Below are 117,007 nucleotides of genomic sequence, written 5' to 3' on the forward strand. Positions count from 1 at the left end.
TAAAGACCGTCGTCACAGAGCTGGAATGTTGCTGACTATTGCTTTTAACACAAAACAAACATGAACACGTGTCTGCAATCTAAATACACACAGGAATCAGTTATCCCAGGGTATCAATCGCAAACACCAAATACAACATCCTGTTTCATTGAGGATGAGCATGGATATGCTATTGGTGCTGTAAGAAGGCCTCGTGGTCCATCGTTGAAAATCAGTGAATGCAGGCAAGCATTATGTTCAGTCGCAGTCCACTGAGTTTGTGGATTTGAATTTATCGTGTTGTATTCAGGCGACATATTTCGCCATTGGATGTTACAGGCCATTTGGGACGTTACCACTTCGTAGCTGATCTCAAAACTGTATAACTGATTTTATACATAAGTGTATTTGAAGGTAATGTAAGGTGACATAGGAGGTTTTGTGCGTCGCGTATTTGACACGGGTAGCGACGTGCTTGCGAATGTGTATGTGGCTAGTTGTTGCTGCTTGTGTGCATTTAACCTGGATACCTCATCCACATGACATTGACCCTAGCCGTCAAGTCCTCGCTTTTATCCCTTTCATGTCATGCGTCAAGCAGGGCAACAAGTACCCTTTTCACGTCTTTTGGTAGGACGAGAGCCGGGGATCGAACCAGCTACTTACCGTTCACAGGAAAAACGCTCTGCCTATTACACCACCGAAGCGATGGGGATGGACGAAGCGTCTGTAGTTACAAGGGAAGTGCCAAAAACTGGATTCGTTGAGTAAACGCCAGTACGGTACAAAAAGGATGTCGTCTGAGACGGATTTATTGCATTCAAAGATGATCAAAAGGATACGGATAACAACAACAACAAACATCAACAATCAGAAAACAAACAATAAACCTTATGTTTTGTGAGCCATGACCCAAAGATTACTACGTGTCCCAGTATCTTCAAGGAATGCTAAATAAGGCGCCAGTATTTGCCCCGGCGTGACAAAGCACTTCCTGGTTCAGACCTGGGTACGTCAGGGTGTGCTCCCCAGCCCTACATATTTGCGATCCGATTGCGGGGAGAGGCGATAAGCTAAACCTGACTTCAGATCAGTAATCTCGCTACCACTGTGCAGTGCTAGGTACATGACGACCCGGTTTCACATGAACGTTGCCTCTACTAGATGACGGGTGTTGTCAGGCTTAATTGGACAACTATTGAATTGAACTGATACAGATCACCGATAAACATCTGTGCAGTGTGGTGGATTTTGTGTTCACGTTACAGGACTAATCTGCGTGGCGGCGTATCTCAACATAAGGTAGGTAGTGCGATAAAGACAGACACAGCGTGTGGCTGGGACTACGTGACAGGTCCTTTGTTAAAGACGTACTCACGTTCCAACGCCAACTGTACATGCACACATCTGACTTGCTCAAAACCAACAACCTCATGTCAACAGTACTTCCCCTGTCTACGTTGATGGGTTTTCTTTATCGTCCTTTTCCTCATCACCTGACTATGTTAATTTTCGAGACCTATACATCGTCTAGGACAAGGTAGAGAATACCTTGACATATTATATTTATGCGGTTATTATAAATGTGGTTTTTAGATAAACAGCAAACGAAATACTCTTCTGAAAGCTGATTAATTTGTAGGATTCAAACTGTATCACAAGCACATGTCCATGAATCTCCATCAATTAAAGATTACGCCAGGTATTCGAGTTAAGGTGAGAGTATCCTGCCCCAGCGTTTGCATCCGTCATAATTACCTGCAAAGTGTTTATCTGTACAAAACTATTAGTAACAGTAAACGGACCATACTTAACAGTCTGTGTTGTAGATTACTGCTGTGAAACAGAAAAATACATTCTTCAAAATCCCTAACAGGGAATCGAAATAAGCATATTTACTGAAACAAAGTTAACAATTCAATAAGAGAGTGAGTGAGTGCCTGTGTCTATGTGTGAGTGAAAGACCACTCTACTCTTGGTGCCTTTGAGTATTTTCACAATAGTTATACTGCAGTGTTGTTGCCCTGCATTTACTCAGTACTGCTGAGTAAAAAGTTTGTTATGATCTGACTAAACTATTGGAACATGGCTGAGGGGAGATTATGTCCAAAAATATTTCCCTATTGTTGCTTCCCATCGTCCTCGTAACTGTTAATATCAAAGAAGGAATTAGGATTTAATTCTAACTTCAGTTTCTAAACTACTTTTTATATGGTAGAAAACGATTTAAATGAAACGGTCTGCTGGTTAGATTAGCAATCAAATGCATTCCATTTTTTATATCTCAGACAGGGACGGGAGGAAGCCTATTGGTTATATGTCTAACCAATCATGCTGAAAACCCGGGTTCGTTTCCTCAAAACGGGATATGTGAATCATATTCGTGCTGTTCCCGAACGGACTATAACTAGGCGCGCTGTAAAACAATACTGAGCCATTTAAACATAAGTCCAGTACAATGTGTTTTCAATCTGTATTCGGCTTGTCGGGTACGAAGTCTACTGATATCGTAAATCATGACTGACAACAATCTCTTATGGCTTGTAACCAAAAAGAGCCAACTAGAGCCCCCTGCTTTCACGATTGTGTAGCAGGGCAAGATATAGTCATGAGTGTTGAATTAACTTGCTATGTCCCAAGTACGTAGATAACAGTCTGAGTCCAAACTGCACCAACACAGGCAAGTATAAGCCAAAAAAAGTCGATATCTTTATCTACTGACACGTGCCATTAGTTGTAACATGTGTGCTGGCCGCTGTGTTTTCTTATGTAAAAATGGTCTCGTGTGACTAAATTTCTATAAGAAACGTGTCTGAGAAGGGACGAAGGCCATGGAGAAATAATAAACCTCTTTGACACAAATCAAAAAGTAAAAAAGTGTTTGAACATCTCTTACTCCACGTATTAGACAATTTATGGTATATTGTTGAAATGATTTGTGATGATGACGTTGACCTATATTTGTCAGCCTTACCTAAAACCTCGTGTCATAAATATCAGTGACCATCTACAGGACGGTTAATGGTCCTCATCCATCATGTTCGATGGCCAAAGAGCAAGAAGTTTCCCATTAATCCTCATTAGATGAATTCTCTGCTGGAACTCTATACGAAGAGACGTCATGAAGTACGTGCTGTGTGCACGGCGTTGATGTAGGTGTTTGGGCGTTGAAGGTCTCTGTCGTGTGTGACGGCCTGACGAGGCGTTGATTCGAGCTGAACGGCGTTACTAAGCACTGATTTGATTTGAGAGGCGTTAGGAAGCGTTTATGTGGTTTGGGTGACGTTACGATGCGTTGATTTGATTTGAGTGCCGTTATAAAACGTGGGTGGCGTTGCGAAGAGTTGGAGTGGTTGGGGCGTTGATGACGTTTGAATCGTTTGAGTTGCAGTCATGGTTTGTGTCATCACCTGTATACATGGTCTTTAAGTTACGATATTTTTTGTCCTAGTAGAAGGTTTGTTTTGTATATTCGTAATATATCAGCAGGTCAGGTTACGATTTGAACCAGTTATGGAAAGACCGGTGCATTTGGGGATATAATAACAGTATTAACACGCTATGAACAATTTCCTCATCGGGATATATCCAAAGTGAAAGGGGTTCATAAGTTGTTATGTGGTGTGTCACAAGTGTCGTACGAAAACACAGATATAAATATATAAGTTATGAAACAGACAGCTTGATAGGACATATTACGCTTAACATAACCTGCATTTTCAACACGGCCATGTTGTCGTTCATCACCAAATATCATTCAAATCTAATGATTGTATTAAAGACAAAGATGGTATTATGGTTAAAAAACAAATAACAACCCTGAAGAATCAATAAATGATAATCAATAATCGCTTGTTTAGTCTTGAGTCTTGAGTAGCTTTTACTAAACGACCTGTTATTCTCCCGAACTAACGCTCCATTGCAAACAACTAGGCTGTAACGTAATGTGTATTTTCTGCGACAAAACGTGACCATAAAGGTTGTTCATTCTGTCATAACGCTACTAAGAGAATCATGATATCGGGGATATGGTTCAACTTATCTCACCTTGTCTTTAAGCCCGACTACCTATTTACCAGACTTGTACTTAACAAATATATTAATGGAATGTACCTACGACAAGAATCGAACACAGACACGTGCTAATCTTGCACCCACTGTGCCACCTACCTCCCCCCTTATGTGATGGATGTGAAGCCCATTTCTGGTGTCCCCCGCCGTGATACAGCTGGAATATTGTTAAAAGCGGCGTAAAACTGAACTCACTCACTCACTATGTATGGACATGTTTCTATTTGTTGTTTGACGCTCAGCAATATTCCAGTTATATGTCGGCGGTTTGTAAATATTAATAATATCCGTAAACGTCCGAATTATACCAGTGCACAATATCAGATTTAGCTTCACTCAACTGGTTATGAGTTTAACAACACGCTGTCTGCAGTGTATTGCTCTGGGTATTTTGGAAACGTCGATTGTCGCTGAGTGACGTTGTTTGACGTTGAGCAGCGTTACTGTCTTTATGTGGAGATACATGACGGCGTGGATTTGGTCGACGTTGTGGTCGTGGTCATAGTCGTGGTTGTGGATGTTACGGCGATGTGGCATTATCAAGCAAAGTTAAACACCGATAAAAACGTGCATGTTTCTATGATGGCTTAATCGTGTTATTGTTGATGGCGGCGGAAAACTTTTGTCTTGAAAGTAGTTCATTTAAGTTTTAAATCAGACACTCTAATCTACGCTAAACGGCCAGGAAACAATCCAGACATTGTGCTTCAGAGACCACGATTATCTATAGTATTTGAATCATGGTAGAGTTATGCATTCTTAATAGCCGGACCAATCAGTAAGCAACGTATAACGAACAGTATTCCGGGACGGGCCAGAAAGTACATTCATCACAGTGAATGACCATTTCAAACTAGAATCTCGTTTAACAAGGACACTAACTGTTAAATGTTATCAGTCTACAATCTTGCATTTCAGTCAGGTTCCGATAAGAATGACATACGGGAATACGTTTCTCTACAGCTGATAATGTGGGTCCATTTCAAGTCTAGACGCATGAAGCGTGTAGTTTGGATATCATTACTGCTAAATCAAAATGAATTACGAATTTAAACAATTCAGACAAATTCAGACTTTGGGGGACCCGAATCAAACATGACTGTATTACCAATTGGCTTGAGTGTAGATATTCATTAATCCTGAATTTTTGAATCATTGATATTAATTCAAGGGAATGGTTTCGTTTCGTCTAGCTTACAACTGTTTGTGTTCATTCACAGATTTATCATCGCTTGCCATCTCAGCCTCAGCAACAGGCAGTCACTGAAAGCGTATGTAGCTACATGTATGGTCATCATGAATATGGTTAAAGTAACAAACACGTATCCTGTGCTTTCGACTGTTTCCCTTTGGAGTCGTTGATTGGACAAAACATGACCGTCTCAAGATTAGGGTAATACCTGATGATACATGTCACCACCCTCGTTCCTCTCTCAATCTTCATCAGTTCTTGGGATTGGGTTTTGATTAATAAGGAAAAGGTTTCTTTGTCTATACGTTAAATCTATTTATCGGATGATCCTCTTGTGAAGTGTTTAAAGGCTCTTAACAGTAAGCAAGGAATTATTCAGCTTTTGAAACATGAAAAGGCTGTGTGTCAGAATCTCAGCTGCAGTGGTGGATAATGGCACTGGAGGGAAATCCTTTCCCCAAACTGCCGATGACCGGTTCTTTGGAGAACTGCTTTCAGAGAACTACAGCACCGCGTGTATATGCAGTGTGAGAAAAATAATAGCAGTCTTCCTGGCCCCATACCTTTGATGGAAGTTGGTGGGTGTGAAAAATGAAACACAGTTTTATTTTGCTGCCCAACACCAGCCAGTTCCCACTGGTAATCGCCTAAAGGTTATTCTTACCGAACATATAAATATTAAACAACGACTTTGCACGGAATTTACTTACATTATTCAACGCTTTTATGTGGATGAACTACGTTGGCACAAACAATATACACAACATGATACAATATGAACCGTTCTTTAGTGCTCTCAGGGAGTCATGGAGAAGGGTGATTTTAATGGCTGTTTGAAAAAGCTCAAGTGCAGCTTTAGGTAATTATTCTTAATAAACCCGATCTTGGCCCTGCATTACCTGTCCCTTATGACAGTAACATCATTGGTAAGATTTCGGAACAACGTGACGGAGCTCGCGTTCGACCGCAGTTCAGGACCAGGGAGACTTCCGAATCATCCAGTGTTGTAATCCACGACATCAGACCAGGACCAGGTAGGTGTCCGAACTTTCCACTGTTGTAATCCATGACCTCAGACCAGTACCACTAAGGTGTCCGAACTTTCCACTGTTGTAATCCACGACATCAGACCAGGACTAGGAAGGTGTCCGGACTTTCCACTGTTGTCATCCATGACCTCAGACCAGGACCAGGAAGGTGTCCGGACTTTCCACTGTTGTCATCCATGACCTCAGATCAGGACCAGGAAGGAGTCCGGACTTTCCACTGTTGTCATCCATGACCTCAGATCAGGACCAGGAAGGTGTCTTGACCTTCCACTTGTGTCATCCATGACCTCAGACCAACACTAGGAAGGTGTCCGGACCTTCCACTGTTGTAATCCATGATATCAGACCAGGACCAGGCAGGTGTCCAGACTTTCCACTATGAGGTAGCCATTTTGCCAATTTGAGTACTCAAGAAGAAAGCCCTGTTGGCGAGGCTTATATTCTCCGGAAGGTTATTGGTTTTCTACGAGGCAGCTCTTCCTGGGAGAGTTCCTGTCTGGGTTGCGGGTAGAACGGACAACGGGCAATGAGCTGACGATGAGCCTATCCAGCCTGATTGTGGCTGACCCATCTCACGACCTTCTGCTGCACTTATATCATAACATGTGAACTCATCAAATCATTGAGGGACATAAAGAATATTCATTCATTCATTCATTCATTCATTCATTCATTCATTCTATCAATGTTCCTAATTGTAATCCCAACATTTTCCACAATTTTATATTTAGTATCATAATATACTCTATAAACCTCTGCATATAATGTCCCTTCTGCGTTTGTGACCTCATTTATCTCCTCTGTAATTAAATATGGGGCTCGTGAATATCCGGGTTAGAATTGATCTTCAGCAACCCATGTTTGTCGTAACAAACAAACAAACGAACATTTGTTTTTGACCCCAACATGAACATCAGTAACAGTCTGTCTACTGTATAGAAATATCAGCTTATCCTTTGATAGGTACTGATGTCATGGCAACGACGAAAAGAAAACATTCAAATTATTTTAAGTCTGCAGTTGTTGCACAACAGGTTACCCGTCACATCAGGCCAATCCTCCTTTTGTCATTTGACTGTGCATTCTGTACATTGTGCTTTCCTCGTCTAAATGAAAGGAGAGATGCTTGTCACATTCGTATACGCGCTAGTGCACCACAAGGCTCAAGTAAACAATATACGCTCCTTCGTGAACACTATTCCTCAAATCAATGCAGCCCCACATAACACACATGGTCTACTCCCATTTGTGAGAACTCCCAATTGTGAGACTCCCAGTTATGAGACAGTGGACTAGGTAATTAACAAAGAAAACACACCATACTCCCCTGCCTGATAGAATGGATTAACCCTAGCTACTTACTGATTTGCTATGTAACTGAATCTTTTGGAGGTAACTTAATGAAACTTTATAAGATAAATTGATTAACATACTCCAGTAAATGTCCTTAAAAATTAAACACTTTGATAATGATAATAAAGTATGTTTAAACCAAAATGACTTTCAAACTTCATAATAGTCAATAAAAATGTGTTATCATAATTACATATTCTTCTGAATAAATGAAATATTTAATGAACTATTTCTTCTTTGTAAATAAAATCTTTGATAATCTATTTCATTAATCAACTCATCAATGAACTATGCCTCCTGTGGGTACTCTTCAACAACTGGGCTGATCCCACTTTCATTGTGGGGATGTGGAAACACCACCTATGTGCACTGAACCATAAATTAATGTGTCTCACAACTGGGAGTTCTCACAAATGGGAGGACACCACACACATCCTTTTGCGTCGTCTTAAGTCATCCCCGTCTTAAGCCCAGTAACGTTTCAGTAACGTCTGCTACGTTTGGTCGACTTGCGCCTACGACACCCGACACCTGACAGTATTTACTCTCCAAACTGCTGTAATACACCCTCAGTTACCCCACGCCTGTCACCGTGGTTTCTTTCCTCACAGATACCACGAGCTCATCGAACACCATTACACTAACAGACTACTGTAACCTCGAGACTGGCGGGTCAGATACTATCAGCCAGTGATGCAGATTCAGTGAAAGAGTTTAAGTATATCGTGACTTGGCGGGGCTATCAGCTCGCAGGGAGCTGGAGTAATGTGGTCTTGGCGTGTCTGTTCCCGATTGTCCGTGGGTACATTGTAAGGCGATACTGCAAGGGCGTCTGTCGGAAACTGGCGTACCTTCCTTGTACACTAAACACATCTGTGGACTGTCGCTCCGTGAATGTTTGTTTTGGGACATTCAGACCAGAACAGTGGGTGTCACTTACGTTGAGGTAGAGTTGTAATACGGTTCATGTTCATGGTGATGATAATAATAGACAGGTACGATAGACAAGCAGTCACATTCAGTAGTGTAGTCCTCCAGCTCATGCATTATACAGTATAGGTGTAGATGTATTTACTGCTGCTGCTGCTGCTGCTGCTGCTGCTGCTGCTACTACTACTGCTGCTGCTGCTGCTGCTGCTACTGCTGCTGCTGCTACTACTGCTGCTGCTGCTGCTGCTACTACTACTACTACTACTAACCCGTGAAGATCCGGGTTAGAATGTTGACCTTCAGCAACCCATGCTTGTCGTAAAAGGCGACTAATGGGATTGGGTGGTCAGGCTCGCTGACTTGTTTGACATACGTCATCGTATCCCAAGTGCGTAGATCGATGTTCATGCTGTTGATCATTGGATTGTCTGGCCCAGATTAAACTAAACTCACTCACTCACTCACTCACTCGCTACTACTACTACTACTACTACTACTACTACTTGCTACTACTACTACTACTACTACTATACTACTACTACTACTACTATCACTACCACTACCGTTATACCACTGGAACATTGCTGATTAAACTAAACTCACTCACTCACTACTACTACTACTACTACTACTACCACTACCGTTATACCACTGGAACATTGCTGAGTAAACTAAACTCACCCACTCACTACTACTACTACTACTACTACTACTACTACTACTACTACTACTACTACTAAAACTACCGTTATACCACTTATACTTTTTATTTTGTTGTGACTGTTACTCCATGTTTCTAGCGTTGATTTCATGAATATGCAAATAACTGACAATGCCGCTTACCTGTAATAGCTTTAATCCCTTGTCCACCAAATTCTTTAATCATAACATTATCACAATTCTTTAAATATCGACAAAAGTCATCCCAGTCCTTAATATGTAATAAAGGGTTGCTAAAGGGACAAAACCCATGTTTTCCTCTGGAAATATGATATTCACCTGATAAATGTTTAATGCATACTAGAAATGAGACGAAGAAATTGAAAAAATACAAAATATATAATTACAATATGTATTATCACACCCTTCGCATGTAGGGGAAGTGATGAAACCGCTAAACCTCTCTGGGTATTAATAAAGTAATATTTTCATTCTCTAATATGAACGTGATTGGCCTGTTTACTGATACTGAATGAAGAGTCGTACAATCATTGCCATGCACTCGGTACGTTCACTTTATCCACTGTCTATCAGCACTGTCAAATAGTTCGGGCGCCTCTTTCAGTGACCGTCTACTGAGTAAAACCGTCTCGTTTAGTAGATACTTTCACCGTGATAACTGTGTCAGGAAAATAGTGAAATACGCTATTATTAAACAGTAGTTTACCATGCCAAATAAAGGTCAGAGATTCGAGAGCGGAAAGGGTGTGGTGTGTATGCTGTATAGTAACTGTAACCCTCTGTAGCATAGTAACTTGTTATTGTAACATTAATGAATATTCATATGAACAAATGACAGCTGCAAGGAATTATTACTTCACTGGGGACCTAATAATGTCATTGTGTATACAATAAACGTTACGGTTGTAATTGTCCTGGAAGTGGGGTGTCCGTATTGTCGACTTCCAGTTAACGAGGACTCTCTATATTCCGGCCATATGGCGGTCTGGGCTCTGGTTATACATGCATATCAGTGATAGTGTTTACCGAACTTGCCCTATGGTGCACCTGTATCGAAGGCGTGCGTAGCCCACCATTCTTCTGAGTTGTGTTGTTGAGGAGTGGCAGTAACCCTGGAGAGTGAGTTTGAATCCCATATTCGCCCTGCAGGTTTTCTCAGTTTGTCATCACCATATTCGTGCTCGTGAGTTTCACCAAACTTGTAAACACCTCATCCTCGATAATCTCCAGGGTATACGTTACGATCAATCTCCACTATACCCTGGATGCATCCACGGATAATTTCGTTACCTCCCTTTGCTGGCTTTTTATCCAATCAGGTGTCTACGCTGGGAAGTTGAGCAAACCAATCACAACTTACTTTCGCTTCTTAAATTATCTAACCGTTTAAACTTGGCAACAGAATTGATGCACAAGTAGCCTACTCTGAAAGAGGTAGAAGGAGTTCTTTCTTAGATTTGATTAAAGTTTCAGATCTGTCAATTTGTCAGTATTATTTCCCCCAAAATCTGAGTGGCACTGCGAACAAACCTTCGCGACTGCGATCGCTATCTTTGTTGACACGGGCAAGCTCGGATGTAACGGCGGCTTCGTGGATTGGCTACTGTGAGAATACGGAGCCAGCAAAGGGAGGTAATATAATTATCGGGCCAAGCCGTGGATGCATCCAGGGTATAGTGGAGAGTGATAGTAACGTGTATCCTGGAGATTATCGAAGATGTAAACACCTCACGCTCCATAATATAACTGAATTACTCTACTAAAGGGTGTGAAGTCAAACCCAATCACTGAATTACCTTGTCCCGGAAACTAAAAACAAACTGTTCATCTCACAATCAATCAATTAATTCATCATATGGATATATTATGATTTACAGTACTTTAAACTGAATCAATTCACATTTAAATTTTAAAATATTCCTGTCAAACAATTTTATTCAAACAAACAATAATGTTTACCATACTTAAATGTATTAACAGCATGTCATAATTAGCAATTTCAGGACATCGAAATGGTTTTCAAGCTTTGTACTGATTTGGAAACCTTACCCGAAAATTCAGTGTAATTCGCCAATGCTGTACTACAAGCAAATGTGTGTGATAATCACTTACATGCATGCTCTCCGACAAAGGAATTATGCTTCATATAAAATTCAATAAAAATACATGAATTCTGAAATTAAATAATGCATCTTTCCATGCACATTCATTCATAAAGGCACCTTCAAGACTGTGAGATCGTGATTAAGAATTTGTACATGTAAATACAAGGTGCACTTTTCGGATGTATGCATGATTTTTTCAAACAATGAATGTTTAGCAATCAGGTGCTCATACAAATACACACTTTTGTATGATCAATATCCCTGCGCGTCCAGGGTGTGCTGCAAATAGGTAACGAAGTTGCCAGAAATATCGATAGTCATCGAAATATAATATAATCTCTTTTGAGACTTTATGTACATCAAGGAAATATCTATTTACGTTCGTCCATCTGTGATCTCACGTCAACAAGACAACTATATTCGGTTGGTGCATCAACGTAATTGACTGCAATCTGCCTCATCAACACCTCAGGCAATTTGTGATTTGAGACCAATTAATGGCAGAACAGTAGGCGATCGGTTGAGGAGCACAGCACCCATCCATGTCCAGTGATAAGCCCAATGTTGCTTCCACATCACAAGGGGCGGTGGGGTAGCCTAGTGGTTAAAGTGTCCGCTCATCACGCTGAAGATCCCGGTTCGATTCCCCACATGGGTACAATGCCGTGATGTTGCTGGAATATTGCTAAAAGCGGCGTAAAACCATACTCACTGACTCCACATCACTATCAGGCACGTCTAGCTTGGTGGACGTAATACCACGTAGCAGCACGATAATGCCCGCCCACGTGTTTTTATAACATAATATTGGAGGCAGCATACTACCATGGTCGACTGTTTCCCCACTGAAAATATATAGGATAAAAAGAATGAAACACGATCAGACACATGACCAAACACTATGTTGTTATGTTTAATAACATAACATTTAGAATCTTTATAAGAATCATCCACATTTTCTGTTAGTATATATTTCCGTGTAACTTAAACCGAACATGCTCTCTTATCAACAGGTAATGTAAACAAAATGTCTGGGCCAATGGCAGCACAGTGGGGTCAACAACCCACTGGTAACCTTTCAACCCTTGTTGACCCCAACCTCAGTGAAGTAATTGGCATCCTGCATCAACGTTATCAAGCGCAACACATATACGTAAGTATCCATATATTTTGCTTTCTCCGTTAATTTCCTTGGTAAGTTACATCGGCCCTGAAATGTGCTTGTTCTGATACAGTTTCGCATTAGCACAAGTGAGTGAGTGCGTTTAGTTTGACGCCGCACTCAGCAATATTCCAGCTATATGGCGGCGGTCTGTAAATAATCGAGTCTGGACCAGACAATCCACTGATCAACAACATGAGCATCGATCTGCGCAATTGGGAAGCGATGACATGTGTCAACCAAGTCAGCGAGCCTGACCACCCGATCCTGTTAGTCGCCTCTTACGACAAGCATGGGTTACTGAAGGCCAACATTCTAACCCGGACCTTCACAGGTCTTAACACAAGTCGTGGACATGGAATCAAAGAGCCTTCCTTAAAGTACACGTCCTTCGTTGTTACATCTACGTCATGGATTTAATGTACCTTCATAAACAACCTACAGGCCTGTAACATAGACGATTGAAGTTATTTCTATTCTTGACAAACACATCTACTCTTACAGCACTCGTGTTCTCTGTGTGTATTCAGAAGCCTATCTATACCCAGAACAGCATCGGAGTAGTGATGTACGGTTTCATTACAAATCGTGTAACGTGACGGCTGTTTTGAAGACAGGTTCATCTTCATATTTCCAGAAGTTAGTTCTTCACTTTGTTTTGAAGACGAAACGAAGCGGAAACAATTATATCTACAATTTCCGACTCTCTGATAGTCACGTGTCGGAAATTAGTTCCAATATGGCGTCCTTCCCGTGCTGACCGATGGCATATTGGACTTAGGGACCGTTAATAATTTATGGTGTGGTGTGTGTGTGTGTGTGTGTGTGTGTGTGTGTGTGTGTGTGTGTGTGTGTGTGTTTGTGTGATATTACATGTTTTGTCACTAACTGTAACGTCATACACATGATAACATAGATACTACCGTTGCCTATGACAACACTTAGTTTCATTGTACAGCTGAAGAACCGTTGAACTGCAAAAACCTTCTGTAGATAAGGAGTTTTGACAAGAAGATATATCTGGACTCATCTGTTATACATGTATACAATGAAAACTAAGTTGCATTCAACTGTACCACCCTGTGCCCCTTTGTATGTCTTGTAGTGTGTGTGTGTGATATGAATATTTTCATGGAAAGGCATGTACAATGTGAATCCCCCCCCCCCTAAAATTACAAAACATGTGACCCCCCTTGTATGTCATGTACAAAATCAATTACCCCCATCCCGTAATTTCTAATCATTTTTTTCTTAATTTCAAAATTAGTGTCCCCCACTACCTCTCCAGAACAAAATGTGTGTCCCCCATTAAAATCATCATCATCACCCACCCACCAACACACACCCACCAACACACACCATAAATTATGAACGGTTCCTTATGACAAGCCTAATGAGCTGTAGGCCATTTAACTCGTCAATTCTCGCCCCTTTCCGGCTTGTCTCGGAATGACACGATTGCCTGTGAAGAACGAACGACTTCTCATAGTTACGTAAACACGCTAGTGATCAATAGTATTCTCGCGGAGGGACATTTATCAGTTACAAAGTTTGATACGCTGCCAGAAAGCAACTCTGATGCATTATTGTTGTGATCTGCCATGCAACAATCGGAAGCAGGAAGTAATCACTGAGGGCACTCTAAAAGTTACCCCTTACGGACACTGTGCTCCCTTCCGAAACCTACAATAGTCGATCTTGGTCAGACAGACTGACTGAGTTTAGTTTTACGCCGCTTTTAGCAATATTCCAGCAATATCACGGCGGGGGACACCAGAAATGGGCTTAACACATTGTGCCCATGAGGGGAATTCTTGGTCAGAAAGAAATCGCCCATACCTATACATTCATGCAATAATCAGCCTGAAACAATGTCAGTGTTGTGTTTTCCCGATATGTCATACGTAAGACTTACGACTGCTTAGGGAAAGTGTTCACAGATTCATATTCCCAGTGAGTTGTAATTGTAGTGCCAGGTTACCTTCGACGTCTGTAGGTTATCGTCAAATATGTGCTATCGTAATTTACATAAAGCAAAATGCTGTTAATTTTTTTTGTTATTTATTCCTTAAGGACCTTAGACCGTCCTCCGATAGAACACTGAACTCACTGGTGTTGAATAAGTGATCCATCTATTGTTTATTTATTTTCCCAGACAAATATCGGAGACATCCTCTTGTCCGTGAACCCACAACAAACGATTCCTCTCTATGGCTCTCGGGTAGGTATTGTAAAGTGTGCTACAATATAAGTTGTTCACTGGTCACGAGGGGGGCATGGGTTGATGTACCCTCGATGTTTGTTTATGTTCCCTGAGCCCGAAGGGTACATCAACCCATGGGCCCCGAGGGACCAGTGAACAACGTATTTATCTTACCGAACACCTTACTGTTAATTTTGAATGGTTTGAAGCACGGCTAAAAATCTTTTTGTAGCCATCGCTAGATTTTGCTGACAAGAAAAACAGATTTAGAGTTATCTCGCATTCGCAAAACATCGGTAATTTCCGTACATCATACGTGATTCAATTTCATTCGAGATAAAGAATTACTACAACGAACTACCAAAATGAGTTGCCAATGACAGCGGGGTACATTGAAATGTTACTCGCTTCTAAGCGGGGTACATTGAAAATAATAGAAGAGCCCTCAGAGAAGCGACATTTATGTGTGAGGTAAGATAATGGAGCGAATCCAGCATTTCGACTCGAGCTAAGAAGTATATGTCTGTTGGGTTCTTTAGAAGAAGCAACATCTCCCGTTTGAGGACAAGTTTAGGGCAACTGGTTGCTTACCGATTGCTTGTACAAAGCGATCTAAGGCTGTTGGAAGGCTATGTTGAAGAATGTGAGTTACGATCACCTTAGCGCTGCGATCGTTTTATGGAACGGGGCCCTGTTCCAAAAACCAATCTTAAAGTTACGGTGATCAACTCCCATTCTTTGAAAAGACCATTGCCATAGTGGAAGCGATACGATCGCTTTTTGACATATGATTTCCACGGTGAAAAAGCGTATCCTGCAACCTATTCTGCCCTCGAAGTTTTAGTTTATCATTTGTTCGGCTTTTTGTTTTGTGTTTCTTTCAATTCTGAAAACACCAACTGTTGGTGCTGCAGGTTGGAGATTTCTACAGAGATGTGCCCTCTGCCGTGAGTCAGCAGCCACACATCTTTATGACAGCATGTCGTGCCCATCGCAACCTGCAGATACACAACAGGGATCAGGCTATTCTTCTGTCAGGGGAGAACGGGTCAGGTGAGTCCATGTCGTGCCCATCGCAACCTTCAGATACACAACAGGGATCAGGCTATTCTTCTGTCAGGGGAGAACGGGTCAGGTGAGTCCATGTCGTGCCCATCGCAACCTTCAGATACATAACAGGGATCAGGCTATTCTTCTGTCAGGGGAGAACGGGTCAGGTGAGTCCATGTAGTGCCCATCGCAACCTTTAGATACATAACAGGGATCAGGCTATTCTTCTGTCAGGGGAGAACGGGTCAGGTGAGTCCATGTCGTGCCCATCGCAACCTTTAGATACATAACAGGGATCAGGCTATTCTTCTGTCAGGGGAGAACGGGTCAGGTGAGTCCATGTCGTGCCCATCACAACCATCAGATACACAACAGGGATCAGGCTATTCTTGTGTCAGGGGAGAACGGGTCAGGTGAGTCCATGTCGTGCCCATCGCAACCTTCAGATACATAACAGGGATCAGGCTATTCTTCTGTCAGGGGAGAACGGGTCAGGTGAGTCCATGTCGTGCCCATCGCAACCTTTAGATACATAACAGGGATCAGGCTATTCTTCTGTCAGGGGAGAACGGGTCAGGTGAGTTCATGTCGTGCCCATCACAACCATCAGATACACAACAGGGATCAGGCTATTCTTGTGTCAGGGGAGAACGGGTCAGGTGAGTCCATGTCGTGCCCATCGCAACCTTCAGATACATAACAGGGATCAGGCTATTCTTCTGTCAGGGGAGAACGGGTCAGGTGAGTCCATGTCGTGCCCATTGCAACCTTCAGATACACAGCAGGGCCTAGATTTTCGAAGCTCTATTAGCGCTAAGACAGTCGTAAGTTAATGTTAATGTATGGCACTTACGACTATCTTAGCGCTAAGAGAGCTTCGAAAATCTAGGCCCAGGGATCAGGCTATTCTTCTGTCAGGGGAGAACGGGGTCAGCTGAGGTTATACCATACCCATCGCATAAATATTTTTTGAACAAAGCTAAATATACAAATTGATAAATCTCTTAATCTGTTTCAGGAAAGACAGAAGCTGTGAAAATCCTAGTGTCCCAATTCGGGCGCCTGTCGACAGTCACACCACATCAGGGTCCTCCACAGAGCGATGTAGCCAGTCTGCTCAATGCGGTTTGCATACTTTGTTTCTGTAAAGGTTAGGCCAGTAGGACCTGGCACCGAGTATTCAACTAGCCATTTCAACGGCGAAACATCAGGGGTCCGAGCGTTCTAACCAATTTATTTAAAAAAGGAGCATCGACGGTAGAAAAACAATTCAGTTGCTTGATGCCTGTTCATTCAAATACACATTAGCCATGGTAGTTGTCTGGGCCATGATGGCTGTGTATTGGATTAACTAAAGGTGAACCTTTGGGGCATGTGTAATCTGTACTGTTAATTATATTTCAGAAAGCTTGACATTTGTCTCCATAGGATTTTCCCACGAAAAAGAATTATGTACACGTTTCACAAAATGTGGATTTTCTAGTATCTGAACAGCGCATTTTCTGTTAACCTGTTTGACAGAAAATGCTTCTCTTTCGGGCATTGGGCAGTTTGGTCGTTATATAAGCTCGTGATTTTTATCATAAAATGATCAATATTCTTACGCATTAGCATCACACAGACAGATAATTCTGCAGCGTAAGTATGAAAGTATTTCGCAAATCCTGTGACATATATTCTTAATATGTTGGCATACAAAAAGAAGTCGTTATTATTTTATAACTTTAACCTTTTTCGTTTGTGTCTTTACCATACTAAAAGTATTTTAGCAAATTTTTCATGTTCAGGCAATGTCCCTGTTGGAGGAGTTTGGCAACGCGGATGTCGGTATCAACCGCAACTCCAGCAGACACGGCAAGCTTGTGGACCTCGCGTGGGATGACGGGAAGCTCGTCGGAGGTATCACGTGATTGAAACGTTTAACGTCTTTGTAAAATGAATTGCACCTTCAAGATAATTTGCAAATTGACGGCGATATCACTCTAAACTGGTTGGCGTCCAAGTGAAACTCCTGTAACAGAACATTTTTCAAATTCACATCAACGTATTTTGAAAGGTTAGTTATCTTTTCGTGTGTTTCAAAGCCGAAATAATGGTTTGGGGTCTGGAAAAGAACCGCGTGATGTTCTCAGAACCCGGGGAAAAGAATTTCCACGTCTTCTACAGAATGTTGGTTGGATTCGACCAGGAAATGCTGACACGACATAAACACCATCAGTCCTACAGGTGAGTGAGTTCTTAACGCCGCATTAACATCAACTATTCTTAGCTAGAACTACTGATTGACATTATTGACCTATGTCCTAGGAAAATGGCGTCCTGCAGGTAAATACCATGATTCTCGTCCATATCCATGACGAATGGCCTCACTGGCTTTGTTTGGCGTACCCTAATGTAACATAAATCCTAGCCTCATATGCCATGCAGTGCTATGTATATCACTTACATATTGCTCAGTAGCCTACGATCTGGGATAGAAATGATCTGCTGCAATCCATGCTTGGCGAAATTGGTGACTAAAGGGATCGGTCAGATGGTCAAACCCGCTGAATTTGTTGATGCTTGCCATCTTGTCGCAAATGAATAGATAGATGTTCATGATGTCAGTCATTGGGTTGTGTGGTGCAGGCTCTATTGGTTACAGACTGACGTCATATAGGTGGGATATTGATGCGTATAGCTTCAAACAAACAAACAAACAACTAACCAAACAAACAAACCCAACTTCAACATGTAGCTAATATTTCTGCTGAGCTATTCTCGGAATCACGGTAATGCTGTCCCTTTGGCATGTCAGAATCCTGTGATCATGATTCGAATCCCTGATTTGTCCTGGGTTTGTCTGTGCCACACAAATCCTCCTGGGTTTCACAAGAGTGGTAAACGTATATGATCTGCATCAATTCGGGCTCTACTTCATCCAGCTGATAGGCTGTCATGTAACCCGAAACAGTTTTAAACCGTATTCCTCATTTTGAATATTCTTATATATTTTTTCAGAATCCTGGAGCCGAGTGATGGGGGTCAGATATACCGGGACGTATCTGACGCAGAGGAGAACAAGGCACATTATACATACCTCCGCGAATATCTCAATACACTCGGCATAGAACACCAGGTAACATGAAGCGAAATGATTTCTCACTGAACAGTCCCTTTTCGTCAGTTTAAAATGATCTTATAAAATATTTCGCAACGTCAGATTCCAACTCCTCTTTCATTGGTTCCAACCTCGAGATTCCTCATGTAGCGATCGTTCTGCCTTTGAGAATGTGTGATGGACTATATACTGGCTTCTTGCGTGCTACGTGTTACGTGTTACATGTTACGTATGCACTAAGATTGTATCGTTGTTCTTGCAGCCAGCGGGTAACACTCCATTATTTACAGTTTTGAGAAAGTAACTGAACTCTAATTCATTTACTTGATTAAATGTTTTAGACGTTCCGATCAGGCCGACAGACAGCAGGGAACGCCATATTTGAAGTTTTGAGTGCATTGTTGCATCTTGGGAACATTCATTTCGCGCCAGATCCGGAATCGGATGCAGCTTTTGTGGCAAACCAGACGGAAGTTGAGGCAGGTGAGACAAGGAGAACATTTGAAAAGTAGCAGAATTAAAAGCAAAACAATTATTTTGATGCTTGTAGAAATATGCAATATGATTGAATGTGTCTTTCTCTAAATTTAGTCTGTGAGCAATAAGAGAATTGTACTTAATACATGCAAACTGTTAAGGATGTACTGTACATTGTTCTGTTTTGACGTTTCAAATCAGAATGAACAGCCTCTTTTCGTCAGTTTCCAGTGATGTAATAAAAAATTGTATGTAATACATGCACACTGTTAAGGATGTACTGTACATTGTTCTGAGATAGGCTCAGAACTTTTCAGCCTAAATTCGTACTCATCTGCCGGACAACGTTAATTATAAAGTTGTACACACGGATGATAAGAACGTCTACCCACGCCATTACCGTCTGAACCACGGCTCTGTGATATCGGTTAAGTGACAACCTAATCAGCACGAAAGAGTAACTTCAAAACACATCCCTATGTCTACAGGCGATCTCCTTCACGCCTACATAATATATCATAATGACATTCCCTTGAAATTACAAGGAATTAGGTGGCGCTTTTGAAGATTCGTTGTCCCCGGTGATAACACCTCGTAACGGTCGGTTGTGCGTCAATTAATGCCTGGCCTCGCGCGTCTCATACAAAGATCTTTGAGTGAAGTCGACGGATGATATTCCGGATGTGTCACTGATTGAGATCACGTCCTTTATGTTCTCAGTGCCACCATCGAGTAGATTGAAAAAATAAAAAATGACACACTTTATATTGTGATTTGAATGTGGCTTAACCAATCCCCTTAAGTGTTGTGTAATTGTGTATATCGTTGTTGTAAATTTCTATCTGTGAAACATGCGTCAGGACAATTCGATAACTAATATCTCTCTTTACATATGAATCGGTGAGGTGAGGTGAGATTGGGTTTAACATCGTACTTGAGAATATTTCGCTCATATGACGACGTGCATGCGTGTGTATGTGTATGTGCAGCTGCTTGTACTAGCCCAGACTTAAGCTGGTTTTATAGTGCTAGCTCACTGAGATACCATGCCGCAGTGAAGCATGAATATCCCACTCAGACACATTATACTGACTCCGAGCCGACCAGTCCTTGTATCCATTAATGCCGAGCGGCAGGCAGGGACCAACAAGTACCATATTTTAACGTCTTTTGGTATGACGCGGTCGGGGATCGAACCCGCGACCTTCCGCTCTCCGGGCGGACGCTCTAACCACTACACCACGGAGGCGGTCAACATATGACTCGGATTTTTGGCAACATTAAATAGAAAATCATAAGAAATAGTTGCTAAGTCTATTGTAGTACAATTGACAATTTAACAGTTGACGTGCGTTTGCATGTGTTTGTGGAGGCTGCTAGTGGTGGAGCAAAACCTGCTATCATCGCTATTGAAAAAAACAACCCCAAAACCGTTTCCGAACAATTCAGCCCCAGTTTCAGATGTATAAGCGACCTAGTGTCCTTCAACAATACAAAGATAATCACTATGTTTGACTAATCTACCAAGACACTCAATGAGAGAACCGAGAAACTATAGTCAGGGTCTTGTCGGGGTTTGCGCATAGAACTTCTCTGCACCAAGCTGCACCACATGAATGAAGCTCAAGCTAATGGCATTTTGAAATGCTTGCAAGAAACTTGTTTAATCTATACAAATTTCACGGAAAGACTTCCGCTTCTGTACATTCAAGCTAAGATTTTCAAACAAGGTTTCCCTTTTTTCCCAGGCGGTGATGGTTTGAATTTACAATACGACATCTTAAAGTAATCCTAACAGATAATTGCATTCTTCAGTTTCGAATTTCAGGCTTGCTTAGCACTAAACATGTTACGACTTTGTGTATTACTACTTAGTGCTAAAAGTGACTCAATTACGATGTTTGAAACTTGGTTAAAAACTGTGCAGGTTTAAAGCGTTTCAACGTTTGGTGAGATACAATCATTTACATTTGATATTACGTCAGTCATCTGAAAATTATGCGATGTTAGCAAAATATCGTAGGTGTTCCATACAAATTGTTGGGAGGCATTCGTTTGAATTTGTCCAGTGAAATGTATTGATAAAACGCTTTAACATGTCACTGTTCAGAAAAAAAATTCTTCACCCATTTATGTCCTCTGAAGGATTAACATAAAAATCAATATTATTCCATTTACGATGCAACTCTTTTCGACAATCACATTTGCTGTATTTTCGTATTTCTCCTTCCCGAGTTACATGCATCTGTGTTCCATTGTGGATACTGTAGGTTGGTCGATATGAAGCAAATATTAAAACAGCGTCGTCTTTGATTTAAAACGTACACATAACCACAATGAATCTTTGATGAATGAATGAATGAATGAATGAAAGACTGACACCGACCACTCGACTGAAGTAATATGACGATCGGATCAATGAACGATAGTACCACATTTACCCGCATTTAATGCGACGCATATTTGTTTCCTTAACACTACCAATATGCTTAAAGCGGGAATTCCGACAGTCTGTGTGTTTGTAGTAGATCGATGGTTATGATGTTGATCACTGGATTATCTGGTCCAGACACGATGATTTACAGACCGCCGCCATATTGAAGGAATATTGCTGAGTGCGGCCTTCAACAACAGACAGCCAAAGTGTAGTTAACATGGCAACAAACCATTTAGCAGTACAGTGGAACTGTGGTATCTTGAACCCTACACATAAAAACATGCAATTGGACTGTACAGTTGAATATGTTTGACATTTATAACAAAACTCTATACTTCCCAATAGGAAATATACAGCATTTTTTCCTATTAAACTTTAATTTTGTTTATCTGAATACAGATTCAATCAGGTAACAATATACGTGTATTCAGTAAGGTGAGTGTTGCCCAGTGTCTGGAGTGGAATGTCGTTGAAGACATCAAATATCTCAAGACTGACATTGTATCGTGAAGAGATTGTCATCTTTATGTGGTATACATAGGATCAATAATAAAAACATGTATTATGTTCACTAAGCTCTCGCACAATACATCTGTTGTATTTATGACATATTTACAATACAGAAAAAGAATATCCCAGTCAGAAAAATAGAAAAAACAAATTTGGTGACATTTTAAAGGATGCAATCAGTACTGACTTACACGTTCACACACGTATATGTTGCCTCCATGGTGTACTTGACAGTTAGTCTGGCTGGAGGATGGAAAGTCGAGTGTTCTGTTCCCTGACCGCGTCATACCAAAATTAGTTAATAGATGGCATCTTTGTTAGAGTTTCATGGCGTTAAGTAATATTAAACTGGCGCCATCGTCCTTGTGTCATTCTGCGTTGTAATTTCAGAGGATATTCATTCTTTTCTAAATATACTGAACAAATAGGTGAGGGATATGAAGGATTTGTTTTGGGACAGTTTTCTTTAATCGTTTGCTGAGTCTTCGCCGCAAAGCCATGGATATTCACGATCCCTAACATATTTGATCAGTATATTATGAAATCTTGCAACACGCACATATATAAATAACAAACAGCCAGTACAAACATTTAGGTTACCATCAGTATACAAGTTTACATTGTGTGTAATATATTCTTCAGCTGCCGATTTGTTGGGAGTTCAAGCGCAGGACATTTCTGGGTTGTTCTTGACACGCTTTGGATATTCAGGAGGTAGGTGAAATTAATGACCGTTGTGACAATAGTCATCACGAGCATAAAGCATGAGCTTCCTAAATCATGCTCCTGACATGACATAACCTATGTCAAGGGATTGGTTCCATAATCCTCACTTGAACAGTCTGACCTCAGGGAGTGAACTCCAGCAAACATCATATTTCCCCCTGTGGCTCCAGTCATGTGGTTTGGAAACCTTAGTTAATAACTAGGGATAACTTCAGAGTGGGTTAAGTCGGTACGCGATGTTGTCATCGGTAGAATACACAAACTGAAGAAGAGGAAACAGAATTGGAATAGACCCATTCTGTTCCATCCAGTGGTCATCCAAAGTCTGGCTGCCCTGCATGCAAAGCCTGTAGTTATTCCCGCTGACAAGGTCTCAAATAACATAACCATTTTATGTAAACATCATTACCAAAATTGTTTGATCAATGAGCTTGGTATACATGACATATGAAATAATACCACATATAAAGCCAGTATGTTTACTGAGGAAGAAATCTGCCTAAACCATTCAACGGTGCTATCAACGTTTGGCTTGACCCTAAAACCTGAACACATGTCCATTCCTCTTTTCCCTGGATTCCAAAACTGCATAAAAATCCGTACAAGAGAGATTTATGGCTGGTTCCAGCAAATGTACCAACAAATCCCTGAATGCTGGACTTTCTCATTGATAACATCTTTGTGAAATTTTGGGGTAAAACATTTCGCCAAGAAGTAGGCATCCCCATGGGCACCAATTGTGCTCCCCTCCTTGCGGATCTGTTTCTTTATGCATATGAATCAGAATTTTCTTTGGGTTGGCAAAATCAAAACAAGGTAATTTGGCCAAGAAGTTTAACTTAAGCTTCCGGTACATCGATGATTTAATATCGTTCAATAACCATCAAATAGCCAATTGCCTTCCACTGATTTACCCACCTGAACTTGAAATTAAGGAGACAAGTGAGACCGCCTCAACTGTTTCATATTTAGATCTATGCATAAAGATTCAGAGTGACAAAAAAACTCTCCACAAGGCTGTATGACAAAAGGGATGATTTCAACTTTCCAATAGTCAACTTCCCTTTCATGTCGAGCAATATTCCAACAGCTCCAGCCTTTGGTGTTTACATTTCACAACTTTTGAGGTACAATCGAGCGTGCTCTTTTTATCAGGATTTCAAAGAGCGTCATACCACTCTTGCTCAGAAGTTGTTTGATCAAGGTTACAACATTCAAGGCCTCAGTAAAGCTTTCAAGAAGTTTTATGGTAGACATGTGGAGGACATTTAGAAATTTGATGCATCAGTGACAAAAATGATGTCCGATGCAATTCCCTATTTTGACTTATACCATACGTTCCCGAATTATTTCAGGTGAACAATTGACTAGACTTAGCATATGTTTATGACGGGTGCCACCGGTGGGGCAGGATACGCTCACCTTTTAACACCTGGTATCATCACTATTTCATAGTGATTCATAAACACATGCTCTGTCATCGTCTGTCATCGCATGGTGACAATCACTGGATTGTCTTGTCCAGACTCGATTTGTTTACAAACAACATCGTACAGCTGTAATGCTGCTGAAACAAACATATACTCATGTTATAGTCACAATTGTACAATCGACTCTGCTTTTAGCAGAGATTTCTTATAGGAATATGAGAATTATAAGTGTGGTATGAATACGGAAATCGTTGTCTTTCAACCTCAAAGTGAAGTTGTACGAATCGAAGGACACAGGCATGATCTCGATCGCTAAAATAGACCTACCCTTACCAATTACATCCTCAACGTCGGCACCAATCACAGTTGTATTTTTATTTAAATCAGTTTAATATAACCCGTTGTGACCAGACTCCTTAAAAACCCGCTTCAATCTGAAACGCCGATGTATTTTTTAAAATCGATTGTTCTCTTGTAGCCATATTTTGTTAAATAATTAGGAGCCTGGGCTCAGGAAGAGGACTCTTGAGAGTTTGGTTAATTAAATATGGAGTCTGTGATCGCCTCCATCTGTCAAAATAGTCTTATGAAGTCTCACCTTTGACCGGTGGGCACTACATTTCAAAAGTTTCTTCACATGAAAGTAGCGTCGTCTACGACCACTACAGCGCGGTTAAAGCACAGCGGATGTTGCACGAAAATGGTTCAGATGGTGACGTTGTTGGAAAGGAGGCGTTGATAGGCGTTGAAGTTCTTTTGGTATCTGTGATGTCGTAGCGCCACTGATGGAGGCGTTGTCGTCCTTGGTTCCTTCATCTGTAACCGCACTGCTGTCTGATATGCTTAAACTGTTGTTATTATGTTATGGCTGGGACGAAGACGGGTCCTTGTCTGTCATACATTAGGGTACATAAGACAGAGGTACTCTGGATTATTATCGTGCCGATAAATGGGATATCGGATGGGTAGTCAGCCATGATGACCAGCGGATCCCCACTATTTTTCTGTCTTACGACAATGTGATATTCTGGTCTTGAGGATATAGTTATGGTATGATTACAGGTCACAATGAATTCTTGTCATAAGTGATAGTTTCAGCAGGTATTCAAATGACCCAGAAGCTAAGGTGCACCAACCCACATAGCAATCCAGGGGCTCTGGGGACTAACCGAAGATATTTGTTAACTCGCGATGCTACTTCAGGGTGGACGGGATGGTTCACATTCGAGAGTGTAAACAGAATTGTATAAACCATGAGAGATAGAGGCCTTCGGTTGATTGTGTTATATACATTCAAATTCTAATATCAATGTCCACTGTGAGTATATTCAAAGACAACCTAGAAGCCATTCTATGGGCATGGGCTCTATGGGTTCTATAGTAGCGCCAACAAAGTAGCGACAGCGGCATACCCAGGGAAACAGGCTAAAATAGGTTTTTTTATGACATTCCTAATTATTTGTGTTTTCACCTGCTCCAGGTGAACGGATGATGTATAGGCGAGATACAAGCGGCGCCAGTCTGACCAGGAACTCTTTAGTTCGGCACATCTATTTCCAGCTCTTTGAATGGGTGGTCAAAATGATCAAGAACAGACTTGCTCCATCTGGACAGTATAGACACAAGTCGTAAGCTGTATGTTATAGTTCTTTAAACTATAATATATCGTGTATTCTCCAGGTCCATATAAATACAATACAGTCTGCCATGTAAGTATCGTCATGAATAAGTATATATGTTCTGTATATAAGTTGCGCCACGAATGAGTATATTTGTTCTGTCTATACCCAATACACGTAGTAATATACATAGCGTCATGAATACGTGTATACATTCTGTCTATAATTAGTAAAGTCTATAATGTAGATTTTGTCAGGAATAAATATACATGTTCTGCATATAAGTTGGATCATGAATAAGTATCGACATTCTGTCTATCATCAATACAGTCTATAATGTAAGTAGGATCATGAATAAGTATATATGTTCTGTATATATGAATAGTGTCATGAATAAGTATATATGTTCTCTATGTAAGTAGTGTCATGAATAAGTATATATGTTCTCCATATAAGTAGTGCCATGAATAAGTATATATGTTCTCTATATAAGTAGTGTCATGAATAAGTATATATGTTCTCTATATAAGTAGTGTCGTGTGAATAAAAGTATATATATATTCTGTATATATGAGTAGTGTCATGAATAAGTATATATATGTTCTGTATATATAAGTAGGGTCATGAATAAGTATATATGTTCTCTATATAAGTAGTGTCATGAATAAGTATATATGTTCTCTATATAAGTAGTGTCATGAATAAGTATATATATATTCTGTATAGATGAGTAGTGTCATGAATAAGTATATATATGTTCTGTATATAAGTAGTGTCATGAATAAGTATATATGTTCTGTATATATAAGTAGTGTCATGAATAAGTATATATATGCTCTGTATATATGCCTGTGTATATAAGTAGGGTCATGAATAAGTATATATATGTTCTGTATATATAAGTAGGGTCATGAATAAGTATATATGTTCTGTCTTTCATCAATACAGTCTATAATGTAATTAGGTTCAGGAATGAGTATATATGTTCTGTATATAAGTAGTATCATTAATAAGTATATATGTTCTGTCTATTATCAATACAGCCTATAATGTAAGTAGGTCATAAATAGGTATATTTGTTCTCTATATAAGTACTGTCATGAATAAGTATATATGTTCTCCATATAAGTAGTGTCATGAATAAGTATATATGTTCTCTATATAACTAGTGTCATGAATAAGTATATATGTTCTCTATATAAGTAGTATCATGAATAAGTATATATGTTCTCTATATAAGTCGTGCCATGAATAAGTATATATGTTCTCTATGTAAGTAGTGCCATGAATAAGTATATATGTTCTCTATGTAAGTAGTGTCATGAATAAGTATATATGTTCTCTATATAAGTAGTGTCATGAATAAGTATATATGTTCTCTATATAAGTAGTGTCATGAATAAGTATATATATATATTCTGTATATATGAGTAGTGTCATGAATAAGTATATATATGTTCTGTATGTATAAGTAGGGTCATGAATAAGTATATATGTTCTCTATATAAGTAGTGTCATGAATAAGTATATATATATTCTTTATAGATGAGTAGTGTCATGAATAAGTATATATATGTTCTGTATATATGAGTAGTGTCATGAATAAGTATATATGTTCTCTATATAAGTAGTGTCATGTGCATCGTTGAGACTGGCCAGCTTCAAGCAAAACCAATGGCGATATGACTGTTGGTTTCACTTAGACGTGGCATTTTGCGTTCTTCAACAATATTCCAAATACAGTGAATAATCGACAGACAGCGATCAACCTTTTATACCCATCACTGAGACTTTCACGTGATCCCCAACTTTCACGTGCATTGCATGTGAATTGTGTATTCTGTGACACTACACGCCGACATTGAAAATCATGCTGTTAAATACGGATATTTTACGGATGGTGCGTTTTGTTGTGATGTTTCAAAACATAAACACCATAGGACTCATAAACAGAGCAAAACCTTTTGTAAAATAAATCACGTTTTAATTCATTGCTACATGAAATTGTTATTTTCATGATGCGTTTCTTTTTGGGGAGAGTATAGAGTAGACAGGCTTGCTGTTGACCACTGATATAACCGCTAAAGGAATATGAGAATTTCCAGTGTGGCATGAATACAGAAATCGCTGTCTCACTTCCCCAAAATGAAGTTGTATGAATCGCAGAACATAGTTACGATTTCAATCGCTAAAATGGACCTACCCTTTCCAAATACACCAAATAACTCAACGTTAGAACAAATCACAGTTGTATTTTTACGACAATGTCCTTTAAATCAGTTTGATATAAAACAATGTGTCTGAACTCCTCAGAAAACCTAAAACGCCGATGTATTTTTTAAAAATCGATTGTTCTCCTGTAGCCATATTTTGTTAAATAATTAGGAACCTGTGCTCGAGAAGAGGGCTCTCGAGAGTTTGTTTAATTAAATATGGAGTCTGTGATCGCCTCCATCTGTAAAATAGTCTTATGAAGCCTCACCTTTGACCCGTGGTCACTACATTTCAAAAGTTTCTTCATATGAAAGTAGCGGATGTTGCACGAAAATGGTTCAGATGTTTTAAGTGACGTTGTCGGAAAGGAGGCGTTTATAGCCGTTGATGTTCTTTTGTATCTGTGATGTGGGCGTCACTGATGGAGGCGTTGTCGTCCTGGGTTCCTTCATATGTAACCGCACTGCTGTCTGATGTGCTTAAATTGTTGTACTATGTTATGGCGGTAGAGCACATACTTGAGACGAACACGGGTTCCTTGTCTGTCATACATTAGGTACATAAGGCAGAGGTACTCTGTATTCAGTCTTACGATTGTCTGGTCTTGATGATATCGTTATGATATAACTACAGATCTCGATGAATTCTTATCATAGGTGATAGTTGCATCAGGGATTAAAGTCACTCATCGGAGGGGCTAAGGAGCACTAACCTACATGGCAATCCAGGGGCTCTGGGGACCAATTCTCCAACCGTACATGTTTATCAACTCGCGATGCTACTTCAGGGTGGGTCGTTCACATTGGAGAGTGTAAACAGCATTGTATAAACCACGAGAGATAGAGACCTTCGGTTGATTGTGTTCTATACATTCATTTTCTATCAATGACGACTGTCAAACTAGAAGAAGCCTGGTTCTACTGGTGTGGGTTCTATGGGTTCTATAGTAGCGCCAACGAAGAAGCACTAGCGCGACATACCCAGACAACCAGGCTAAAAAAGAAGGTTTTATTTTATGACATTCCTAATTATTTGTGTTTTCACCTGCTCCAGGTCAACGGATGATGTATAGGCGGGATACAAGCGGCGCCAGTCTGACCAGGAACTCTTTAGTTCGGCACATCTATTTCCAGCTCTTTGAATGGGTGGTCAAAATGATCAATAACAGACTTGCTCCACCTGTACAGTATAGACACAAGTCGTAAGCTATATGTTATAGTTCTTTAAAATGAAATGTGTCGTGTATTCTCGAGTCCCACGTTTAGTTGTATATAGGCTGGTGGCTTGATGAGAGATGTAAGAGAAAACATATTTCAAATCTAATTTTGTACAAAATATGTATAGAGATATATGTATATTGGTACGATAAGTTAAATATTGGAATTTTTCCTGGTGTTGAATCTAGATTTGTCACCACCATACCCGAGCTCCTGAGTCTCACAAATGTATGAAACTTTTAAGATATAAGCTTATCCAATGCGCTTCAATCAGTCACACCGCTTCATAGGAAACAACTTAAAACCGTCGGTATTTTGGATCTTCCGGGCTTTGAGAACTTGAGGACCAACAGTTTAGAGCAGCTTCATTTTAACTTGGCGGAGGAGAGGCTCCAGGATCAAGTGACTGAACTGGTCTTCCGGCAAGAATTCTATGACCTTGAAACTGATGGCATCAAAGTTGAAAACACCAACTTCAGGGACAACTCAGAGGTTCTTGATGCTTTCTATGATGTAAGTATCGTCATGAATGACTATATATGTGCAATACATATAATTACAATACAGTCTGTCATGTAAGTATCGTCGTCATGAATAACTATATATGTGCAATACATGTAATTACAATACAGGCTGCCATGTAAGTATCGTCATGAATAAGTATATATGTTCTGTATATAAGTTGCGCCACGAATGAGTATATTTGTTCTGTCTATACCCAATACACGTAGTAATATACATAGCGTCATGAATACGTGTATACATTCTGTCTATAATTAGTAAAGTCTATAATGTAGATTTTGTCAGGAATAAATATACATGTTCTGCATATAAGTTGGGTCATGAATAAGTATCGACATTCTGTCTATCATCAATACAGTCTATAATGTAAGTAGGATCATGAATAAGTATATATGTTCTGTATATATGAATAGTGTCATGAATAAGTATATATGTTCTCTATATATGAGTAGTGTCATGAATAAGTATATATGTTCTCTATATAAGTAGTGTCATGAATAAGTATATATGTTCTGTATAGATGAGTAGTGTCATGAATAAGTATATATATGTTCTGTATATATAAGTAGTGTCATGAATAAGTATATATGTTCTCTATATAAGTAGTGTCATGAATAAGTATATATGTTCTCTATATAAGTAGTGTCATGAATAAGTATATATATATTCTGTATGTATATATATAGTAGTAGTGTCATGAATAAGTATATATGTTCTCTATATAAGTAGGGTCATGAATAAGTATATATGTTCTGTATATATGAGTAGTTCTAAGTATATATGCTCTGTAGTAAGTAGGGTCATGAATAAGTATATATATATCTCTGTATATATAAGTAGGGTCATATATAATATATGTTCTGTCATCAATACAGTCTATAATGTAATTATATATGTTCTCTAAGTGTATATAAGTATATATGTTCTGTCATGAATACAGTATATAATGGTCATAAATATGTATATTTGTAAGTAGTGTCATGAATAAGTATATATGTTTCATGAATATGATATATATGTTCTCATATAAGTAGTGTCATGAATAAGTATATATGTTCTGTCTATATAAGTAGTGTCATGAATAAGTATATATGTTCTCTATAAGTAGTGTCATGAATAAGTATATATGTTCTGTATATATAAGTAGTGTCATGAATAAGTATATATGTTCTCTATGTAAGTAGTGTCATGAATAAGTATATATGTTCTCTATGTAAGTAGTGTCATGAATAAGTATATATGTTCTCTATATAAGTAGTGTCATGAATAAGTATATATGTTCTCTATATAAGTAGTGTCATGAATAAGTATATATATTCTGTATATATAAGTAGGGTCATGAATAAGTATATATGTTCTCTATGTAAGTAGTGTCATGAATAAGTATATATGTTCTCTATATATAAGTAGTGTCATGAATAAGTATATATATGTTCTGTATATATGAGTAGTGTCATGAATAAGTATATATGTTCTGTATATATAAGTAGTGTCATGAATAAGTATATATGTTGTATATATAAGTAGTGTCATGAATAAGTATATATGCTCTGTATATATAAGTAGGGTCATGAATAAGTATATATGTTCTGTCTTTCATCAATACAGTCTATAATGTAATTAGGTTCAGGAATGAGTACATATGTTCTGTATATAAGTAGTATCATTAATAAGTATATATGTTCTGTCTATAATCAATACAGCCTATAATGTAAGTAGGTCATAAATAGGTATATTTGTTCTGTGTATAAGTAGCGTCACTACCCATCAAAAGTTTAGACTCACTAGTATAAATGTAGCCACTAACTTCAGTCACCTGCTCTAAACTAGATTTTGCAAAATATTCCATACTGTTTAAAGGTACTGTTTACACATGAACTGATGTATTGAAAGACAAATTCATAACGTTGAAATGATTATTGTCATGAGTAAAACAAATAAATGATGATACTCAGTGAAAATCTGTGAATTCTTAACAACACTTTACACCAAAACGCAGCTGTTCACATGCACGATATTTGCACATGCTTTCAGCAATTTGATGTATGATCCTCCTGCAATTCATCTGCATAAGGTTTGCAGTTGGTTCCCCAAAGTTAGGGGAGAAATTCATCTCTGGTGTAACCATATATATATACATAACATATAGTGAATGCTTTAAGTGAGTCTAAACTTTTGATGGGTAGTATTATATATTTTGTCTTTAACAGTCTGGACCAACATGAGGATGACATGCCTTGATATAACTGACAAATGTTCAAGGGATGTTGAATCTCATTTCATTTATAGTGACAAAACTATTTATAATGTATAATCAAAAGAAATATCTGCTAAAACAGAATAGATTATAGGATTCGACTATACCCAAAGCAGGATTTATGAATCACATCAAAGCGTGATGATAACAGGTGTTTGTGAAAAAGCTGTGGGTATCATGTCCCACCAGGCACTACAACACATGTCACAAACACATGCAAGGCAAGTGAATTATTCAACTTTAAAGGATGTAAGTGCTATACGCTATTGACATGTCTGTATGGAATCAAACAAAAACCGAGAGTATTTTTAAATATAACAGCTATCCAAGGATACTATTGTGGATTGATTAATGTTGGTCATGGTGAAACAGTCAACTGTAATTTCTTTATTAAAGGCGGTACCAGTCTCTCACTCACTACTACAATTAGAACTATCACTACATAAACTGCTTGTTGGTCATGGTAAAACAGTCAACTGTAATTTCCTTCTTAAACGCGGTACCACTCTCTCACTCACTACTACAATTAGAACTATCACTACATAAACTGCTTGTTGGTCATGGTAAAACAGTCAACTGTAATTTCCTTCTTAAACGCGGTACCACTCTCTCACTCACTACTACAATTAGAACTATCACTACATAAACTGCTTGTTGGTCATGGTAAAACAGTCAACTGTAATTTCCTTCTTAAACGCGGTACCACTCTCTCACTCACTACTACAATTAGAACTATCACTACATAAACTGCTTGTTGGTCATGGTAAAACAGTCAACTGTAATTTCCTTCTTAAACGCGGTACCACTCTCTCACTCACTACTACAATTAGAACTATCACTACATAAACTGCTTGTTGGTCATGGTAAAACAGTCAAGTATTTGGATTCAATCACTTAATCAAGGAACAAGAAGAGGCCCAGAAACGTTGTGTTATACAATAAATAAGAAGTTGCCATCCATATACTTGTCTAATATATTCACCAACTTCTACATGCCCAAGAATCTCGTAAAACAGTCAACTGTAATTTCCTTCTTAAACGCGGTACCAGTCTCTCACTCACTACTACAATTAGAACTATCACTATATAAACTGCTTGCAGTTAGTACACTCACCTTATATATCACTAAACTGTCGCTCGCAAGGCAAACAGTCTGACTACACCACCAAAGAGGTGGTACCATGTCATTTGATTAAGTTTTACTCAGATATGGCAAAATAGTAAATTACGAGCTTCGTGCAATCTTACTTTTTCCTCTCCAATGACATTTATCACGTGCCTAGCTAATGACTGGTTATCTAAAACCTTCGATTCGTTCTTTATATCGATTTTGCATATATATTGAAAAGAAGGCCTGTTAAGTCTTTTACCTTTCAAACAAATAACCGATACTCAAAACAAAAGTCCATTCCCTTGTAACCATTTTTCTTGTTAAAAAGCAATTTGTTGAAAACAGTCCTGAAAATGTCTGCTTAAAAAGTCGTGAATTAGATTGGTTTTGCATGAGAAATGCAAATTTTCAAACTATTGTAGCAGGAGCGTCACTCGAAGACAGCATTACCATGATTGAAGTATCTGTCGGAATTTTTTTATTTCGAATCCAATTGACAAAGTCGTTCATTTCGTTTGTGATATCTGGAAGTTTTACATGTTATTCATATTTTTTTGCATTTGACGGTATTGGACTATTTTTTTAACTTAAAAAGTGCGTTTAAATTTGTTTATGTACATCTTGTGTAAGGTTACGTTGAGCGAGTTACTCTCGGAAACAATCTAACACCTGTGTTGAACTGTTTCCTACAGGGTTCACATGTTTGTGCGTAAAAAAGTGATTTCCTGTCACCATCAAAGGAACTAGTCCCATTTGCAAGCGCATGCATCTTTATCTATTCCCGATTAAGAAACGGAGACATATGACTATACGCCAAGGGTGATTTTAGCGAATATTGTGTCTCCTTGGTGCTCTGGAAATCTCAACTTTTATTTTAGAAACGTTTACACAAACTGCCTAACTTTGCAATTGTCCCATCGTCTTAGTAAAACGGAAAAACGTGCACACTCCTTTTGAATGTGTTTTTTCAGAATAGTTTCGCCCTTCGCGAAAATGTACGTCTAACATTCTCGTAGGGGAAGGAACTGTTTTGAACTGTCAGAGATATGGAGTACGAATAAGTATAATGTCCATACGTTTGTAATATGTAGAAATATTGAACAAACGACAAAATGATGAGATTGACTGACTGACTTATTCCCTAACTCACTTATAGGACGAAATATATGTATTGTTTGCTAGGGATGTTTGCAGCATATAGATTAGCTCGGGCCTACAGTGGGTAAAACTAAGGTCAATCACTGACAATTAAGAAAGCATATTTTCGCTGTTGACTGGATTGTATGACTAGGTGTGCAAGTGGAACCGGTCGAAATCAGAACTAATTTACTGACGGTGTTGTAAGTTTCCCTTTGTGTGTTTAGTAGTTTAGATACAACGACCGACTATTCCATCTGTACCATATGTAAACCCCATTCTTGAAAACACACATCAATATGAACGAAAGAAGCTCAGATCCTTACTCAGAAGGAAGTTAGAGATCGAATGTTGGGTAGATGGGAGTTTAGTTAAAACATCGTTTTCTTCATTGGTGCAGTATGTGAAAACTATCAATGAAAGTCCATACGAAACAATTATAAAAGGAGGTATATTTTCCCCGACACCCCGAGAGCTGTATTTGCCAGAGATAGAGATAGAGTAGCTTCCATTGAAAAATGGAAGATGAAAAATGTCAGATTTTAACTGTGATTAATTTGAAAGGACATGTCTTGATAATCAAGCAAAACATGCATTTCTGTCATGTCATGATTGCAGATTTGAAATCAGCCAGAAAAACAGAAAAGTAATGTTATGGCATTCAACATTTCGTTTTTGAGAAGGTTTTTCAAAACATTCTGCCCGTAGTACTGGGGGAAGTACATAAAGCTACTTCCAGTGATGATCTTCATTCAAAGCATTACCTTTGACAACCCTGGATATTTGGTGTAATTATGACACAAAACTCTACACTTAATTTCAGAGCAATATTGGCTTGCTACGCCTTATCGACGAGAACTCAGACCCCAGTCCGAACTCCGAAATGGCCCTGCTGAACGACATCAGCAAGAGACACAGCATGAAATCCTCTGTAGTGAAGACAGATCCTACAAGTAACACATTCATGGTCATTCACCATCGGGGGCAGGTACGCTTACACTGGACTGTGTGTTTCTTACATTGACGTCCTTCACATCTTGTAAGAAACTGACACGGTAAATTGTTGATCGTGTCATCTTACGATTGAAATTTCTAGGGAGAGGGGTATTTCAATTGGACTCATGAGCACTCGTCACGCACACTGGATAGACATATAGAGAAAAAACATCAAGGACGGACGAATGTAAAGATCTCACGAAGAGAAATGAAAGGGAGGAAGGAGGGTTGATGAGGGGAGAAACGCTTGAAAAGAATTAAATTCCGTAGGGTGTTAGAGATGTAAACGAATGAGAAATAGAAAATATATTTGAATGTGCAACCACACATAGGTAAACGTATGGGTAGACAGCTGGACCATTGAGTTGTTGAGTATGGATGTAACTCGCAACAGAACACCAATTACAGTATTCGCACATTAACAGTGTAGGGAGGAGAACCCAGGTCACCTGCGTAGACAGTGACCGCGTTGCAAACAATGCTACTTAAGTGACTGGTAAGAAAGTGACTGTTTATCTCGACACAGACTCAGTTTCGTACTGTTACTGTCCACGTGTTTTTCAAGTCATATGTTCTCCATGCAGGTTATATACAACATCGAGGTATTGCTGACAAAGAACAGACCGGTCAGTGTCCGAACCTTTGACGCTTTACTGGAATACAGCCAGAAACCCTTACTGCATGAACTCATGTCCACGCCACACGACAGACGGTAGGCGACCAGTACCATGATCCACCACCAAACCTTCTTGTAACCAATATAGACAAAGAATGCTGACACTTTTTATGGATATACAACTTCTTTTATTCTGTGGAGGCGACGTTTCGACATAGATTCTAATGTGGTTGTCAAGGAAGAGGTACGTGAGAAACAAATTGAGAGAATATATACATGAGTTGTTATTACAATAGATTGGGGATGAGTTGTTTATACAGTAAATGAGGTTGATGTACAAGGTTGTATAGGAGACGAGTTATTTGGAAGCCAGTAGGTAACATACAGGGGTAGATTTAGAGCTATACAAATGATAGGAAGCCAAGGTGAATGTTTATATACTGGCCACATAAAGAAACTGTGCACACAGAAAATATAAAGATAGGCAGACAGCGTCTTTATGCATAAATAAAGGTGTGAACATAGCAAATATTGGAGACAATCAAACGCTCATGCAGGTGGCCTATGGACTTGCAATGTGTTACTGCACGTGCAGCCTGTGCAGCTGCACACAACATGTGAAACTCAGAAATTGATGTCACTGTCGAAAGCTTGATCTTTGGTCATTCAAACGTTCACAAATTCACATGAAAAGTCACATGCACATCATGCCAAGATTAATATGTGCTCATATTGGTTCGAGCAGGCATGAGCCAACAACAGGTGGCAGCACATTTCCAATGCAATCGTAACACGATATCTGCATTGGTCAGGCGTTAGGGAAACAGTGATGACGTCGCCGATCACCCACGTTCTGGGCGTCCCCGAGTAACGACGCCAAGAGAGGACAGATGGATTCGGGTTACTCATATCAGACACAGGTTCCAGACGGCGGTGACCACGTCCCAAACCATTCCCCAGGCCTTCATTTGGAAAATTTGGTAGCCTCTATGCGTTGTCGATGCACTGCTGTGCTTCACGCGCCTGATGGTCATACCCGTTATTGACTTTGCGACTTCGACGTGTGACCCCCCACTCAATTTTGAACTTCTGACGTCATCGTTACTGATATTATTCATGTTCTTTTGACATGTTCTTGAGGCCCTATACTTCAGCTTATAAAGTGTCTACATCATGTCGTCTTTTCTGTGTTGTATTCCAATTCTGAAGGAATTGTCTGTGTGCACAGTTTCTTTATGTGGCTAGCATACATTAGATGGTGTTGACGTACAAAGCTTGTATGGCATGTTGCGTATAAGCAGTATAGAAACAGATGATGTACACAAGAAATATAATTAGGAATTATAGATGATTACTTTATCAAGTGATGGTAGGCATTAGGAATGTAACATCATTCATCTCTGTTGAGGGCGGGGCCTATCTTCTTGATATGCACTGCTTCCAAAAGTTTACAAATTTTGTAGTCTGACTGGTTCCTTTCTGTGGTCTTGGTGTTGTCCCGGTTGATAGTGTGGTTAGGGTGGGCTTTGATGTGGTCGGCAATGGCTGACTTAGAATTTATGTCGAAACGTCGCTAAAAAAAAGTTGTATATCCATAAAAAGTGTCATCATTCTTCATCAACTCAACTTCTAAAATGCTCATCAAAAAAGCAATACAGACAGTCTGATACATTTGCGGCATTCATTTTTTCACTCTAAAAACTTATCTGTATTTTTTAAATTGTCTTCGTTGAAGACCTCACATACAATGTAGGATATATTCCTTTAAGGGTCGAATAGATAAGTACATTCCTACTTTGTTTTGACATAAGAAAATTTTATCGATAATGATGTTTTTAAAGGTTCGTCGAAAGAAAGGTTTTTTGAAAACCTTTCTGTTCTATTTTTTAGTTAATTATCGGGAGTGATGAGCAGTTTAAGTTCGATGTCCTTTTTCAAGAACACATAGATCCAAATGAAGGATTATTTCAGCCCATACACATTATCCTCTTTTCACAATCTTCGGTAAAGAATATTTCCTTGTGCGATGGGTATACCTTTTACTGACATTCTTGAAATTTTAAAGGAATAAATTGGTTTTGAAATCACCGCTAATGCCTCTCTCAAAGACCTGAGAACTTTTCGTCAGAGACCATTCGTCATACATTTCGATCATCTAATTGTGGTCTTGGGATTCTTGTTGTTTTTATTGCGCAAGGTTTCCGTTTCTTAGCAGTGAAAAACATCACTACTATTTGTTATAACGGCCTTGGCCTTCAGATGCATCGGCACACACGAAATGATTGAGATGCTGATGAATCTGAAAACGAAGGAGACAATGCTTTCAGAATGTCATCGAAACAGTGTTGAGGGTAATGTGTGAATGTATTGTTGGTTGTTTTGTGGCAGTTCACGACGTTCTAGTCAAGCTGACGACACACCTGATGACCTCACGTTAACACAGAAACATGCGGTAAGTTTTGAGATGAACGTTAAAGGTCAGCAGAGTGAAATCATATTCAACAGCATTGGGTATTGAAGTGTAAATCCTTCGTGTCAAAAGACCAGTAGGAGTTTCCAGGGCTGATGTCGTTGTTGGGAGCTCGTATGTTACTGAAGATGGTCGAATGGTTTGGAGTCATATCCAGAGGATGTGTTCATAATTTCACCAGACTTAACTGCTGACTGCTGTTGCGGAGTAAGCCGACACACTGACACACGTTAACCTTTTAGTGAAGAAATTTGTTTGAGTAGATAGGTTTACTCTTCTGCGGACACCCAGTGTCTTGACTGGTTATTTTCATTCACAGTGTTCATAACTAATTTGCCAAATGTACCAACAGTTTCGGTAGATAATCCGACCAGTTATTCGCTAGCGTTGACCTAGGTCTTAACAAGTACTAGTCTTTGAGACCCCAGATGATTGTTGTTTGTTTTACCAACCACGGAAGTACCAAACACAGACTGGGGTATATATATATGTCGTGGTACACACATTTTGCTGGAATAATGCTTTAAGGTCAGTTTAATACCTTATGTTATGAATTGATCATTGCGTAGACGAACAGTTAAAAATCAATACCTATATCCCGAAGCACATTATTATACGACCACAAAAAACTAATAATTCAAATGTATCAATATGACCTATTATCGGTGTGAGGAGGTAAGTCTTGGGAATGACTCGAAGGGAATATTCCAAGAAATGCTATCACGATTCAAATTGCATGACAATCCCTGATGACTTATTATCCTTCCAATGGCTCGGGAACCTGTCAATCATCAAATATCCGTTTTGTTCCTTCAAGCATTTATGTCCACCACAGCCGACCAGAAGTCCCTACGGATAAGTGATGGTTATCGCAGCTCAATCAGAGCTTCGTGTCTAATATTTGACATTTTACTGTTTCTGACCTTTCCAGGAAGCTCTGAGGGCGATGTTCCGACGACTAGAAGGACGAGAAATGCAGCATGTTTGGTACGTTGAAGTAGACTCTTGGCATGTACATGTTTTTCACTTTAGCTCTACATGAACTTCTGCGCCAGTTTTCTTACATTGATTGATCTCGATGTCATTGTGATCTTTAAGCCTGCTCGCCTACGTGAGGCACGCATATATGTTGCACAAAACCGTCCATGAAGCTCTTATTTTCTTCAAGGGTAAAATGAGAAACGAAATTTTGATTTACATTAAATGCCACACGGTCTTCTCACAATTTAACGCACGACCGTTAACACCCCCACCCCCCACCCCCCCGCAAACATACATTAATGTTCGTTGTTATCAAAAGCGATTTGAAATAAAACGTTATAAACACAGGTCACTGTGTACTGTGAAGTGGAGACGGTGTCGTTTCCATAGGATATCGCCCGGAAAATCAAATGGCTGGATGAACGAATCATGGAAACTAACGGAAACTAGTACACATGTTTATTCCCCTATCAAAGGAGAGACAAATTTACCAATGACAAATTACTGCTAACCGATTCAGCACTTTTCAAAGTTCTCATGAAAATGTACTTGAGTGAAACAAATCTCGGAAGTCGTGAGATATTCAGATTGGTCTATTGTGGTGTATAAAATGAGAATTCACTGCAAGTGTAATATTTGTATGTTACTGTTTGGTGTGCGTAAATAGAGTGGAAGCAGTAAAAGGAAGTGAAGAGTGCGTCCATTATGTCATCATGCAGTGCAGAGGGGAAGGATCTGGATCTCATCTTGACGGCCCACTATGCATGCAAATTGTACATTTGGACATCCTGTGAAAGAAACGTGTCAAGTGTTCTTTAATGTGCCAAAAAAAAAGAAAAAAGGAAATGTACGATTTAACATAGGGACATTCACCTGATCGACAGCTGCAGATCGCGAGGAGAGACTCTTGATTACATGTCACCAGTAGCTGTATTACAAAGGTCAGGTCACAAGATTCTATTGAATGTCTGTTTGTAGGTGCATCCGTCCCAACATGACGTTGCAACCAGGTGTGTTTGACGCGGACGTTGTCGCCAGACAGTTGACTGCCATGAACGTTGTCGAAGCTGCTCGCATAAGGTCCATCGGTTACCCTGTCAGGATCACTATCAGAGACTTCATTGATCGGTTTGTGTCTTTCCCTCTTCTCAGCACGCTACGTCCATGTAACAAAATGAACTTTTCGAAGAACCCTAAACACCGGTGATTTAGCGTTAAGTGGTAATGTTGACGTGGCCACGGTGATGAAACAGTGCTACAGATGGTGCTGTAAAGAACCTATCATTTTTTTACTGGACATTAAAGTGACTTGGAAACAGACATGAAGCTTGATTACATTAATCCCAATCTTGTATCCAAGGTTAGGGCTGGTAGTTGAAACAGTTAGGGTGCAATTTCATAAAATTCTGCGAACTCCAATAGGGATTGTTTCAGAAAGGTTTCAAGACTTAATTAGACGAAAGACTGGAGGTGAATCCCATGTATAGCATTCTAATAGTTGTGTATGAACCGAAAGGGTTTGTGCTTCTGTCCCGATAACCCAGCCTAAGTTTCACGGCTTTATTGGTATAGAGACTTCCCCAACCCTAGTGAACGATTCATGGCACATAACAGGAGCGGAAATAATCTTTCGCTACAATGACGCCTAACATGCACAGACCTGCTTGGAGAAAAATTGTTCACTTCTTTACCTATGCTATTTAATCTATTTTAGTCGATACCCCTGCTGGTTTTCCATTTGAGTAACATCATCTTCCCATAGTAAAGGGTTTAATTTCTTGTGTTTGGAAGAGTTTGTTCATAATGGAAACCGGAATAGCAACATAAAAAGTTTCTAACGTAATGTTTAACTTTTTCCCCATTTGTTTTCAATATTACCTTTCTGAAATGGACATGAGGTTTAAGGTATGTAATTTCTCCGTGTTGATTATCGACCTCGTGGGAGTAATCATACGCCCTACACGTGTCTTACTGTTTTAAGAACATTCTGATTACACAACACATATGCCTGGGAACAAAGCTGGGCATGAACAGATGGGGAGACTAGTAATAGAGTCATAAAACTTCAGTGTAATCTTGCAGGTATAGATTTGTGGGCTTCCCTCTTTCTGCCCGGATCGACTCACCACAGGGGGCGTGCCACCGGGTAATTAGAAAAGCTGGAATCCCTGACGGAGGGTGGCAGGTCAGACAAAGGAAGGTGAGTATGTCAGTGAGTGAGTGAGAGGGGTTGAGTTGAAGCAGCTGTTTCAGGTATATATGTCGGCATCTGGCAGAGTCAATAGTATTCCTAAAATGTCATAAGAAGGTTTTTATACTCTGTCATACAGATCCTGAAACAAATTTATCCAAGAAAGCCCATGCAAGTGTAGAATATGTGGCAAGACTAGATCTCCACAGAAGAAAGTCTCTGGGATCGTTTTCATTTTATTTTATGATTATAATTTAGGAGCTTCTTTTCTGTAACATATGATCAATTCAGAGACTAGATGTTAGTCTAAGGTTTTTAATAATCACTGAAATAGGAACGGTACCAGGTGTTTGCGAAAAGGTAAGCGAAAGAAAATGATATTCCAGTAAGAGCACATTGCAGTATCGTTGTAGTTACGAGCTCCCACATGGTATGATAAATGACATCCGATCCTGTCAGAGAGTGAGTACAAAGGTTGTATTCTGTCGTTTCATGTATACTCCTAAGGTTTAAGACTGTCTTTCATTAAGATGGTAATCTCGCTTCCAGAGATGAGGTGAAGTGGAAGGAAGATATAATAAAGTGTATCAGAGGTTTATGACGAAAATTCTGTGTTTTGTGTTATTTGTTCATTTGTTTCATTATGCATAGACTTATACACATTTGTCATTTGAAACTCGCAGGTTATTTTGCCATTGGCCGGACATACTGTGTTCTTTATAGCTTGTCAAAGTAACAAAATCCCACATAATATCTTTAAGATGAGGGACGAAGGTAAGAGCCGTGCATCTCAGCCTCCTTTGATAATTTCTTTGGCCCGGTATCCAGATTAAACGATCTTCCAAACATCCTAATCTTGTTATTCCGATCCCCAGTACTTATATTAGTTTTTCTTGATGTAAATATGTGGAACCCGAGGCTGATCTTGGAGGTAAGTGACTGTGATACATGCAGTTGTACTTCTGACATTATGCTGGAAGTATCGATCCACTTGTCAGCGTACATGTCCAAGTGGAAGCTGTACGGTGCTGTTATAGAATACATACTGATGACCTTTATGTAATCTCCATCAACCACGAACCAGCAGTTAACTCAATCATCCAACTCCATGTATATGTAACCCGTCATAAACCATGTTTCCATTTCCACGTTTCTCATTCATAGTCAATCATCCACCTGTAGGATTTATGAATCAACAATCCATAACATACTACAAATACCATAGAAAATTTACTATAAACCTTCTTTATTCATATTTGTATTTTACCATGTGTTACCTTCTTGCTCACCCGCTCACATATCTGCAGTCAGTACAACCAGCCAACCAACCAACCAGCCAGCTAACTACCAACCTTTTCATAATCAGCCATCTCTCTCCCGATTTCTGTAACCAACCAACCAACCAACCAACAACCCCTTCATGATCACTAATCTTCCTCCCGATTTCTGTATCAAAATGCCAATTTCCGGGACACCCGATCCCCAACCAACCAATGCAAAATACTTTTATTAAGGGTAGTAATTTTCTTACCGTTTGAATGAAACTTATGTTACTGTCCGTTCACAGATTGCTGTTGTGATGACTAAAAGCACGGGCCTCATTTTCAGGTGATGTTGGCATGGTGGCATCAGGACTATTTAGACACGGCATTAGAACGGGCTCTTCGTCACGTGATCTTCGTACAGAGTCGACTGCGAGGCTACGTTGCTCGTCGAAAGTTTCACAGAATGAGAAGACACTTCCGGGCAGACAAGGACGAGTTATCGGACTTTCTTGAGGACGTCAGTGATCACAGCCTGAGAACTTACTACGCTTGTCAAGCCCAAAGCGACCACAACACCAGGGAAATAGAGAGACAGGTAGGGATCATATCATGTTCCAGGAATAAAACTACGCCCTCACAATTGAAGCCCATTTCTTTTGTCCCTCGTCGTGATATTGCTGGAATATAACTAAAAGCGGCGTTAAAGTAAACTCACTCACTCACTACCCACAAACCTAAACAGCGATTTATACTGGTTGTTAATATGTTGTTTGACGCTGCAGTGGGCAATAGATCAGGACAAGTAGCGTATACAGGCAAACACGTGGCCTTTAGACGGATCAACGTCGCAGAAATTCAGTAAAGTCCCAGATCCTGAACACCCGAGCCCAATCCCGGCTGCTGTAAGGATGGGACGCCGTATATGGCTGTCCGGTAATCTGCACTGCGAAATGTCTGTGTGCACTTGGAGACAATGTTTGTGGATACCCGTGACGATCCGGGTCAGAATTGTTCTTCAGCCATCATGCTTGTCGTAAGAAGTGACTAACGACATCGGGTGGTCAGGCTCGCTGACTTGGTTGATACATGTTAGTGTATCCCAGTTGGCGCTGACGCATGATGTTGATCACTGGAATGTCTGGTCCAGACTCGATTATTTACATACCGCTACCATACAGCTGAAATATTGCTGAGTGTGGCGTTAAACAACCAAGAACAAAGAAACAAATGTTTTGTGGAATTGCGTCTTTAAGATTGTTCGTAACGTCACTAAAGGCCAGAACCATGAGTTGAGACGTGCTACCATTTTTTTGTTTCCGTATCGGCTTAAGACCCACACACTGTCTTCACTGAACCTTGTAGGAGAATTGCTGACACTAAGAAGGTGTAAGAAAGAACAGGTTAGAGTCAGAAAAGCAAAAAACCAGAGAGTGATGTTTACCTCAACGACACTCAAACCCTTCCTTCTAATTATATCAGCATGAAAAAATATCGTTAAGATGTTGTTATTTAAAGAATCACTCTTCTGATCACGGAAAGGTTGAGTCCCTCTGTTATTTGCACGATTCGTTTTTCAAAAGGACTGTCTACTGTTGATGTTTACGTTAAATAACACAGACCTAATGTCTCTACGTAAGTTTGCCATCTCTAGCAGTTCCGTTTTGATATGTGGGATTAATATAGTTGCATAAATGAAATGATAATAACATGTGTATTTATTCCACGCTGGATTCCATACAAAAGTGTGTGCTCAAAGAAAAAGGGATGGGATAGTATTTTCTGAAGAGGAATGTTTTCAAGGCACATTTGAAGGAATCAAGGGATGTTGTTAGTCTGAGTTCGAGTGGCAGCTGGTTCCATAGTGCTGGAGCTCCATAACTAAAAGGGCGGAAACCAAAGGCTTTTCGTTTGTCTTGGAATGACCAATAGATGTTCATCAGCTGATCGTAAGGCTCACGATGGAACATGTTTGGTCACCAACTCATTTAGATTGTCAGGAGCAGTTTCATGATAGCACTGGTGGGCAAGGCTCAGGTTTTTATACTCCACTCTGGCTTTTATGGGCAACCAGAAATAAAGAGTTCTGAAATAAAGCTCTGTTGATGCTGTGACATTCATGGCATATTAGTAATGTCCCATATTGTAACCGTTTGGGGAATCGAACCCGGTGACGTGCGAACTATTTAACCACTAGGCTACCCACTGCCCCACAGGTAAATATGAGCGAACACCTCAGGTATCACGGCATGTCCACTTATAACAATGGTTCTCTGGTGGTCAGGTGGGAAGAGTTATATCACGCCTCAATCCGAAGATCGTAGGTTCGAATCCCTGTTGACTCCGATTATGTTTCTGGTTTTACCTGTGCTCATGGGTTTCGCCAAAGTGGTAAACATTTCAGACTTGTATCACTTGGGTGTTTTCTCCCACTCCTTTCTGACGCCTTGTTTTACTTCAGTAAACGTGTAGACAACATCATTAAGCCTATCTATCATGTTGTATGTGTTCCATTAAGTATAAGAGAACAGACTACGAACTACGAGTAATTATGGATAAGCCCCGCGCCCTGCCAGTGTTGTAATTAAGTACTGACGTGTGTTAGATCGCTGTGTTTACTCGTTGATCGGTTGCGTCAACCAAATGTGTGACTTCAGGAGAAATACAAGAGCGGTGTGCTTAAATATGGTGTACTGTTGCGAAGTGTTTTCATCAGCGAGACCCGTCTCCAAACAAAACGTCTTCCCAGTACCTATATTAGTGTCTTACGCTGACATAGAGAAGGTTTTGTAAAGTTTACCCTGACAGTGCGATTTGAAAGCAAATGGATAAGCGGAAATGTATGCTTGTATAAGCTATTAAGATCGCATGATGTCAGACTTCATTGGAACGCAATCCCCAAAGTCGTACGATGTTAACCTCATATGCTCTTATCTGATTAGTACACTGGTCGAGACGGAGGACGGGGACAGATACGGACCTACAGCGACCGCGTCGGGCGCGACTCCCACTACAGCAGATCTGGGTATGTGTTCTTCTGCATCGAATGACAACTCCTGCTATTTACAATTAACGTCTTCTCATTCCTTGTACCACTACAGCCTTCAGTTACTATTGTCACCACCACCACCAGTTGTACTAGTAGTATTGGTAGTCGTCGACGTCTTCGTCGTCGTAGTAATAGTAGTAGTAGTAGTGCTAGTAGTATCACTTGCTGTAGTGGTAGTGGTAGTTGTAGTAGCGAGATATAGTTGTAGTATTCGCCTCCCCCCTTCTTCTCCTCCTCCTCCGCCCCTCTTCATTCCATACGACGTAGTTTGTAAATACATGCATTATTTATAAATATGTACATTATCTAAATGTACACAAACACCGACATATTGGTTTTTCAGGTATGGCGGACAGTCGGAAGTATACAATGACTATATCGATCAAAGTTTAGATGACAACACTACTTTCAAGCAGGTAACTAACTACTTCCCAGTGTATGGATAAAGGCTAATCACTGTACCTTGAACCAGATATTATGTCACGTCACTGTTAGATGAGTTAGAAGCCATCTGCCCGGCTCTTTGCATATATGAACGATAGGTGTACTTCTAATTCTCGTCAATCCGACAATTATGTTAATGAAGATAAAGTATAATTTCACCAAATTCATTATCGCAGCTTCAAGCCACAATTTCATGCGTGCCTAAAGCTCTGAAGATCCCTGGCTGTAACGAAGATACAAGGAGTTGTGTGTCACTTAGAATTGTTTTTGGGGTTCCGTTTTGCTTCATGATCTAAAAAATGTGTAGAATTCGAATATCATAGAATTTCCAATCATTTGTATGTGAGACACTTATGTGATGATGATCTTTCCCATATACCATCTTGGAAATATAGTATTATTATTTTTGCTCCTAATCTAAGGTCGCCAATTATTCTCCATTCGACGTAATTTACGACATGCATTCATTTCCTCACAGACATCCATCCTAAAGGTAACATGATCATTCGTTGTTTTCCATTCGTCATTTACGACATGCATTCAATTCCACACAGACATCCATCCTAAAGGTAGCATGATCATTTGTTGTCTTTCATTCGTCATTTACGATATGCATTCATTTCCGCACAGACATCGATCCTAAAGGTAGCATGATCATTTGTTGTTTTCAATTCGTCATTTACGACATGCATTCATTTCCTCAAAGACATCCATCCTAAAGGTAACATGATCATTTGTTGTCTTTCATTCGTCATTTACGACATGCATTCATTTCCTCACAGACATCCATCCTAAAGGTAACATGATCATTTGTTGTCTTTCATTCGTCATTTACGACATGCATTCATTTCCTCACAAAGATCCATCCTAAAGGTAACATGATCATTTGTTGTCTTTCATTCGTCATTTACGACATGCATTCATTTCCGCACAGACATCCATCCTAAAGGTAACATGATCATTTGTTGTCTTCCATTCGTCATTTACGACATGCATTCATTTCCTCACAGACATCTGTCCTAAAGGTAACATGATCATTTGTTGTCTTTCATTCGTCATTTACGACATGCATTCATTTCCTCACAGACATCCATCCTAAAGGTAACATGATCATTTGTTGTCTTCCATTCGTCATTTACGACATGCATTCATTTCCTCACAGACATCTGTCCTAAAGGTAACATGATCATTTGTTGTCTTCCATTCGTCATTTACGATATGCATTCATTTCCTCACAGACATCTGTCCTAAAGGTAACATGATCATTTGTTGTCTTCCATTCGTCATTTACGACATGCATTCATTTCCACACAGACATCTGTCCTAAAGGTAACATGATCATTTGTTGTCTTCCATTCGTCATTTACGACATGCATTCATTTCCTCACAGACATCTGTCCTAAAGGTAACATGATCATTTGTTGTCTTCCATTCGTCATTTACGACATGCATTCATTTCCTCACAGACATCCATCCCAACGGTAACATGATCATTTGTTGTCTTCCATTCGCTGTCTCTATGAAGCACATATCTATGTTGCATTACGTATATACAACAACGTTGCTTATTCTAGACGGTGTTACATGACGTGACCTCCAAACGTGACCTTGACCCTATTACGTGGTGCAAGGTCATCTGTATGGAGTATGATCGCCCAGTTGGCAAGTTCTACGTACAGAAAAGAGAAATACACATCGACGGTACCTATAATCCCTTCGATGGAGACAGGTGCGTTGTTTATTGTGTAGGGTCATCGTGTCTTACATTTCAGTGATGTTAAAGTGCCCCATCACGTAACGAAATCATGTCCATGTTCACAGATCACATCTACTCCTCTGTACGATCAGAACAGATGATACTTTTAGGGATCATTTCTATAGTATGCATCGCCATGACTTCAGGTAAAACTGACAGTCTACCAAACCACGTCGACAGTTTCCAGACCTTTCATTAAAAATATCTTCATATGACATGAATTCCTTCCGGTTGGTACCTGAAACAGTAATAGCATTTCATATATTTTAAAGACTTTTTCAAAACTGGATATTGCAATGACATGACATGTTCGGTTCCAACATCGGAGGGCAACATCAAAGCCATCGACATACCGAACAGTCTCAGGGATATATGTGACAGATCAAGTTCCAGCTTGTAAAACCACACATTGTGTATTTCTTTTATTACTGAATATATTTAGAGGGTAATGTGTACTTGCAAGTCGTGGCTAACTTTGCCATGATGATATATATCACTCAAAGGGTTTAATTATTGAAACACAACTTCCAATGTTTTCTCAGTACCCAAAGCTTAATGACTATAAACTTTTAACGTTGCGTTGTAAGAACCGTAGGTTAAGGTCACTGTAAATTCATACGATTCCCTTCATACGTAGACATATTCTCCAAGAAAGGACTGCACATGAAGCATGTGTCTTCTATACTTCCATATGTTAGCTGTCACGAATAAATGTATTTTTAATAAGATATTTGTGTTTACAGAGTAGGAATTGGAGTGTTTCGAAATCCAGAGCGATCTAGAACGACGGAGACAATCCGAGCCTACCTTGGACAGGTGCGGACGCTAGAGTGGACATTTCCTTGCCTTCAAAGGCTCAATATGAAGGGGATAGATTTTGAATTAACTGAAACCAGCAAATGCTCATTAAGATTTATGTTGTCTGCTCGCAAAGTTACATGTTAGTGTTGTAGTCTGTGGGCGGTGTTAATTGCACCGTAGGTAGTCTTTGCTTTTTCAATATCCATTGCACTGTTATCTTTGTCAATATGTGCTGCAGTTGTCACTAGTAAGAGTACATTCGTGAAATGTACCCCTGAGGTGTTGCTTGAATATTGCTGAGAGCGGCGTAACATCATATGTACTGATCCATATACAATATTCATTTTTTATGCTAAGAAACTATTGTACTATAACAATAATGTTCACATGTAATACTGAATGGTAATATCCATGTAGTGCCTTGCTTATTGACATTGATAGCGAAACTTATACACACAGACCGCTCCCTTCCCCAACCCCACACCAGGATAACCATATTCAGCGCCGTGTTGGCTTTGATCAGTGCTTTAGATTATTGTTGTATTCGCGTGTATCTCTAGCAACAATTCCAGTCGAATTAAGCAGGAAAGATATATCCACATTCAACAACCCTTTTGTGACTTTAAGATCCTGTGAAGATTGTCATCTCCAATTCCAGGGGCTAATTCCAGGGGCTAATTCTCCACCATGACACCGATGGGAGTATATGGGCAAAGCGGTTATCAAACAATGAGGTCATCGTTCAAGGTTATGATGACCCAGGCAATCACTCTCTGTCAGCTGACGTAATTCTGAACAAGGGAGTGTTGTTTTCTCCTGTAGACTTCCTCATGGCCAGTCTATGAAGGTACTCACAGTGAATTGGTTTGGACATGTTTCAATTTGAACTTCATTGATGTTCGGATTATTCTCAGAAATAAAGCATCTATAAAGCGATGTTAGAAAACACACAACGTTTAAAAAGTTCCCCATGATTAGCATGAATATTCTTAAAAGAATTTTAGTAACGACACATATAAACTTTGAACAATACATGAAAGTTAATATCGATCTGTGTCCTTAAACCCGACCATATGATCTAACGACGACACATTTGCATAAGAGCTGACGAATTTCATGTGTTATGTATCTCAACTAGGGCTTAGATGTAAACGTGAACATCATGAATACATACCTCAGCATGACATTGATGATCACCTTTTTCTTAGAGGCAGCGAATCCGCCCTTCATTCAGGCTAATCGTCATCTCTGGGCAGAGTTTGTATGATTGATAGTTTGTGCCAACTCATTCAATATGATGTTAATATCTCGTTATATTCTTGAAATATGTATTGTAGATGTAACCTGAGATGTAAATTGACACTTTTCGATATATAGAGATATTTGTGTTTGCAATGACTTGTGGAAATGAATTTCGTTACACAGCTACAGTTGCTTTGTATCAATATTCACACTAACGGCTTATTTCAGAAACAGCTGATTCTTCACGCTTCCTTATAAGTACAATGCATTAAAACACCTGCTCCCCTTTCATTGGTGCGGACGTAAGCCTCTTCGCGAACACCTGGTGTCATCACCTATTTTTAGTGCACTTTCACATGTTTCCATCACTATTTTGCCGACCGGTCAGGGTTGGAATATTGGTCGTCAGTTACCCATACTTGGCGTAAGAGGCGACTAACGGGATCGGGTGGTCAGGCTCGCTGCCTTGGTTGACACGTATCATCGGTTCCCAATTGCGTTGATCGATGCTCATGATGCTTGATCACTGGATTGTCTGGTCCAGACTCGATTATTTACAGACCGCCGCCATATAGCTGGAATATTGCTGAGTGCGGCGTAAAAGTAAGCTCACCCACCCACTATTTATCCTGTTACAACCAAAGAGAACTTCACACTCGCTCAGACCATAGTAGTGATATGTGAACAATTTATCAGTGTAACAGTTAGGTTTAGCGATGATGAGACCGATGTGTTTGTCATTTGGCTCATTCAGGTAATTCTATATGGCCAGTGAAAGCCACCCACGTTGATTTCATGATATAACATGGCGCAAGTACTGGTCATTCTTATGTTCAGACTGCAACTTTTCAAAGACCAAGGATTATAATGGCCTCTCTTGGATGTGCCAGGCTTCATCGATCGTGTTTTCGAATCCTAGGTTGTTGTTGGTTTGTCGCCTCCAAAACTGCGTGTGTGTATGTCCGTTTGCGCGTGCAATAGCAAATCCTGTCATGTGTTCCAAAACATGAAACCATAGATCAAAATATGAGGATACGTATGTATGTGTGACATATAATGACAACTTGTAGTGGTTCGGAATAAATACATTGACATATCTACATGAGGCTTCACTCTGCCATTAACAAGACAACTACTGTCTTCAAAGTGGCCGTGTGGCTTTTCATTCTTGAGGCTTGGCGCGATTAGTGTCAGAGCCAAGCGACATAATGGTGCTAGGATTGTCAACAAGTACCTTATATTATGTCCTCAAGACACTCTTATCTCTCAAAGACAGGCACATATGTTCACAATGGCATCTTCAAGATTGGCCTAGTAACCTCTGTTGTCAAGTACAGGCAGATGTTCTTTGTCTGCAGAAAGTGACAAGTATTTATTATGTATAAGAACCTTCGTTCCGTGTGTGTCAACATGATTTCAGATAAGTATATTTCAAGGGGAACTGTGCAGTAATGGGAACACGAAGCTGGAGTTACGATGACATTGATTGGCATATGTTTATAATACAAGTACTTGGAAATAGGTTCACGATAGCACAACATGGTGATAAAGCATACTGACTCGTTATTGCCTTTCTTCATCCCGGCGATCTAAGATTCCAGCCGATCGCGTAGCCGTTGCGGTATTCAGCCCGACATGCTGTCGTTGTCATTGCATGCACATATCAACCCAAGTATGGATCGGTTGTTCGGGCTAGTGACTTGGTTAATTGTGTGTCATCGTATCCTGACAGCGCCGGACTTTGCTCATGACATCAGTCTCTACTTTGTGTGGTCAGGCGCCGTCTAAAAAAAAAACCCCAATTAATATGTATTTAATCAATAAAACAAGTACATTGTATATAATAAGACAAGTTCGGTTATGAGCCAAAATGACGTATGGCATATTAAGGTATGCTTGTGTATTGCTTCACGCCAAACTCTTCACGCCAAACTCACCAATATTCCTACGATATTTCAGCAGCCTCTAAATAATGTAACCTAGACCTGACAAACCTATGATTTATATGAACATCGTAAACACTCTGAACTCATGTCAGGGAACGGTTAAACACAGGACCATCTGGACTGTCCAGATACATACCGTAGTCTTAAACCATTAAGTTCTGGCAAGGTACAAATTTTAACCCGGAATTCCATCGAAAATCTTATGTTATAGGTGTTTGACATGAAAGAGTTGCGCAGCCGTATTGGCCTAGAACTGAAGTCACATACTTTCAACAGGACTCGTCTTCGTCATCAGACCATTGTCTGCTTTAGCTTACTGGAAGAAGAGGAGACCATTCTCGATACTCCATGTTGGATTTGTGTGGTCAACATCCACGCCCTCAATGCCCTGGAGAATCAAGATGGTGAGTGAGTGAATGAAGGAGTGAGTGAATTGATGACTTGGCATGTTTGTTTAATATCCTAACAATATCATGATCACGACAGCTGAAATGAAGAATTGGCAGCATACAGTGTATCAATGGAAGAAATTGAACTGACAGGTGTGACGACCAAACAACCTGTTTCAATTAGCTCAATACTCAATTATCTCAAGATACATGTCTAGGCCAATGAATGACACATTGATTTCAAGTTTGTATCTAAACGATTTTTGAAGTTGGTGCAAAACGTCATTTACCGTCATTATAAAAAAGTAGTCTATAATTCTTCTTCAGTAATGTCCCAGGTAGAGAAGATGATGACACAGGCAGAGCTCCGTACTGAGGAGGAAGACTTAAATGATGAGAAGGCCCAGGATGCCAAGGGGGAGGGTATGTGCTGGCTATGATATCAATGAACATATCTCTACTAAACCTGATATAGATTCCGTGTTAGAAATTGTCCAAACTCTTGTTAAAACCAGATACAAATCCTCGCTATAATTGCTCCTCTGTGTTCGTCGTACAACGTCCACTGCAAACATCATTTCACCTGAACCATTGAACCAACGAAACTGAAATGTTAAGCATGCTTCCTGACCAATGATGACACTCCAATCTGTTCAAGAAGTGTTCGAATTCGATTATCTTATCGGTAAATGTGTTTATGGTCACGGGTCAACCGTGTTGCTAACATTTCCAAATGGAATGAAGCTTGGTATTCAACAATTACATTCCCGTTTCCGCAATGTTACAATTTTGACCTGCAATTTACCTTTACATTTGCATCATGGTCCTACATTCTTCGAGTACTATTTATACCTTTCCACAAACCATGAATCGGAAACTAGTTTGATTCTACTAATAATTACACCCCATTTTGTTCAAGACCTTTGCAGCAATATGACCACTTTGGCAACCATATTGAAAACGCGATTCATGGCCATTAATCAGTCCTTTTTCTACAACATGGATTTGATTTGACAGGTTAGCCGCAGGCTTCAACATATCTGAACAGTTGTGGTGATGATGCATATAATTTGTTTTGTATTGTCTTTTGTCCTCTTAAAAGACTTAGTTATACTTGTCTCTGTCAATTCCATCTTTTCTGAAAGGATGGAGACAGAGGGAATTGATCTTTAGAACGTGTGCTGCTTCTTGTTTTGACCCTATGTTTATTCAAGTTATTGAATTTAACTCAGTAAAAATCTCAGTAATTTTGATAAAATATATTTTAGATGGCGTGAACATCTTTTCTGTATTTTTTTCTGTGCTGGCGGATTGATCTAAGCGGTATAGATGGCTTGTGGCATTATATAGAATATATATTGCAAATATTATTAATATTATACAGAAGCTTATACATGCAGTAAAAATACACATTAATTTTGTAAGGCCACGTTTTAGTCTGGAATTTGTTTTTTACAGATCCATGTGATATCAGGCACAGTTTATAACTGTTGTACTGCTATATTAATACACACAGGTAGCCTTTGTCTGTTCAGCATTTCAGGAGACGGTGGTCACGGACAGATCAAAGAGAGAGTTTCACTAAAGGAGAAACATCATCAAGGAAGCTTAGGATCGGCTTGAGGAAGAGAGGGGAAGATGTAAAGAATCACATGGACTACAGCTGGGACACAGATTCACGAGGTGTGTACAGATACCAGTATATATACAATGAAAGGATGCAGGAACGAGGTTAAACAAATAAAACTAGTAACTAAATATCAGTTATGCCATCATTTACGTTACATTTTGTTGTTTCGAAACGGAGTGTACGCATTGTAAGATAACACGTCCCTCGTAGATTATCATTAAACAATTTAGTATCTGGTTTGACCATTTTGTGAACTGGACCAACAGACATGTTGAGCAGTTGTGCATTATTAAGTGTTCAAATATCTGTTAAACATTCATGACCATTTACATGAACGTAAGTATTGAAGTGTTGTGGCAAGTAACATGCGTGAGTGTGTGCGTGTGAGCTTGTGTGTGTGTGTAGTAATCGTGGTTTGCAAATGATCTTGTAGTGTATGTTTAATATGATAAAAAGCAGATATGGATGCAACGCGTTTTAAGAGATGACTTTGTACAGGAATAATAAAGTAATGCATGGACTATAGTATATGATCGGTTCGCTCAGTTCATACATACTATGTGTTCCACGTAAACAGGCAGCCTGGCTTCATACGATTGTAAATTGATTACATCATATGTTAACAACAGTTTCTACAGATCTGAAATTTTCTGAAATTACATCTGTATTGCGACCCTAAAGTCTTGATATCTTCCAAAGCAAGCTGGGAATGAATGAGTTTAGTCAAACACTGCTTTGTACATGCAATTGCAACATGAACATATGCAATAAGAAACAGTTCATGCTTCCAGTCATAAAACAGAGATTTTTCATAGGGTGAAATCGATTATCTATATCCAGTAGTGGAAACTACTAAATATGAACAATATTTTTCTAAAAAACGTTGTTTCCATATGACTTCCTGGAGTGAAAATGACGAAATGCGAAGTGAAAGAAATATGACTCATGAGAAAGTATCAATCTGTTCTTGCGCAATTTCAGTTGATATGTACTGGAAGAAAAGTCTATCGCATTGCTTCATCTTACTCATTTGGTTTAATAAAATTCTGAAAAACAGATTGAAGAACAAAGGTAATATCATTTGACGTCTAGGTGTCCTCATTATTTTCACTCTGACCCATTACGAAAACCACGATTTCTTGACGGATGCCAATGTTGAAACATTTGAAATGTATTTCAGGAAACTCTTCACGGAAACAAATGACGGTAGACTCTCTTCAAGAACAAGTCATGGGAAACCCCGACGGTGAATTGGATGGCAGGAGATCCGGTAACTCACATAAAATTAATCGTTGAAACGTTTTTGCTAACTAATCAAAGTTATCTGTTTTCAAGCAATTTAACTTTCAAATTAAATAGGCATGCAGATCGTAATGTATTATGAAAATGTATATGTCAGGAGACACAATACATTCCCCCGCATATTATGTTACTAACAGAACGATCGGTATATATGGAAGTACCCCATAGCCCCACCCCACCCCCCAAAAAAACCCCCAAACCCCCAAAACAAAACAAAAAATAATGAAATACAAATACAGTAAAGTTTGTGTTTTAGTCAATGCATTAGAGTTTGTGGATAAAGAAGTACTAACGTAGTTCAACAAATACTATTCAATATAATATGTCGGCATAAAAACTACAGACTACTGCCGTGGAGGTGTGATGCAGATATCCTGTTTCGTCCCAAGTCTTATTCAGTGTCAATATTGTGGTTTCAATACTTGTATTTCTCTAGCTTCAAATGAACATGAATTTCCACTTTAAAATTTTCTTCTCTGAGTGCAATTTGGTTGTGGATACGCTTTTTATGAATCGTTAATTGCAACTCTAAAATGATGAAATGTATGTATAACAATACGAAACATGACAACTAAGTCAATTGAAAATGAGGAAGGTGGCAACTGGGAGTGCGGAAAAATAATTACCCTTGATAACACATTCCAAATGTTATATATGCACGCGCATTTTCAGCGTTATCTACCGACAACAGAGAGTAGTGGGTAGTACAGCTGTGCAACATGACTGTTTTTTGAACATGCGACATAACTGTTGACGTCAGAGAGATGAGATCATCACATTTGTCAACATTCATCTACAAAAAGATCGTCATTGGGTTATCATTACGTGCCAATTCCCGTTGACTTTGTGCACACATTTGGACTTCGAAATCTTTTGATCCAAATTAGATGCATTATTTGGTGCTCGTTAATGGCTTCCGTCTTCAGCCCTTGACACTTGAACATCCTTGGCAGGACTGCATACGTGCAGTATGGTAAAGTAGGTCCCATGACCAAGTTAATCATCTCATTCAGTTACGACAAGTAGAAGCTTACAGTCGAGACAAGGGTTTGCAGCCGCATTACCGTGTCTTGCATAGTCATGGTACGATGATTGATTGATAATTAATTTGCAGTTTTCCCCGACCCCTACATGTAAAACGTTATGCAGGATGGATGAGGTATCTGCGTATTGGGGCTACTTTTCTGTCGCTTTGGGGCATTTGGAAGCCTACATTTAGTTGTTGTTACGTTACCTGTCGTTGTAAGGAAGTTAGACTGAGGTCTGCAGTTTAGGTTTTAGCTGGTTCAGATATACCCAATCCACAGTTAACCTAAGTTAACCTCAGTTAACGACGCCATAGTACAAATACCGTAGATATAATATGTTCTTCAAGATGTGTGGTTGACAAGTTCACTCAGTGTTGAAACCTAATACGCCACATGATCAGATATATGTTTACACAAGTATATCATAAATGTAATTAAGATACAACTTCAAACACAAATGGTTTATTTTCTTATTATATCACAGATAACACTTAACAAACAGTCAATTCATCTGTTTTTACTGGAGTTTAAAGTAACGTTCACTGCACATAATGCTATAATTAACAATGCATAACTCTTCTGTAGACGGATTATTTCTCTGACAGAAATGAAATAATGTTTGCTTCCCTTGATCAAGGACCGTTTTCGCCTACCGGTACCGGTAAAACACGTGAGTGGGCGAAGGTCAAGGTCGCAGTGAAGACGTCAGTTGTTAAAGAAGAAAGCGAGATGGACGCCATGATGAAGTCCAGAATGTCCAGATATTAAACGGAAGCGATATACGGAAGATAAATTGAATGTCAAAAAATGTGAACAGCAATTGTTTCCTTAGCTGATAAATGTCAAAAGTAATGCAGTATGTTTGATGGCTTGTTGATCAGCAAAGAAACGTGGCTCCAGGAAGTACTTTTGGGGTTCTTACTAGGTGTATCTCATTCTATTATATTGATAATCCCAGCATTACTGTATGCAGGATACTGATGAATGAACATAGAAATGTACTCATCGTTCTTATAAAAGATATCATATATATTTCCATGATCCCTTTATATCACATGTATCGATGTCTTTTGACAATCTAAATGCGTTTTCTTTGTGTCATGATTATGCCAATCCCTATAAAACAAACTCATTAAAGGTACGTCAAATGTCCACCATCCATGTTAGTCTTTCTAATATTGACAATCATAAGAATATTTAGTGCAAACAGTACGTTGCAAGTATGTCAATCTCTTGAAATGTACGTGCTATGCACAACAAAACTGGTATGTATGTCACTCTCGTTACATTTGCACAAAATGTAAGTTTCTTTCAATGTACAGTATACATTTGTCCATGTCTCTAAATGGAAATGACGTAGATGTCTTTAAATGTACATCGATATTTGTCCATATTTTTAAATGTGCAACATATTTGTGTCCATATCTTTGAATGTCCATGGTAAATACATGTAAATGAACATCGCACATATGTCCATATCTTTCAATGTGTATTATGTACACATTCATGTCTATATCTTGACATATGCATCATATGTTCATACATGATTGTATGTTTGAAAGTGCGTCACATCTATATGTCCATATCTATACATGTACATCATATGCATATGCTTGTCAATATTAAGATTTCGTCAGTTTTCTGTCTGTGGTCCGGGAGATGATTTTGCTCAAGCATATAATCGGTTCCACTCAATCCACGCTAATGTATTGAGCAAAGTGGCTGATCAATTGTCTGCCATGGACATATTCAGATTTTCTGTTTGTAACGGTTCTGTTCCCCTGCCTTGGGAGGCGTAACTGGTTAGTGTTCCTAGGCATCAGGGTCCAAGTAGGCCAAGTTGATGATGTGTGTTCTTGAAACTGTAGATGATTCAGATATTTCTTTTACTTGCACCAAAGCTTTTTTAATGTTATACGGAAAACCCTCAAAGTGAATTGATTCTTCAGTGGCCTTTTTATATAATATATGAACAACCAAAACAGTTTAAACCTTGGCTTTCTTGTAACCGTTTAGCGAAGTGTCTGACATATTTGGACTGTCTGGTTGTCTATGGCAACTGCCCCGTACAAAATATCCCTCCCATTGAATCCCTGTGGTGAATAGTACGGGACATGACATGTATAACGAGCATAGCAAATACTTGAGGTAGAATTTGCGAATATATTTAGTGCGAATTTTATCGTTTACTTCAATGATATCCAAAACATGGCTACTGATACCCTATTTAGTATTGACGAAATGTGTGGGCACTTTAAGAACGGGTGTGTTACAATTATGTGCAATCGTGCAGATACTTTAAATCTGTTAAACTACTGATAAATTGTTTGTTTTTTATAGATATACTTGTCGCTTATTGTGTTCATCATTTAATCATACATTACTCAAGCCAAATTTATGTCCATCGCTCTCTATTCCAAATGTGCTAAAACATGTATTTCCAGCCAAGAGTATATACATAATGCAATACTGACGTTTCTTTATTCTCTGACAACTATTCGCCTCAAATAGCTGCAGGACTGACGAGCGACGTTTAAAAGTAATCACTCATTCATTGACAAATAAAATCAAATAATATTGCAATTTTTCATATGAAGTAACTATCACAAATGTATTGTACTGAGCTAATACCCGGTGAACGGTGAACGCTTAATAGTCCTTTGACAACATGTGAGCCGCTGGTCAAATCTCTTTTTGGGGATGAAGATTATCATTCATATGACTGACTGGATGAAAGGATGAACATTCATAACTATCTGGTGTTATAACCTGAATGATTTAGACGTATTTTGATGTGTATATCTTTAGTTATGGACTTGGTATATCATCATGTAATGCTTATCATTTTTACTATTGTATATGGAAAAATAAAACACATTATGACACCCCTCACTTCATTGTCTGTTTTGGTTGCAAATAAGATTACTTGAAAATAGGGATATATGAATATATGGATATATGACCTTCTTCTAAAACCTATGAAACAGTAACCGACAGTCGTGATAAGGAATATTTAATGTTGTGCTGTTAAAAAAGGGGGGTTTGAAAATATACAAATTACTCGCCCTGTTTAAAAAGAGGGTTTGAAAATATACAAATTACTCGCCCTGTTTGAAAAGGAGGTTTGAAAATATACAAATTACTCGCCCTGTTTAAAAAGGAGGCTTGAAAATATACAAAGTACTCGTCTTAGACCACATGAAGTTTCTTTTCACTTTCGTAAGGGAAACAATACGCGAGAAAAAGATCAATGTGATCTAGTAAACACTGACCAAAAAAGTCAACATATGCACATGCAACACGAGGGATTGACACATTTGGACAAACCTCCTCAAAAGCAACATCTTACCTTTGGACGTGTAACAAATCATTCTGATTATTGATAATGGGTGACAACACGATTTAACATCAGTCGGAGTTATCTGAGTAAGGTTTATATTCCTGATCGCTCTTGGATGAGGGACAAGATAAAGGCAGCCTTGAGAGAAAGAGAGAAAATATTTTGGTCACTGGTGTGTCAAAATTGGAAGTCCTCCATACGTCGACCATGAAGCTTCTTGGAATCCTTAAGTCTTGATGCTATATTCCTGACCAACCATCTTTGGAGTTAAGAGTCGCGTGAGGCTCTTTGAAATCCGCCCAGGAAGGGAACCTCAAGTGTTTAAAACAACGGTACAAGAATCTGTATCGGAACTTCGCACTCACGAAATAAAGAAGCTGTTATCCATAAAGTCTGTCTATACCATGGGGATACCCACTTCGTGCCTACATATCCTCTCCCATTTTCATATCGACGTTGTGAGGAAGTTCAGCCAACTCAAAAAGTTAACCAGTTCAGTACTCAGTCTATTTCTGGTGAAATAGTTCGTATCAACAAATTGTCCCATAAACAGCATCTAGGGTAATGTCGTTTTTTATGTAACCCTAGTAGGATCGTAAAGGATGGTACTGAATTAATGGGCGTACTATGTTCAATGCAGCGTATTATTTTCACCTTTTATAAATTCCCAAATCGTGTTGCAAAGAGCGTTCTCTGCCAGGCTCTGAATCCGTCGGTTATTGGTTCAAATCCCAGGCTCTTTTCGACTGTCTTTGATGTGTCAATACCACATGATCCGGAAGGTTGTATCACGTAAGAAGTAAACCACTACAACCCTCGTTTGATTCAACACTTTGCTGGGGTAAAACTGAAACAAGCAAACTGTTACAAGCGCGATTGCTTCACAAAACCGATACGGTCTACTTGAGTTTTCAGAGTCGACTTAGTTCTTATTTGCTAGAAGTGCCAGAAACGTATGATCGTGGTTTCGAATCCAAGATTCTTTGATTCGTTTTCTTGAGATTCGTTAGCACCATACCAGTGTTTTTGTCGGTTTCAAGGGTACGTATGGTAAACGTCTAAAATCTGCATTACTTCGGTTATCCTCGTACGTCAAGCTGACTTGCCTTGAGATAATTAAATATATATTAATTCCTTGATTATAACGCAGATAATAAATCAGAATTGACGTTGTGGATTTGATCTTAATGTTCATGGAAAGCTGACGTTAATCCGCTTGTAGTGGACGTTTTTCTTCTGTACTTGAACAGACCTGGAACCAGTCAGGGAGTATGTGACCAGTCTGTCTTCTCGATGTATATCCTAATGGCTACTTAAACACCTGACCGAAACCCTTGGAATAGCAGTTGTAGGTGGAGAATTGATACCCTTACTGGTTCCATTTCGAGGTAGAAGAGAGCTTACACATGACCGTTCAGTATCACAGACTGGGAGCTGGCGTTGTTGGGTCACAATGTTAGCAGCCCAGGGCTGATTTGAACAAAACGATCTCAGAGCTGCAAGCAATACCCAACTAAGTCGAAGTTAAAATAGAAGATCGACAGTGGTGTGATTTTACAATGTATTGTTTACACACTAAATATTGTCATGTGGTTGCCAGCAATCCACTCCATATGTTGGGCAAATCAGTTTTCATGAAGCAAAAAGAATGGTGGTCTTGATATGGTGGTCTTCATATTTTTTAGATGATTCATTTACATAATACCAACAAAATCTTTCCAAAAGTCAAAAGAAATCCCTTGCGAAACGATTTCAGATATATCTTAAAAGTAGACTTAAAAGTAGCATTACACTGTTCAAATTTAATCACAAATCTAATAAACCATCAACGTACACAGCGTAGTGTCTATATAGTGATAGTACGTATATCGTAATAATTATAGCAATAGTAAAATTCATCGCTGATCAACCGCAGGTTTACATGGCCCTGGGTGGGAGAGTTTCATGAAACAAAAGCATTTATTCAAACCACATGTGTTTATTCCACAATTCAGGAACATTCAAATATTGTACATTCAGTTTGAAAGGTAAATCACAAGTAAACAAAACGTGAAATATAGACAACACGTTTTTGTAACACAGTAATACAATATAATACAACGGGTTATTCCCAAGGCTGCTTCGTTTGCGGGATCTGCACTTTGGGTCATATTTGTCGATGAGTTGGCATCATCGTAATAGAGGAACTCGTCAACGAGAGAAGTGTTCAGGGGAAGATATGTTACATCCTCCATTGGAATAGATGCTGGTTCAGTAGATATAATGATCTTATCGGCGCCTGGAACAGATACAGCAATGGGTAAATGTACATGACAGATTTCAATATTGTTTTAGGTTTCTTGAGGTTGATATTGTAGATATAGCATCAACAACAATTCTGTTAGATGACGAAAAGCTAGAAAATGTATCATCAGATCATCAGATGTTGAAATATTCCAAAATAACAAACACGTTTGTTTTGAATCATCTAAAGAATAATTGCACGCTGAATGCTCGGAGAATATGACATAAAAGAGCATTATGTTCTTCAATGACTGACCTACTGAAATGAAATGAAATGGGAATAAGAACACCAGTGGATGCAGTATGAAAGGTGGATTTTAGGAAGTTGTTTATACATGGTCTAGTTCAAATAATCTGTTTCACAGACAACATATTAATTTTGCATCTGGAATAAATGTGGGGAATAAGAACATAATTATATTCTAATCTGATAGTAAAACAATACTTAATGAGAACAACTGGAGTTCACGTACGATTTATGAAATTACTAACACTGAAGCTCTGTTGCTTGGCTACTTACGGTGTTGATGATTGGTAGTTTACAGCTTGAGGAGACTGGGCATATTCCGGCTGTGACACACTATTCTGATCTGATCACAGCTGGGAATGAACACGAAAATATCTGCCATAAGAGCTACATTTGCAATATCAATTATTCAGTTATTCAAAATTCAGTTGCATACATTACTGAGCACTGAGGGCAGTGTGCAATCCACAGCAGTGAAAACCGTCCTGGATGTAGGGCAGAATGGGAAACAGACGTTCATTCATGGAGATTACTTATATTATCTGGCTGTCATTTCGATGGTAAAACAATATATCAACACAACTAATCAACACGACCATATTCTCGATGCCTCGATGTATCGTCATTCACATAACAAAAAACCATATGTTGGCTTTGAGGTCTTTACGTTTGTGTTCTTCCTTCAAACTAGGACAAATATTCTCGTACACAATGTTACCCCTTTTTGATCTATTTATCAGCATCCTTACAAAAATACATTCTCCCTCAAACACATCCAAATCATTAATGTTTTGACACAATATTCTCCTTTGTGAGAAACTGTTTCGAATTGTAGTCATATAACTAATTGTTCCTTCAAGATTTACCATAGAGTGATATTCACAAGTCATTTCACATTTAGACTCACTAACTGCTTTTAATAAATTAATGAATTACATGGCTGATCGACAGTGTTAAATAGGTTTTTCGAACGTTGTTGATCTCTGTGGAGAAAGATTAGTTATATATTGTTGAATTCCTGTCTGGACTGAAACAAAGGTGAACCACATATATCACGGAATTGAGGCAACAAATTTAGCAGGTCTACAGCTTGTTATGTGTATCAAAGTGATGTAAATGTTAAAAACGACCAGAAAAAACAACATAACTTTTGGTCATTCGTCTGATGAGTGTTAAAGTATAAACTAGGTACAAAACTACGAAAGACGAAACCCAATATGACTTCATTACTGCATAACATGAAATCAGCTTTACTATGGATTCGGTGTCATCTAAACTGAGGTTTCAAAAGAAAGTACACTTCTGGTGTTTTAGGATATTTCTACCCCGAAGTAAAAATTTTAAAAAGTATTCTGATTTTGAGTCAGAATCATTGTATATATGTTGACTAAGCACCACGCATGTCATTTACAGTGCTGTGAGTGGAATATCTTGAAAATCGTGATTTATTGAATCGCAATGTATTCGCCAACAGTATGAAACACAGGCGATTGTGATTGTTAGCGGTATACCTACTGAAGACACGCATACAAAATGTCCAGATTATATTATATCAGCTTGAACGGACCTTTGGAATGTCGCAGATGAGGATGTTAACAGCCTTAAGGGCAGGACGTGTAGAGGTGCAAGGCAAACCATCATCAGACTAATAAGTGGGTCAACCAGACTGGGCCAATTTCTGCCATTTCCTGAAGTGGAAGACCGAGAGTGACCAACCCCTTCGAATCTTCCAACTGTGTAACCGGATGTTCAGAGTGAAGTCATCAGCATCAGCGCTGGATTGCCGCATCAGCAGAAACACAGTGATAAGACGACTGCGTGTCGTGGGCATCTTGGCCTATCGACCATTTGGGGGCATGTTATGAACCCGTCAACATCGACTGAATCGTTTACATTGGGCTTGCATCCTGAGGGGCTGACAACTGTTTTCAGTACTACTGACTTTTGAAGTAACGCGACCACATTCATCTCCATCAACTTGAGAGTCTTAAAAGGACGAGTTGATTAAACAGTTTGTCAGATGTCTGAATCTCGAAGGGTTCAAATTTTCTTTGGTACACCTGGCTCCACACTAAATTTTATTGACTAATCATTAAGTCAAAGCGTTCTTTCTGGCGTGTAAATCAGTATTCACATTTTGGTTGGAAAAAGCATCAGAAGCAGTGTTGACGTTAAAATATATAGTACAAGGTCACCAGTGGTTAGATGTTTCTAGAATGCCAATGGATGGTAGTGGTTGTGTTTGAACGTGTATTGACAAAACCTCCTCACTCTTCCGCAGGCATATTATCAGCTATTGCGAATATTTGATGTACACCTTTGAGAACTTAATCGATTAACTTAATCTGACTGTATTTACAACATATTGTGTGACATTGGGTAGCTGGATCATTGTCATATAGTTTATGCGAACATTATCACCACCTTGGGATCACTTAAACACTGACTCACATCATTAAAACTGACAGCGCGTCAATTACCATAATCATAACTCCAATGCCTGTTTAGCTATTCAGTGTACGGAGATTCCTCAATAGATCCTGAATTCTGAATTGACTTGACGAGGAAGAGATCCCTACACAAAATATATGATGCATTTGCCTAAAGGATTGTCAAAAGCCTCAGTGATGTGTGAAATGGATAAATAACAGACTTCGCAAATATGCCACACTTACTGAAGACTTAGAAAATGACTACCCTACTGCGTTTTGAAATACTATTCAATCATGTGACAGGACTATTCATACTAATACATTGAAAAAAGAGCATTGTAAGTAGAACGAACATGTATATTTTACATGTTAAGTATCGCTTGAATGATTCTGAAACCTTTGGATGGTACCATCATATCTAAGGTGGTTATATTTTCCAGAAAATGCACAGATAAAATTATATATAATTGTTTGAGTGTTTTTTAGATTTTGTATTGCCCTTATGGAATCAAATGAACAATATCTTTTTACATAAGTATGTTCAGCTATATCTTGATGACAATATGATTGGATCAGAGTCAAAACGCAATAAAACAAAAGTCACTTAGTGAAGAAAATTTGATACAATTAGCCATCGGGAATTTTGTCCTTGTATGAATAATTGATACCTCCTGGTTATGAGTGGAAAATAACCAGAAGCGAACTAAAACTATTTCCTCATCTTGACGTGTTTGCTGCAGGCAGCAGTCTGACTTTTATCAACAGGATCGATTCCGACAGAACACACTGGTTTCCATTACAAAACAAGTGACATTTCTTCAAGTATCAGTCCAAAACATTAACAAAGATTTGAGAAAATTGAGGAATTCGAAGTCATCTTTTGATAAAATGTATGGAAACTACTGGACATCATATTCATGTGTATTTTGACGATCGTCTTCATTACGTGGGTGGTGGAGTCGCCTAGCGGTCAAAGCGTCCTCTTGTCACGACGAAAACTCGGGTTCTATTCCCAACATAGTTTTACTATGTGAGTCAAATTTCATATACCCGACGTATTTTAGCTTGAATATCTTCATTACACTTGTAAATAGTGCCAATATTGAGGAATACATTGAAGCTGAAGACTTTCTTTCACTTTCAATAAATTTGGCCGAAATATAAAAAACATATTTTTTTTGATTTGCAGAAAATAGTACAGATTACCAACCATCACATTTCCCCACCAAGGCAGAATGTACATATCCTATTCTTTATTGATCCATTCATATAATTTTCACAGCTATTTTCCCTTTACACTTGAAGGAATTTGAGGATAGTGACGACTGGTGTTCTTTTGTGCTCAACACCAATTTAGTGAGTGAGTGGGTTTAGTTTTAAGCCAATGGGGACACCAGAAATGGACTTCACGTATTGTATCCATGAAGGGAATCTAACCCGAATCTTTGGCGTGGCGAACGAATGCTTTCACAACCAGGCTACCCCACCGCCCAATCATTTACACAACTTTAAATATTAAGTATTCTTATTATATCTTGGTGTGTCAGCTTAGTGTGGCAGTTCTAAGTGATGCAGGTCGTAGACATTTGCAATGTACGGGATGATGATCATCGGTGGGTGGTATCAAAATGGTCTACGGATGTGCTAATATGTCAACGTCATCTTCTTTCTCTATGTCAGCATTTCGGGAGATAAATGAGAGCTGGGAGCTTCAGATTTCCACTTCGAGCACAATCGTAAGACAAAACACAAGCTACATGCGAGCATACCAGCGAATAAGGATTCTGTGTCCACGGTGTGTCATTTTTGCAATACGTTTGGTAACTACAATTAAATCTTTTCTTGATTGTTTAGTGATGCATTCTGAACGGTGTTTTTACACATTTTCATCATTGTAAAAATGTCACTGAATGACAATAGGATCTTGGCATAACTTTAAATATTTGAAACATAATGGTTACAATAATACATATAAAAAAGGGTAAATTAGAGGAAGTGCATCACAAATGCATCAAGGGAATTGGTGGAGTTACGAGATTATTGATTTGGTAATTTCCTTCAATGAGAGACACTACATGTAGAGAGTGGACACAAGTGGAGAACGCGATGTGAACATTTACCACATGCAGCATAATATCAGCTTCATAGACGGTTTTTGCAGTATTTCTGAGGACCTGAAAGTTACATGAAGAGAGATGTTGTAAGAATGATTCCAAGAGATAAAGCTATACTGAGGGGCAAAAGTAACAATACCTCACAGTTGATATTAATCATATGTTTGATTTTTAGTTAAAATTAAGTTAAAAATGAAAATAGAGATATTCTATAAAAAGTGAATGGTACTAATGCTTTGTACGTAATTCTGTGGATTCTATGTTTTAAAATTGAACTTTTAAACGTAAAAAAATATCAGGGAGAAAGTTGCCCGACGAAAATCAATTGCTGACGGATATCTTACATGTAGTTAATTGGCTTATCAGGACTAATTATGCCTGGATTACTCGCTGGCTTCTATTTGTCCATTGACATTACCAATCAGCGCCAATTAACTACTGGCTTCCCATGTTATCTTATCATTGTTGTTGTTTCACATCTACTTATATAGCTATCTGTGTCCTAGTTATTTCCATTCACCTGATGAAGGAGTAAGAAAGTATATACTAAAGAGTATACTCCGAAACGCTGTGCTCTTCAAAATATAGAAGTTGACATCCATAAATTCTCGCCGTTCCATCAACATAACAAATATCTTTTCAAACAGACTCTATTACAATAAATGTATAATAATCATGTATTAAAGAATTTCGATCAAACAGTGACGATAGAACTGGCAGTTACAATGTATTCGAAAAGGCGATCGTATCCTGCTCCACCGATGGCACCATGTTTACCCGCCACGTCCCCGTATACAACGTATTCTTCTAGAATGTTCTGTCAGGCTGTACTATTCTTCTGTGTGTTAACAGAAGAATGATGGTATTTTCCGTCGTTGTAAGCCTTTTTGAAGGAAACTATTTCCAACTTAGCTTGGGGGATATGCTCTGAATTTGACAAAGATGCAGCTGAGATTCATCTTGATACAAGAAAATCTGTAACATGTATCCTAATCCGAGTGTTCTCGTGTTTCTGTTCAGCACTAGGATGGACTCCGTTGGTCGAGGTGATCAGACATAAGTCTTCCTTTGCGCAGATGTTACTGACTTCATGTCGGGGGAAAAACTAATGCCCCGGGAGCACGGCTGTAACAAAGAATTATTGGTATAACTAATCCTCTTTCGGGCATCTGGAAGTATCTATAAAATAGAGGTATTATATATATATGTTCGTGATTTTGTGTTAACAATGCGTGTTCATATTATGGATTTGATGTTATAAAATGCGGCAAATATACTCTCGTGTTTGGCGGCGGTAGAATTGCTGTTGATCAACCGGGATTATACACTGGAATTCGCTTTCTTGTATTAAGGCAGTATATTTTAGTGAATGGGCGGGAATCGATATATGTCTCAGGAACAGCTTTTTGGAAAATAATTCATTTGCATGATGGTCCTTAAATTGCAGTAGAAAATCAGTTCTTTTGATCAGCGATTACTTGTCGATTGCACTGAAACACATCCAGGGAAAAACATCGAGGGTAACTGTCACGATTTAATGGTGTAACTGAAATTACTGTTATCACTTATACTGCCACCCCTGTTGGTCGTTAATTAACAGATTTCAGTGTCTGCGCAATATCAGCCTATACTTCACAGGAAGTTTTCATTTAATACATTTCAGAATGCTATATCCCAAAAAGTAAACTCTTTTCTTAAATTGATAAGACATGGCAACCTTCACCTCACAATAAAACAAAATCAAATTCGTTCTCGACATTTATATCAGTGAAAAGCAGCTTTAAAATAGATTCAAAGCCATGTAAACTTCGTATGCAGGTTGTCTTGGGTGAATCTGACCACTGACCACCTTGTCAGAAAGTAACTGTGATGCATTACATTTTGTGATCTGCAAAACATAATCAGAAGCAGGAAGTATTTACTGTGCGTGTGTGTGTGTGTGTGTGTACGTGTGTGCATGTGTGTGCATGACCTTCAGATACACAATATGGATCAGGCTATCTACTCTCAGAGGAAAACAGGCCAGGTAAGTTCCTGTCATGCCCTTCGGAACCTTTGGATACACAATTTGGATCAGGTTGTTCTTCCACTGGGGGACACCCGTGAAGATCCGGGGTAGAATAGGTCTTCAGCAACCCATGCTTGCCACAAAAGGCGACTATGCTTGTCGTATGAGTCGACTAAAGGGGTCGGTGGTCAGGCTCGCTGACTTGGTTGACACATGTAATCAGTTCCCAATTGCGCAGATCTGTTGATCACTGGATTGTCTGGTCCATACTCGATTATGTACAGACGGCCGCCATATAGCTGGAATATTTCCGAGTGCGGCGTAAAATTAAACTCACTCACTCACTCCACAGGGGAATGGGGTAGAATGGGTCAGCAGAGTCAGTGTTGAGAACTTTCTGATACAGGGATCAGACTATTCTTTTGGTGATCGGGTCAAGTGAGGGTATTTCATGCACATCTTATAATCTTTGTTTGAAGACTGCTAAAACTATAAAATCAATAGATCTATTTCAGGAAAGACAAACTCCGTGAAAATCCTAGTTTCCCGATTCGGGCGCATTTCCACCGTCACATCACATCACATCAGGGTCCTCCGCAGAGAGATGCAGCTAGTCTGCTGAATGAAGTTTACATATACATAATGGATAGAGCACTAAAGTACTGTCGGAAATAGAAAAAAATCGTATTCTCTCATTTATCTCTACAATTTATGTAGTTGATATGTGAAAGTGTGAATTATCTGTTAAACTAAGTTCGGCCTAACTACAGTCTCAGTGGTAGAGAGATAGGAAACGGAGAAAAGGGACTTTACTGAGGGGAAATTAGTGCAGAAATGAGCAATGCGGTTTTTTACTAAGTCCAAAAAGACTTATTTGGAACAGACCATGGCTTTATGCAAATTAGTGTGCGACGATATTGTATTACAAAGGACACTTTTTAAATGCCCAATTTGAAATTAGACGTAGATTCATTATAAACGATAGCTGAAACTATTAAGGATGTAGCTACCATGCAGTCTCACTGTCACTATAAAAAGAAACAGATAGGATGGGTCGCCTCAAAAGCAAAACCTGGGGTCGGGCTTGGGGATAGAGTAAAACAGCTAAGATAAGATAATCCTTTAGGGCAATTATACTGGGGAGGTACACGGCACGTCATAACAATTTACAAATAATATCCAGTCCTGTCGATCTTCCGGTGGTCATGTCACCTATATACTACGATGCGTTTCTATAGTTTTCGAGTATCATATTCTTTTACATATCTCAACATAAACTTTATGAAAGAAAGACACATAAGATGATAATTCAACTAACAATTTCAATTCTGAAACATCAGGGGTCCGGATGTTCATACCAATTTATTTAAAGAAACCCATCGATGGTACAAACAACAATTTAGTTGCTTGATACCTGTTCATTCGAACACACATTAGTCATAATTGCTGTGTATTAGATTGCCAAATAAACAAATAAACAAACAAACAAATCTTTGTTTCTTTCACTTTTTATTGGCACATTTAATACGAATGTAGTGTGATAGACTTTTCCCTTCTCATCTGACTTACAAGATAGGTGCTTAAGACAAACGTCGCCTTACTCACATCTCTATGAGCGTACTCACTGCTAGTCGAACTGTATATTTACCATAATGTTACCTATGCTGTGATGCTTAAAATATTTTTTAATCGAACCTCAAAGACATGGAACTAAAATGAGCTGTGATCGTGATCCCAATACTTTTAAGCCACGGAACTGCATCCCTTTGACATGCCAGGAACCTGTGATCATGGGTTCGAATCCCTCATTTGTCCTAATTGGGTTTCTTGGTTTGTCAGCACCACACTCATGCTTGTTCGTTTCACTAGAGTGGTAAACGTCTATGACCTGCATCAATTCGGGCTCTACTTCATCCAGCTGATAGGCTGTCATGTAACCCGAAACAGTTTTAAACCGAACTCCTCATTTTGAATAATCTTATATACCGATATACCGGGACGTGGCTGATGCAGAGGAGAACAAGGCCAACTATACATACCTCCGCGAATATCTCAATACACTCGGCATAGAACACCAGGTAACATCGAAGCGAAATTATTTCTCAAAGGATTTTGACGTTTCAAATCAGAATGAACAGCCTCTTTTCGTCAGTTTCCAGTGATGTAATAAAAAAATGTATGTATTACATGCACACTGTTAAGGATGTACTGTACATTGTTCTGAGATAGGCTCAGAACTTTTCAGCCTAAATTCGTACTCATCTGCCGGACAAGGTTAATTATAAAGTTGTACACACGGATGATAAGAACGTCTCCCCACGCCATTACCGTCTGAAGCTCGGCTCTGTGATATCGGCTAAGTGACAACCTAATCAGCACGAAAGAGTAACTTCAAAACACATCCCTATGTCTACAGGCGATCTCCTTCACGCCTACATAATAAATCAAAATGACATTCCCTTGAAATTACAAGGAATAAGTTTGCGCTTTTGAAGATTCGTTGTCCCCGGTGATAACACTTCGTAACAACTGTCGGTTGGTGATGTGGCAATTAATGCCTGGCCTCGCGCGTCTCATACAGAGATCTTTGAGTGATTGAGATCACGTCCTGTATGTTCTCAGAGCTGCCATCAGTGTCGAATAGATTGAAAAAAAATATACAAATAGCATTCTTTACATCGTGATTTGACTGTGACTTAACCAGTCCAAGTAAGTGTTGTATATTTGTGTTTACCTGTGTTGTTGTTTTTTAAGAAAATACATTTATTACAATTTTTGGTGAAATGTATGCAGTCAGGACATTTTATAACTCCTCTCTCTTTCTTTTCATATGAATCGGATATGGGTAACATTGCTTAGATAATCATGAGAAAAAGCAAATTATTCTGTTTGATTCCGTCTATGTCAGAGAAAGAGTGTATAAATTAGCAACCAAATAGCGATGGTAACGGGTCCACCCCCCAAAAAAGCCCCAAACAAAACAAAACAAAGAACAAAAAAACCAAAACAACAACAACAAAAAAACCCCCCAAAACAACAGCAAAAAACCCCAAACAACCACAACAAAAGAAAACAAACCCAAAGCGCGTTACCAAACATTTCAGTTTCAGTTTCAGATGTATTGGTGTCCCAGTTTCTTAAATACTGTAAAGATAATGATTATCTTTACCTAATCTATCAAGACCATCAGTGTAAGAACCGAGAAACTACACCCAGTGTCTTATAGGGATTTGTACATAGAACTTCAAAGTAATGGCAGACTCTGCACCAGACTGCACCACAAGTAGGCAGTTTTGAAGGCATTTTCACATTCTTGCTTGAAACTTTAGTTATTCAATGTATACAAATTTCACGGAAAGACTTCCGCCTCCCTACATACAAACTAAGATTTTCAAACAAGGTTTCCCTGTTAAAGACCCTGTTAAGTCATTCCAGACATTCAAAGGAATTTACTTAGTACTCATCGTTTGTCAACATCGTACACGATGCTGCCCCGTCTTATAACCATACGTTTCGGCACATGTTTTTGTTGTTTCTGTGAGTGGTTGAATGAGCGAGTGAGTTTAGTAACCACTAGGCTACCCCACCGCCCCCAACCCCCTATGAATGGTTGGTCCAGGTGGAACTGGACAGTTTCCTCCTTCTCGGACACCTGGTGTCATGGCTGAGTCATTGATATTATACTCACAAGTTTGTCTTTTACAATCCAAGGAATTTGATTGGGTTAATATGCCCGATTTTTCCCAGGCGGTGATGGTTTGAATTTACAATACAACCCTAACAGGTTATTGCATTCTGTAGTTTCGAATTTCAGGCTTGCTTAGCACTAAACATGTTACGACTTTGTGTATTACTACTTAGTGCTAAAAGTGACTCAATTACGATGTTTGAAACTTGGTTAAAAACTGTGCAGGTTTAAAGCGTTTCAACGTTTGGTGAGATACAATCATTTACATTTGATATTACGTCAGTCATCTGAAAATTATGCGATGTTAGCAAAATATCGTAGGTGTTCCATACAAATTGTTGGGAGGCATTCGTTTGAATTTGTCCTGTGAAATGTATTGATAAAACGCTTTAACATGTCACTGTTCAGAAAAAACCATTCTTCACCCTTTTATGTCCTCTGAAGGATTAACATAAAAATCAATATTATTCCATTTACGATGCAACTCTTTTCGACAATTACATTTGCTGTATTTTCGTATTTCTCCTTCCCGAGTTACATGCATCTGTGTTCCATTGTGGATACTGTATGTTGGTCGATATGAAGCAAATATTAAAACAGCGTCGTCTTTGATTTAAAACGTACACATAACCACAATGAATCTTTGATGAATGAATGAATGAATGTATGAAAGACTGACACCGACCACTCGACTGAAGTAATATGACGATCGGATCAATGAACGATAGTACCACATTTACCCGCATTTAATGCGACGCATATTTGTTTCCTTAACACTACCAATATGCTTAAAGCGGGAATTCCAACAGTCTGTGTGTTTGTAGTAGATCGATGGTTATGATGTTGATCACTGGATTATCTGGTCCAGACACGATGATTTACAGACCGCCGCCATGTTGCTGGAATATTGCTGAGTGCGGCCTTCATGATCAACAACAGACAGCCAAAGTGCAGTTAACATGGCAACAAACCATTTAGCAGTACAGTGGAACTGTGGTATCTTGAACCCTACACATAAGTACATGCAATTGGACTGTACAGTTGAATATGTTTGACATTTACAACAAAACTCTATACTTCCCACAGTAGGAAATATACAGCATTGTTTCCTATTAAAATTTAATTCTGTTTATCTGCATACAGATTCAATCAGGTAACAATATACGTGTATTCAGTAAGGTGAGTGTTGCCCAGTGTCTGGAGTGGAATGTCGTTGAAGACATCAAATATCTCAAGATTGACATTGTATCGAGAAGAGCTTGTCATCTTTATGTGGTATGCATAGGATCAATAAGAAACGCATGTATTATGTTCACTAAGCCCTCGCACTATACATCTGTTGTATTTATGACATATTTACAATACAGAAAATGAATATCCCAGTCAGAAAAATAGAAAAACAAACTTGGTGACATTTTGAAGGATGCAATCAGTACTGACTTACAATTACGTTCACACACGTATATGTTGCTTCCATGGTGTACTTGACAGTTAGTCTGGCGGGAGGATGGAAAGTCGAGTGTTCTATTCCCTGACCACGTCATACCAAAAGTGATTAAAATATGGCATCTTTGTTAGAGTTTCATGAAGTTACGTAATATTAAATTGGCGCCATTGTCCTTGTTGTAATCGTTGTAATTTCAGAGGATATTCATTCTTTTCTAAATATACTGAACAAATAGGTGAGGGATATGAAGGATTTGTTTTGGGACAGTTTTCTTTAATCGTTTGCTGAGTCTTCGCCGCAAAGCCATGGATATTCACGACCCCTAACATATTTGATCAGTATATTATGAAATCTTGCAACACGCACATATATAAATAACAAACACCCAGTACAAACATTTTGGTTACCATCAGAATACAAGTTTACATTGTGTGTAATATATTCTTCAGCTGCCGATTTGTTGGGAGTTCAAGCGCAGGACATTTCTGGGTTGTTCTTGACACGCTTTGGATATTCAGGAGGTAGGTGAAATTAATGACCGTTGTGACAATAGTCATAGAGCATAAAGCATGAGCTCCCTAAAGCATGCACCTGACATGACATAACCTATGTCAAGGGAATGGTTCCATAACTACAACTCTCCCACCAGCGTTAATACACTTCACCCGACTCGAAGTCTTCTGTTATTCACGGGAACATATTGCGCTTGAAAGTCGCCAAGCCTTTGATTTTGTTAAAGACAATTCTTCAACTTTGTTTTTCAGGTAATATATACCGTGCATTTTGGGGTGAACGCAAGCTAACCACAGACTAAATGTGCTTGTCATGAAGACAGTAGCTTCAGAACTTTATGGAGAGTTGTTCCTCCACCCATCCCTACTGTGACTGTGGTAGTGTAAATCTTTTAGTTATGAACTTGATGAAGTCATTGACTTAAGAACCTTCATGAACTCACTCATGAAACTACTCCATGGCATATGAAATTCAATCGTGAACTAAATGAAAAAAATATATAGATTTACTCATACTAAAATATGGCTTATGAACCTACTCGCTCATGTACTCACTGGCTCATGAACTTTTTCACACTCATCCATGTTGTTTTGTTTGTTTGTTTGTTTCCTTGCTTTAACGCCCCACAATATTCCAGGTATATTGCGGCGGTCTGTAAATATCGAGTCTCGACCAGACATTTCAGTGATCAACAGCAAGGCATCGATCATTCGGATATGATGACATGTGTCAACCAAGTCAGTGAGCCTGACCACACGATGCCGCTAGTTGCCTCTTACGAAAACATGGGTGGCTGAAGACCAATTCTAACCCGAATCTTCACAGGTTCTCATCCTTGAACTCATAAATAATATAATTCATAAATTTAAAGAAACAATAACCGTTGCTCATTTTAGCCTCAACCCGTGCAGTAGCAATATACGTATCTGCTAAGCAAATGGACATACTCCAATATGTTAAATCATTACTGGAACCATCTGACCTCAGGGAGTGGACTCAGGCAAACCCTGTGGTTCCAACCATGTGGTTCAGGAACCTCGTATAATAACCAGGAGAAACTTAAGGTTTCCATACCAGCACGCACCGACAGTCAACCGTCACTAGTGACTCGAAATCCAATATAAACGTAACATGAAGTGACATATATAAACAAAAACTTTACTCAAATTCTACATGTGCTAAAGATCACACCTGACGGACAGCAACGTGTATAATTCTGTTTTACTTACTCAACACATGCGTGTAAGATGCAATTGGTCGTGCAGAGTAAAGTCCCTTGGTCGGGTCAGTATCGTCCTTGATATGTCAGCTCTATACTCCTTTTCTGGGGTTTCAGCAGATAGGAAAACATGTCACTGTGAGACTGAACTTCACATTAAGCTGACAGGCTCTGATATGATTGAAATATCGTACACCGGTAGACTGGTGATGTGTAACACATCTTGGATGCAATCCTGTCAGATCCTGTCACAGTGCACACAGATGCGACCAACCCTGCCCTTGTAGGGATAATATGTACATTAACTGAATTTCGTCATTACTCCTCATCATCTTTGGTCACTTTTCCGTTTGCGCCATGACGTATTTTGTTGTGCAGATTTGTGAATGTTCTTACTGTACTGTCATTTTGCTGCCCTTGACTTAAATTAGTTGATAATGTATATCCATGTTTGTAGTTGTAGGCTGATACATTCACACATGAACAGTATGATTGAGTGATTTAGTTAACAATATATATCACGTCGGCAATATTGCAACCACATAGCGATGAAAACAGGTGAATATTGGTAACAGATGTTAACGACGGACAAATAAATAGCATGTATCTTCTTTATACTATAAAACTTATTATTGAGACATATATATACTTCTCATCAAAGGTTTAGACTGTTGTAAATATAGCCACTTACTTCAGGCAACTGTTCTGAACTAAATTTTGCAAAATATTCCATACTGTTTAAAGGTACTGTTTACACATGAACTGATGTATTGTAAAACAAATTATTGTTATGAGTTCAGTAAATGATAAAAATCAGTGAAAATTGGCGAATTCTTAACAAAACTTTACACCAAAACGTTCACATGCGCGATATTTGCACATGATTTTTCAGCATTTTGATGCATGATCCTCGTGCAATTCATCTGCATAAAGTTAGTGGAGAAATCAATCTTCGATGTAAGGGGATCCTCTATCGCCTTATATATTTTTGGTTTGTGAGAAATTTTGGCCTTAATGATAAAAAATAATAGGTATATAAGAGGAATAAAACTTGATAATATTGAATACATTATGTCACAATTTGCTGATGATACGACGATGACACTGGATGGTTCTGAAAGATGTCTTTATGCTGCTTTAAAGACATTACAATTCTTTGTAAGATTCTCTAGGCTAAAAAAACAAAGCTAATTTGGATAGGATCAAAAAAGAGATCAAGACTAAAATTATGCAAAGACTGGAATTTCGACTGGTCTCACACTGAATTTACACTTTTAGGTATTCATTTTGATATAGATTTAGAAAGTATGGTTGAAAAAAATTATTCTGATAAATTGTCTCAAATTACGAAAGAAATGAATACCTGGTCAGCACAAACACTCACTCCCTTTGGAAGAAACACAGTTTTGAAATCACTCCTGCTTCCAAAATTAAATCACTTATTTGTTTCACTCCCAAACCCTCCAGATCATGTCTTAGATAAGCTTCAAAAGCTATGTTTTAGATTTATTTGGAAAGGAAAACCAGACAAAGTTAAAAGGGACCTTATTACATCTCTCCCTAAACATGGTGGATTAATGGTACCACAAATCAAAGAGACAATTGCGGCCCAAAAGTTTGGATGGGTAAGAAAACTATTACAAAAATCAAATAAGTGGGGCTGTCTTTTTCGTAGGGAGATTACATGTGAAATTTACTTATGGTCTGCAGACAGCAATTATATTAAAAATGTTGTTACTCCAACCTTAACCAATCAGTTTTGGAAGGATGTGTTACTTGCTTGGGCTTGGTTCACATCTAAGCAAAAAGATACTATTACAAGTGAATTTGAAATCCAGTCACAGTCTACCTGGTGTAATGATGACATATTGGTTGATAACAAACCTATTTTGTATAATAATTGGTACAACAAGGGAGTTATGTTTGTATCTGACATGTGGACAGCAGTAGGGAAATTTCTATCCTTTGATGACTTTATAGATCTATATAAACTCAGAACAAATTTCCTGACCTTTGAAGGGTCAAACAAGCAATTATTACATACATGTTAAAGATAAATATTTCACATTCTACAACTTTGAGCATTAAACCGACATACCTTTTTAATTTGTCTAAACTAAAGTTCAGTGAAAAAAGGTAGCAAATATTTCTATGAAAAACTCCTATGCTCTAAATTAAAAACAGAACACTATAATTAAAACTGGGATAGCTTGAACCTAAATCTCCTACCAAAGGACTGGGAAATATTTAATATTATCCCATGGAAGTGCACCTATAGTATTGATCTAAGATGGTTAAAGGTACAGAATTATCCATAATATTCTACCTACAAAACAGCTTTTGTTTAAGATCAAGTATATAGGCTCTCCCATTTGCAGTTTCTGTAAATATAACATTGAATCAATTACCCATCTATTTAGGGACTGTGAAATTGTGCAAGATATCTGGAAAATACTCCAGTCATGGCTTTAACTGACTTGAATATTCCGTTATATTTAAAAAACCCAGAATGTCTTACTTGGAATTAGAGGAAAAAATAATAATCCAATTAATGCCATAATACTTGTTGTAAAGCAAGTTATCTTTAGACACAGCAGAAATTCAATTGTACCCTTTATCAGTCATGTGAAAAAGGAGATAATTAAGTATTATGGCATTACAAGATATGTTTATTCTTCCTCTTGTGGTGTTGACACATTTTTCTCCTTTTGGTCATCTCTACATACACTTTTCCAGCACTATAAGGAGAGGGATGAATGATTTTGTCTGTCATCCTTATTTAATATAGATACAAATTGAATGCATATCCACCTGTACATTCATACGTATCTACATACATACACACATATACGTACCCGTACATACATTCATACACATACGTACATACATATACATATGTATGTATGTACATACATACACATATGTACATATATACACATACATAGATACATACATAGATAGATACATAGATAGATAGATAGATACATACATACATACATACATACATACATACATACATACATACATACATACATACATACATACATACATACATACATACATACATACATACATACCCATACCCATACCCATACCCATACCCATACCCATACCCATTCCCATACCCATACATACATATGGCATCATGGTATTTTGATGCCATTTGCAGACGTTTTTATAGAAATATCATTGATTGCTTTTGTAATCTTGTATATCAGCACAATTGTACCTATCAATGTCATACGTTGACCACATGTACTGTACCTATAAACAAGTACCTATAAAAAAAAATCAAAAAAAATCTTCGATGTAACCATACATACATAACATGTATTGAATGTTTTAAGTGAGTCAAAACTTTTGAAGAGAAGTAATATATATATTAAAACTAGACCTACAGATCACCAGCAACCAAAGCCAGTCTACCTTACTCAAGAGTTTGCTTGTTGGGAACATCTGTGATATCACTGATTTAAAGTGGTCCACACATGTATTTTTTACAGCCTTCTTGCCCCTTGAGCCATATGGAATATTTTTCTGGGGATAAAAACTGGGTATTCCTTTGCACTGACGATATCTATTCTCTTCCTTTTCGGCACGATGTCTGTAGGGAGTTACGCCATCACGACTACCAGTGGACGTATGTATATAAATAATGCATTGCTACAACAAACGTAATTCGATGTCACGTATGACAGTTGACCTTTATGTGAGAAGTCTACGATATATATAGTTCTGGGTGACGCGAAGCCATAAAACATAACGCTGTCACCGTGCCATAAGGAAATATGACAGCCACTCAACAGACAGGCTATATACAAACAAACTCCGTCAAGTCAGATTTATTTTGTTTTTAAATTGTGATGTATGATGCATAACTATACAGATAACTCGTCTTCCAAACATTAGGATGGTTTTTGGCTAGAGTTGAACTATTTTTTTGTTGGACGTGGGGTCTGTGATCCCCTGAGGAAACTTTGCTGTTGAGCACCGGTGTAGGAATATGAGAGTTATAAGTGTGGTATGAATACGGAAATCGTTGTCTTCAACCTCAAAGTGAACTTGTACGAATCGAAGGACACAGGCATGATCTCGATCGCTAAAATAGACCTACCCTTACCAATTACATCCTCAACGTCGGCACCAATCACAGTTGTATTTTTATTTAAATCAGTTTAATATAACCCGTTGTGACCAGACTCCTTAAAAACCCGCTTCAATCTGAAACGCCGATGTATTTTTTAAAATCGATTGTTCTCTTTGTAGCCATATTTTGTTAAATAATTAAGAGCCTGGGCTCAGGAAGAGGACTCTTGAGAGTTTGGTTAATTAAATATGGAGTCTGTGATCGCCTCCATCTGTCAAAATAGTCTTATGAAGTCTCACCTTTGACCGGTGGGCACTACATTTCAAAAGTTTCTTCACATGAAAGTAGCGTCGTCTACAACCACTGCAGCGCCCTTAAAGCAGAGCGGATGTTGCACGAAAATGGTTCAGATGGTGACGTTGTTGGAAAGGAGGCGTTGATAGGCGTTGAAGTTCTTTTTGGTATCTGTGATGTCGTAGCGCCACTGATGGAGGCGTTGTCGTCCTTGGTTCCTTCATCTGTAACCGCACTGCTGTCTGATATGCTTAAACTGTTGTTATTATTATTATGGCTGGGACGAAGACGGGTCCTTGTCTGTCATACATTAGGGTATATAAGACAGAGGTACTCTGGATTATTATCGTGCTGATAAATGGGATATCGGATGGGTAGTCAAGCCATGATGACCAGCGGATCCCCACTATTTTTCTGTCTTCCGACAATGTGGATATTCTGGTCTTGAGGATATAGTTATGGTATGATTACAGGTCACAATGAATTCTTGTCATGAGTGATAGTTTCAGCAGGTATTCAAATGACCCAGAAGCTAAGGTGCACCAACCCACATAGCAATCCAGGGGCTCTGGAGACTAACCGAAGATATTTGTTAACTCGCGATGCTACTTCAGGGTGGACGGGATGGTTCACATTCGAGAGTGTAAACAGAATTGTATAAACCATGAGAGATAGAGGCCCCTCGGTTGACTGTGTTATATACATTCAAATTCTAATATCAATGTCCACTGTGAGTATATTCAAAGACAACTTAGAAGCCATTCTATGGGCATGGGCCTCTATGGGTTCTTTAGTAGCGCCAACAAAGTAGCGACAGCGGCATACCCAGGGAAACAGGCTAAAATAGGTCTTTTTTTGACATTCCTAATTATTTGTGTTTTCACCTGCTCCAGGTCAACGGATGATGTATAGGCGAGATACAAGCGGCGCCAGTCTGACCAGGAACTCTTTAGTTCGGCATATCTATTTCCAGCTCTTTGAATGGGTGGTCAAAATGATCAAGAACAGACTTCCATCCATCTGGTCAGTATAGACACAAGTCGTAAGCTGTATGTTATAATTCTTTAAACTATAATATATCGTATATTCTCCAGGTCCATATATATACATATAAAGACCGTAATAATGACATTCCAACGGCAGTTGTATATGTGTCAAACAAAACGAAGATTTTAACTTGAATAGTGCGTTTAAAATTTGCTTGTGTACAACTCTGCTTGTATGAGGCTAAGCTAAAAGCGGGTTACTCTCGGAAACAATCTAACACCAGGTGGTGAACAGTATAACATCTTTCTTATAGGCTTCACAGGCTTGTGCCACAAAAAGTGATTTCGTGTCACGATCAAAGGAAAATAGTACTAATCGCAAGCGTATGCATCTTTATCTATTCCCAATAAAGAACCGGAAATTATCAAATGCATTAATATTTAGATGAAATGCATCTTTTCAGAAGAGATAAATTGTCCTATTTTCTCGTCCATGCCGAAAATAAACCAAAAACAGTCATGTTGATGTCCAAAAGAAAGGTTGAAATAAAATTCTGGTTTGAGACAAAGATAAACCATTTAAAGTCAACATTTTTTCAACTATTAAAACAAGAAACAACTGTTTGCAGAGTGTGTAAAATTGTAAAATAATCATTCCTGTGATTTCAGTCTTTTAAACATTTTCTGCTGAATTGTATTTGTGAAAAAAGTAAAACGTGTCTCTTTTGATGTTGTGAAAAAATGTTTAGGAACATCTACAATTACCTTTGTTAACATTTTTCCTTGCAAAGTAACATTTTTCCATTTTCTGTTAATACATAGCAATAATCAATCGCCAAGGCAATATTCAAGCAGTGTTTGCTTCCATTTCACATGTAGAATGATTCTATAGGGTATAAAGAGAGCCTAGAATGCATGATATGATACACAAATACGAGAAATATGCCACGATTAACAGCTGAGGAGAGAGAAAGAGCCTTTGTAATGCTACAGGTGGGGTCGACATACAATGCTGTTGCCAACGCCCTCGGATGCCATGGTATCACGGTTATAAAGTCTTTTCAGGGCTTCAGACAGACTGAGTCCCGTAGATAGACCAAGAAGTGGACGTCCACGCATCACAACACACGCTGAAGATAGGTAGCTCCGTCATTCAGGAAGGAGGGTAAACGTTTTCTTTTGGTGTTTTAGTGTATGATTCCCCTTTGTGTGTTTAGTTGTTTAGAAAGAACGACCGAATATTCCATGTGTACCATATGTAAACCCCATTCTTGAAAACACACACCAGTATTAATGAAAGAAGCTTAGATCCTTACTCAGAAGGGAGTTAGAGTTGAGTTAAAAAATCGTTTTCTTCATTAGTGCAGTATGTGAAAACGATCCTTGAAAATATATACGAAAAGTTTATGAAAGAAGCGCCCAGACATACCAGAGGTATATTTCCCCGACAGCCAGAGAGCTATACTTGCTAGACATAGAGATAGAGTAAATTCCATTGGAAGATGAAAGATGTCATTTACTAACTGGATCTTCAAATATACATCTACATGTATCAATATCTGTGATGTGATGATTTCAGATTTGAAATCAAACAGTTTTTCATGACATTCAACAATTCGGTTTGAGAAGGTTTTGAAAACATTCTACCCGTAGTACTCTGGGAGAGTTACTTCCACTCCACACTTAATGATTGGTCTTCATGGCCTTTGACCACCCTGGATTTATTGTGTAATTATGACACACAGCTCTTTATATTTAATTTCTCAGCAATATTGGTTTGCTACCTCGTTGTCGACAAGAATTCAAACCCTGTCCGAACTCCGAAATGGCCCTGCTGAGCGATCATAAGCAAGAGACACAGCAAAAGTTCTCTGTAGTGAAAACAGATCCTACAAATGACACATTCATGGTCATTCACCATCGGGGGCATATACGCTTACACTCGAGTGTGTGTTTCTTACATTGAAGTCCTTCAAATGATGACAATAAATGGATGAACAACTTCTTTATTACAGTGAGTGTGAAATTTCAGTGTAGGTTCTAACACCGTTATCACCTTTCTTATTGATTCACGCACACCGGATGTACATTAAATCATAAAGAAAAAAAAAAAAAAATCAATGAAGGAGAAAAAAAAAAATAGATAGATAGACCGACGAATGCAAAAAGATCCTCATGAATAAGATGATCTCATGAATAGAGGATGAAAACCTTGTACATTACAGGTGTAATGGAGGGTTGATGAGAAGAGAAAACGCTTGAAAAGAATTGAATTCAAAAAATATTAAAAAAGGAGGAAATGGATGATTAAAGGAGGGAATGGGAGATGAAAAGAGATGTAAACCAGCTTGAGAAAAGAATTGAATTCATTTTGAGATGTCAGCCAATGACAAGGGGAAAAATGGGAATATGTATCTTCACATAGGTAAAAGTGTGGATAGACAGCTGGATCAGTGATTTGTTGGGTATGGATTTAAGCCGCAATATTACAGCAGAGAACACCAGATACGGGATTCGAACATTAACTTTGTGAGGAGAAGAACCCAGGTCTCCTGCGTAGACAGTGATCGCGTTAAAACAACACTACTTAAGCATCGTCAGAATGATGAAGTGACTGGTAAAGAATGTGACTGTTTATCTCCGCATATCCTTAGTGTCGTATTATTACTGCCCACGTGTACTTCAAGACATATGTTCTCCATGCCGGTTATATTCAACATCAAGGTATTGCTGACAAAGAAACAGACCGGTCAGTGTCCGAACCTTTGACGCTTTACTGGAATACAGCCAGCCAGAAACCCTTACTGCATGAACTCATGTCCACGCCACACGACAGAAGGTAAGCGACCAGTACCAGCATCCGCCAACTTGTAACCAAGACAGACGGACTGATACATTGGCGTCATTAATTGTTTCACACTAAAACCTATCTGTATTTTTAGATTGTCTTCGTTTAAAACTTCACATCCAATGTAGCATATGATATTCCTTTAAGGGTCAAATAGATAAGCACATTACTGCTTTGTTTTCGACATAAGAACATTTTATCGATAATGATGTAAAGTGTCGGTTTTAAAGGTTCGTGGAAAGACAACTTTTTCGAAAACCTTCTATTCTATTTTTTAGTTAATTATCGGGAATGATGAACAGTCAAATGAAGGATTATTATCCAAATGAAGGATTATTTCAGCCCATGCACATTATCCTCTTTTCACAATCTTCAGTTAAGAATATTTCCTTGTGGATGGGTATATATTTTTACTGGCATTCTTGTTATTTTAAAGGAATAAATTGGTTTTGAAATCACCGTTAATGCCTCTCTCAAGACCCTGAGAACTTCAGGAGACCATTCGTCATACATTTCGATCAACTAATTGTGGTCTTGATTCTTGTTGTCTTTTATTGCGCAAGGTTTCCGTTTCTGCTAGCAGTGAAGAACATCACTACTATTTGTTATAACGGCCTTGGCCTTCAGATGCACTGGCTCAGCACGAAATGATTTCGAGATGCTGATGCGAGTTATTAAATCTGAAAATGAAAGAATGCTACAATGATTCAGGAATGTCGTCGAAGCATGTGTGAATGTATTGTTGGTTGTTTTGTGGCAGTTCACGACGTTCTGAGTCAAGCTGGCAACACATCTGATGACCTCACGTTAACACAGAAACATGCGGTAAGATTTAGAGATGAACATAGGTCAGCATAGAGAAATCATATTCAGCTGCATTGGGTATTACAGTGTTCAATCATTCGTAACACCAGCAGGAGATTCTAGGACTGATTTCGTTATCGGTAGCTCGCATGTTATTCCAGCAGGCCCGACATTTATGGAGATGATCGAATGGTTTGGAGTGATATCCAGAGGATGTGTTCATAATTTCACCAGACTTAACTGCTGACTGATGTTGCGGAGTAAGCCGACAAACTAACACACGTTAATCTTTTAGTGAAGAAATTTGTTTGAGTAGACAGGTTGTACTTCTCCTGCGAACGCCCATTGTCTTGACTGGTTATTTCCATCCCATAGTGTTGAGAACTATTTTGCCAAATGTATCCAACTGTTTCGGTAGATAATCCGACCAGTTATTCGCTAGCGTTGACCTAGGTCTTAACAAGTCATTGAGACCCCAGATGATCGTTGTTTGTTTTACCAACCACTGGAAGTTATCAATTACAGACTGGAGTACACCATTAGCTGGAATAATGCTGGCTGCTGCGTCAACAAACTTGATTCTACCATTCATATCAGCGTTTGACTGGCAGTTGAAATTAATCGATTGATTTAAGGTCATTTTAATACCCTATGTTATGGAAGTGATCATTGCGTAAACGAACGGATTAAAACACAATACCTATATCCTGAAAACATTATTTTTCCGACCACAAAAGCGAGATAATTCGGGTGATACACGTAGCGAGGACCCTAATAAATGAAGATATTACATCCGGGAATATCTTTGTTTCAAATATACCAATATGGAAACCATCAGTGTGAAGAGGTAAGTCTTGGGAAGGACTCGAAGGAGACTATTCAAGAAAGTACTACTCACGATTCAAGTTGCATGACAATCCCTAATGGCATATTATCCTTCGAATGGCTCGGAACCTGTCAATCATCAAATATCCGTTTTGTTCCTTCAAGCATTTATGTCCATCCCGCAGCCAGTGCAGAAGTCCTTACCGGAATAAGTAATTGGTCTAATCGCGAAGCTCTCTATCAGAGCTTCGTGTCTAATATTTGACATTTTACTGTTTCTGACCTTTTCCTGGCAGCTCCGAGGGCGATGTTCCGACCGCTAGAAGGACGAGAGGAAATGCAGCATCATTTTGGTACGTTGAAGTAGACTCTTGGCATGTACATGTTTTAGCGAACAAGCTCTAAAATGAACTTCTGCGCCAGTTTTTCTTACATTGAGAGTTGATCTCAGATGTCATTGTGATTTTTCAAGCCTGCTCGCCTGGGCGACGCATATTTATTTGCACAAACCGTGCATGCAGCTCTTATTTTCCTCAAGGGTAAATGAAGCGGAATCTTGATTGACATAAAATGCCATGGTCTGCGCACAATTTAACGCTTGCGTGTTAATATATATCCCCCCTCCCCAAACAAACTTGCATTAATAATGTTCGTTGTTATCAAAAGCGATTTGAACAAATCATGGAAACTAACGGAAACCGGTACACATGTTTATTCCCCTAACAAAGGAGAACAAATTTACCCGCGACAAATTACTGCTAACCAGTTCAGCACTTTCAAAACTTTTCTCATGAAAACTGGTAAAACTCACAATGAAAAACAAATCTTGGACGTCGTGAGGATATTCCAGATTGTTTCTGAACAGTGTAAAACAATGACGTGCCAATACACACACAATGCCCTTTGAGTAAAACAAAATCTTGGACGTCGTGAGGATATTCAAGTTGTTCTATTTTGGTGTATAAAGTGAAATTTCACTGCAAGTACTAATGTTTGCACATATTACTGTTTGGTGTGCGTAAAATAGAGTGGAAACAGTAAAAGAGAAGAAGAGAGTGTCCATAATGTCATCATGCAGTGCAGAGGAAGGATCACGGATCTCATCTTGCCGGCCCACATATGCATCTACAAGTGTACATTTGGACATCCTGTGAAAGAAAACGTTAATCAAAGTGTTGTGCAAAATGTTTTTGAAAATGTACGATTTAACATGGGGACATTCACCTGATCGACCTGGCTGGAGATTGCGAGGAGGAGACTCTTGATTACATGTCACCAGGTAGCTGTATTACAAGGTCAGGTCACAAGATTCTATTGAATGTCTGTTTGTAAGGTGCATCCGTCCCAACATGACGTTGCAACCAGGTGTGTGTTTGACGCGGACGTTGTCGCCAGACAGTTGACTGCCGCATGAACGTTGTCAGAAGCTGCTCGCATCAAAGGTCCATCAGTTTACCCTGTCAGGATCACTATCAGAGGGCTTCCATTGATCGGGTTTGTGTCTTTCCACTCTTCTCAGCACGCTACGTCCATGTAACAAAATGAACTTTTCGAAGAACCCTAAACACCGGTGATTTAGCGTTAAGTGGTAATGTTGACGTGGCCACGGTGATGAACCAGTGCTACAGATGGTGCTGTAAAGAACCTATCAATTTTGCCGCACTGGACATTAAAGTGGCATGAAACAAAGACATGAAAGCTTGATTAAGATTAATCCCAATCTCGTATCCAAGGTTAGGGCTGGTAGTTGAAACAGTTAAGGGTACAATTTCACATACAATGAAAGGTTAACCAATAAGGATTGTTTCAGAAAGGTTCAAGAGACTTGAATTAGACGAAAGACTGGAGGTGAATCCATGTATAGCATTCTAGTTGTTGTATGTATATGAACCGAGGTTTTGTGCTTCTGTCCCAATAACCCGGCTTTATTGGTATAGAGACTTCCCCAACTGATGAACTGATTCATGGCACATAACAGGGCGGAAATAATCTGTCGCTACAATGACGCCTGGCATGCACAGACCTGCTTGGAGAAAAATGTTCAGCTTCTTTACCTATGCTATTTAATCTATTTTAGTCGATACCCTGCTGGTTTCCATTTGAGTAACATCATCTTCTCATAGTGAAGGGTTTAATTTCTTGTGTTTGGAACGAAAACGTTGTTCATAATGGAAACCGGAATAGCAACATAAAACGTTTCTAACGTAATGTTTAACTTTTTCCCCATTTCGTTTTTCAATATTACCTTTCTGAAATGGACATGAGGTTTTAGGTATGTAATTTCTCCGTGTTGATTATCGACCTCGATTGGGGTAATCATACGCCTACGCGTCTTTGCTTTTTAGGAACATTTGATTACCTGGCACATATGCCGCAAGGGAACAAAGCTGGGCATGAACAGATGGGAGACTGGTAATGGCAGTCATAAAACTTCAGTGTAATCTTGCAGGTATAGATTTATGGGCTTCCCTCTCTGCCCGGATCGACTCACCACAGGGGCGATGCCACCGGAGTAATTAAAAGCTGGAATCCCGGACGGAGGGTGGCAGGTCAGACACGAAGGGAAAGGTGAGTATGTCAGAGTCAGTGAGTGAGTTGAGTTAAAGCAGCTGTTTCAAGGTATACATCTCGGCATCTGGCAGAGTCAAATGAAGTATTCCTACAATGTCAAGAAGGTTTATATACTCTGTCCGTACCGAGATCCTGAGACAAATTTATCCAAAGTAATATGCAAGTGTAGAATATGTGGCAAGACTAGATCTCCACAGAAGAAGAGTCTCTGGGATCGTTTTCATTGTATTTTATGATTATAATTTAGGAGCTTCTTTTCTGTAACATATGATCAATTCAGAGACTAGATGTTAGTCTAAGGTTTTAATAATCACTGAAATAGGAACGAGCTGCCAGGTGTTTGCGAAAAGGCAGCGAAAGAAAATGATATTCAGTCCAGTAAGAGCACATTCGCAGTATCGTTTGTAGTTACGAGCTTCCACATGGTATGATAAATGACATCCGAATCCTGTCAGAGAGTGACATTACAAAGGTTGTATTCTGTCGTTTCAAGTATACTCCTAAGGTTTAAGACTGTCTTTTCATTAAGATGGTAATCTCGCTTCAAGAGATGAAATTGAAGTGGAAGGAAAGATATAATAAAGAGTGTATCAGAGGTTTATGACGAAAATTCTGTGTTTTGTGTTATTTGTTCATTTTGTTTCATTATGCATAGACTTATACGTTTTGTGCATTTGGAAATCTCAGACGTAAAGACTCAGATGATTTATGCTGCAATATTTTAGAACGCTGTATGTACGTAAACGGAATAGAAGGATGATGAACACTTACATTGGCAAACTACGCAGGTTGTTGTTTGCCATTGGCCAGATTTTATACTGTGTTCTTTATAGCTTGTCAAAGTAAAAAAAAACCCACATAATATCTTTAAGATGAAGGACGAAGGTAAGAGCCGTGCATCTCAGCCGCCTTTGATCATTTCTTTTGGGCCCGGTATCAAGATTGAACGATGTTCAAACATCCCTAATCTTGTTATTCGATCCACAGTACTTACATTAGTTTTCTTGATGTAAATATGTAAGGAACCCAGAGGCTGATCTTGAAGGTAAGTGACTGTGATTCATGCAGTTGTTCGCTTCTGACATTATGCTGGAAGGTATCGATCCACTTGTCAGCGTACATGTCCAAAGTTAGGCTGTACGGTGCTGTTATACAATACATACTGATGGCCTTTATGTACATTCTCCATCAAACCAACGAACCAGCAGTTAACTCCGTCATCCCACCTCCATGTATATGTAACCCATCATAAACCATGTTTTCCATTTCCACGTTTCTCATTCTAAGTCAATCATCCACCTGTAGGATTTACCCGAATCAACAATCCATAACATACTACGAAATACCATGGAAAATTTACTATAAACCTTCTTTATTCATATTTGTATTTTTACCGTAGTATTTACCTTCTTGCTCGCCGCTCACATATCTGCAATCACTACAAACCAGCCAACCAACCAACCAGCCAAGCTAACTGCCAACCTTTTCATAAATCACTAATCTCTCCGATATTCTGTAACCAACCAACCAACCAACAAACAAACCAACAAACCAACCAACCAACCAGCAAACCCAACCAACCAACCAACCAACCTTCATGATCAACTAATCTTCCTCCCGATTTACCCAGCATCAAAATGCAAATTTCAAAGGGACACCCGATCCCCAACCAACCAATGCAAAATAATTTTATGTAAAGGGTAGTAGTAATTTTTCTTACCGTTTTGAATGAAACTTATGTTACTGTCCGTTCACGATTGCTGTTGTGATGACTAAAGCACGGGCCTCATTTTCGAGGTGATGTTGGCATGGTGGCATCAGGACTATTTAGACACGGCATTAGAACGGGCTCTTCGTCATGTGATCTTCGTACAGAGTCGACTGCGAGGCTACGTTGCTCGTCGAAAGTTTCACAGAATGAGAAGACACTGGTTGTTAATATGATATTTGTTTTGACGCTTTGCGGTTGGAGCAATATGTCAGGACCAGTAAGCGTATACAGGGGCAAACTTGCGTGGCTTTTGGGCGGATCAGCGTCGCGGGGGAATTCTTGGTACAGAAACGCGGGATGGGACGCCGTATATAATCCATTGTCTGCGCGAGTATGCTGCGACGTTGATCCGTCTAAAGCAAAATATTTACTTACTGATCTATTGCCCACTGCGTCAAACAACTATTAACTGGCAATCTTCATTCTGTGAGCTTCGACGGCTGCTGGCAGTCATGCAGGCCTCACGACAGCCGTTCCTAATACCGTCGTCTATCAGTCCTGATGCCACATCACAATGAACCCGTGAATCTCTGTTCTTTAATGTCGAGCAGACAGCTATAAGAATTTCATTCAAACGACAAAATTACTACCAATAAAGTATTTTACATTGATTGGTGAGAATCAGTGTCGAAATGGCATTTTGTCGTTGATAAAGGCGGTATTGTTGTTAATTGGTGAGCCGTTATTGGTTGAAAATCGGAAGGCGTTAACTGGTAGTGATCATGGCGGATTAACGGCACAGTTGGTTGAACAGCTGGTTGTAGTGATTACTGGCTAATATGACGGAAAATAACACTGGTAAAACTCATATGGTAAAGAGAAAGTTATGGCCTCAATTTTTCTGTAATTTAACAGTATGTTAATAGTTATTGATTCTTAATCTGATGAACGATTGACTATGAACGTGAAATGCGTAGTTTATGATGAGTTACATATGGAAGTGGATGATTAAGTTGCTTTTACTGATGAAGATATGAGCCATCGGTATATTGACCAATAACAGCACCATACAGCGTTTATGCCGTACGACGAATCGGATCGATACTTCCAGCATAATGTCGAAATGCATCTTATCACAATCGCACCTCAAGATCGCCTCGGGATTCCACATGTTTACATAAAGAAAAACTTAACGAAACGCAATGGATCCGATAACTGGAACCAGGATGTTTGGAACATCGTTCGATACCGGGCAAAAATGATCGGAAGGATACCTTCGTCCTTCATCTTAATTTACTTTGACAGCCGCAAAAAGAACACGGTAATATGTCCGGCGATAACAAACAACTGCGTGTTTACTGTCTTTATATCGCTCTATTTCGTTGCGTAGCGTTGCGTCGACCGCGTACTGTCATCTGGTATCTTACGTCACCAGTTTCAAATGACAAATATCGTCATGCGTAATGGAAATGTTCAAACTTTAAAGCACGATTGTCTTCATTTTCATGCCGATTATCAATAGTCTTATTGAATTAACGATATTGCTCACTCTCTGGCGGAATCGGATAATCGTGTGTATGATCGTGTCGCTTCTTTTCAACACGCGCTTCAAACACCGGTACTGCTATTTCGTGATTATTAAAGGCAGCAGACAACATTGTCTCTGGTGATCGCTTATGTTGAAAACAAATTATGATGTAAAATACGGTAACGGTGAAAGTTTCTTTATTAATTTAATCTTATACGCTCTACGCTGCATGAACTGTGGATATTTGTTTCGGGATCGCAACTATGACGAGTATAAGGCCGAATGCCGGATCACTTCCTGAACGGCTGGCAACTCGCTTTCGCGACGACATGCTCACCTTTCCTTTGTCTGATGCCACTTCCGTCGAGGATTCCAGCTTTCGAGCAACGGTGGCGACGATCGTCCGGAAACTTTAATCTGCCTGCAGACCACGCTGGTACGCGACTATTGCTATTAATACTGCCCGGCTTTTGTTCGAACGCTATTGACGATGACCGATCAAAATGTTCTAAAAGAACGCGAATTCTCCGCGGATCTGGCGCGGTACATGCTAAAACCTCGTAATCGAACAATAACAAATGGGGAAAGGATTAAATGCGGTGAAACTTTTATGTTGTATTCCGGTTTCCATTATGGTATTCAAACGTCAAACCGCTTTCATATGAAGATGATGTTGGAAACCAACGGTACTAAAATAATTAAATGGCATGGGTGAAGTGAACGATTCAAGCGAATTCTGTTCCGGAAGCGTCATTAAACTGGTCGTATTTCCTGATATTGCCGTAGTCTTCGGAAGTTATCTGTACCAACAAAGGCCGTGGAGTTATTGAACGACAAACTTTATTTCGGTTCATACCATACAACTATGGAATTATTTATATGAGTTCGCCTCGATATCTTTCGTCTAATACCAGTGATCTATTGAACCGATCTTTTCGTTATTGGCGAACTAACTGTTTCGGCGGACAATGTCGAAGTTTCGTGATGTTTTCCTGCTTACGCTTTAATGATAAAATTGATAGGTCTATGGCATGTTTCACCGTGACGTCGGCATTACCATGGCAAATCGCACCGGTCGGTTTCGTGAAGTTCGATTTTTCATTACGTAGACATCGGCGTTTGAAGACAACGTCAGTGGTCTGATATTTGTAAATGGTTTAATGCGGTTTGACTTCGTTCGTAACGGTCAACGTCTGGCGACGGCTACTGTTGCGGCGTCATGTTGAGACGGATACTGAACAGACATTCAATAGAGATCTTGTGAACGACTATTAACCGGCTACTGGTAACGGTCTCTACTTGACGGCTATCGATCGATGAATGTCCCCATGCCGTCGTGCGTTTAAAGGCATTTGCTTCTTTTCACGGGATGTCCAGAGCAATACGATTTCGCCGTGGATGAACCGACGAAGGATCAGATCCTTCCTCTGCACTTTATGATATTCACTTTCCTTTACTGCTTCGCTCTGTTACGCGCCAAATTGATGACTAATAAATTAATTCTCATTTATACGCGAAATAAATCTGAATACTCGATCAGATTTGATTTTACTCAAGGGCGTTAATCGTTGTTTTACTAAAATTACGATTTTCATAATGATTACGCTATTGATTGGCAATGATTGTCGTAGTGCAGAACTGTCTGCTCCTTGATTGGAATAACGTCTATGGTTGGATATTTCCATGATTCGTTCAAATCGCTTTGATGTTTAACGGCATGATAAGTGAGGATATGACAGATCGTTGAATATGTGCGGACCGTGTGGGCGGACCCTGTCGGCCCTTGAGGGCTGCGTGCTGCGGTTTTGTGCGGCTGGCGTTGGCACTCGTGAACACGGCGGTAGTCACCGTGAACGTCGGTTGTCAGTGTGAAGCTGGCAGAGGCCGTTTGAGTGTTCGGGGATGCTCTAAGCTTCGGCGTGCTGCGTTTCTCAAACTCGGCGGAATGGGACATCGCCTCTGGCGGGCGGGGAAACAGTGTCGATATTGGGAAGCTGCTGAACTTCGGCTGAACTAAGACTGCGGTCGACCCCGTGTCGGACATGAAACAGCGAGGAGGCTGGGCTGGACCTGTTGTGATTGACAGTTCGAGCCGTGGAAGAATGTGCCGTCGAGACGATAAATACGGTCGTGACAGCTTTCTGGAGATGACCAGCTTTCGAGGTCAGCCTCGAAGACTTATGTTTCATACTATTATTTATATTTGAACAAAACGGTGTGTTCTGTGGGGTCTTTCGCTACGTGTCGCGAATTATTCGCTTTTGAGGTCGGAGAGGCAATGCTGCTTCAGACAGGCTCGGCCCGATGTTTTAACTGTTCGTTTACATAATGATCGCTTCGGCATGGGGCAAGGCGACGGCAAATCCAGTCGATTAATTTCGGCTGCCGATCAAGCGCTGATAGCATGATCAGATCAGTTTGTTGACGGAAGCCGGAAGTTGTTCCAGCTGCGGCTCCGGTCTGTAATTATTGCTCGGTGGTTGTAAACATCTGGCTCAATGACTGTTAAGACTGGGTCAACGCTGGCGTAACGGTCGAGACTTTGTTGACCGTTGGCAAATGCCAGCACTAATGATGGTGATCAGGCGCTGGTGTTCGCAGAAGGCTGTCTGCTGTGGAACCTGTTTCGCTAAGATTGGCAGCGTGTTAATTTGTCGGCTTGCTCGCAGCATCGATCAGCAGTTCGACCATTGCCGCGGGCATCACTGCGGATATCAAAATGAGCTTCGTCTCCCATAAACAGACCTGCGAATGGCAATGCGACTGCCGACGGCGAAGATGGGTCACCAGAATCTCTGATACCGATTGCGGGCCTCGATTGGTTACTGTGGCTGCGGCGGTGTGTTTCTCTGTAGCACTATCGGCCATCTCCGTCTTACGCGCTGTTTGTGTTGGCACGACAGTCGTCGAATGTTGCCGGCCGACTGAAGCATTTACCGCGAAGCGGCCACGTTCACGCGTGGCTGGGCATTTTCCTGGGCTTTCGTTTTCGAGTTTAGCGCGTAAACAAACATCGTCATCCTGAGCCAAGGCCGTTATAATGAAACGCTAAAACAAGAATGCGGTAATACGCGCCCATCCACACGAAGTATTGCCGGCGAGATTGTGGACTGTGCAATGAGCGAGGCTCGCTTCGTTTCGAATAATGATCACTCGTTTCCGACTTGTTCATCATTCGATTAGCTTAAAGACAGAATGAAAGACGAAAGAGTATCAACTTTCACGAACGCGCAAAACTGACGCTGTCATTATGGAATATTGTCGAAGGCAAAGCGATAACTTATCTGTTAAAGGTGTAATGTACATTGAATGTGGTTTTAAACGAACAATCTAAAATACAGACAGGTGCCGGTGTGGCTGGAATGTCGTCGTTTCTTGACCGGCGGATGTACTGGTCATTGCCTTCTGTCGTGTGGCGTGGACATGGTAGGGGATTTCTGGCGTATTCAGTGAAGGCGTCGGAATTTCTTTAATACCTGATGTTGAATATAACCGACAGACGCTGTCTTTGGTATTGGACGTATGTCGACGCGGAGATAGTGATCACGTCCGATCGCTTCGTCATTCTGACGTCTTAGTATAACGTTGTTTTAACGCGATCATGTCGAGACCTGTTCTTCTCACGCAAGTTAATGTTCGAGAATCCGTATATTAATATTGCGGCTTATCCGCGCCGCGATCGCTGATCAACTTGTCTATCCACTTTTATTGGCATATTCCCGATTTTCTCAAGGCTTTATTGATTCAATTCTTTTCGAAGCGTTCTCTTCTGGCGGATCTTTACGTTCGTCGATCTTTATCACCTCTTCGCGCAATCGTCCGATATTTTTTCCTTGTCGCCCGATTTTTGACCCGATTTTAATCTGTTTTTATTTTATGATTGGTGCGCTGACAGAATCAATGAAAGTTGTAACGTGTTGAACTTTGCGTTCACTGTAACGTTGTTCGTCCATATATTAAATCGTTTGAAAGACTTCGTCAACCTCCATTGTGGATCTTTCGTCTCCTTTTAACGACTATCTTCCTGTCTTTCTTCTTGCAATGGCGTCGGTGTGCGTAATCAGACTGGCGTGTTAGGGAAACACTACAATTTCACTGGCGGCAAAGTTGTTGTTCGTCGGTATTGTCGTCGTTTGAAGGATTTCAATGAAGGTACGCTCGGTGCTGTATGCCGATGATGACGACCGTGGTTCGATGTTTGTGGATCTGTTTTGCCTGAACTGCTGATGATATTATGTCGCTCGGCAGTGCCGATTTCAGGTTCGGTTGAAGTTTGGTCTTGTCGTTGAATTAACCAGGCATATGATATGAGAATAAATATGGGCGTGATGATATAATTACGCAACAACTTTCCGGGATGATCAGACGTGGTAATCGTGGTGATTAGTGTCTCCCGGTGCTACGGTGGAATGCTCAAACCGAATTATTGGTCGTAAACTGTTTGTTCAGGTGAATCGTCATCACCAGATACGTGGCAGATAACGTGTTGAAGATCGGTTATTGAATGATCTTTCATCTTTCAATGGAATTACTCTATCTCTGCTGTCTGTAGTAGCTTTCTCCGACTGTCGAATCACTCGGTGTCTGGGCGCTTTCTTTCATAAACTTTTTCGTTATATATTTTTCGGGATCATTTTCGTATACGCTATTAACGTTTTAACTTTCAACAACTTCCCTTCTGAAGGATCTATTTCGATATTTCAGGTAAGTTTACGTATGGTTGCACGTGAATATTCGATAGTTCTTCTAAATTATAAACGAAGATCGCTAAACAAACGTCAACGAATGATTTTCGGCGTGTCGACGATGCGTCGGACGATCTTATCTGATAAACCTGAAGACATGTTTCGTGATTACATCGAGGCTTTTGACTATTGTCGATTGAATCTTTCTTCGGCGATTGTCGTTTACGTATTGTCATATCGTGGATCTGGAGCTTCTCTTTAATAGATCGTTCGCATCAATGAACAAACGCTGGTCGCGTGACGATTCGATTGATATTATTGACGAAGTGGAAATCGACAACGGAAGGTGTTGACAGGCGATTCACGGCATCAAGACGCGTTCTTTCACCAAATCTAATTCGGCGAAATGAACTGGAGTCGTAGGGAATGATCATTTTACGATTTTACGCGCTCTACGGCGGTTGATTTCTTTGTTTTAATGGTTGAATGTTATGGCTAATGTCTTGTCTCCAGTAAATTTTATTTCAACCTTTCTTTGGACATCAACTTATCATGTTTTAGTTTATTTCGGCGTGGTTCCCGGTCTATGCTGGCTGAAAAGGCGTTTCGTCACAAATATTGTGCGTTTGATAATTTCGAGTTCTTTCGACGGGGAGACAAAGATGCATGCGTTGCGTGTGCTGGCCACGATCGTGACGCAACGAGCGGAAGCCTGTGGCCTATGAAAGATGTTATACTGATGGAGTCGATACAACTTCCGTAACATGGCGTTGTGCACAAGCACGGAATTTATTATTCAGGTAAAATCTTCGTTTTTGTTTGTTGAATCGACGACCGTTCAACATATCGGACGCAGGTACGTGTATATTATGGTTTAAAGAGATATAACGGCGACGATGATGAATGCTGTTGTGATGGTACGTGCCCATTCAAGAAGCGCGAATATGACCAATAGCCGAACTTTAAAGTTCGCAGTCGAAGACTTTGGCAGCATATTCTGCTTATGCGTCGTCGTTGACCTGGAAGCTGAAATATTAAGGTATGTAGACTGTTACAGCCTGTTGTTTCCCACGGGCAGCGCCGCTTAATGCTGGCATCTGCTGAAACGCCAGAGCGAATGGCTACAGATTATCTTTAATTCACGGTGGTTTTATTGATGTTGGGAACTGAATGTATGTAACGGTCGGCCATTCGTAGTTATTCTGTTTGCGCTTTCTCGGTCCCGTCCTTATTTCAGCCATCGCGGTCCAACAAATATCTTTCGATTATGAGGGCAGTGCACCGAATACTATCGCTCATGGTAATTCATTGGCGATTATATTACCATGGCTTTATATCCTCCAGCCCAGAACTATCGTCGGAAGACGAAAAGGCGGTGGGGATCGCTGGTCATCGTAATGACCTATCCGTCGACTATCGGCGATCAGGCCGCGTGTATGTGCCTATGATGGCCGTCTTGGCACCATATTTATAACAACAACAGTTTAAACATATCAGCGGCGGTGGGTTACAGATCGAAGGAACCAGGACGACAACGCTGGCGCTGCAGCAATGCGAATACCATCGGCGCTTATCGGCGCTCGCTTTCAACGGCGTCTTAAAATGCGGACCGCATTTTCGTCGCGACATTAACTGAAGCGCTGCGGCTGGTGTGACGACGCTGCACTTCATGTGAAGAAACGTATATTGCCGGTAATTTCATAGACGATGGAGAAGACGTCTCCGAAACTCTCGAAGTCTGCTGAGCGGGCTCTGGTGTTGAAATATGACTGCTGAAACAATCGATTTAAAAATACATCAGCGTTTCAGGTGAAGCGATTTCAGGAATCACCAGTTAACGAGTTACATGACAAACGTTTAAGCTAAAATACGGCGGCGACCGTTAATTAATGACAATGAGAATGAATAACGATCGTTCTGCCGATCGCTTCGACTTCATACTGAAGTTGAAGACGTACGCCAACTCTGCCGATAATCAACGGCACGAGGACTCACGGGGGATCACCGTTGGCTGAAAATAGTTCGGCTCTAGCCAAAACCATCTGTTTGAACTGGCTATCAGTTATGCATCATGCATCACCGGTTAAAGGCAAAGATAATCTGACGAATTTCGTTTTGTCTGTTGATTAACAATCTCATAGCGTGGCGATGAGAACGTTATGTTTATGGCTTCGCGTCACGCCAAGACTATATATCGTAGACTTCTCGCATATCGACGTGATAGATTTGTTATAACGGCCGATTACATTTGCATGCGTCGCTGTTGCCGATCGTGGCATTCAACTCCCTACCATCGTACCGAAACCAGACATCGTCGGTGCAGGCCTGCCAGTTTTTATCACGGAAAAATGATATGAAGGCTTTTGTCGCCGTATTGAACACTTTAAATCGGTGATATGCAGATGTTCTGGCCTGAAACAAACTCTTGGTAGTGAATTTAACGATTGCTACCCCAATATATATGTTACTTCTCTTCGAAAACTCATAGGCATTCGCGTATTACATGTCATGTATTGGTTACATCGAGAAGATTTTTGATTTTTTATGAACCACTTGTTTATAGGCGTACAGTACATGTGTCAGCGATATGATCCGTTTTATTATTACAAAGCAATCAATATTTCTATAAAAACGTCGCAAAAATGAACCAATGCCATGTATATGTACCAATGAACATGAGAATGAAGGGCATGAACCAATGGTATGGTAATATCTTTATGTTGTATCTTAATGTATGTAATGTATGTGGCTGTAATAATGTAATGTAATGTATCAATATTGTCTTCAATGGCAATAGCTGGCAATATTGTGGCGCAATCTATCTGTCATCTATCTGTCTGTCTGTCAATCTATCTGGCCTCTGTATTCGGCTCTTATGCTAATATTGCATATGATGTACGTACATGCGTGTGTACTTGCTGCCAGCTCAATCCCGTATCAATAATGCCGGAGTATCCTCCAGCTATTCAACATTAATAACAGACTGCGTATGAATCTTTGCAGGTAGTTCTATCCTTCAATTTAATGTAACAACATATTAAATAAGGATGACGAGACAAATCGCTTAGAATAACAGGCAAATAATAGCGAAGATGACGAAAATAATGTCGGCTTACCGAGGAAAATGAAACTTTATCTTTGTAATGCCATAATGCTTGGTTATCTCCTTTCGCCAGGCTGATAAAGTACAGTGCTGTGATCTAAAACAACTTTGGCACACAACGAAATGACCAGCAACCAGTGGATATTTTCCTCTATTCAAAGTAAAGGAACATTCTGGAAGTTTTAATCATAACGGAATATTCGAATCAATTGGCCATGTTGATCATACTTCATTCAATATTGCACACGATCTAAATGGAGAAAAGTGGTGATTGATTCGATGTTATGTTGCAGAAACTGCAAATGATCTATATGATCTTAAACAAAGCGATATGTATGGATATTGCTGCTATTTTATAGATGCGCTTCCATCGGGATTAATATTCAAATATTTCACGATCCTTTGATGAGAGATTTGGTCGAAGCTTATCCCCGGACGCGATTATGAATGTTCTGTTTTAATTTAGAGCATGGAAGTTTTTTCGTAAATATTTGCTGCGCTGAACTTTTAGTTTGAACAGGTAAAGTGGAGGACCGGCAAGTGTGAAATGTTATCTTTGGCGTACAATAGCGATAATTTGTGTTTGACTGCCTGAATAGAGGAACGTTCTGAAGTTGCTCAGATCTATAAAGTCGAAGAACCGAAACCGCACTGTCACGTGAACGCTAACTTGTTGTGCCAATGTTTATGCAAAGATAGGTTTTGTTATCAACCAATAATCAAATGTTACGCAGATGAACTGGGCGTTTTCGAATATATTGTGCGAAATTATAACAGCGAATATCGAACCAAGCCAAAGCAATGCTCGGCGCTTCAAAACTGTTGGTATTAACATTTTAATGTAATTGCTGTCTTGCGGAAGCCATAGGTAAAGTATGTAATCACTAAAGAAGACGGCTATGACGATTTTTGTATTGGACCTTACCCATCCAAGCTTTTTGAATATGATGTTATTGATAATCCGCCGTGTTGAGGAGGAGATCGATAAGACCGCTTTAACTTTGATACGTTTTCGCCGTGGAAATCTAAGAGCGGCAACTTATCTAGGCATGATCTGGAGAATTTGAAGGCGAAATAAACGACACGGAGAGCGAAAATTGTTCTGAAATGACTATTAAATTGACCGAAGGTATTCATTTCTTTTCGTGACTGAACAATTTATCGAATGTTTTTCAACCATAAAATGAACCTGAAATTGAAGTTAATTGAAGTGATCATTCGTCTTTCGAACACAGTAGTGATCTCACTGATCTATCCCGAAACCAACTGTTTTCCAGCCCGGAAACACGAAGCCAGTAACGATAAGCTTTGGCATCAAAACATGTTCAGGGCTGCATCCACGTCGTCGTATCATCGGCAGGTAACCGGGCATATTCAATATTATCCGGTTTTTTATTCTCTTATGCTATTGATTTTGGAGCAAAATTCTCGCAAACCAAAGGCTGCTGTAAGGAAGATGAAGATTGACTCTCCATAACTTCCAACAAGATGGTGCGCGAAGGTCGAATCGTAATGTCATCTGTGGTACGAATAACGAAATTTTGTTGAAATTCGCCGAATTTTCACTGATTTTATCTTTGCTGAAACTCGCCAGCCAATTTGTTTTGCAATATTCGTATAATGGCTGTGCAACTTAAACGGTAGCCCAATATTTTGCAGGTAGTTCGGGGCTGATTGCCTGTATATTTAACGATCCCAAGCACGATGGCGATATGCTATATCTGCCAATAATAAGTTTTATGGTGTAAAGAGAGGCATATTTATTTCGTACGGTCGCATCGGCCCTTGTATTTACTGTTTTCATCGCGGTACGTATTGCCGACGTGATAACTTCTTCGGCCCGTTATCATCGATGCTACGTTCATATTATTGGTGTGTGGCTACGCCTACAGGCATGGATACATTATCAACTTTAATTTAGGATAAAGGGCGGCTAAGCCTGGGCTTGATACCCGGTAGGCTGTTCACCAAATCTGCGCAGGCTTAAGCTCGCAAAGCCGGAAAATACCGGTAGAAATGATGGGGAAGACAATGACGAGAAATTCGTGCATATTGTCACACAAAGAGTTGTGCATCTGCTGTGTTGGGGATTACGTACTTTCATCGCCCGATCTACCGGTGACCGCGATGTTTCGGTCATGTCGGGGCTGTCGGCGCAATCGAAGTTCGGTGTTGTTTTCGAAAGGAGTATGAAGGCGACGATGCTGACCGATGAGATACCGACAATTGCATCTTGCGCTTGATGACGGTAATAGCTGAAGTGCTGCGTTGCTACGTAAAATTTCAGCGATCATCAACGGAGCGGTAAAGTTTTGTTTATGACGCTAAATGTTACGTTTGCTGTAGTTTCATGCAATGACGGTGACCTGTCGGTGCGTGTAATATGAAAGTAAGTTCACCAGTTATTATTTTCGGTTCTGAACACATGGATTGGGGCTGCGGGGTTTTATTTCCAGTAATGATTTGGCATGTTGAATGATCGAATTTACTGCCGCAGCCAAAATGGCGGCGTTCGTAACGCTGAAACGCGGGTCGATTTTATTGAAAGAACAACTGGCGTCGTGGTCGGGCTCACTGACATGTCTCGCTGTCGGAGATGATGCTGCTTGCTGATCGCCAGTATTCTGGTCGAACTTTCGATATTACGAACTTATGCATTCTCGAATCTTCGCTGATTATTATGCCGTTAACTGACAAACAAACCCGAAAGTCAGCATGAATATAAATGTGAAAGGATACGAAACGACGAAGCGGAACAAAGTTCGCGAAGCACTTCGTGGTCGATCTGTTTTTCGCGATTCGTTGGCCTAAGCAATGCTTAAATGGTGGTTTCTTGGTGGTTGAAGGTTCTGGAGATCGTGACTTCATCGAAGTTAAAGCAACTAAAGATTTACGCTACCGTCTGTGAAGTTGAATTGAACAACTCGTAAGGATTCGCGAGCTACTGATATTTCATGAACAATTTTAACGTGGTCGCTGCGTTGCTGCGTCGCTATTACGCAATTAAGTTGAAGAATTGATATTTAACAATCCAGGAGCGGCGGCACTTTCAATATGTTCCGTGAACTGGTAAGTCGGTGAAGATATGATGGCAACGCTGGTGGAAGTTGGATGGAACCGTTCACCGAACGGGTTATATATCGTCGGTAAATGTGCTTTAATAACTCTGTGATGATAACGGCGATCATTATTTCGCCTGCATCGATATCGAGATGTTGAAAATAATCTGCGCTGAACTCAACAAATCATCAGCGTTATTACGCACAATAAAACTTGTTCTGATGTTGATACAAATGTTTGTGCTGGAATGTTTGTTGTTATATGTATTGGCGTGTTGCGGAACTTTCATATTATGCTGATCGATGTGTTGGAAGTCGTGTCATGACTTTAGGCGAACTCGGCAAACGACAAACACGATACTTTAAACATCCTCACCTGTTCGGTATGTTGAAAGATGAATTTGTCTGGTATTAACGATTTTGGCTTTGGGTTTTAATGGCGCTGATTTAATATTGCGGCACCGATAATGAACTCTGGCAAAGATGCCAAATCTTAATCGCTTTTATTATGACGTGGTCGAAGATAGAGGCTGCTCGACTTTCATCGCTCCAACCGAACTGTCGAAGTACGCAAGGCTTTGTTTTGTGAACTGTAATTAGCGGTGTCGAATATCATCAAATGTCGCCAGTTTGTTTTTCTCTTTCTGACTCCGGTCTTTATTCTACTGGTAAATGTCGTAAATACGGCTGGAATATGAATGCGAGGAGCAGTGAAGCATATTACATGCGTTTCTTATTGATCTATGCATGCCGCATATGACGAAATTAATATGGAAACCATATTCGATCTTCGGATATGTTGTTATGTTTGACATTCCACTCAGTGACGACTTATCGCCTTCGAAGATACGTATGTTACGTGATTGAATCTGTATGCTGAATAAACGATTAATTTTTAATGGGGAAAAGGTAACGTATTCTGCGTGGAGCTCTTCAAATTTTTGTTGGCAGGCGTAATCGATATTCAATATTACCCGGTCAATTGCATCTTCTGATGACCGGGTCCAGATACCACGGTTCGCTGCTGCTAAATGGTTTGTTGCCAACTACGCTTTTGACTGTCTGTTGATGATAATGAAGACGCGCTCGGCTGTATTCCGGCAACATGACGACGTCTGCTCAAATTGATATGATTCAGCATCATAACATCGTCTACTGCAAACTTGCACGAACTGTTTGGAATTCCGCTGCTGTTGAAACAAATATAGCGTGTTAATCGCTTTGGGCTAAATTCCTTCCGATCGTCATATTACTTTCGATCAGTGATCTACGATCGTTCGTTCGTTAAATCGGAATATTCATTGACCAACGACGTTTTCGAACGACTGTTTTAATATTTGCTTCATATCGACCAACTTCCGGTATCCTGAAGATGCCATGAATGCGGCAAATGTGGTGTCGAAATGTAAATGAATGGCTGTTAATGTTGTCCTTCGGAAGGTTTCGCTTTCTGAAGCGTTGTCAACCGTTTACGGGACAAATTCGAGCGATATCAACTGTTCAGCCGGAGATTTACCTACGGCTATTTTAACGTCGCATGTTTCGGATGACTTTGACGTAATATCAAGTGTAATGTTGGTAATCTCAAACATTGAGCATTATTGCGGTTTAACCGGAAGTTTTCAGGCGTCATCGGAACCGGTCGCTTTTCAACGCTGAGTATTACGCAGGAATAATGACGTGTTGGTCTTTAAACGAAATACGGTACGGAATCAGTTGTTAACAAATTCAAACCGTCACCGCCGGAAAAATCGGTATATTGATGTACAGTTAATGAACAGGCTTGTCGATTGCTAATAACATTGATAACCGTAACCAGGGTGGAGAAGGACTTCGGTTAACAAAGCGACGAGCCTGGCGCTCGCTCTTCGTTCAACCGCTCACCGAAATGGCTGAAAGGCGTAGCGAAAAGCATATCGTTCAAAACGGCGGCATAGACGGTGCGATCGTTGACGAGCGATTCGGTCTGGTGATTCGGCTTCGAATGATGAGTCGACGTTTGTCTTTCGACCAATTGTATGCGATGACAACTTCAAAGTTTTAGCGGAATTTGAAGGAATGACCGAAGACCTTGCCGTATGATTGCGGTCTGGTACTGATTCATGTACAAATCCTTATAGGTACTGGTGTCGGTTCTTGCTGATGATTAATGACTGAATTGGGCGGGTAATCATTATCTTTACGATGTTGAAGACTTTGGACATACGAAACTGAAACTGAATGTTGTTAACGCCTTTTAGTTTGTTTTCTTTTTTGTTACGTGATTTGTTTGTTTTGACTGTTGTTTTCGGGGGTTGTTGTTGTTTTTAATTCTTTGTTTTGTTTTACAGTTTTTGAAGTTGAACACCGTCCACCATCTTCATTTGATTTACTTCGGTGCCCTACGCTTTCTTCTCTGACATGAACGTCAAACGAATATGTTGCTTTTTCGTATCTAGTATTGTTACCATATCGATTCTTGAAAGGGTTATAAATGTCACGAACTGCATGCATTTCACCAAAGTGTGATAAATATTGTTTTCTTAAAAGAACAACGGCGCAGATAAACGCAAATGCGCAACTGGTTTGGATGAAGTCACGATCAATCGCGATAATATGCTGTTGTATGATTTTCGATCTATTCGTTTGCTGATGGCTGAGGGCGCTGCGGGACGTGAATATACGACACTTTCAGACTGCAACATGAACGGCTTCAGGCGTGTGCCATCGCCAACCGGAAGTTATTACGAAATGTTGTCACCGAGGTAACGAATCTTCAAAGCGAAACTTAAGCACAGCAATTTCGAGAATCATGTACGACCCGTGAAGACTCGCTAGGCTGCAGTTACTCTTTCATTAACTGACAAACCGGCCAGGCCTTCCGGGTGCCGTGAACGTTCTTATCTCGTGTGTACAACTTTATAGTGCTCCGCGAATGGCCCAGGCACGAAATTCTGAGACTGTCAGAACAATATCGCTTAACGGTATTAAATGTATTACAAACAATTGTTACGTCGCTTTTGTTGAAGGCTTTGTTCGTTGTTTGAAAGGCGTCGAAAATCGCTTTGTGCTTCATTTTTACCCGTGTTTATGCCCAGTGTGAATGGTTGGCGTTACCGCTGCTGCATCAGCCGTCGATAAACATGGGTATTCCGGAAATGAGGAGTTCGAACTGTTCGGTACATAACGGCTTATCGGCTGTGTGAAGCGGAGGTGTGCAGATGGGCGTTTACCCTTCTGGTGAAGACCCGGCAAGCGTAATTGTGATGAGCAAACCGAAGGCAATTGAAGATGAAATGATTCGAGCCATGATCACGGAGTTTCCTGGCATGTCGAAAGGATGATTCCGTGGCTTAGTATTGGGATGCGATCACGCTGCTATTAGTTCCCGTAATAACATTTCGATAAACTGCAGCATCACGGCATAGTGGCGATATGGTAATACAGTTCGACTTATGGTATCTTCGCTGAAGCAATGATGAGCATTAGCGCTATCTTGAAGTCAGATGAGAAATATCTTGCCGATAAACATTAGTAATGGCAATGAAATGAAAAACTTTAAAGACATTTGTTTATTTGTTATTGTTTGACCCCATTGTCAGCAATCATGACTTTAACTGGCAATGTTCAGCTCGAACAGCAACTAAACCGATTGTTTGTACCATCGATAATTTTAAAATATTATTATGTTCCATCGGGCTGATGTTGGGAAATTGGTGACCGGACGAATTATCGTCTTATGTGTTTCGCCAAGTTTATGTTCAGACCAATAATAAAGAGCTATGATATGCTCGAAAACTATAGAAACGTCATATGAGTGCGGCATGATACCGATCGGCAACGTAAGGTGTTATGACGTGCCGTCCCGATATTGCCCTAAAGAATTATCTTTATCTTAGCTGTTTTCTCTATCTGGCTATTTCAGGTTTTGCTTTTGAGCGATCGCGACGGTGAACTGCATGTGTACATCGCCAATAGATGAATCTGCATCTGAGCCCTAACGGGCGTTGAAAGGGCGTCGCTTTATTCAGCTGTCGCGCTAATTTGCATGAAACGTTCCAAACAATTTCTTTTTGAACCCCCGATAAAACTGCGTTGCATGGAATTTCTTGCGCTAATTTCCCTCGTATCGCTTTCTCCGTTTCTCTCTACTTCAGGAACTTTGTCAGTTAGGCCGAACTTTTGGACTGGCACGAATATTTTGCTGTCAACGCCAAATTAATGAGATAAATGAGGAAGGAATATTCCGACGATGCGCTACGAATTAACTATCGATTAACAATATGTGGCTTCGTTCGGCGGACTGGCTGCTCACTACCGGTTGATAACGACGATGGAAGCCCTGAACTTAAGTTTTCTGAATAGATCGTGATGGTTTTAGCGATCTTCAAACAAAGATTATGGGCTGTTATGACGATCGCCAGAAAATGCGATCATGTAACTCTTGTTGACCGACCCTATTGAGTCGGTATTTGGTGCCGCGCTCAGTATTGACATATGACGGCCTCTATGTAATCGGTAATGGACCGGATTTGATCGTGATAACGAATCTGCGCGGACTTTGATTACGTATTGATAAACCGAATCGGCATTACATTACCCGACGCGATAGGCTTCATACATTTGGCCTCAGTCGCCTTTTGTGCGTAGTTCGCGAACTACCGGATCTTCACGGAGTAATCGTGGAAGAACAACGCGATCCCAAATTGATAATAGGTTCGGCGAACTTACCTGACGGTGAATATGTCTGAGATACGCATGCGCACATACGCGTGCTCGCCAGCTCTGTTACATTTTGATCGTTGATGGCGGTCGGATCAGGATGGGTTCGCCAAAACCGTTATATTCAATCAAAATCGAACAGGCGAACGCTATCAAAACTAAAATATCGGCGATAATCGATTGCTCGTTCGTCGATTATTCAATCGATCAAAATTGGATATCAATTATTCATATTATCGATTTCCGCCATTCGCGCAAAACCCTTCACGCGCCCAATACGAAGCGAATTCCGGTATTATATTCCGGTTGATCGGCGGCAATTCTGCCGCCGCCGAAACTTACCCCGGAAGCCTATTTTCGCGCGTTACCATAACGTCGAATCGCCGGCGAATGCGGACATATGTATACTTTATAAATATAACAAAACGCCGAATACCGGCTTAAAGTGCGAAGACGTTGAAACGTATTCTTTATTTTGCGGCCAGCAAAGGGCATTGGTTTTTCGCGAAGTATTTCATCTTAGCGAAGACGTAACGATCTTTCGACGGCGAGTCATCACCGTGGGCAAAACGGTACTTTCAGTTCATCAGCGCGCGGTGTTTTCGTAAAGTCGGTCTCAGCTTTCGAAATTCAGAGCATATACGAAATGAGGACGACGTCGTTTTAACAAAGGCACGGCGACGAGAAAATAAAAATAATATGACCATGAAAATCGGTATTCGGCGAAATTTACGGAAAGTTGCGTTGCATGCGGGGATGACATTTTAACTGTAATCGTGGGCGAGACACGATACTTTTCGATACTGGCAACTGCGTTCTCATCGTCGCTGACGATCGAAGGTAATACGTATGATAACCATTTATTTATCGGCGTCTTGTTTGAAAAGGTATTTCGATACGTTGATGAACGACATTGTGGTGTCAACCTCTTATATTTTGAAACGCAGTGTTTCGAACATACTTTCGCCCTTTCGTCGTAGATAGGCAACTTTAAGAGGACGCGAACTCAGCTGGGCGAACAGCTGTTTTAACGATAGATAACGTGAAGACCGACCAGTTGGTAACGATTCAATGTCGGTAATTGGAAATAGAAGCCCGGCGGTAATCCAGTAATTGGTCGATAAAACCGGTGGCCGTAACGAATATCGTCGGCAATTGACGAACTGTTATTTTTACGTTTAAGATTGGAGATTTTTAAAGAGCATGAAGATCCCGCAATTACGTACCAGCTTCCATTCGCTTTTACGCCAGAGATATCTCTTAATTTTTAACTGAAATCAGGCATATGATTAATATCGGCTTTATTGGTATTGACCTTTTGCTTGCCATTCAACTTTATCTTCGCCAGGTCATTCTTTACGGCATCATATAACAAATGACTTTTCGAGGTCTCGTACTGCGAAACTTCTGTCGAAAACTTCGATATGTAACAATCTTCATCGTTCTTCCCCTTTACGTCTCAATCTTCCGTAACCAGTGTCTTTCTCGTTGAAGGAACCAAATCATCAATCTCGTAACTCCACCAATTCCTTGACCATTTGTGTCGCACTCACTCTGTTACCGCTTTTTTATATCTTGTTATTCAACGAACCGTGCATGTTTCAATATTTGAGATTATCGCCGAATTTTTGCAATGATGAACGTACCGTTCGAAATGCGTCATAAACAATCGAAAGGGCTGTTACGCGATTACCGAAACGGCAAACTGGCAAGACGAATCTGTTAACGACGTAACACAAGCCAACTACGTTGATAGCTTCGAGAATGAAATCACCATCTTCGAAATGCTGATGAAGAAGACTGACGTTGACATCTGACCAGCGCATCGTAAACCCGACGATGCCGCCCGCCGATGATCATCCGTACATTACGAAATGTCTACGACCTGCATCGCGCTGCCGCATAAACTTTGACACGCCAATATTTGAAGTTGTGTGAAATGTTTTGGGCGATAGCTGGCAATTTCGTTCGCCGCCAGAACTAGGGTTGAATTCTAAATGAATGCAGCTGCGTGAAGTCCTGTGTCTGTTGACAAACCCGCTGTTGACGCAAAACGGTCGTATCCTCAGAGATTTCGCTTCGGGGTGTGAGGAAACCAGCGTGAGAATGGATCGGCAAGGCAGGACGTACATTCCTTTGATGAAGGAAATGTGATGATTGTGTCTGCTTTATTTTCTGCGAATCAAAATATGTATTTCCACTATTTCGGCCCGGAAATTGACCAGTGAAAAGTCGGCTTTCAATGTATTCAATATTGATGCTGACTACGAAGTGTCGATGAAGATGTTCGAAGCTTAAAATGCGTCGTATCCCGATATAAACAAACTTATGTTGAGATTTTGAGTTTTTCATAGGCGATGAACGGCGACTTTGCTCCGCCATGACGATCGTCGGAAATACACGTAGTGATGTCGATCAGTTCCGCGTTTATCAGATGACTTCAATTAAATCGGTACTGCTCCGTCTTGTTAATGATGCTTTGAAATGTCGCTTGTAATGATAAAGGAATCGTCCTGACGATAAAGTCCGGGCTGCATGTAAATCGGAAATAGTTGCCTGCGCTGCGTCAGATGGATTTTTGGTTAAACTGTGATTGACTTTTCGCTCATAACCGAGAGGTATCAATTATTCGTAAGGAAAATTCTGATAACTGGTATCAAATTTTTCTTCGCTGAAAATGACTTTGTTTATTGCGTTTTGACTCGATCCCGTCATGATAAATCGAAAAGTAACAGCTGAACATGCGCATGTAAAGGTATTATTCATTTGATTCCATACCGGCTGGCTAAAATCACAAAACACTCCGAAACAATTATGCTATATTTTTATACCGAATGCGTGGTGCTTATCAACCGGAGATCATTCGAGCGGGCTTTAACGTCTTTACGTAATTTGGATACGCTGATAGCTTTCGATAGTCGATGTCATATTGATGTGTTTCAGGCGCGACCGAGATGATAGATTTCTGAAGTCTTTCGTGAGGTGTTGATATTTGCGGTCTGACGATTTATCCTTTCGCACGTCACTGAACAGGCAAATTAAATCGTAGGAAGTTCGTCGTCGAGTGGGAAGATTCGAAAGGATTTTCTGCGGGGAATCACCGAATAACGACGAACGTTGGTGTGATTATGACGATTACGACATGCAATCTTAACGATGACGGTCGTGTTGGTAATTCACGGAATGACGACAATGTTCGCCAGGCTATATGACAGTAACTCCGGCTTTACTTAATCCACGCAATATGTTAATGCGATAGCAATCGTTAATTATCCCAGGTATTGCATCCAGATGACTAAGCCAGCTGATATTATGCCTTAGCGGAGGTTTTGTCGATGCATTCGGCCGCTGGCATTCTGAAAATCTGACCGCTGTTGACTTGCTGTATGTTTTAACGTCAGCATGCTTCTGATAACTTTCAACAAAATGTACTGACACACGACGCTTTGACAATGATGGTCGATAAGGCAGTGTTATTGACGAATATTGCTGAAAGGCCCGAACGCTCGAGCAGGCTGTTTGTCAACTCAAGTCGTACAGACTCTCGGATGATGGTGAATATTGATGCTTCGATTATAAATTGGTGAAATTTAACATTGATTTAAATATTCGATGGTAGATGCCGCATTGCACGCGGTATCGTCCTTATATATGGCTCGCGGCGCTGATATTGGTAATCGGTGCGTTGAAGATTCGAGAGTTGTCATCTCGATCTTCCGCTTCGAGAAATGGCGAAGTGGCGGTCACCAGTTGATATGACAGTCTGATGATGTGCCTTCCATCTGCCCGCCAAAGCGATTATCTTTTCGTCTGCATTCAGGTCGTTCAGCTGATATGGCGGACATTTTGGCAATAGCGTATTAGGTAACCTTGGCACAATCTGTCGCCTGTGTTCATACCCGTTCCGGCACCGTGCTGCGATTCAATAAAATCGCGGTTACTCATATTCCGCTCGCGGCTGCTATAGCGTAGATGATCGGCTGTATACTGATTTCTGGAGCTCGAAAATCGGGAAATACTTTTAAAATTTCTTCGAGAACGAAAATATCGTTTCCGAAGTATATTAAGTTTAAGGCTGAGCACCGAATCATCAATGAAGCTTTGATTTCGTGATACGGCAATGAAGTCTGTTAATTAGATATTTCGTTTAACCTGCCCTGTGGACCCCTGCTTTTAACGCTCATCGAACGTCGGCAAAGTGCGCTCGTTGTTTTCTGATCGTTCCCATTTACATCGCTTTTGTTACGTAACAACTGTGAACCTGCTAAGTGACGCTCAATTCGCGTGATGTAATGGTTACTTTGTTCGATCCCGAAGCAGATTCAACTGACATATAACTAATCTTTCTCACGAATCAGCAACGTTCAACCTGTTGCTGTCATGCGATGAATTCGGTAAAGAAGCGGTTAATCTGAAATATTGACTTGTGAATATCATATGTTACTTGGAAGGGCTGATTAGTTATATGACCTGATTCGAAGCGATTTCTCTGGAAATATTGTCGAAACCGGTAATGATTTGGATGTGTTTGAAGATGATGAGATAGCGGGTAACGTGATGATAACGCGGCGATATTTGTCTAGTTGAAGGAAGTTTACTGAACCTCGAAACTTCAACGTAATGGTTTTGTTATGTGAATGACGATAATTAAAATGTTGATATATTGTTTACCCATCGAAATGACGACCGAATAATATAGTAATCTCCGTAATGAACGTCTGTTTCCCCGCCCCATCCGGGACGTTCACTGCTATTAGTTACGCCCTCGGTGCTCGATAATGTAATGCGGCTTGTTGCGGACTCAACTGAATAATTGATATTGTAAAATCAACGCTTTCTTATGACGATGTTGATTCCCCGGCTTTGTGATCAGATCGGAAGTAATTATGATTACGGCCGGATATGTGATCTCGGCCAACAAACCCAATCGTAACCGTGTCGACGGCTGGGGCTTCGGTATTGGCTTCAATTTCATGGAATAAATTTCAGTTGTTCATTGAAGTGTTTTTACTATCGAACCAGAATTATAATTATTGGCGTTCTTATTTCCCCCATTTATTCGAATGCGCAGAATAATAATGTTGTGACGGAACCAACGAACAGATTTCATCTTGTAAACAATTTCTGCCAAATCCGCTTTCTACTGCGTCGCTGTTCGATGTGACCATTTCTTCGATCGTCGAAGAACGCAGTAACTGCGTAATAAGCATTCTCCGGGCGATTCGGCGTGCTGACCGATAACTTGAATGATTCCGGAAACAGGCGTATTTGTTGACAGGAATATTTCAACGTCTGATGTTGATGACGATTTCACGCTTTCGTCGTCTATTGAAGACGTTGTTGATGTATATCTGTATCGGCTCGAAGCAATGTTGATGCCGATAAATACGCGATTGCTGTATCTGTTCGGGCATTAAAGATCGTTATCTGCGAACCGGCGTGAATATGTACTATCTTCCCTGGTACTATATAAATTGACGAGGATTCTCTATTACGATGTAACTTCATCGACAAATATGACCCAAGTCACAAACTGGCATTGCGAGGCAACCCGGCTATTCCCTTATTACCGATGCGTTACCGTGTTATTCTATATTTCGTTTTACTTGTGATTTACCTTTCGGAAAGCCAGATGCTGTGTGAATGTTCTGAATATGGACATAAACAGTTTGAATGCGTGGCATTTCATGAAGCATATATGCGGTTGATCGGCGGTAATTGCTAAGTGTGGAATTACCTTCTGCTATCATATGAACACTGCGCTTCCCGTATACGGCTGACCAGGTACAATGATTAGAAGCCGGTGCAATCTTGCTTTTAGTATCGCTGGAGCGCTATCTGAGAAATCGTTTTGAAGATTTCTTTACGACTTTGAAAATTTTGTTGTCATCCGTAGTCGTCAAAAATAGAACCATATCCCGAACCGCCATCGCGCCCAGCATAGTTGCTGCAACGGCTTCTATACTTGACATCTTCGTGGCGTATCCGTTATCGAATGCACGCTATCATTCACAGCTTTCGACTTGAACCGAACTTGACCTTGCAGCTCTGAATCGTTTTGTTGAACAACAACGATCTAACCGATACTGGCGTAGTATTAGCTTTATATTCTCCTCGAAATGGAACGTTGTCAGTACTCCGCACTACAGCTTTGCTTATTCAGGGTTTCGTCGATCTAGTAGCCATTGGTGTATGCATCGAAGGAAGACGAACTGTTCTGACTGGTTCGGAAGTCTGTTCAATACGAAAAACGTCCTCTAGCGGATTAGCTTCGGCTTTCCGTAGGCATTAAGATCAAAATCACAACGTCAGTTGCGGTTTTATTATCTGCGTTACTTTCTTCAGGGGAGTGTGCTATGTTGGTAATATCTCCGGGAGCGAACTCGGCAACGGCGTGCCGTCGAAGTATCGAGATTACTAGACGTTACCATGCGACGCTTGGCCAGACATGCCACTCGTCGTCAGCGGCAGGTCAAAGAAAACGAATCAGCGAATCAACGTTTAAGAAAACACCGTTCTCGGCAGCTTCCTAACGAAATAGAGCAAGTCGACTTTCTGAAATCCAGAGTGGGTCGTATCGTACGTATTGGCTGTCGCTGGCAACGGTTATGTTCGGTTTTACCCCGGCGAAATGTTGAATCAAACTTGAGGAGTTGTAATCTTCTTTTGCGTCATCACAACGCTTCGGATCGTATTATTGTTTACATCGAACTGGACCTGAGCAATAACCTGCGGATTCGAAACCTGGCGAGAACGCTTTCTTTAACATTTGAATTTACAAAGGTAATGCGGCTGCGTGGGCTATGGTACGCTTATTAGTGCCAAATCGCTTTACACGTCTACTAAGGAGATTTACATGAACGACATTACTAGTGCTGTTTATGGTTTCAATTGTTGATACGACTGCCGAAATGAGCGATCGCTGAGCTGATTGCGCTGAACTTCTACGGCGTCATTGGTATCGCCAGGCAATTATTATCCCCGTAATTATGGTTTATGGATAACAACTTCTTATTTCGTGATGCGGTTCGATGCGACTATTTCGCGGTGTTTTTAAACGCGGGCCCTTCCTGGGCGAATTTCAAAGAGCCTCGCGCATTCTTAACTTTCAGCGGAGATTCCAGAAGCTTTTCATGGTCGTCGAAGGACTTTTCGGTACGGCACGCCAGTGACAAATGACGAAGACGCTTATTACTGATCATAAATCAGGCGATCTATAAACGCTTACTCGGCGCTCGACTGATCGACCGTCGTCGTGTCTTACATTATCAATAATCCGGGGCTGATTTGTTACGCGTCGAAACAGATGTTGCTTTTGAGGGTTTGTCCCGATGTCGATCGATCCGCTAATTGTTACATGTTTCATATGTTGTTTTCGATCCGTCTGCCTGGTCACGATGATCTTTTTTTCTCGCGTATTAATTTCCTTGCGAAGATGGCTTTCGCCAAGACGAGGCCCTTTAACTAACTGTTCGAAGCCTCCTGGCTGAATTTGTCAAACCTCCTTTCCAGGCTGAGACGTATTGTGGAAATTTTCAAACCCTCTTTTAACGGATATTGGCTGTTTTCGAGCGCACTGTGGCGCGGCGGTAAATCGAGCTTATTGTTTCATGCAGAAGAGATCGTATATCCGCTGTTTGCTCTCTGTCGCAATTTTCGAAGCGATCTTGTCACGACTTAAACGAACAATGAAGATGATTGTCATGGCACTTTACATTTTTCCGTATGCAATATTAATGATGATAAGCATTACGTGATGATATGCCGAGTCGTAATGGATATGCGTCAGTCGTCTGGAATCATTCGGTTATAACACCGGATAGTTATGGTCTTTCGTCCGGTCGGTCGTATGAATGATAATCTTCGTCTGGACGACCGGCGGCTCACGTGTTGACATCAGCCAGCGTTGCCGTTCACCGAGTATTAATACGGTGCAATTACATTTGTGATGGTTACTTCGTATGAAATTGCGGTATTACCCCGATTTTGACGTCGATGAATGGTGATTGCGCAAATCGTCTACGTATTTGAGCGAATGGTGTCGAAGATAAAACGTCGATTATTGCGTTATCTTATGCTGGTATGTTTTAACGCATTTGGAAATGAAGATGGTTGCCTGGGCTGGCGAGCAAATGAACACAATGAACGAAGTATATCTGTAAAGACAAACGATTTTACATCGGTAGTTTAACGATTTAAAGGCGCTCTCTTAGATTACGCATATTGTAACGCCGGATTCTTCGGTGCGCACATTTCGTCAATACTGATAAGGGCAATCGTAACCATATTTGGATATCATTGAAGTAAACGGAAAATTCGCGCTAAATGATGCAGATTCTACCTCAATGTTGCTTGCTTTCGTTATACGTAATCGTGTCCCCTTTATTCACCACCCGGAGATGAGGAAGTCTTTATGCGGGCGATTATACATGAACAACCAGGGTGATCCGTATAAAGACGCTATTTAAACATTTTGAAAGGCGAGTTTAAACTGTTTTTGTTCATATTATCGAAACGCTGTGCTTTCGAATCAATTCGCGGTTTTCATTAACGATAAAACTTTTGGTATCTGAATCATCATTTTCAGAACATCTCAACTTATTACTTGGACTTTGATGGGGACGCAGTTACGCCTCCCAGGCACAGTGGGCTGCGTCACAAACGAAATCTTTGAATGTATGTCCATGGCGAACAATTGATCGGCCGCTTCAATACGACCAGTGGTTGGTGGAACCGATTATGGCAATCTCGGGCAGACAAACTTGTTGAAATCTTAATGTTGACAGGCATACGTAGCTATGATGTACGTATGGACATATGGTAATGACGCTTCAAACGGCAATCGTATGGACATGATATGTCAGACTGCTGGATATTGCATAATGCGAAGATTAACGGATTTTATGTCGATTCATCTTCGTGGACATTCAGGCCTATGGACACAAATATGTTGCGCGATTTAAAATATGGTTAAATCGATGTACGACTAAAGACATCTGCGTCATTCGACGAAGGACATGGATAAATGTATACTGTACATTAGGCATTTTGATGCAAATGCCGGCACGAATTATACATATGCGGACACTGTTGCATTTCAGGAAGACGTACTGTTTGCGCTAATCAGTATTAGAAGACTATGGATGATTGAACGTGCCTTTAATGGTTGTATAAAGTTGGCGTAATCATCGACAAAGAAACGCATTTAAATTGTCGAAGACGTCGATGACGATGTAAAGGATAAATGGAGATATCTTTAATAAGGAGACGATGATTGTTCGTCATCGGTGTCACCAAATACGTATTATCAATGATAAGTCGAGGTTTTAAGAGGCCCAAAACGAATACGTTTCTTTAGCGATCATTAAACCATCAAATACTGCGTTACTGACGTTTATCGTGAAACTGATGCTGTTCGCATTACGACGTTCGATTATATTTCGTATCTGTCGCTTTCCGTTAATATCTGGACATTCTGGACTTCATCATGGCGTCCATCTAAACAATGCTGACGGTGATCTTCATGAATATCGCCCTCGTCGTTTCCACCGAACGCCGACGAACGTTCAAAGATAAACGATGTTCATTTCTATCGGAGAAATAATCCGTCTATGCGATTGATTGATATGCGGTGGACGATGCGTCGGTAAACGGATGAATTGACTTTGTTTCGATGAATGTTATCTGTGTTATATGGAAGATAAACCGTTGCTGATGATACATTTATGTTATGCTGATAAACATGTATCTGATCGTAATCGGTAGGTTCGGCACTGGTGAACGTCAGCCATAACGAAATTATATCTTACGATGCAATGGACCGACTTTGGTTAACTGGGATGACTTTATTGGATTGGTATATAACGAAAAAAAAAAAGA

The 117,007-nt window shown here is 39.9% G+C and overlaps 1 protein-coding gene and 1 pseudogene across 4 annotated transcripts; both read left to right on the top strand.

Annotated features, from left to right (window-relative positions):
* Nucleotides 1-302: 302 nt before the first annotated feature.
* Nucleotides 303-59,527, top strand: LOC124282622 (unconventional myosin-VIIa-like). 4 transcript variants are annotated; one of them, XM_046718651.1, is made up of 30 exons: nt 305-1,281; nt 5,271-5,321; nt 12,374-12,513; nt 14,678-14,743; nt 15,640-15,778; nt 16,794-16,900; nt 17,563-17,674; nt 17,860-18,001; nt 18,776-18,893; nt 19,217-19,358; nt 22,942-23,013; nt 29,342-29,489; nt 29,796-30,018; nt 35,356-35,520; nt 36,113-36,240; nt 38,533-38,596; nt 39,546-39,601; nt 40,574-40,723; nt 41,678-41,795; nt 43,395-43,646; nt 45,991-46,073; nt 46,441-46,513; nt 48,116-48,270; nt 49,041-49,113; nt 49,770-49,945; nt 52,498-52,690; nt 53,003-53,098; nt 54,211-54,358; nt 55,486-55,575; nt 57,273-59,527. In XM_046718651.1, exons 3-25 carry the CDS (start codon nt 12,388-12,390, stop codon nt 49,941-49,943), a joined length of 2,886 nt encoding a protein of 961 aa, XP_046574607.1. In that variant the 5' UTR covers nt 305-1,281; nt 5,271-5,321; nt 12,374-12,387; the 3' UTR covers nt 49,944-49,945; nt 52,498-52,690; nt 53,003-53,098; nt 54,211-54,358; nt 55,486-55,575; nt 57,273-59,527. The 4 variants fall into 4 exon arrangements, with proteins under 4 accessions (XP_046574609.1, XP_046574607.1, XP_046574606.1 ...); XM_046718653.1 differs by lacking the exons at nt 5,271-5,321; nt 29,342-29,489 and adding an exon at nt 25,936-26,083 and having other exon boundaries at nt 303-1,281; XM_046718650.1 differs by lacking the exon at nt 5,271-5,321 and having other exon boundaries at nt 306-1,281.
* On the top strand, nt 48,392-48,533 carry LOC124282645 (annotated as a pseudogene).
* Nucleotides 59,528-117,007: the final 57,480 nt, after the last annotated feature.

Source organism: Haliotis rubra, unplaced genomic scaffold (genome assembly GCF_003918875.1).
Source record: "Haliotis rubra isolate DU_JTF1 unplaced genomic scaffold, ASM391887v1 Scf30, whole genome shotgun sequence".
In the NCBI taxonomy this organism is placed as follows: domain Eukaryota; kingdom Metazoa; phylum Mollusca; class Gastropoda; order Lepetellida; family Haliotidae; genus Haliotis; species Haliotis rubra.

Coding starts and splice junctions, on each gene's coding strand:
- LOC124282622 (XM_046718653.1), top strand. CDS start 12,388: ATGTCTGGGCCAATGGCAGCACAGTGGGGTCAACAACCCACTGGTAAC. Junction 36,241..38,532: donor TCCACGCCACACGACAGACG/GTAGGCGACCAG, acceptor GTTTTGTGGCAG/TTCACGACGTTCTAGTCAAG. Junction 43,647..45,990: donor CCAGGGAAATAGAGAGACAG/GTAGGGATCATA, acceptor TTATCTGATTAG/TACACTGGTCGAGACGGAGG.